The sequence below is a fragment of the Corvus moneduloides genome, chromosome 3 (assembly GCF_009650955.1).
Source record: "Corvus moneduloides isolate bCorMon1 chromosome 3, bCorMon1.pri, whole genome shotgun sequence".
Lineage (NCBI taxonomy): Eukaryota > Metazoa > Chordata > Aves > Passeriformes > Corvidae > Corvus > Corvus moneduloides.
In genome coordinates, this window is record NC_045478.1 from 39,211,024 (window position 1) to 39,327,124 (window position 116,101).

Genomic DNA, 116,101 nt, shown 5'->3' on the forward strand with positions numbered 1-116,101 from the left:
CCCCAGTATGTCCTAATTCCCAGAGCACACAGCACTCATTTACTAAGAGGGACTGCTCCCTTAAAGGGAGTTCTGATGGAAGGTCCAGAACTAAAAAATTTTAAAGCATTCAGACTGGATTGAAGTTATGCTCTGAACATTGTAGACAGGGACTAATTTCACTCCAACTACTAGATTCTGGTCCTTAGTCCTCTTATCCAGCCCATGCCATTCCGCTTTTTTGCAAATAGTAAATTTCTTACACATACAACCCTAGCTAAAAAGGGTTTCCCACTTTCCTCTGCTGTTCTCACAGCTCATCCGTAGCACTCCATGGGAAATTCCAGCAGCAATATGCTAAGGGCCTCTGCCTGTTGATCAAGAAATTATTCCAAATGTTTTTCAAAAAACAGGAACAAAATGGAAGAAAAAACAAAGGCGAAGAGTCTGAAATTCTTACACACAAACACTGAGATTCCAGCAGGACCATCGCAAGGTAAAAGCTGACATGGGTATGAGTAACATCTACAGAACTGTCAACAGCAATTCAGAGAAGACAGTAGTGCTTAATAAGAGAGCTGTTCTGCCAATATTCAGAGGGGATTAAAGGAACAACTGGACTAATTACAGCCCTCAGCCTGACAAAATATTGGAAAGGCTGACATGGCATTCAATAAATGAAGAGTTAGTGAATAATTTGATTAATGTCAATTAGCATGGCTTTAAAGAAAAATAGATCTTTCCAAGTTAATTCTTTTTTGATTAATTTAAAATGTGTTTGCCAGAGGAAATGAAGCTATGTGATGTGCTTCTATAAGGCATTTAATGTTGTAGCACATGGCATTTTTATTAAGGGACTGCTGCATTTCAGTACCAAGATAAAATACGGAAAATATTTTAAAACTGGATAAACTCCCCCATATTGAGTATGACTGTAAATGGCAAATCTTCATCAGGTAATGCAATTATCTCCCCAAAGAGACTGGTTCTTTATCCTATGCTGTTCTTGAATTCAGGAATAAAACACAGACTGCTTCCTGAATAAGCATGCAATGGCACAAAGCAGATCAGAAAAACTGAAGGATAACTTGACAAGGAGTAAATGAAATATCATAGGGGAAGGCCCAGAAACTACTAGTGTCATTTGACTACAGCTTGCTACAAAACTGTTTCCTTTGTAGATACTAGACTGTATCTAACAGTCAAGAATGTGCCTCATAATTTTAGGATAAGGAGGAGAAATTCTAGACACCAATGGAGAGTTTTCTTGGAAAACTAGCTGACCTTACCATAGCAAAAAAAAAAAAAAAGAAAAGAAAAAGAGGAAAAAGAAATAGCAGGGACAGAATTTGCTAGCTTTTGTGTTTCAAAAAGGAATATTGTAAGAGTATGAAGTATGAAGCTTATGTTTCCTCTTTTGGTGTTGAAACAAACTGGGCAAGTATTGAAAGTGAGAGTTCTCTATCCATCAAGCTAAAGATTTATTCAAATAGCTTTATTAATTTTATTACAAGATCCAGTGCCTGGAAGACCACAGAACACAAATTTGAAATAGAATTTTTTTTTCACCATAGCAATGAAGTTAGTTTCACTATACATGTATTTATTAACTAAAGATAGTATGATTTTCTAGGGGATTTGGACTAGTACTCAGACAGGGATAAATACGAGGAAGTCCAATACTAGGGCCATAACAAAGAGATGATTAGATGATCAAATAATGAGCCAGGCTGAGAACCATCAACTGTTGACACCAGATAAGTGATAAATTTGAACAGTGCTTTTGAAAGACAAATTTGTTTGGATGTGATAACCTTTGCTAAATTTGGCAGTGAATTAACTTCAGAGGGCAGGATGTTATAACAGTTAAGCTTTACAAAATGATTGGCCAAAAAGAGTTTCCTAAATGAATAATAGGCTAAAACAGTTTGTATTTTTTAAAATAAAGACAAAAAAAGTCACAATATTCTCCCTTGATAGACGTATTCTGAGGCACATGGTGGTTGTCAGTTAGCTCCTTCTGTCCGTCTGGTGGACCCACCTGCCAGTGCCAAATGGTGTCTGGCCATTGCACACAGGACTCACACAGTTCATACGTGGCTGCAGAGTCAATGACATGATTAATGTCAGCAAGTCTCACCTTTCTAGTCTTGTTTTGTTCTGATGGAGTCTCGTATGAGGAATGCCCCTGGGCAACCTGTCCTATGGCTTCCTGCATATTTTCCCTCACTGGAGTCACTGCAGTTTAGTTTTGGCACAAAGAAATCCAGTAGGTTTTGTTTTCCTCTGTGAATATGCTGCAGCATCTCCAGCTCTGTCAGTTCTGAGATATTTCAATTTTGCACTAACATTGAATCATGACTGCAGGCTGGGGCAACTCTAACAATAATATTCCCTGAATTTCTGTGTGGAAACAATATTAGCTGGCATTTGGATATACTGAAGCTCTGTGAATTATACATGGTCATTTGGAAAATTACTGGTTGGGTCCTTTCCTTCTGCTACTCATCTTTGCTGTAACAATGATGCCTCAAAGCAGCAGTAAAAATGAAACTGAACAGGTAGTATGAGGAGGAAACAGGAGCCACTAATTCACATGCAATTCTGCAATTTCAGTGGCAACATCTAAAAGCTGCTAGGTGGGTATCACAAATAAACTTGCCTGACACAGCTTCACCAGCATGGCTGGTGCTGTTCACTGCCTCTGGATCCCAGACTCCTGCAGTCCTTCCAGGTCTTCAGATCTGTGGTTAAACAGAAATGCCTCAGCAGACATTTCAGACAATGTCTCCCTTTAGCCCATTGCCCAGAAGCGTAACCCCACTGGTGCTCATTTGCTCTGTCCTCCAGATTTACAGAGATGAACTGGAGTTCTTTTAGACCATTTCCTCAACCAACAAATTCCCTGTAAAAAATTCTTGTACAGGATACATCTAGGATTTCCATATGTTTTTAAAATTTTATTGAAATTGGAACAATTGACTTTTTAATTGTCTCTCAGGATCTCAATTTAGCAAAATGATCATTTGCTCAGTTTGTCTTACTGCTGTTGTTAGTGTCTTTATAGAAATAGTGGGCTGAATACAGTGAAACGTTTTGTGTTTCTCCACCAGATTAGCTTCTGCCTCTTGTCTGCAGATACCATATGGTGTAATATGGGAAGAGACAAGACTGTAATTAGTAGACCATTAGTCTGATTGCAATATTTAACTGAAATAAAATGCTAATAAGAGGTCTTGTTCTGCAGACATTGACTGCAAGTGTGCAGGAATCAACAGATGATTGTGTAGCGTAGAAATCACTGCCACTGGCAAATGACCAAGCTTAGAATGTAAAGATTCTTGTCAGATCATCCTGCTTTCCCTCTGCAGAGTGAGGGAGTTCATGACTTTTAATCCTGTTGTTTCCCAAACTGCATGGTCAGTAACAACTGTTATTTGTCAAGTCTTAGTGGCATAATAGATTTGTGTTTGGAATAGAGCTTTTATTAATTTTGGTCTTCATATAATTTACAATCTTTTATTAGCATCATTTTGATGTTCCTTTTGCAGCACAAATTATCATTGGTCTCTTGAGATGTAATTGAAGGTTTTGATAGGCTCTTTTCACATCAAAGTCTTAAAGCAATTTTCCTTCATTGGATGTGAGACAACTGGCCTTGGTATCTGACTTCTTGCTGTGCCAAGAAATTGTCTGGGATCCAGACTTATTATTAACACAACCACTGTCTGGAGATGATGTATTTATCCCATGCCATGGGTTTAATTTTTTCTTGTGGTTTGCAAAAATATTTGAATTTAGTATTTACTGTTCAGTATGAACTGAACCTTAAGAGGAAGTCCTGATGTTAGTGTGTCTTTTCTGATGACTATACACTGGTGAACTGGCCTATTTCCCTGTATAACCTACTAAAAAGTTTTGATGGTACTTCATGGTCTCCAGACTGAAAGATCCAATTAGATCAGGCTTCTCAGGACCCTGTACAGTTGAATTTTTTATACCTCCAAGGGTGAAGTTTCTACAGCCTCTCTAAACAGCTTTCTCCTTGTACCTTGCTGCAGCTTGTCACTATTGCCACTTGCCTTCTGCTGAGCATCGCTGAGAACAGGTCTACACCTCACAGAAAGCAGATCAGCCACATCAGCCCCCAGCCTGTATCCGTGCTCAGGGCTATCCTTCCCCACGTGCAGGACCCTGCATTTGCCTTCGATGAATTTCAGATGACTCCTCTCTCCACCCCGTTGGGGTCCTTCTGAAGGGCTGCACAGCCCTCTGGGTTATCAGCCACTCCTCCAGCTTTGTGTCATCAGTGAACTTGCTGAGGAGGAATCTGCCCCTTCATCCAAGTCATCGATGAACAAGTTAACTCAGCAGGGTCAAAGATGCCTGGACCTGCTGTGAAGCAGAAGCTGCATAGGAAAAAGAGTGCCAGATGTTGAAAATAAAGGTGTACAGTGTTGAGCTTGTAATGTGTTAGGTGAGCTGTGTTACAGAAAAATCCAGCCCTTTTATTTTTTACCTTTTCCACATCATTTCACCATTGTTTCCTCTTTCCCCCTTCCAAACCAGGTCAATCCCAGTTATATGAATCCATGCATGTACCACTAAAGCCATTGTGTGGAGGCCATTGAAAAGAGTCACTGAAGTATATGAGCAAGCATAAGGCACATCACCAGGAGGACCGGGGCACAAAAGATCTATTAGAAAGGTCTCAGCAGCTCACTGAGGTGGAATAGATAGAAGAGGCAGTCTTTATCTTAGTGGTTTTATTTCCAGATAAAATAGAGAAAACTGGATGTACACTTCGCTGCAAGCACACTAGCAAATGGCAGACTTTAAAAAGGATTATTCAGACCATAGAAGAAGAAAAACACAAACATAATTAGTACAGTTTTTGCTATGACAATTTTGGTTTCTCACGTCATTGATTTCTGCACATATTTCCTCTTCCGCGCATTTATTCCCTTTAGCCTCTCATAGCTAACACATTCCCTTTCTAGTTCAGTTTCTTGCTCTCATTCCATGACACATCCAGGCCAAGGTAAGCAGAAGTGAACAAGCCACAGCAGTGGCAGGACAGCTCAGCCCTGAGCAGCTGCCTGTCCCCAGGACTTGTGTCCACATCAGGGCTGCCCCACTTCTGCCACCAGTGCCATTTGCTTGTGTCGCATCTGGGGACTGACCTCGGGGATGAGACAGGGTGGGGGTGAGCCTTACACCCAGTACTGCCCAGACAGATCAAGTCCTGTAGTGTCAGTCAGGGAAACAGAATCATCTGCAATTTTTCTTTCCACTGCAGTACAGAGACATGGAGGTTAAGGAAAAGAAAGGGAGAAATTTTGCTGTCATTCACTCTATTCTTTCACGTGCTTTTCCATCTGGAATACCAACTTGGAATTTTTTCTTTGCCAGAGACTCCAACACTGCAATAGGCAGCTGCGTCAGGAGGCAGCACCGACTAAGGCCGGGTCTCTGCCTCTTGGAGCATAACGTGGGCAGTGGGGCTGGCAGGGACGTGGGAAGCAGCGGGGGCAGAGCGACAGCCAGGCGGCAGTGGTTGAGGCTGCGGGGCTGAGCGGCGGAGGCAGGCAGCCGGCGGGCAGCGGCGCAAGCAGGCGGCATCACTGCAGGCAGGCAGCATCGCTGCAGGCAGGCAGCATCGCTGCAGGCAGGCTTCCACCTGCTGGCCACCAGCGGTTCCACAGCTGCTTTTCCGCGCTGCCTGACACCACGGATCCCAGCAGATGGGGGCCTCGCAGGAAATGACCGCACAGTGAAGCCATCACGGCCCAGGGGCCAGGGTGGGTCAGCAAAGAAGTCTTTGTCATGCAGTTTGGTGTATCAGGGTGCAGTCATGCACCTTTGTCATGCAGTTTGGTGTATGCTGTATTACCCCAGCATGAAAGAGGCTGCAAACAGATGTGTATTTGTATCTGGAAGGAAATGACACCTTCGTGATAGCCTCTGGCCAAGGCAGAGGATTGGAAAGGATGCTTACTGCCCAGGGTGGGGGAAGCGTCAAAAAAAATCCGGATTGCCATAGTCCACACTCGCTCCAATGTGCGGGTAACTGGAGGCTTCAGGAGACCCAGCTGAGCAGCTCCCATGGGTGGTAAAATTCACCCAGAGATGCAACAAACCAGAATAAAATAGATCTACCCTCCTTCCTCACTCCCTCTCCAAAAGGCATCACTCTCTAGCTATGGAAAGATGCTTAGCATTAGTAGGTTTGTTTATGGCTTTGATTTAAATGACAGTTTTTCCTTCATTGAACTCTCAGGCACCTGAAAATGGGCTCTGATTTCTTAGGCTAAATCCTTCCCACTCCCTCTCTGGCAACAGCAAATTTGTTGTCAGAGGTTTGATACTAATAGCATTTGAATGGTTTATGTTTAAAGGAAAATAAGGTCATTATTCCAGAGAGAAATCCAGAGCTAATAGAAGGAGAGATAGTGGTTTGAGATGCTCTGGGCAAGGACCCAAAAAGCAGACTATTAGCATGTGGAGTAGCAAGTTTATGGCTTTGCAGGACAGTGTGCTGTTGTCAGCCCAGAAACAGTCCAGGAAAGTCAGAAATCTCCAGGAATTCAGTCTGTGGTATGGAGGAACACAATGGATGAGGTTTGTGCTGAATATATAAAGCATGACATGTACGGGAATACATCATACCCTTCCCATGATTGTCATCAGTGGTCAGTGCAGGGTGTCCTATGCTACCACCCAGAGTTGAGCTCTGAGAATGCTGCTTTTCCAACATAAAAAAAAAAAAAAAAAAAAAAAAAAAAAAAAAAAAAAGACAGAGAAACCATCTTCCCCTCTACAATAAAATGTTTCAATATTTGTCCTTGAAAGCTTTTCAAACTTTTTCCTTCTGTTGACTTCCTTCATTTCCCTAGCTTCTCAGCAAAGGCTGAGCAAAGAAACTAAATAAATCCAGAAAAATACAGAGCAGACATATCTAAAGCAGCATGTTTTGAGACAGAAAATGTTGGTGAATTTTTCTTTAAGATTTTTTATTTTAAAACTGCAAAACTCAAGATTATATTGAGATTTCTAAAAAAAGGTTGTCTGTTTTTTTGTCTTTTTCTAGTGCTGGAGGTTGTTATTAATCTGTACATGCTTTTTGCACATGGATTCTGAAGCTCTTATTAGAGCTTATCTCTTCATTTTACACTAAAGACATTGTCCAGAGTGCCAGAGCCAAAAAAGCCATTAACAATCTTCAGACTGGCATCCCTTTAACAGTGACTTCTTTCATAGCCCAGACAAAGTATTAGAAACCATTCAGCATTTTTGAGAGATGAGTAAGATGATCTAATGGGGCTGTTTCATCTCTGATGCCAATAGTTGGATATTTTCATCTCATTGCTCACTTTGTATTGGTGTCACAAATTTTCTCTCAGCTATAAATGTGGCCTGTAATTTCCATTACAGCACATACAGAGTTGTCCATGAGTAAAAAGTAGGTGGATTTTGCCTTGTGCTGAGAAGCATAAAGCTGCTCAGAGACTTTACTGGTAAAAAGCAGTGTATGAAAAAGGCTCAGAGAGGGGCTGTTGACCATTTTCTCTGCTCATGTTAGTACCCAACCCGCATTGCTTGCATGGCAGCCTGCTGGGAAGCCTCCTTTGCACACCCAGGTACTATCAGCTGACAGACCTTTGGTAGTCAGGGACTTCTGGACATGTATTCCCTGGGCAGCAGCCCCGTGGTGTTTCTCTCCACCCCTCTCGTCTGCCACAGTGTGTAGCTTAAGCCGCAGAGAAGTTTGGGGGTGCTGCTGGCTGGGCTGTTGCATTGGAAGTACCTCAGTGGCGGTGCTCCTGTCCTCCCATCCTCAGGATCTGGGAAGCCTCAGGGGCAACATCACGGTCCTAGACAGGAGAACAGGGCTCTTCCAGGTCCCCCTAACACAAGTGTACATGAACGACAAAAACTCTAAGGAGCCATTTAAACAGAAATCAGTAGAGTTCAGCCTCACTCACGTGTACCCCGCTCTGGCCATGCCAATCAGCTGCAAATTCAATCACCTGCCATGCCTCTTTTGAAGTCTCTGCCTATGACAGTATCTCTGCCACCAGCCTCTCTCCCTGTTTGAAGTCCTTTGCCTGCACAGAACTTACTTTGTTCTCACACTTCTTACAGATTTAATCTGCTTTCCGCAACTTGGCATCACTGCAGAAACGCAAGGTGAAACGGAAAAGAGATGAAAGAAAACCCCAGGATCTGAGAGATCCCATTTAACCTGCTGAGTATCCATGCTGCTAGGGAGATATGGGTCTCCTTTGCCTTCTCCCATTCACGTGTCACAAGTTGTGGAGCTTCTCCTGCTCCATGTACATTTATTTTGGGTAAGTCAGTGTTCCATAGAAGATAAAATGCTCAAGTAATATGGAATAATTCTTGCTTTAAGACATTATTGTCAAATTCCTCAGATCATCAGTAAATTAGTAGGAAGATTCTTATCAGGTAATGAATAAAACTAGGTGTAGTAAATAACCAGACCTCACATGTACAAATCACCTGCCTGCATGTGAAGCAGTTTTATTGTGTCCATACCTTAGGTCACAGGGTAACTATAGTGATTTTTAACCGGTAATTTTTGACACTATTTATCGGTATTCCAGGAGATTTAGCTTTTCAGTGAGTTTAGTTTTTGGTCCCATGACTTTGGGAGAATATCTCAGACCCTCTGCTGGGGTGGGTGCAAGCACCTCTGCAAGTTCCCCCTGCAAGGGTGACACTGGCACAAGCCTGGAAAGAAGGTGACACCTACAGAGTAGCCCAGGAACCAGCACCTAAGGCCTCCTCTCAGGGAATGTCTTAAGGAAGGGAGAGGAAAATCAGTGAGTCAGTGGAATGCCTTGCTTCCTTGCAAGTGGAAATAAACGTCCCAGGAGCCTCCTGATGGCGAGGAGGGTGAAAATCTCTGTGTGTGCATCCACCACATCATTGGCTGCTTGGATCTGGGCAGCTGCACAGTCCCCTGCCAACACCCCTGCTGCTTAAGTTGTCTTTGACCTCCTGCTTTTCACAGCCCATCTCACAGCCTGGTACAGCTGCACCCCTGCTCCTTGCACCTTCCCAGGGCGACTCCTTTAACACAAGCACCCATCGGACAGCCCCAAACACCCGTGGCTGAGGTCAGGGAACCTTCATCATCCCTCCAGCTGTGAGAGCCCTGGTGTGCCCCCACAAGGCCATCTTCTGCATCCCTGGGGCTCCGGGTCCACACCGTGCCCTACTCCTGCCTCACACCACCTCCTCTGCCACATCTGCGTCACCAGGCCATGGTGTAACATATTGTACTCTTTAGGAAACAAGCTCAGCGCTCCTGGAATTAGAATCTGAGTGACACTGGCTGAATCATAACCTTTAAAAAAATAGCAGGTTTGGTTTTTTGGGGGGTTTTTTTGTCTGTTTTTCCTGCAGTGGAACAAAGCCGGATTTAAAGGTCTGCTGTGGGTGGATGATTGCAACCCTTGATCCCCAGCCAGAAGCATTACATTACATAAAGAGTTTTTTCTTCATTAGGAATTAATCTGTGCTAACCAACTGTCAGCTGCTGGTAACGACTGTTTATTAACATGCTGCCCTCCCCAGACTAGGGGCATTTAACTGACTTATTACATTAGATGTAATATGAAAATGCACTTATCCATATCCCAGGCATTCACGTGGCACAGCTTTCCGCCTGTCTGCCCGCGCGTGTGCTGGTGCAGGGGAGTGAGGGCAGCCGGGCAGGGCAGGGCAGGGCAGGGCCTCAGCCATCCTCCTGCCTCCCTGCTGCCTGGCTGCAGGGTGTAACCTCAGCTCACCAGCAGCTGAGCTGATAAAAGAGACTTGTCTGTGAAAGTCCTGCTTTGGATTATACTGGGAGCATTATTTGCCTCCATGGCAGGAACCAAAGTTTGCAGCAATGCTGCAGGCATGGAAAAGCCCTTCTATGCATTTATGGAATGCATGAGTTCATTGGTGGTTAAGTCATTGGTTTATTCTGCCTGGTGGGAGTTTTTTGAATGTTCAAAACTAGTCACTTCTGGGCTACAGGTAATCCTAACAGGTGTTACGGAAAAGCTGGGGATGTTGCTCATGTACACACCAAAAAAAAAAAAAAAAATTCAAATTCCAGTCTCAAATCATGCCACTTCTTTTGCAGAAGGAAATGGTGGATGCAAGCAGGGCTCGTATGCCTTGATAGCAATAGGACAAGGAGAAACAGTTTTAAACTAAGAGACAGTAGTTTTAGATTAGACATTAGGAAGAAATTCTTTCCTGTGAGGGTGGTGAGGCACTGGAGCAGGTTGCCCAGAGAAGTTGTGGATGCCCCAACCCTGGAGATGTTCAAGGCCAGGCTGGATGGGGCTTTGAGTGATCTGGTCTAGTGGAAGGTGTCCCTGACCATGGCAGGGGAGTTGGAACTAGATGATCTTTAAGGTCTCTTGCAACCCAGACCATTCTACAACTGAAGTAAGGCTGTTGTAAGATTTTTCTGTAAACAACCCAGGGGACTCTGAGGAGGATCTCAGACAAAGTGGAGGTCCCTTAGTCCAGGGAAGTGAAGAGCAGAGGAAACATGGGATATATCTGCACAAATTTAGGTACATAAACTTTCCTTCATACCCACAGGGCATAACAGACCTGGCAAGGCAGATTCAGCCAGGCTACCAGTGAATACTTCCTAATTTTGAGGCTGGTTAATCACTGGTAGAAGCTCCCCGGGGAAGCTGTGGAATTGCAGGTTTTTAAGAGAAGCCTGCACAAGCACCTGCCAGAAGTGGTTTAAATGTGGTCAATGATGCCTCCAGGCACAGGAGCATCAGCTGCCTGGTCCTCCCCACAGCCCTGTTTGGCCTGACTGTTGTGGCAGCACTTGGCATGGCAGCCTTGTCCTGGTGGTGGGGACGTGCCCCAAGACTATCATTCCTTGGCCAGAAAGGTGTTGGTGCTGGAGCTGTGCTGAGCCTTGCTGTGCTGTGCCGGAGACCTGGCACACACACTGAGCCCTAGTGCCATGTGTGTGTGCTCTGCCCAAGCACTCAGGGAACCCAGCTCAGCAGCTTCACCCTCCTTATCCTTCCTGACCCTTGACAAAAATTTTTCAGCCTCTTTCTCTCTTCAGCTTGTTTCTGGGTCATTGCTGATCTCCTCTCACAGCCTTATGGAGAGCAGAAACAAGGATCAGGGTAGATACGAGGAGACAGCTGGAGGGGTGTCTGTTTGGCATGTGAGGCCTTTGACTCCATCACCTGCTCTACTGACAGCAGAAGCTCATGAGGCTGGGATGAGAGATGGATGAGGTCCTTGAGGTGTTCAGGGACCTCCAGATTCAGGGAGGCAGCTAGGAAATGGCACCAGGGGCAGTTTAACACCACAGTGCTGAGCCTGGACAGGAAGCTGAGCCTGGAGGCTCATGAGAATTGAACATCATGGCATTCTGCTCCATACAGGCTGAGCCAGGGCCCCAAGACATGCCTTGGAGTGGACATGAAGCTTTGGGGCAGCCTCCGTACTGGAAATGGATGTGCTTGGAAGCAACTGTGAGCATTTTAGAGCTTAGGTGGCAGCTTAGCAGCCATGGGATGGAGAGACTGAGGAATGAAACTCTGGGTCTAAGGTTCATCCTGCGTGTTTGCTTCAGTCCTGGGTGCAGTCCTGAGCAGCCCACAGGTGTTTCTCCTGTGGGAAGCCTCCTGGACCTGCACCCACCATCCAGCTGGGCCATGACACCTCTCCACCATTGTGTGTCATGCATCCACACAGCCTTGACTGAGACCTGAAGTGAGGGTAAGACTCAGACTTCTTTCTGAGGCTGCTTCCTTCTCTGTGAAATCAAACAAATTTTAATTTTTATTATTTTACCAAGCTGTTTTACCACTTCCCAATTAAATCGCTTCAGCTAATTGGATTCATATAGTTAGGAAACCTTACAGAGTTTGTATTTGTGAAGCAGCCTCGATGGTTCCTTCCCTTGGCAGAGCACCAGCACAAAGGTGTTTTGCACTGGAGCTGTTAGTCACTTGTTTTTATGACTTTTGTCACCAGCTGAGACGTGGGAAGAATACTGACATTCTGTAATATTTACGTCAGCTACCAAAGAACTGAGGAGGAGAAAGCACAAATATTACAGCTGTGATTAAAGAAAAGCTGGAGAACCAAGGAGCAGCTAATGGCTTGGCAAAAATACTGCCTTTGGCACAGTCACAAAAATACTTTCATTTTGGGGGGAGGACTTTTTTCCTCTTCTTGCCTCTTTTGCTACTTTTTCCTCTTCTTTAAGGAAGCCGTGTCCTGCTAAGCACTGCTGCATCTGCAGGAGGGTGGGTAAGAGATATGGAGAGCCCTTCAGTGGGAGGCTGAGTGTGGGGAAGGGAAAGCTGATGGGCAGCATTGTTCCTGGACAGCATCACCAGACAGCTCCAGGCGTTCCTGTACAGGTTAATGAGGTACAGAATTGCACAGAGCTGCTGCCCCAGCCTTACTCTGTGAGTGGTGGTGAAGGCTTATGGCAGCTCAGCATGTGCCATTTCCATTTAGCAGCTCAGTTCAAAATCGAGTTGCATCTCCTGCGTCATTTAGGACATAGAGTGCCCAAGAGCCTGGGACAGACCCCCTGACCCCCAGTAATCAGCAGGGCCTCCCATTTCAGTAATTTCATTTGCTTTCTGTGTCATACACCAGCCCTTCTCCAAACAAAGGAGCCCTTTGAAGCAAGAGCTCCTCCTCCTCTTCCTCTCCTAGGTCACCACTGGGATGAAAGGGAAGTCTGATGTGGGAGGAATCTGACAGGAAGATCCTGCAAACAGACACCACCTTTTCAGACTGAGCACCAGCCTCCCTCATGGATGAAGAGAGAGCCCCCACTTCAGCCCCAGAATAAGAGAAACACTTCTTTCAGTGTGCCACCTTGGGAGCACCTCAGAGACCTTTGGGGCAGGGGCACACTGATCCCATAAAGAAAGTATCTCACAGAGGCACAGAACATGGGCCAAGTCCTGAGGAAAACTCCTTTGTCACCTTGCCCGGGGTGGCAGTTTGCATCCACGGCACCGTCATGGATGGTGGCTGTGGTTAGGGTGATGACCACCTAGGTGGTTAGTGTCTCCAGGTCTGGCCAAGCAGGAGTTTCCTTTCCTCCTCAGAGAGCCTTACAAAGTCCCCCCCAGCACCAGGCTTGAGCACCCAGAAATATGTGTTAGATGTCAAGGCTTCTATCTGGTGCAAATGATAGGATCTTTCTCCTGTGCAGCTCCCTGGAAAGCACCTTGCGTCCCTGCCCAACAGGTGAATAATTCTGCCTACCCTGTTTTGTGGAACAGCAGCTCTCCTGAAGTTCTAGACACAAAATAAGCAGGTTTTTCACTTGGATACTGCTGCAATTACAATCTGTGCAGAGCACTGAAGGTCTCCTCCCATCTGTACCTATAAAAATGTGGTCATTATGCACCTTAATAAGAAAGCTTTAAAATTCCATGGTTGAAATGAATTTGGACCCTAATAGAAATCCAGATAAAATGCAAAGAGCCAGGAGGCTAGAGAGTTTTACAGCTCTAATGTTCTGTCCCTTTTCCCAAAATATATTTGTTCAAGTAATTCAAACTGTCGTTACAATTAACTTGTCCTTTCATTCCTCTCTCTGAATTCCCTCTAAGCTAAACACACAATTTTCTTCCATAAATCTGCGTGACAAGTAGAGCAGTAAAATCTTTCCTTCTTTTTTTTCCACATCATTTATATGCATTTTGTATGGGTTGAGTTGCCAGGCATTTCTCCTAAGCTAATTTCTATGGTTGCAAGTGCACATATCCACACTCAGAGACCCCTAAAAGACTTGTGGTATAAGTCCAATTTGGACAACTGGCCAAAAGGAGTCTTCAGCATTTTCTTAAAGGGAGGAAGTCTTAAAAATCAGGTATTGTATTATCTGCTAAGGGCTTTGCTTCTTGCTCTGGGCAGTGGGCAATTCAGGGCTGTCCTGATTCCTGGCTGCCTTGCAAATGGAATGCTGGGGCACACATTCTTGATGTAGCCCCTATCTCTTTAGTGCTGCAGGATGAGCTGGGGGGGGGGGGGGGTACACCTGGGAGCTGTGCATGTCTCTCTGTGTTGGTGTGGAGGGGACTCTGCCCGTGGCTACCACAGGCACGTGGCACCTGTGTGAAACCCTGACCAAGGACCAGCTAAAAATACACATGGCCAGAACGGAGCCCAAACCTCTGGCCAAAATAGCTACACCACCTGCACTGCACCACCTCTCATGACTACCCATGGGGATCCCACCCCTTCTGGCAGAATATAACCTTTTCATGCCCAAATCAAGGAGAGGCACATGGTGATGTGTGACTCCCAGGCAACAAGTGCCTTGGGAAAATTGGATCCCCTCACCTTTGCCTCCACAGCAGGCTCTGCTCAGCCTGGTGGTCACTCCTGTACTTCCACAAGAGCTGGATGCCAAGAGTGGCACCTTTCCCCTGCTTGAGCACAATTTCCCTTCTCTCTTCATCTGAAATGATAATTCCTCTGACCAGGAAAGTAATGACCCTGATACATTATTTCAAATGTCATTTTGCAAAGTAATTAATCAGCTTAATGTGGGACTGGATTACATTTTAATTTTAATAGTGCTAAATTCTTGCTGTTTTTTAAATAAATTTTCCTGCTCTTTACATTTTAGCAGGGCAGTATCTCACTTAGTTAGGCTGTACCTTGCTGTAATCTCTCCACTGTGGAAACTTGACAGACAATAACCATTATTCAGTGGTTCGGGCATCAGCCTCACCCATGCACATTTATTTTTGTTCCATAAGTCGGCATTAGGGATAATAGCTGAGATCTGGTAGCTGGGACCTCGGAGCAGTTTTATCTTCCATTGGGAAGTGTGGAGACAATGTTTTCAAAGGCACACAGCAGGAATTAAATGAAAAGTTCTCATTTGTAGTCAAATGGAGATTGAGATATATACCTGTCGCTTGATCTTTTGAAAATGTGCCACCAATTGTAAAGCAATTATTAAACTTTCTTCAGTGTGGGTTGCAGTTTTCACAAAAGGTCTCCATAGCTTATAACTGTGATTAACAGCTCCGTTTTCCCAAAGAGCTTTGCATACTTCAAAGTACTTGCACGCTTCCACTACATTCCTTCCACCTTTTGAAATGTTTTTTACTTGAAATCAATTACAAATGAGGTGTTTATTCAAATCCTTTGCCCCTGGATATCAACTCATAGATAACAGATTTCCAAACAGAATTAAAATCACATTTTAAAGTTCACACCATGAAATGAACTCTTTTCCACTCTTTCCATCTGTTATTTTATTACCAGGTTTGATTACAACAACCAGCACAGTGGATTGTACCCATTGCACAAGTTTAGCCTCAGCATTGCTTGCATCCTTCTCAACACCTCCTTTTTCAGAAAAAAAAAAGTAAGAGAACCCATATTTTTTGCCAATACCTCACTTCTTGGCCCTTGGCTGACAATAAGAGCTTTTCTCCATTCAATGTAGTAAGTTTTCTGGGCATAATAAACGGTAATTTACATACAATATATTACAATTTCACATATGGACACTATTTAACGTAGGTACATATCCCAGTGTCTTCGTTTGTTATAGATTATGCCTGCATACACATTATACATCTGTGCACATAGATATATAGTTACTTTTTCTCAAAGACATGATTTGGTCAGAAGTAAAAGTAAAATGGAGCCAGACCTAGAATGAGCAGAGCTGGCATTTTCTCTCATTCCAATTGGACCAGGTTGTGCAGAGAAGGCATTTTCATCAGTGACCTCAATTTGCCCAAATCTCCTGTGCACTTCTGAAAATCCTGTCCTTCAGTAGGTTCATTGTCCATCTGCTCAGTGCCTCCCAGGACTGGGTTGTATCCATCAAACAGCATTCAGAGCCCAGCTTCAGGCACTCCCTCTCAAAACGTTGGTTGGATCTGGCAACTGGAAGTTAGACAGTGCTCATGGAGTCTCTTGTAATCCAGGTGAAATCAAAGGTGAAATACATTGTCAATACCATACTTCAAATATTTGTTCTAGCTTCATGCCTAGCCACTCTTCTCTGAATAAACAGAAAAATACAATTCATAATGCTGACTGAAGGAGAACTCTTGGCTTTATTTGCATCTATACTTTTCATTTTAATTAATAATAAGCTTAAGTAGTGCCTAAGATAGAGGAGGGATTTTTTTGCTCTAGTGGAAAAATACCCTCTTGATAGTTTTATAGGCTGATAAAAGCAGACATCAATATCAGTTATGTACACATGCAAATAAAATAACAGTAAGGTATCCTCTCCAAAAGATGCTTATTAGGCTTTAAAACTACAGGGAATGCTAGTACAAAGATGGTAGAACCTAAAGGATGTCTTTGCCATCACATAACTTCTAAGGGAACAGGAGGTGTAATAAAAAGAAATGGCAAAGTAAAGCACCAGGACTTCCTGGGTTTTGTGTGCCAGGAGGCATTATTCATCAACAGCCCTCACTTTTTGGCTATTTGTCTACATTTATCCCTGGTTTAATGTCATTATAATGCAGGGGAGTTGTAATAGCATCATAAGGCAGGAGAGATACCTGCTTTCTGCCAGCTGGACTGGTTCCGAGGATGCATTTAAGAACTCACTGGTAAGTAATACAAAATTGGATTCCCACTGGGTAACCTGCTCAGAAATCATAAGCATGCCCCCCACACATGCTAACTAAGCACATTAAGCCCCTCGGCACCTTATGAGGTAGGTAAATCCTAGTGCTCCTCGCTTTCTAGATGGAGGAGCTGAGGCACTGAGAGGTTAAATGGAATGTGCCATGGGTAATGCCGAAAGACTGGCAAAACAGGGGAGCACAGGAACCAAGTTTCTCACTCCCTGAACTTTCTGGTGACTTCATAGTGCAGTTCTGCTTCCTTTCCCCAGCAAAGGTCCCTTTGCTGCACTGTTCTGCTGCCAGCTGGGACATTGGCTCCTGTTTTACACTCAAAACTGCTAATGCTGAAGAACACACTCTTATGCCCAGGCTTTAACATCTCAAAAAATGAGTGATCTATTTCTTTCATATTTTTTGTGTCTTTCTTGTAGTGATCTCCGCCTGCCAACGTGAGAAGTATCCACGTTTCAGCTGCAGGAGCAATGAGTGGTAAATGCACTGAGCTGGTGGTGGCTCAGGAGACAGTGACAGGCTGGGCAATCCTGCCCCTCATATACTGTCCTTCCTCTTCTTGCCAGCAATTCCAGGGCTGTGTTTTCTTACTTCCATGACCAGACAGAACTCCATTCATGTCAGTTATTAACATGGCTGATTAAAGGGAAACGTAGTTGTTAATTTTAGCTTCTCTCATCAATTTTGTTTCCACTAAATCGGTGCCATCATCAGCTTGACTTAGGCAGTAATATTTCTTAGGCAGTAATATTTGAGGCACAAGGGAAAATCTGGGTATTGTTGACAGCCAAGAGTTGACATTTCTCTGCCACCTTCTACGTCCCCTGAGATTTAGGATGTAAGAATTCCTGCTATGGTTAAGAAGAAAATTTCATGTGCCAACAAATACTTACAGTTACATCAGTATTCTTTGTTTGCTTTTTCTTTTTTCTAACCTCAGTCCTGGCACTTCAAGCTCAGCCCCCACTGCTCAGTTTCAGCTTGGTAAACAAGCGTTTTGATGTACATAATCTCCACGACAGCCAAAAACTCATGGTGTTTACTTAAAATAAGGAGCACAAAAACTTGAGCATCGCTGTCTTGTTGGTGTCGTGCTTCTACATTTGGGTTTTGCTGTCAGCATTGTTAGCAAAGAGAAGGGAGATATCACGGGATAGGAGAAGAACTGCCAAGCACGTAAGTTTGTTACAATGCTGTGCAGCAGCTTCAAAGGACTTACACAGACCTTGGACCAACAGTATTACTCTTGGCCATTTAATCTCTGACATGCCTCTGTTTCTGCAGAGAGGTTCTGGCAGACATATACCCCTTTTGATCCCAAATGCCTGAACAGAAGGGCATTGTGTTGACTGGGAGAGGCACATTGGGATGTACAGTTTGTCTGTGGACTGCACTTTGTAATCTAGAAAAAAAGCCTGCTGACTCAAACATACCACCTGTGCTCTGTAACCAGCCCAGCTGATCCTGGCCAGTCAGCTGTCCTAATGGTACTGATGAAGGTCCTATCCAGAGAGAAAGCAGAATCCGTACCCTTAAAGGAGGTGTTCTTCAGAAAACAATGGAAAAAAAATTACATTTGTATGCCAAAGAAAAAACAAAAGAATTTGCTCAAAAGCAGAGATTTTGTAAAAGGAAATGCTCATTCAGTTTCCTTACAGGAGCTGCACTGTCCAGACCTCCCCATGCAAGTTGCATTTATTTAATTCCTTACAGCTCACATGAGCACTGTCTTTGGTTGTCCATTGCACAGCAGGCACCACCAGCGTGGCCAGCCCCAAACGAGCATCCAGCACATTTGGGTGTATGGTGGACATGTATTTTCAAGTATGAGAAATGGCATGTGTCATAAAGCAAACGGGAGCAGGGGTGTGGGTTGGAAATCAACCAGCACAGCAACTTCCTCCATGAGGTCTGTGCATGGAATTGCCTTCTGGAGGATGTGTCCTCCCCTTTACCCTTTGAAAAAGCAATAAAATAATCAGGTTTCTGGCTTTGTGTCCAGATCAGACAAAAAAAATACCAACAAAAGAGTGTTTTGTAGCCATCTTCTGATTCAGTCACTGCTGTGCCAGCATGCTTAGCTAAAGACAGACCAATATATCAAATTAAAAACTATGTAGGTGCCTGGGAATATCAATCTTGAATATTTATCAATTGCATGAGTGTTCTGGATGATGCGCAAGCCCACATAGCCCCTCAGGCCTCTCTTCCTTGATGAATTAGATTCATTGCTCATAGCTAAATGCACAACCACCTTTTCTGGTTTTTCTTCTTCTGGTACCATCTGGTTTCTTGTATATCCTGCCAGGCTGTTGGCATCAGATTCACTGTAGTTTCCATCCAGCATCATAGTTTTCGAGTGAGGTATTCCACATGAACATGAAAACTAGGGACATAAGCAAGAAATACAGCTGAATATTGGAAAAACACGTCAGCAACAGAAATTATGCCTTTCTATTAACAGACAGATGTAAACAGTGGAGTTCAAAATTTTGATTGAGATATTTTAAATTTCTCTTTGAACAAAAAAGTCACTTTTCTTTTCTTGTTTTCAAAAGGAAGAAACAGGGTTTATCTCCACTGCTTGGATGAGCAGCTTCAGAAAAGATTAGAACAATGCTTTAGCAGACATATAGTCTAAGCAAAAGATTTTCTTAGCTAGCTGTTGTTCAGGCTTACTGTCTTGAGGTTCCTTATTTTTCATTCTTTGTTTTTATAAATATTCATGGACAAGACGCAGTTTAATCTGTGGAAATGGCTTATCCAGTACATGTTATGGGAAGAAAAGGGCCAAGTTCTGGTTTCACAGATACACATTTTCTTCATAAATCTGATTTTAAACCAAGCAGAGGACCAGATAAAAGCATAATGTAAAATACCAGCTCTATTGGAGCTAACATCAAAACTTTCATTGGCTTCAGCAGCACTAGCATGCATCTCACAAAAAAATCCAATGAATACATATAGAATTTTGAATAGGAAATGCAGTCTTCTATCATTCAAAACCTTCAAAACCTTTTCCTGTCCCAGCAATATCGATTATGTATTTATGCACAATGAAAATGGACTCCAAAACCTCCTTTCTGCTAGGAGCTCCTGTCTCTGATTTCCCACAGACCAATTTCCTCACCTAGTAATACTTTGCACCCTCCACCAACTTTGTTGTGTGAGTTTTCCAAGAACTTGTTTTCAAGGATATGTTCAGCTAAAGCAAATGTATATATCTGAATATATACATATATATATGTGTGTGTGTAAAAATGTATATAACATCAATATGTAATATTCAGGATGCCATTGGAAAACACTACAGTCAAGGCTTTTCCTTCAAATTATTTAAACAACAGATCACATTGCTTATTGAAAACCTTAAAATCAACTTAAGGATTGTTTTCTATGTTCTTGACATAACCAAAAGATTTGGTATCAGCAGGTTATGTTCAGAAAAACATGGCAAGTTAGTAGCCCACTTACTTTACTTTTTTTGAGCACTCCGTGAGTACAATTGAACATCAATTGGATTTTAAGACATATTTTATTCTAGGCACACACACTTAAAAAACCACACACCCCAAAACCAACATAACCAAACCAAAACAGAACAAAACCAGAGTGAAGCTCCCCAAAAAGGACTGTCATGATTTAATCCCAGCTGGCATCTAAGCATCATGCAGTCACTCACTCAACCCACCCTCCCCCCTGAACTCCGGAGGGTTGTGGAGGAGAATCAGAAGTAAAACTTGTAGATTGAGATAAGAACAGTTTAATAACTGAAATGTGTTCTGTGGAATATCCCTTTGGCTAGTTTCGGTCACCTGTTCTGGTCATGTTCCTTCCCAACTTTTTTTGTTTGCCTCCTCACTGGCAGAGCATAAGACACAAAAACATCCTTGACACGGGACAAACACAACTTAGCAACAACATCAGTGTGTTACATTATCCTCACACTGAATTCAAAACACAGCACTGTACCAGCTACTGAAAAGACACTAATCCTATGCCAGCCAAAACCAGAATAATACCAAACAACAAAAAAACCACAGGGAAAAGTTACACATCAGGTTCTTTATCAGGAACTTACAGGTCCAGGAGATGGTGGCTGAGTGTGAGGGACAGCAGTTGCAATAACAAGCTAATTGCTGCAGGACTCAGCAGAGAAAGCAATTCTGCAGATTTACTGTCAGCCCCCAGGTCAAATTACAGTTCCCATGGCTTCATGCACACATGATGACAGCCACCTCTATGGACAAGAGAGCCTGACGAGCTAGAAACCCACCTCCACAGATCCTAAAATTACACTCATCCTCACATAGGCACGTACCCACAGAGGTGCACTACGTAATTTCACCCTGCAGAAATTTTAGCCTATGTCTACAGCAATAATTCAAAGACTGCCAAAGAGCCTCTTTGGGCATGGGAATGCAGCTGACAGTACATTTAGAGTGTCAGAAATGTCTCTGGCCTGGATTTTGTGCAGCCCAGCTGATGCCTTAGGATTTCAGCTTTTATATTTTTCATATCCTGTAATTCGTTAGTGTATAATTCTAAACTCCATGTAGCCTGTTAGCTACAGTTCTCCCATTTTGGTCAGACAAAACAATTTCTCTCTAAGTCTAAAACTCAAGGACACCTTACTGTCTCAGGCCCTGAGATATGTAAACAAAAGTGAGTTGGGGGGAAGGAAACCTGGGGTAAATTACTTCATTACCTGAAGCTGTAATTGGAGGATTAACCCCTGATATGATGTTGGGGAAGATGAAACAGGAAAGCCTTATAAATATGATTGCCTGACAAAAGATTTTGGGAATATGAAAACTACAGGCAACATCGAAATGAAAGCCACTTTTGAAATACAAAGTCTTAGTTACTGAACAACTGGAAAACAATGGTATGGCCGACTGAAGGTAATCCCCTCTTGATTGAACAATACCCTCTGCTTGCAGGCAGGTCCAAGGGTCAGAGCAGACCCTACTAGCTCAGCAGAAGGGGTCCAAAGAGTAGTTTTTAGAAGTTAAGATGTAACACTCTATGGTAATATAAGAACTCTTATAGGCTGTATGCAAATGCTATAGGATTTGTATCTTGTATTAGATTGGATAGTGACAATTAGAATATTCTGTACAGAAGATGATTTATTGTATTGTAACCAGGACTTCTCCATTCCATTCTATTCTATTCTATTCTCATTACACTCTTACTCTTACTACTTCTTCTTCACTCTCCTTGCTCTTACACTCTCTCTCTCTCTCTCTCTTACCCGCTTACTCTCTTGCTCTCTTGGGCCTGCTCCGAGCTGAGTCTGGCAGCTCTGAGCAGTGCCCCTATACCCACGCCCTTTGCAATAAACCGCCTGTGTCCCAAGATCTGCTTATAGAGATCTCCCGACTGAACCCCGGAACCTACAGTCTGGCGCCCAATGTGGAGCTCGAACCCACGCCCAGCACCTACAGTCTGGCGCACAACGTGATTGAACGCCCGGTTCGGCTTTCTCCATCTGTGGGAGACTTCTCCATGGACGGTAACTAAAAGACCAGTTATAGCCACCTAGAACGTGTCGTGAGCACGGCATACCGTTGCTGCGCATCGTAGAAGCTGGAGCTCTATAATTCTGCTGAGGCAGCCTTCGAGCACGGGGATTACCTGGAGCTCTTGGAGGCAATTGCCTGGCAGTCCTCGAGCACGGGCCGCCACTGCTGCGCAGCGGCCCCCTGGAGCTCTTAGAGGAAGTCTGCCGTATCACCCCTTGAGCACGGACACGCTGCTAAGCAGTGCTGACTGGAGCTCTGCGGAGGGAAATCTGCCGCACGCCCCGAGCACAGGCGAGTAGTGCTGAGCACCGCCCGCGCTGGAGCTCTCAGTGCGGACCCACCCGTGAGGTCCTGAGCACGGAAAGCCGTTGCCAAGCGACGCCTGAAACCGGAGCTCTGGGAAAGGACCGAAAAGCGGCGTCCTGAGCGCTGAGTGGAGTGCCTGGCCAGCCCCCCACGACGGACATCTGACTAAGGACACTGCTCCTGCGACATCATCTAAGTGAGTATCATACTGGTCTAAAAAATGGGACAAACCCACTCTGCCCATGACAGAGATCTCTATAAGCAACTTAAGCATCTACTAAGCTCTAGTTCAAGACAAGTACCTAAACATGAGCTAAAAAACCTCTTAGAATGGACTCTGATTAATTTCCCAAATGCTGACCGTTCAGCAGTCTACACCAGAGACTTTTGGGACTCAGTGGGAATCAAATTATTTAATGCCATATCACGGTGGGACAAGAGTACCGCAGAACTCATCCCGGCTTGTGCAGCATTAATGGAACTATTCGCCGCGCCCCCCCCCACCGCCGCGCAGCTCCGCCCCGCCCCCTCGCCCGCCGCCGCCTCAATCGGCCGTGCCGGAGTCACTGAGCCAGTCCCCCGCGGCCCCACCGCCTCCTCGCCCACCGCCACTGAGATCGGCTGCGCCACTCCCGAGCTCTGCCGTGCCATCGCCGCCCCTGCCGGGTCCCATCCCCGCACCGCAGCCGCCCCCGCCGGGTCCCATCCCCACGCCGCAGCCGCCCCCGCCAGGGTCCCCCGGCACCGTACAGCCGTATCCCTCCACCGCCCAGCCGTATCCCTCCGCGCAGCGCAGCCTCGCCTCAGAAGCCACGAGCAGGGGGGGAACGGATGGGAATGATGCAGCTCCAGTGGCAGGGGAGACGGAGAGCCCCTCTGCCGAAGCTGATGCTTTAAATCCAACACAAGTAAACTCTGAAAAGCAGCCAGATTTGTTTGCAATGAGCCCCAGAGTCCCGCCAGCGAGCGACGGGGATCTTGCAACCCAGAAAGAGAAAACGAGTTCTGAGAGTTTGTCAGCGCTACCTTCTGAATCAAAAAATCCTCCAAAGTGCTCAGATTATTCTCAATTAACATCTTGCCATGAAATAAGACCCCAAATCTATAAAGATGAAAGTCTTAGTCTATTAACTAAGCCTGTGATAGCTAGCCAACAGCCTGACAGTCCTAAAACGTGGGCTCCCATCCCCACTCTCGAAATTAAAGAACTAAAAAGTGCTGTAAGATACAGTGGCATTTGCTCACCGTATCTTAAACAACTGCTAAAAAGTACCCTAAAAGGAACACATCAAACTTTAAAACGCATTTTAAATCAACAGAAAGGGGGAAAAGCCCAGGCTACACCTCAAAGAAGGTTGAATAAAGCCTTGTATGTTTTTAATTTCTTGAACAGCTCTGCAGAAGATCCTGATCCCCCCATTTTCAGACATTTCTTAAACAACAAAAAAGCAAAACTGAAGGAGCACCCCCTAGTTTTAATTAAGAATTTAGCATCAGGAAAAATAGAAAGACCATATGATCTTATAATGTGGGGAAAGGGATTTGCATGTCTCTCCACAGGTGAAGGAACCAAGTGGATTCCAGCAAAGAACGTGAAGCTGTACCACGCATCAAAGCCCACTGTCGGTTCCACTTCAGCCAGTGACCCTGCGAGTGGAAGCCGAGAAGCCAGCACTGAAATGTGAACTCGGCAGAGCTACTGAGAGAACATTGTCTGCCAAAAACAGCTCAAGAAAAGAATGGAGTTTTAGCATTATTTGTGTAGATGCATGTTGCTTTTAACCTTTTGTTTTTGTTTTTGCAGTGAAGCTTTACCTGTAAATCAACCAAAGACAAATGTTTGGGTTGCTTTAGCCAAATCTGCAGGCTCCGATACCATCTGTCTATCTGACACAAGCCCTGACAAACCTTTTTCAACCTGTTTAGTTGGAATACCTTTACCAGAAGGTTTTGCTAATGTTACTTTTGATAAATATTGGCCATACGATAATGATCACATTTCTCCAACTCCCAGCCATAGACACCAAACTTATATTGATTATCTTTTATTAGCACATAGGCATGGCTGTGAAGATTTTAAAAGATTATGCTGTATGAACTTATCCGATCATTCTGTTTCCATTCACAAACAGTTACAAAACCTAAGGGACCTAGCTAACCAAATTACACCAGATAACTCGTCTTGGCTAGACAGTTTGTTTGATGGTTGGAGCTTTGCACCTTGGCTAAGGGAACTCTGTAAAATAGGCTTGATTATTCTAGTAGTAATAATTATAGTTTTAGTAGCAGTACCTTGTATACTTCAGTGTGTGCAAAAAATAACGAGTAGGACTATGTCTAATATCTTAATTGTTCATCAGAAAGGGGAGGATGTTGGGGAAGATGAAACAGGAAAGCCTTATAAATATGATTGCCTGACAAAAGATTTTGGGAATATGAAAACTACAGGCAACATCGAAATGAAAGCCACTTTTGAAATACAAAGTCTTAGTTACTGAACAACTGGAAAACAATGGTATGGCCGACTGAAGGTAATCCCCTCTTGATTGAACAATACCCTCTGCTTGCAGGCAGGTCCAAGGGTCAGAGCAGACCCTACTAGCTCAGCAGAAGGGGTCCAAAGAGTAGTTTTTAGAAGTTAAGATGTAACACTCTATGGTAATATAAGAACTCTTATAGGCTGTATGCAAATGCTATAGGATTTGTATCTTGTATTAGATTGGATAGTGACAATTAGAATATTCTGTACAGAAGATGATTTATTGTATTGTAACCAGGACTTCTCCATTCCATTCTATTCTATTCTATTCTATTCTCATTACACTCTTACTCTTACTACTTCTTCTTCACTCTCCTTGCTCTTACACTCTCTCTCTCTCTCTCTCTTACCCGCTTACTCTCTTGCTCTCTTGAGCCTGCTCCGAGCTGAGTCTGGCAGCTCTGAGCAGTGCCTCTATACCCACGCCCTTTGCAATAAACCGCCTGTGTCCCAAGATCTGCTTATAGAGATCTCCCGACTGAACCCCGGAACCTACATATGCAAATGGACCAAACTTATAAAAGTGAAAACCTGTGACCTGTCGTTCATTTTAGGTGTAGCCCCGGGGGGCTTTGACGGCCCTAACGTACCTGAAAGCCTTTCAATAAATATAACTGCTTTTTACTCTCTTAATTTTGTCTAGCCTCTGTAGCCTTACATAGTCCCAACAAGGCATAATAGCAAGCTCTGAAAAATTTCCAGGTATGGGCTGGGAATAAGCATAGGGCCACAGACCTTTTGACACAGGCATTTCACAGCAGCTCCTGTAACCTTGAGGAAGAGAAGGCTTCGTTTTAGACACTGCATCCCTTTGTCCCTGGCACACTGAATTTCTTAATGTAGACATAACACAGCTCTTCTCTGGGTAGTCTTACATGTTTGTGCTGGACTTTTTAGATCTTTCATAGGGGAGTAGCACTGGCTGACAAGATCTACATTTACTGTGAGAAATGTCTCTTCTGCTTCTTCAAGAGCTTCCTCCTCAAATAATGCTCTTTATTATCTCTGTTCCCATTTCCCTACTGAGGAATAATATCGTCACACATTGAAGACTGGGTACAATATTTTCCCTGTTGTAGTAAAAAGGCATTTGCTGAATATAGAATTCAGTGTACAAAACTCAGTAAAGGGCAGATTTATGATATAAATAACAAGTTACACCATCACTGGATGTGGGAAAACATTCCAGAAAACTTAGCAGAAAATTAACAAACCCTCTCAAGTTCATTTCATCCTTCTAGTAGAGTTAAAAACAAAGGAGAAGAGTTTTCATCTTTAAAAAAAACCATACAGGTTTATTCTAGGCAAGTCAGACCTAGCAAGGATGTTTCTTGTTATTTCCCATGACCTGCCAAGACACTGTATTCTTTGGACTTGGGAAGCCTGAGCATGGCTGGCTAAAATGCCACAGATCACTGCTCACATGCAGCAAGTCAGACACACTGGAGTCGCTGTGCTTGCACAGAGCATCTCTGCCTTGTGTTGCAGAGAATTGCTGGGCCCCAGGTGGGGACTAGGAAGGGCATAGATAAATTAAGAATCTCGGGGTCTGTTCAAGTAGCTTTCCAGAATCATAATGCTGTTGAGAAGGCCTTGAAGAGAGGTAAAATCTCATCACAGAAGTCTGGTAAATTTATCCAATTGTTTTTTTAAGTATATCTAATTATATTCTTTTACAGTATGTCAACTGGGAAAGGTGCTGGAATGTTATGTGGCTTGTGCTGCTCTTCAAGAAAGTCATAGGAAGAAGAGGAAGGGAAGAGAAGGACATGCAAAACCAAAAGAGTAGTTCAGAGAGGGAAATAGCATGCTTAAATTGTATCAAAGATGATGTCTGCATTGGCATTTCCAACAAGCTTGTACAAATTTCTCCGGGAGTCAAAGACAGTAGGTTACCAATATTACCAGTAGACTAATGCGGTGCGTTCCTACTGGGAAGAAAGAAACTGTAAAACATGGTGATGTCCTGGATGCATGGGGCCTGAAAAAATTTGGTCTCAAGCCTTAGTGCTCAAAAGGAGATGGTGCTTTGTGTAATCACAAAGAAGAAAGGCTTACATGTCTGTAAGATACTTCAGGCTGGAAAGGACTTCAGGGGATCTCTAGTCCTATGTCCTGCTCCCAGCAGGGCCAAGCTGCTCAGGACCGTCTCTGGTCAGGTCTTGAAACACTCTAGGGATGCAGGATAAGACCTTTCATGGTACATTAAAAAGTACAAGCATAAGCTTGGCTGAGCATTGTTTGTGCTTGGTAATGGGCAACACCTCCACTATTACATCCATAAAGTTCCCAGAGTAAAGCTGCCTATAGAGAGAGGAAATTAATTTGCTCCAAATAACCCCTTTAGCTTACTAAACAGGAATCGTGGCAGCTGCAGTGAAGATTTTCTACTTTCCCGTCTTGCCATTCCCTCGCAGTTCCAGGCTGCACTCTTTTCCAGTTCAGATCACACTCTCCTTTCTGATGTTTCTATGAAGATCCATAAGATCGAATCCTGTTTTTCTGTGTTAGTAATTCAGCCTGAGGTGGAGCAGTCTAAACAGACCCAATTACACACATGGTTGTCAGTGTTTTCCCATTAACAGACAGTCAATATAAAGACCAGATCAGCTGTAAGGAAAAAAAAAGAATAAATGGATGAACAAAAGTTTTCCTCACCCTCTCCCGCAGTTTCCTCTCCTTCCGCTCTTGCACCGTTGTCAGGTAATTCACAGCCGCGTATTCCAGCACCGAGAGGAACACAAACACAAAACTGACCCACAAGTAAATATCCACTGCTTTGATGTAGGAAACACGAGGCATGGAGGCATTCACCCCAGTGATGATCGTGGACATGGTCAGCACGGTGGTTATCCCTGAAAGGAACCAAGAGAAAGAAATGTTATTAACTGATACAGTCCATAAAGTTTTTTTGTTTTTAGAAAAGCAGAAATTACAGTCTACATGATGATCTAAAAGATGTTCAATATGAAATAAATGTGCATTAAGTATCTGTTCTGCCAGTGCAGAACTGCTCCCCTGCCTACATTTTTGTGCTCATGATGGGTTGAGTTTTGAGGAGTAATGGAGCAGTCAACATTTTGTATTTAACAAACAGCATTTAACTCCTTCCTTAACCTCGAGGGTTTAAACACAATGCTGTTAAAACACATTTTTAACACACCTAATCCTAAGGTCAGGTCTGCTAAGACCAGTGGAGACAAGGACTCCTGTTTCCTAGCTGTACCAATCTGTGTTACAGCTTCATTTTTAAGACCACAGCACTTTCTGTCCTGAGCTACAGAAAAGTGAGGAAGACAGCTTAGTGATGAATGACTTAAAGTGCAAGTTATACATTATATTAATCATCAGATAATACCACCATTTGCTTGCACAATAACTTTAACCATCAAAATGAACAGTTCCCTTTCCTGCCAAAACTTTCATGTTCAAAGTTTTCACACAGCCATGGTTTGTTGCAGTTGTTCTCACCCAAAGAGACTCTGGCAGGAACTGCTCGTCGGTCGATCCAGAAGGACACCCAGGACAACATGACCATCAGAGTGGCAGGGAAGTAGGTTTGGAGCAAGAAGAAAAAGATGTGTCGACGTAAAGTGAAATTTATATAGAGTCGATTGTACCAACCTTTGAGAGAGGAGGAAAGCCAGAATCAGTGAGAACAGCCTGGACAGTAGGCACAGAGACAAGATCTTTCTTTTGTTCTTTTATTTTTAAGACTAGTAAAACAAGAAACTGAGCTTTGAAACAGACTCTGAAGACTACATTTCAGTGACATTATCTCTCACAAGCAGTTAATGCAGCATTAGATTTAGCAATAGTAGGAAATCGGAAAAGGTCAATACCCGTGCTACTGTAGAAAGCCAGTCTTGATGTGGTGTGGAATTTTTGTATCAAAAACTGAGATAAAGAAATTTTTTCATCAGTTTTCAGAGATTCATTGCCATTTTTCCAATACAGCATCAGATCTTCATCAGTGTAAGCATCTTAGGAAAAGAAGAAATACAATGTGATGTGACTTTATCTTAGAGGTTCAACAAAAGTTAATACATCCAGTCTTTGGCATGAACTAATGGCACAAATAAGTTTGCCAACAGCAAGGGAGTTCAAAAGATCTTCTCATATAATGTACCATGACAACAACAAAAATCCAGGTCATCCTGATTCAAGAAAACAAATCCTCTTTTCGCTCATCATTGAAATGACAGCTAGAATGGCACTCCTCTGAACATCACAGACCAAAAATAGATAACAGCTCAGGAAATAATCATGGGTAAAACACCTTAATTTAGAGGAAGGAGGAAGCATGGACACTTCAAACTATCTTAGAATGATAAAAGCAAAGAGGACTGGTGAGAAGCAAGAGCCCAGAAATATGTTAAAAGTGTAAAGAAAAACTTAGAGAATTTGTACACTAACAGGAACAGGGAATGAGAAGAGGGTTATCAAGATGGTCAGGGACTGGAGCACATGGCTTAAGACAAGAGGCTGGGGGAGCAGGGCTTGTTCTCTTGGGAGAAGAGCAGTCTGTGGTGGGGTCCTGTCATGCAGAAGGCGGCAGAAGCCTTTTCCCAGACACTTTGACAAAATGGAGAACGAAAGGACGAGAGGCAAGGGATGCAAGTCTCAGCAAAGGATTGTTCCCAAGCAAGTAAAAGGAAACATTTTCAGGATCAGGGCTGTCAAATATTTGAGCAAGTTGCAGAGAAAAGTTGTGGACACAGCCCCAAGCAACCCATCATAAAGAGCTCCCTGCTCTCAGGAGAGTATTTGGGCAGCTGATCTCAAGGTCAATGAAAATTATCCTCTGATTCTGATTCTGGCTTTTTGCAGAGGAACATTCAGTTAAACAGCTGGAAGGACCTCAAAACAACTGGATACTAGTCTTGCCATACAATGGAGAAAGTCTACAAAAACCCTTACTGTTCACATTACTTTCTCCACAGAACAACTCCTTCCCAAAGAAGCTGAGCCCAGATCACAGTGTTTGCAGAATCAGGATTATGACATAGGACACTTTCCTTGCAAATTCCTGTCTTGCAGCATAAGGGCTAGATACACAATACTGCTGAGTCAATAGAAGGACTCCTAGTAACTCTGATGAACTATTTTTTCAGGCTCTAAAACAGACAGTATTCTGAAATGTGTCCAATGAAATGTCTGTGCAGCCAGCCTTGGAGCACATCTAGCTACAAACACAGATACAACATACAGCTTTCCAGCTCCAGAGAACATGTCTGAGAGTCCAGGGGGAAGCGGCTGAAGTCCATGTTGCACATTGCTGTCACTGTGACCCTAGAAATTGAAAACAAGAAAAGCTGGTTTCTATGAGGAGCAATCAAGCAAGAATGTTATTGCAGATAATTATTCTGCAGCTTTAAAGCCAGCAATCATGCACGATGTAAGCAAAAAATCCACAGGAAAATGCCTACCAATTCTCCAAGTTCAAGCCAGAGGGATTATACACAGAAACTCCAAAGAAAAATATAATCTCAATATCTAGCCAGGAATTAAAGTGCTGTCTTGGGCATTACTGTTATACTAATGTCAGTACAGATATTTCCACTATGTTTAATATCCAACTATTTGCCTACAAGACTACAATGTAAAGTAACTTCACCATTTACATTTGAAAATTCCCTTATGTGCAGTTTGATTAAGGTTTCCTCATTTTCCCTATTGCTCAGTTCGCTCCATAGTCACCCCCAGAATGACCCAAGCCTAAGGAATATGACCACCCTTATTGCAAGCTACAAAATTCGTCCAGTACATACATGATTAAGGCAAAAGCAGTTTCTTACAGCACTCAATAAACTCTTTTAATCTGAGGGGTGTATTTCCGGGGCAGGGGTTGTAAAATGGGTGCAGCTGGTTTTCAGCAAGTGAGATTTGCTTCTGTTAAGTTTGTGTCTTAGCTAAAGGGCTGCAGCAATCACAGCTCTGGTTTTTAAACTAGTCCAGTTGTGCACAACCTTACATAAGAAATTTTCCAGTGGATCAGTGAACTTTCTCTTGCAGACAGATTTGCAGTGGAGCTCTCGATTTAGGAGGGGCAAATCAGCTGTGACTCATCATTTCAGAGGCCAACTTACGTTGGCTGTGAACATTTTCTGGATTCTTGCAGATGTCGATGAAGAACTTTTCCTCTGTTCCAGGGAGTGTGATCCAAATCCTACCCTGACCTACGCACTCATCACCTCTGAAAGGCACATGCTGTTCATTTTGACTATAAACCAGAGCAAAATTTTGCCATATTTGCAAAATTTAAAGAATGTTTTTGGGGATACACTCCAGAAGGTATCCTGCAAAAATGACCTCCCCTAACTGTGTGTAGCATTTAAGCATTGTATAACTCAGTCTCATTAAAATGTGTTATTTTCTTTCCTTGGCATCACCTGTGGCACAACCTGTGGTCAATAACAGTTTGTTAGTCAGGGACAGCACAGAAACTTGCCTCATCAATATGATATTCCTCAATTAGAGTGCAGTGTCCAGGTGGCTTTGAATGCCCAAGGCACAAAACAGGAATGAAATGTTCCTCAGTCCAGTGTCAATCCCATGCAGACATCTCAAGATATCTGAGGGCATTTCCAGCACCACAGGACACTCATGTTTTTTCAGCTGGATATTGTTCTGAGTGCTCTAAAGCACCACCAGGCTCAAATGCTATTGAGATTTTCTTTCTCCTTGGATTTTACCTATCAAATGATCAATTTGAGTCTTGTGCAATCAGCTGTGGCTTACTCACAGACTTGTCTCTTTTGCGTAACGTTAAAAAGTCACATCACCTCCTCAACAGATCACAGAATCAAACTTTATAGACAACCTTTCCTAGTTTTTGAAAATCATTTTACCATAGCTGAAGCGAATAAGTTCCAGAAAGATCCTAGAACAGAAATCCTTGGCTACAAAGCATTCAAAGGTCACTGTACACTTAGAGCATGCTTTCTGTCCTGAGGAAATATCCTTTTGTTTGGGCTCTTGAGCTTTTCTCCTCCGTCACTGTGTTTTTCTCCGCTTCTCTTTTTTCATTCGTCTGAAGGAAATTAAATCTGCTGGGATGCTGATGTGAGCAGCCATAAAGGTAGCCTGGTTAGAAGGAGAAACTACTGAGCAAAAAACCTGTCTGCTGAAAAATATGGACAGAGGTCTGCCAAGCCTACCAGCCTGGGAACAAGACAAATCCTTGAGAAGCACAGCCAGCCTCTTTGGCATGCAGATAGGGTACCTAGAAACTGGAGACATCCTGAAATAACATCAATAACTGCCAAAAAAAGTGATTTTAAAGGCAATTGATTGTCAGAAAAGGTAAGAAATTATATTGAAAATAAAAAAGGGTCTGAGAGAGCAGAAAACCTCATTATCTATTGACCATCACAGGTGAAAAGCAGAAATTACCAGCATCTACTGCCTGTTCAAAGTGGTGGCATCCTACACCCTCTTATCTCTCTGGATATAAGGAGGATATAATTTTTATCCAAAATGAAGCCTTCCTCTGAGAACTTCCCATACTACACATACTTTTCTGTTCCTTAGAAGGTTGAATTCAGTGCATGAACTTTCTACCATCTCTTGGACACCCACCAAGGACACCTGGCTGACTCCACACCCTATGACTCAGAGCATCTCTGAAATGAGATTCTGCTGTCTCACTGGTCCCCTCTGAGCCCACTTTGGAGTCTGTTTCAGTTTTCCCTTCCATCTGTTGGATGATTTGGATCACTTGGTGGTATCTCTATGCACCCACACAAGCAACCTGTCCTAAGTGTACCTGAGGGTATATTGTGGACGAGTTTCTCCACCAATGCTAAGTAACCTGTAACAGTGTATAACCTGGTTAGTTAATGGCTGTTGCCACATAATTGATGGATGCTAAATTATTGACTGCTGATAGTAATTTGCAATAGCATGATATGTATATATAGTCACTTTATTAATCACAGGCATAGTTGCCAGTGGTGACTTTGTGGTAGTTTACTGGCTAGTGGTGATTTTTGTGGTATTTTTGATAATCTGTAATAAGGTAGAGAAGTTTAGGGGATTAAGTCTCCGTGTCCTTGTGTATTATAGAATCCTGCAAATCCACAGTCATGGTCTGGGTATACCTGCAGGATGGATAACTGTCCAGGTTATGACAGACATCCCTCAGGATTCTTCTGGCCAACAAATCTACTAGAAAACCAGGATGTCTTTAATACTGCCATTTCAGCTTCAATAAACTTAAACGCTTACATCAACAGGAAAGCACCACAACTACAAAAAAAAAAAAAAAATTCTAGACAAACAAGAAGGAAAATAGGATAATTATAGAGGTCACCATCTGGTACATCAGCAGCTTCCAGTTTAATCACACACTGACCCTGGGATGAACACTTCAGCTTGACTAAGCCCTGCACTGACTGCAAAGAGTTGGGGCCATGCTTCCCCCTGGCTTCCCCCAGCATGGTTTCTCAGAGTTTCCTGCAAAGCATTTTGCACTGGACATTGTGGAAACAGAGCACCAGCAGCAGGAGTAGCAGGATTGGCAGTAGCAATCCTGGTGATCACCAAAGTCAAGCCTAGAGCAAAACTGGCAGCAAAGCCCCAGGGGATGCTCAGGGGCAGCAGGGCTGCTCCCTCACCTCATGCTGTAGAGGACGTGCCCATCAGGGAACACTCGCAGCATGATGTTGTCTGTGGTGGTATCATGAATGAAGGATCTCTTGGAATGCACGAAGAAGACATCAGGGACCCAGATCTTCTTCACCAGCCTGCCGTCGAAGGTCCTGCTCTTGTTATTGGTGCTGGAAAATGAGAGACGCTCATCCTTCCAGTAGTGCCTTAAGTACAGGGTCATAGTGAAATCCTTCAAAAAAGGGAAGAGAACCAAGAAAAGGAAGAGAGGGGTCTGTCAGTGCTGGGCTCTACAACTAGAACACATCAGAAAGAAAACTCACTCCCAGCAGATAGATGAAATCTCTCCACTCTCAGCTCCTGATTCTTTCCTAGGTCAATGCCCTCTGTGAATAGATTTTCCTGACAAAATAATTTCAGCCAAACCAAAGCATAACCAACTAACGAATTTATTACAGTACCCAGCAATGTTCAGTCCCAAATGGGATATAAATATGCCCCAACAGAAGCAATGCCCTGCAGAAATGATTCTTCAATTCTGGCAAAATTATCTTACAGGACTATGGTAGCAAAAATATGGTCAAGAGGAAAAAATTGAAAGTTAGCTTAATGCTCAGGCTAAACACTAAACAATTTATCCCCAAAAGGACTAAATTGTTGCAAACACCAACCAAGTGAGGGAACTGTGTTTCCTGCCATATAAGTGTGTAAATAAAGTTGCCTTTTAGGCTTGTTGATGGGGCAGGAACTTCAGTCACATAAACAAAAACATCTGTTTGTTGATCTCAACCTGGCAGCTCCTGCTTTTAGAGCTGAATCCACTCTCATGCTGAGAGATCAAATACACTTCTTTTCTTTATATTCCCAATTAAGCAAGTGATTATGGGAGCTGCAGCCACCAAGCCCAAGCAGGCAGCAACACAAGCCAGGGTCTCTCCCTAACCATGTGGCAACCACTTTCTCAAACCACAACTGATCAGTTTGGTGACAGTGACAATCAGTTACCCTGACTCTGCTTCAAAGGGCTGTTTCACAACTGCCTTGCATTGCCAGGAGGTTTTTCATTAATTTGTCAAAGAAGGCTTTAGCGCCAGTCCTCACCTTGCAGCCCTGCACAGTACAGAGCTGGCCAGACACCCACCTCTCTGACCATGGCAGAGACTGGCCTGGGGGACACTTCTGCTCACCCACCTGCAGGTCCTCACCTTATCAGACTGGTCCCAGGCTCCCCCACTGCTCATCCCAGGGACGCTGCCAGCTCCTGTTTCCTACTGGACACGGGACACCTTCCCCTTACATCTATAGTCCCAAAGAAACACTTTCAGCAACTACTGCCACTGACAGAGCTTAGGTTGCAACCTGGCTAGAAGAGTCAGCCTCAGGGGCCAGACATCAAACTCATCAGTTTGACTAGAGCTGGGAAAAAGGAAATCAAGGAAGAGGCACAATTGCTGCTTTCTTAGGAGATAGGGCAAGTTATGGTAGAAGTCAAAAAAGGTGTAAAGAAGAGTCTGGCTAGTCAGGGTTACCAGTTGCCTGGCCATGACATGAGGGGCACAGGACTTCAGGAGAGGAGGACCGTTCTCATGGTTTAACCCCAGCCAGCAACTCAGTACAACACAGACACTTGCTTACTCCTCCCTCCCCCCACCTCCAGCTGATGGGTTGGGGAGTAGACTCAGACGAAGCTGGATTGAGATAAAAACAGTTTAATAATTGAAATAAAGTAAATATTAATAAGAATAGTAATGAAAAGGAAGATAAAAAGAGAGAGAGGCGCAAAACCCAAGAAAACCAAGTGATGCACAAGACAGTTGCTGACAGATGTCCAGCCTGTCCCCCAGCAGCGATTGGCCCCTCCCAGCCAACTCTCCCCAGTTTATACTCTGGGCATGACATTCTGCAGTGCGGGATATCCCTTTGGCCAGCTCAGGTCAGCTGTCCTGGCCATGCTCCCTCACAGCTTCTTGTGCCCCTCCTCACTGGCAGAGCACGAGACACTGAAAAGTCCTGACTCAGAGTAAGCACTACTGAGCTACAACCAAAGCACTGCGTTATCAGTATTATTCTCATACTAAATCCAAAACACAGCACTGGACCAGATACTAAGAAGAAAATTAGCTCTGTTCCAGCCAAAACCAGGACAGCTGCAAAATGCCTCTGGGCAGCTCCGTCATCAGAGCACAGGGAAACAGGAACCATCAGCCAGGCACCCTCGGCATGGCTTACAGCTGCTGGAGAGGAGGGGAAAGAGACTGTCTGAAGGCACAACATGGGAAGGAGCCCACTGCTTTCCAGGTCACCCCTTTCCCCATCCTACCATACAAGAGCTTTTCATCTTTCACCTTCAGCCCCTTTCTCTCTCCAAACAGCCAACACAGTGGCCTCTGCAATGGCCAGCTCTCCTCTCTCTCCAGTGGCCAACATGGTGCACCAAATGCTGCAAACACAGAGCCAAAGTGGCAGCTGACAACAGCTTCTAAGTATAAAATCCAACTTAAGGAGTCTTTTTCATGGCATGACTCAAAAGAGGCAGTGTGCTGATGGCTTGTTCCTTTCTGACCAGCACACACACTATTTAAAAGCAAGAAAAGGGGTTTACTTCAGCACTCACAAATAGGAAAGTCCCGTGGAAAACAAGGTTTTACAACAAGCTGGGAGAACAATAGTACCTGCCAGAGGGACAGCCAGTGAGTCTACACAAGTGCCTCGACTTTGGCAGCACATTTCATGTTTGTTCCATGCTCCAGGCAGCCTCAAGAGCATGCCCCGCCACTGCACACAGCACAGCCCATCCACATCAACCAGATAGGCACCAGTTTTAAACTCACATGCTTTAAACAGCCCCTGGCTGCTCTCATTGGCACGCACAGCCTTGCAGATACAGGGGGTTGCGGCTGGTGATGCTCTTCTTTGGGGCACCAGCTGCCTGCTCAAGCAGTGATAGGTAAGGACTGCCCAGCCAAGAGTACCTGATTTGCAGGGCCACTTCAGAGCAGTTTGAAACAAGCCCTGCCTGCAATGGGAAGACCAAGAGGGCACCTTGTTGCAGGCACAGCCAGCCCTGGTCCCCTGGCCAGGCAGACAGCTTACTGCTCACTCTCCTCCCTGCAAACACACATGCTGGGACAGTCTGTTGGAAAAACATACCAAGATAACTCAGACCGACCCGGGACAACATTCTTCTACCCCAAACACATGTCAGCAACTGCTCTAGAAAGTACTTGAGCTGGGAAAACAGGAACTATTAACAGCTAAGGGAGAGAACTGACCTCAAAGACTTCTGATGGGCAAGATTTTTGTTGAATCCTGACAGAAAGCACTGTGAGTTATTTACTTGCGCTAATTAGGCCTCTTTGCTGCTCTGACGTTATCTTGATATACTAGAGCCCCAGTTCTCCTCCTGGCAGCCATTTCCTATACTGACAGCTCCCTCCCACACACCTCACTGCATGCATAGCCCCAAACCCTCTCTTTCAATATCCAGGCATGCAAGCTCCCTGGTTTTTATCACACAACACAGAATAGTTTGGGTTGGAAAGAACGTTTAAAGGTCATCTAAACCAAGCCCTCCAAAATGGGATGAAGATGTAACTGTAGCATAGTAAAAAACACTCAACCTAAAGCTCTTCCTTTATCTTTACGTTTTGTCTAGACCACAAAATGTGCACAAGAACAGGGAGGAAAAGGCACAAAGAGGGAGGAGCCAAGAAGCTTCCTCTTCTCCTCTGTGTTCCCCTTTCTACTTCTCTTTCAAGTGTTTTTATTCCATTTCCTACAATTAAAAAAAAAAATCACCATGAAACAACCCAAAACCAAACAGTGAAATGTGTGTGAGCACTCATGTTATGTCATGAATGGTTCCCTAAGGAAGAAAACTCCTGCAGCAAGTGCAGCTTATGTGAATTTTACCATATAGCTTCAAACCTTCATATGCAGCTGCTTGTATTTTAGTTGTGACAGATCTTTCATAGCATTGATTATTCTCCCATTCAAGGTCCCTTTTCCCTTCATGCTTTTTATCTTTATCTGGAGATACAGAGGTAAGACTTTGATCACCTGGTTTTATTAAGTCTTTGGCTCTGAATATCAGCCTCTTTGAATTTCAGAGGTGCTGCTAGTACTTTCATCTGACCAATGATTACAAGCCCACAGATTTCAAGTCAGAAGGTCTTTTTATGACTAGAAGTAATTGAGGCTTAGAAGAGGATTACATACCATGTCAACCTCAGAAATGCTGTCCAAGCTTTCAACTTGCACATCCACCCCAACAGGAATCGCAGGGCCTGAAAGAGAATGAGATTTAGATATGTAAATAAATGTTGTCTCACATCATCTGCATTTAATTAGCACTTCTAAGGTGACATGCAAACATTTCTGAGCTAATGTTGTACATTTCTGTCAATGGTTCTTCATGAGGGGGCTGGGGAAAGAGTCAGTGAATAATCATGTAAGGGCCCTTTCGAAACATTGAATTATCTTCCCCTTGGCATATGCTGCAATGTTGACACTTTGCCAGTTAATCCAGAGCTTGGATGAAACATTTGCATATGTTTTTAAAAACTAAGCCATCCCACCTTAAATTTTAGGCCTTTTTGAACAAATTTATCCCCAAGGACAGGGGACTCAGATGAAGAAATGGCAAACAATGAGCCCTTCCTTGGAGGTTTCTCATTTTTTACCAACAAGACAAGACACATTAATCTCTCAAGAGCCCATCATCATTTTGATTCATGTTACTCACTGATGATATCACTAGTTTTCCACAGTAGTTTTAAAATTAGCAGCCAGAGAGTTCACAAAGAGTAAATAAGCAGAAAACATCCCATAATGAATGCCCACTCCTCTATTACTAGAAGCCCTGTATCAAAACTTCACTGTAGACTGCTGCTCATTAATGGCCAGGATCTGCTCAGATGACTCAAGATTCCTGTAGTGTGTTTTCATGCAGCTTTTCCCAAATTCTGGTGGTAAGCGCCTCCTGAGATGTGCACACCAAGCACGACCCAGCGGGGCAGCTCAGCAGGAACTGCTGAGGAGCAGTGCAGGTGGATTCAGTGTTGCCTGGTGGTCTCAGTGTGTCGCAGTGGGTCTCACAGGACTCATACCAATGACCCTGCCCGGGTCGTGTCTCCAGCCTGGGCACTGTCAGTGAGTGTGACCATGCCAAAGGCAGCAGAAGCTCTGAAGACGTGTCTGGGACTTGACCAGCAGAAATTAATTTTCCAAGGACCATAGTAGCCTCCATGAAGATATGCAAAGACTTTTAGCAGCTAGATTTTGAACCTGCTTAGCAGTCAGATAATACGTAAGATGCACCACAGTCCCTTTGTGGACTCAGACCCATATTTGCAGTGCCACAAACAGCAGGGCCTGCTGCATGCACATATTTAGCTAGAGTAGCATCTTCCTCGAGACTATATTGAAGCTCTGAATACACCACAAGCCTAACCAGAGAGCAGAAATGCTGCTGAGAGAGCAGCACACTTTTGCAAGCTGATATCCATCCTGTTCCTGTACCTGCAGCGGCACGTACAGACTCCCACACATCTTCAGGGCTTTTGAACACAGCCTTATGTTTGCCTCTGCTGGGGGAGAAAGAAGCACCAACTCAGCCTCAGTAGGGAAAGGCTGATCCCCATGCCCTTGAGACAAGATGTGACCAACCCCACAGCAGGTTTGCCAGGGCTTTGATAAGCCAGCCTCACCTGATTCCAGCAGAGCACACTGTCCCCTTCCCACGTGCCCAGCTCCAGCCTGTTATGCCCACAGTGTCTGTCAGCAGCTGTGCTGGGAACAGGCACCTCGAAGCAAGCCCTGTGGAGCAGGACCAGGCTCCTCAGAATGACCAATTCCAGTCTGAGTGACTGTTGCCCCCAGCAGTGAAGCTCTAACAGGGCTAACCCAGCACTCTGAGATGACTCCCGGATGCTTACAAGCACCTACATGACACATTCAGACACATGGCTCAGCGCTACGTACTTTAAAAAAATTGCCAGCAAACATTTGCAACTGAAAGAAAGAATTTTTCTATGACATTTCTCTTGCTCAGTAAAACATGCTTTGCTTTATTGGGCTTTTTTTTTTAAACAAGATAGCAAAAAGCACTGTATCTGTGGTGACGAGACATTTTGATGTGCAGTACAATCAACAGAGAAACAACACAAGCCTGCTGATGGCAGTGTCCTGTTGGTAGCCAATTAGACTTGTTTTGCTCAGATACCTTGTGAAGTCATACATGGTAGTCAAGAAGAGCTTGGGCAATAATTCAAATACTTATCTATTTCCTTAATGCATTCAAGTACCTAAGAGCTCTTCAGTGTGGCCATGCCTGTGACACTGATCTTGGGCCTGTGCTACAGCGAGGCTCGATGCTCAGAGAAGCCTCTTCAGAAAGGTTCCACAGCCCAGCACAATCCACTTCAGGGCAGGTCCAAGGCTGCCCTCAGCACTGCCGTGTCTGGCAGCAGAGAAAGCGTGTGTGACTAACATTACCATTGCCACATCCAGCTGGGGACATTGCAGCCGTGCCCCCCGCAGACATGCCGTGGCAGGCAGGGTGCTAACGGAGGAGAATCGAGGTCTCTGCCAGGATAGCCTCACACTGCAATCAGGCTGTGCCAGACGAGGATGGCAGCAGCTGGCCGTGGTACTTCCCACATCTCCCTGGTGGGAGCCAAGGAACACATGGTGGGCTGCCCCCCACAGCTCCCAGACTGCAAGAGAGACTCTCTGTGTATGGATCCTTAATTTAGCCTTGATTCAGGAAATCAACACCCACCCATAGTCTATTTACTGCTGCGATTTCTATGCTTCTCTGAACACTAATCACAGATTTAAAAATACCCAAAAAACAAACAACTAAAAACCAAACCCATAAACATAAGAACACTGCCAAGCTGGTATCTGTCCCGCCCTACTATTCCTTCCCTATCTGCTCTTGAAGATAAAATACTATGTCCATGTTCTTTTCTTTGTTCATGTTCCTGCATCAAACGCTCAATAACCAGAAGTTATCTCGTTGCAAGGACAAAGCCTAAGGTTCAGTTTGGGGCTGACACAAAGCTTTGTTAACCCCAAAATAAAGGGTGTTCTTTGTTAAGGTGGATGGTCTGGAAAGTCCTTGAGAGAAGAGGTCCTAGGCTGGATCAGGTGTCTTTTCTGCGGCTGATCACAAATTTGGGGGGATGATAAAATAGTGATTGTAATAGAGAGAGGGAGAAATTATTTGAACATTGGACTCAAATGTTTAGTACTTAATACAGAAATGTAAAGATGAGACTGCAAAACCAATTTATCAGCAGAAATATTTACTCTGTCTTTTTTTGGGCAAACTCCTACTACAATCAGCTGGAGTAATCACTACTTTTTCCTTCTCCCTGCTCCTCTTTCAGCACCTGGGGCTGAGGCAATGAGAGAGCACACAAATAGGATATGTTGAGACACCAAGACCCTTTGGAGGAGGTTTAGACAAGAAGCTGGACCGAGCAGGGAAGGGTGAGTGAAGGGCCAGTGGGGACAGCCTGTGAGGTAGTGACAGGAATCAAATGATCACCAAGTCCTGCTCTCAGCGATGAGCATAACTGATAATGATAATTGCGAATTCACTCGGCCCATCACTCTACAAAACTTCAAGATGTAGTTTTGCAGAAGCACTTGATGGAAGCAACACTGAAAGTGCATACAGCTTCTGAGGCAAAACAGAAGCCCTGTCTAGAAATTACCTCTTTAAACCACAGAAACAAACCCTGTGTTTCCTTGAAGGTCATGTTGGCTACAGCACATGCCATTGAATTAAATGGCTGTTGATCACTCAGAGAGAAATATCAGGAGATCTTTGGTCTCACTAACCCATAGAGTCAATTAGGAACTCCCAGCTTTTTAATCCTTTCCCTCTGGCAACTAAACTGTTGAACCACAGAGGCTCTGGGTGTTTTGCCAAAATCCTCATCAAATGCCACTAGGGATGAACAAAAAGAAAAAAACCTCTGTATTGAGAGGGAGCAGGGTATGATGAGGGTGTGAATGTGAACAAACAAGAACAGCTGAGATGGCATATGACAAACTGAACTGGTAGACAGAACAATTAACTTAGATTACAGCATTAGATGCAAAATAGCCCTCATCAACCAGCCTTTCTTTGTCATAAGCAATATTTTAGCATTATTCACTTTTTCTTCAGAAAGAAGAAATACAGAAGGATCATCCTAGAGAAATATAAGCAACAAAAGACTCGAACACTTTAACACCAGAGAGATCTCAAAGCTCAGGCTCCTCTCTAGGATGTTCACTGCTGGACAGGCAGCTAAATGGATCCATGTGAAAGCTGGGGATATGGCTGACAAAAGGAAGCAGTGCTGCTTTGCTCAAAGACTGCAGTCCAGCAGAGTTTTTTAGATCACAGTTTAGAGTCTCTGAAAAATATCAGCCAAATTCACGGAATTATCTGAATTAAACAAGTATTTACAGTACAAGGTCTAGAGATAACTTGTATAGCCTTCAACTGAAACATTTCTTCCAGAAACAGCAAACATGTCAACATCCTTTATCCCCATCACTGTCCACAGCAATATCTTGCAGAACACAAATCCTAATTCAACAGGACCGATAAAGTCAGGAAACAAATGCTGGACTCTTAAGGCTTCATAGAAGTCACAGGCTTCTCTTTACAACACAGAAATGAACCCACCAATAAACACAGCACAGCGGCAACTTCCAAACAAACTCAAGACACTTGCACCATCATTAGCAAATTTGACAATTTAAAAATCGGAAATGGAAAATAGGAGATTTTCCTTTTGATGGAGATATTTATATTTGTGTGTTGAGGGAGGATTTAAGTGACCTGGAGCACAAACTGGGGCTGATGGGAGGGAGAGCACTGCTTTCTCTCTTTTATTGGGTAGTATCTGTTAGCCCCACAATTTCTGCGTGGGATTTACATGCAACATGATGGAGCACCCTTGCACCTTCTCACCATAAAGGTACTGCCTTCTGAAACTGAATCAGACACATCTTATTTCTGTAAATTCCTACACATCAGTGTTCTAGCCTCAGCTCAAACTTTGATGTTAAAAAGATGCTCAGGAACCAGCCTGTCAAGGTGCTTGTGGCTTCAAATATTCATTCCTTTGCCAAGCTCACAAGCTGGTGTGCTGACAATCAGTGGCTCCTTATTTCCCTTTCCCTTGCAGCAAACTGCTCTGTCTTGAGACCTGCTCTTCAGTGAAAGCCATTACCCATTCAGCCTAGGTGCTGCACACAGAAAAGATGGTGTTCAGAATACCTTTAGAGAAGACCCACCGCACATCTGCATTCAGTGGTTGTACAAGGAGAAGAGATGTACCCAAAAAGCCTCCATTTTGGGTGGGTTCTGTCATGAAGACTTTGTGGCTTGTTTCATATTGCAGAAACTCCTGTTTGAGTATCAAACTGCCCCAGATAGAATGGGATGTCTGGCCTGTGGCTAACCTCTCCAGGGAACCCAGGAGGTTTCCACAAGTCCTGTGCAGGAATGACTTCAGAGAAAGTCCAACATTAAAGCCTGTTACATCCCAGTGTGTCTCCACACCTAAAAACACCCACCAGTGAGCAGCATGAAAGCTTCAAAGGGTGAGTCAGTTGCCAGTTAGAACTGGGCACAAACGTGGTTTCTATTTCTGACCACTGGAGCAGGCTTTGGAAGATAGGGAAGAGTGTGCTACCATGAAGATGCCTGGAGTCAGTTTTCCACTCCAGCTCTGAGAATAAAGCTTTGTGACGCCTCTGATTTTTCTCTTTGGCAGTGCTTTCAAAGGCATGTTTGTTTCTCTCTGAGACAGTGTCTCAGTCCACTCATCTATCTTGGAAGGAGGGAGGCCCTGAGATAAAAATATCTACATGGGAAACAAGCAGGTTTGAGATTTCCTTCCTGACAAGTATCTCATGGACACCCAGAGAGACAGCAAATATCCATAAGAGATTCATCCCATGTCTGCAAGAAGCAAAACAGCTTTCAATGTATCTTCATTTATGTGTGTGTGTGTATATTTACTTTTTAATGAATGTATATCTGATTGGGACCTCTTAGGTGTGGGCAGCTTCCAGGCAGAGAGCACCAGGACGTGCTCATCACCTGCCTCATGCCTGCAGAGCTTCGTCTCTCTGCATCTCACTGACAGCTGTTCCTCAGCAGAGAAGCAAGTTCTATTCCAGTTCTTGATACAAACACTCAGTGAACTGCTCGTGCTTTATTCACCCCACTGTTCACCCATCCTGGCAAAAGCACTGCCCAGAAAGGGCAGTGAGGACCAGCTGACGTTAGGCTACTAGGCTATGAGCAAATATAATACAAGTAAAGCATTAGGCTGGTCCTCAATAAAGAAGATACAGCTATTTTAAGTATCAACTAAAGCTGCTTATTCACAGGCTCCCTGTAAAATACGAGATGTCATAAATGAAATGCTTAAAATGGGTGTTTAAGGAAGGCAGGAAAACAAACATTTACATAATCTTTAAATATTAATAATAGTAAATAATACCTGAACATCTGCTAGCTAGAACAAGGTCACTGACATGGAGATAACTCCCTAAGGGTCAAAACCCCTGCAGTCTCTTTTAGCTTAGGGAGGCTCTTTGACCATCAGCAAAGCAAAAGAACTTTGTCATTGCCTCTGTACCCAGTTGCCTGTCTCTAATGGGCTGAGGGCAGGCAAGACAACCATGCTTATTGGGCTGTTAATAACACAACTTACACAACATTTGTTTGCTCACTTGCTCTTTACAAAAATACATTTTCTTGAAAAACCCTTCACCTTTCTCTAACATTGGGGGTTTTTTTCCATTTCACCTTGCATAACCCGAGCCTTCTCTGCCCATTGGTCACAGCTGTGTTGGGCTGGCAGCTTGCTGACTGTCATCTGCAGACCAGCAAGAGTCACTGTGGCCACCATAAAGCAGCCCATACCCCCGTCCCCTTTTTAGCTTAAGGTGAAGTTGCAGGCTGGCCCACCAAGCTTGGGAACCATCATCATCACAGTACTGGGTTTCTTTTAGTGTTAGTACCACTCACAATTTACTTAGGGTATTATTTAAATTTTCCAGAACTGAGGTGCCTTTCCCACCTGCAAGGTAACATCACAGGCCCATTGCAATGCCACAGAGCCGGAATCACAATTAGACCAGAGAGGGTCTTAGGGCAGCGACCCATCACAGCCACATGTATCCCATAGCCTCCTCTTCTCCACTTCCACAGTACAAAAGCCTTTTTATCCTCCGCAGGTCAGATTACATCAGTTTGACTGACATTGCCACAGCAAAAAGCTGGAAGCACTCATGGTCCATAGCAAATCGCTGTGATTGCCTGACGAATAACATTACAGACAGAAATATGAGGAACACCTCTTACCAGACTTTTGTTTCCTTTCCTTTATGTTTTTTTCCATCAGGCTTATCATCTGTCACTAAAACCACACTGTGCAGTTCTGCAGCTGAGCAAGAACCTGTAGCACCTGCTATGTCCGTGTGTCTGAGTCAGGCTTTCCAAGGCTGGAGCCTCAACAAAGCTGTTTCCATGCTTTGCTGCTTCTCACATACAATTTCAGTACACCTTTGTCCAAGAATCTCTGCAAGTTAAGGAGGTTTTAAGCAAATTTTTTTTTTTAAATGATGAATTTCCATTATAAAAAAGGCAACCTTCTCAGCAAAGCCTCTTAGGATATTTCTCAATTTTATAGACATTTTTCCAAATTTTGGCTCTAAAAGAATCTTGATGCCGTGATGGGAGGTAGCATAGGAAAACAAGGCATAAGAGAGATTAAAATGCAGTTCCATTAACACTAGAGGAGTGACTGTGTAATTCAGTGTGTCTGTTTGCTGTGACCTGTGCTCAAATGTGTTCTTCAAGGACTCTGTGACACTGATGAAAATAGTTAAATTCAGATCTGTTTCCAGAAATACAATGCAGTGGTGCCACTGGGCATCAAACCATCAGCACAACAAAACAAAACCCCACAGCTTCCCCCCAAAACAGGTATGATGGCCTGGCACACATCCTGTTAGGGGGAAAAAAGTTAAAAAATCACCATGGCCCCCCAGCTGTCTCCAACTGAGTCAAGGTAAGGAGTCCAAATATTCTCCCAGAGAAGCCCTATCATCCCACCCATCAGACCAGCATGTCTTTTGTCCAGAGGACAGATCAGCTGCAGAGGGGACAGATCAGCAATTCTAGTTTTTCCATATCAGGCACTCAGGAGTCAACAGTCAAGCTTCAAAAATTGAGATTGGCTGGAAAAAAAAAAAAAAAAGATCTGAAAACCTAGGACAGCATCCTCTGAGCTAATAGCAGGGGAGGACATACCTGGGATTTAGGGTGGCTTGTGCACTTTGGTGAACTCACACTTTTCCAGCCTATTCATAAAGGAGCCCAGTGCCTCCAGGGCCAGCTCTCAAACCTCATCCCTGAGTCTCAGCTGCACCCAGGGCTCTGTATGTTCCCACTAGCCCCAGGGAGATCCGCCTATGCTGCACCCAGAGGGCAATTTAAGGCAAACCCTTCAACCCTACAAGTAGCAGATCAAGGTTATCACTAATTAGCAAAAACTTACCTCCAATGGTCGGGCTGGACTACAACTTGCTAGTAAATAACATTGTGGGGGCAGGAAACACTGGTGATGACAGGTTTTGAACTCTGGAGTTTGAAAATATATATATATAAATTGTGAGCAGGGGTCAGCACTGTGCTCTCCGAACGGCACATGTGCACTGAGGGGCAAGAAACATCTTTTCAGCCATGCCAGGAACGGGCAGGTCTGAGAAGCTCTGTTCTACGGACCAGGTGCAAAGGGCACAACACTCGTGTGTCCCACTGGGCAGGGAGAGGTAGCACTTCACCCTAGATGGCCAAGTGACAAAGGATACAGCATTAGTCCTTCAAGGAAAACTATAGCAAACGCTGTCCTTAGCTCTGGAAGGGCTTGGTGATTGATCTAATCAGAAAAGGGATTGTCATACTGGTATTCCAGCAGTTTTTGTTTAGGTACGCTCTTATCTCTGCAGTAGTGAATCTAGAAAGGTCAGGCAAGCACATTCCTGTAACTGGGTGTGACCGAAGGCAGAAGTGAACGTGGCAGAGGTCTTCCCTCCCACTCTTTTATTCACTTATGAGCATTTGAGACAAGATTTTTTCTGGACAAAAGTATTCCATTTTCTCCTAGCAATGATGGGCTGTGATTCACCCAATGAGTTCTTTACTCTGCAATTTAATCCCATCAGCTGAAAAGCTCATTGCAACTTCACAACCACAAGTGAATATTAAAACCTGCAGCTTGCTCCTCTTCTCATTAGAGTGAAACACTTACTGGGAGGGTCCATCCTCAGCTCGGGAGAATGCCAGCCAAAACCAGAGCCAACTCAGTAACAGGAAGGAATGTAGGAACTGTACAGAGCGCAGAGGGCAATGAGAATGAGTATGAGGCCTCTCTGAATTGGCACCAAGTCTGTTTCCTTCACACTGATGCATCTGGACAGAGGTTGGTTTGTTTGTTTTAATTAGATTGTTAATTGGATAATTAGATTATTCTTAATTAGATTAGCATAAAATCAAGAGAACCATTTTATTCTCACCTCCAAAGGCCGGCCTCATGGTGAAATCATGTTCGTCGATTTTGAGAAGCTGCTCTGTCTTTCCTTTCCAGGCTTTGGTCAAGTCCTCATTCTTCTTAGAGATGTGGCTGCAAAAGACAGCAATAGCATTGTTCTGAGGTTTCTGTGCCCAAGTGCCACAAGTGCCAGCCTGATTTCGGAGCTACAGGAGCAGCAGCCTTGCAGGCGCCGTCCCAGGGACTGTGGGGAGACTGCCAGCACCAAAACACAGACACAGCGCTGCCTTCCCCCAGCATTAGTTCAGACCCTTGTACCCCACACGCAGCCCTGCTGCCTCTGTCCCCCGCCAAGGACATGGTGCTCACTCTGCTCCAGACACCAAGGCTCCCAGGGAGGCACAAGGCGGAGAGCACAGCATCTCACAGGGGAGCTGGATGCAGCGAATGTCGCAGCTCAGAGCAAGCAGCAGTAGAAGCAGCTGGCTGCTCCGTGTTACCTGGCCAGGATTTGGCCAGGTACCAAGGCAACATTGTCATGAGAAAGCTCTTTTCAATGGTGGTCACGCAATGTCATGCACTACTTGGAAACTGCCCCACAAACTTCAATTCAGTGCTGGCAGTTTGTGTGGACAGAGGGTCTTCTGGCTTTCAGCAACAACAAAACCACCCATTCCTCCCCACAAGAGCAGGAAGAGAAGAGTTTTATCTAAAGAAGCCTTCAGTCCTTCACTTTTCTGAACATTAAGGTAGGAAAAATTCTTACTTTTTATTTGAGATACAATATGATGAGTGGGAGAAGGATGACAGCATACCCCTGAGAACAGTGCAAGATAGTCACTAAAATCACGTAAGGGGATAACTAACCAGCAGGCAAACATACTGCATGCACTTCTGGAAGAAAATCCAGATCAGCATCCCTGGCTTTTCTCCAGTGGTGCAGAATGGAAGACTTGGACTGTTAAGGCTCCTCAATCCCTTTGTGCTCTGGACATAAGATCTGATGAAATTATAAATACTGCCACAATTAGCTGATTTCCAGTAACTCGCTAAAAATAATTATGATAAATAGAAAGAACTTTATACAAAAGGGTTCAGGTTCCTTTTCCTGTATGGAAGAAATATTACTGAAAATAAAGAACAGAAAATCTTGGAGGAAAAATAGAGAGACTACTTAGGCTTAAAGTATTGGTCAAAAATTCAGAACTTATAAAACAATCACACCTCTCATAGGTGTGGGTATGGAAAGGGGTTCTTAGCTTCATTAAAATATAAAGCATGATAAGTATGAGCCAAAGGGAGCATAAATCACAAATTAGATGAAAAGTTTCCCATCAGAGCACTCATTTCAAGAAAGAAATTATGAAACCTAAAGGGTGTGGATAGCTGCTGCTAACATCAATAATCCATTTCCTTATAAAAAGGAGGTGAAAAGGAAGCAACAGAATTTTAAAATAATTATATCAAATAGATGTTTTGAAGGAATATAACCCCTTGTACCCCAGGGCACATGCTACATAGGAAAAGTTGGATCTCCCTCAGGTTACTTTGGGCTCCTGTTTCACTCGGGATGTCAGGGCTTCTCCCCCCGCCGGCTGTGAGAAAGAGCCAGCTGGAGCAAGTGCCCGGACAAGGCTGCATTAATGGTTACCTAAACGCAGGGGTGTAAAACCAAGCACAGCCATTAATGGGAATGGTTGGAGGCAAAAGTTTAGCTTTTAACTGCTTGCTGCAGGGGGGAAGCTTTGTTTTGCTGCAAAGGTTAGGGCTGCTGCCAAAGCGCTCCACTTCACCATCCACAGCGCAGCCTCTGCGCCCGAAAAGCTGCAAGTTGGGAAGAAGGATCTGCCTGTGTCTGCTTGACTTTAATTATCAGGGAGAAGCCAAAGTACCAGTGAATGTTCAACCAAGTCTCTCTCCTCAAAGAAGAGGGTAAAAAAAATCTAATTAAAATCCGCTAAAACATTGGATTGCACATTGTATGAGGAATTAGTATGGAAAACCCTGGCAGTGTTATCTTGTAAATCAATGGCTCAGCCTCACTGAAATGCTACATTTTGATCAATTCTTTAAAAATCATCAAACGGCAAAGAGCACACAGGAGAGCTGCTGAAAACAGTCTGTGGCTGCAGAGGCTTCAGCGGGATGGTTGGGGACACAGACACTGTCTTAGGAAGAAAAGAGGTTTTCAGGCACATCCTGAGCCAGGGGTTGCATTTAATAACCATCATTTAATCATCAGTTTGTGCCCAATCCTTCAGGTATTATGATGGCCGATTCAGATTTTATAGAAAGAGCTCTGTCAGCCCCTTTTAAATCAATTTAATCCATTTAAAAAGTTTTTGTGTTGAGATATTTTTAATGACAGGAAGTCTACACAGCCTTTAAAGTTTATTACTACTTTTGTCTATTTAATCCAATTCAAGATCAAGTTTGTTTGAAAAAAAAAATCTTTATAACACAGCTTTTATAACAGCTGATGTTTGACATCAGCTCTGCCGTATCTTCTGCTCTCCTCTGGCAGGCACCCCGTGCCAGCCCCACTGCTGTTTGGCATTGGGAACATCTCATTACCTGCAGCAAAGGTGACACCAGCTGCTAATGCTCTTGCAGAGCTGAAGGATGCTCTGAACACTGCTGCCTGCCGGGTGCCTTTACTGACAATCTGATCACCAGTATCACATAAATCCTCCCTGATGTACTTATGGTCTTTAGCATTTCTGATTATAGATTTGTCAGGGTTTCTTTCAGCTTTATGCACACTCTGCAATTCACCACTATTCATTTAAATCCACCCATCTCCCTTTGTCTTTTTTTGCCATGTTTTTCATATATAATTTTATTGCTGTTTAGATTTCATTCAAGGGGCATGAATTTGATAAATCTGACTTCTGCGAAGAATTGTTTCTGTTTAAAGAGGAGAGAACTTTTTTAACCAACAATGCTGTTACAGTCCTAGAGCCCTTGGTTTCGTGCACCATTTGTATATCTTGCACATCAGCAAGAACACCCTCAGCTTCATACAAACAAGTATCACTGATACCCTTCAAACAGTTTCTCAATATAAGTGGCAGAGACTCTACACCCTGGAAAATGTGAAAAACTACTGTCAAAGTACAAAGCTGGGAGCTGCTAAGTGATGAGCGCACACCAATTTCCTACACAAAGCCTGGGCTCTCCAGAGCGTAACATGAAGCAGTGTCGGGCAACAGTCAGGGCAGTGATGCACAGAGGCAGTTGTTTCTTTATGTTATACCTCAATGTGTAGGAGGAGAGATGTGTTAGCAGTGAGGGGGGGATGCAGGAGTAAGAGAAAATTAAATGCAAGGCAGTTTCTAATCAAGCAAGGATTATCCATTCAGCATGCTGAGCGAGGCACTGCTCACTGAAAAAAGAATGTGTTACAATTTATTAACACAAACCACTGCAAGTAATTAAGGATGCACAGGCAACCCTTAACCTGGCATTTGTTAATTTGTGTTCCTAACCTGACTTTCCCCATGTTCCTTTCCCACTTAGGCACAGGCTCAACAACTCCTCTGCAGAACGGTGGCAGAGAGCTGCCCCAGAACCTGCAGGACCAGCCACCCCAAGCTCCCAGAGCTCCCTGGGGAAGGACCTCTGCGCCAGGGGAACCTCTGTGCAATGCCCACGTAAGAAACTACAGCACTGAAGGGGTTCTGCACCTGCACAACCCAAGCTATCTTCTTCAAGTCAGTATAAAGGTCTTTACACCAGGCTGATTTATCCCCTTCGTGGACACAAAATATCAAACTTACCAAATGTACATTCCCAAACACAGGAATAAATTTTCTTGAATAAGAAAAGTTTACAGTAAAATTTACTCTATTTCTTACCATAAGTCAGCAAGAGAAATACTAGGCAGAAAATGTGATGAAATCATTCAAAAGATCATTCTTTTAATTTTTCTTACATGATTAGGAAACCAGCCTAGGAACTAGTTTTAGTTTCCTTTTACTAGAACAGTCCACTATTCATTGTTGGTTTAGGGACAACAAAATTTTTTCTACATAACTAAAAATTAAAATATTAATGACACTGCTCCATACACTTCTTTTTGTTGCAACATTGCAGAATTCTCTGTATTTAAAACGTAATTCACATTTGACAATCCCTAAAATCTGATTTTATAAAATTTTAAATAACTACATTGCATAGGAATTGTAGGGGGGTGGTGGTGCGTGTATATATATCTATATCTGGCATATAGTTCCTCAGGTCCTACCTAGATGGAAAATTGTTCATTAATCATTACATCACAGAAAACGAAATAGTATTGTTATTCTTTACAGTATATTTATAAAAATAATTTTAGCAGTGCTTCGACTGCCACAGTCACAGCTCATGAAAATATTGGCACTGTAAAAACTGTAAATTATTTTCACCATGTTCAAATAAAGTACAAAGCTTTTAACCCAGGGAATAGCTCTACTTCGGGGCAAATTAATATTTAAAGAAGGATTTATACTCTTTTGTTACTTCAAAGCACATGATCTCTACTACACAGAAAAAAGGTTTGCAAGGAAGTGCTACTGTTCAATCCCCCGCCTTCCTCAGAATACAGATTTTGAAATATTTTCAGAGTTCAGTGAAAGATTTCACTCAATAATTGAGATTCTGTGAACAAAAGTGGTAAAACTTCAGTAGACTTTAGGATTTCAGGGTCAGGCCCAGGCTGTTTCAGCTTTTTAACATTTACGTCACTAAAAGCATATGCCACTGTATTTTTTCAATACGTAGTGTAAACCTGATAGCATATTATGTTTTCTTTGCTTCCAATTACATCATATTTCTTTTCAAAACATTCAAGTAACACTGCTCCCTATAAAAGTGTTGAGTGATAAACCAAGAAATTCACAAAAATAAATGAAAATATGAAAGTTTACTGCCATAGTAAACCACTTAATAAGATGGATTAACCCAATTTTATTTTTGAGCCCTTCAAACAATGAATAGTCTTGCAAGATACAATTGCCACTGGATGACATAACCACAAAAAAGGATAACATACTTTGGACTGTCTGACAGGTTTGCAAGATTATCTGTTCTAATGTAAACCTCTGGATAAATCTCAGCAGCAGTAAATCTAATAAACTTTACTAAGACCTTTAACTCTTTCTTGTGCTTTCACTTAACTTTTTTTTTAAAGCTTCCATGTATTTCTTCAAAATATATTTCTAATTTTACAATCCCTGGGTAACTTCCAGGATTTATTTTGTTATTAATTACCACAATGTGTGCAAACCAACATCCCCATCTCAAATTATCAGAGCATAATGGGCAATTCCAAGTGAATGTAAGTAACACAGACATTCCAGCAAGCAGGTAAATAACCTGCCCCTGAAACAGCGCTGAAACATTAAACAGTACGCACATTTGAACACCTCTGTTAACTGCAACTCCTCTGAATTCTCTCAGTAATTTGCGTTTATGGCTAAGAATAATTTTACCACAATCCGTGCTGAAGTAGTCCACTTCTCTGCAAAACCTGCCTCACTCACAGTTAATCAAGGTTAGCATTAGAAGTGTCCACTTACAGATAAAACTGATTATACTACCAGACACTGCTATAAAGACATTACCTATAAAGCTGTTTGCACACACAATGCACACAAAGACATTGTCAGAGTGGGTTTTTATTTCCCTGTAGTAATATATTTGTAACACTCCAGGAAAAGATACATACATGGTTTAGCAACCCTTACCTTGCCCTCTGCATACCCAGATGGGTCCACCTCCTCCTCCTGTGTTTTCTGCTTTCCACAACAAGAACTAAGCAGAATATTAATAAAAGGAGTTTTGTGAAATAAGGCATCTTGCTGGAAATGGGAGCCGGGCACTCTGCACTCCAGTGACCTCCTGTAGTACAAGATCCCCCAGGCTTAAACATTGAATCAACTCCAATTCTGGTGTGGCGCGTTGGTCGGCGATCAGTGTCAGAAACGCTGCGCTCCCGGCGTGATGCATTCGACAGGCTTTCAAGGGGCTTCGCACTCAGAGCTTTTCCCTCATCACCGCTAAATGATTGGCCATTACTCACCAAGTTTGCCTCACTAAACATTTCCACTGGGTCCTAAAGGATACTTACTAAAGCCATTATATAAAAACCTGCAATTCTGCATGCCGGCTTTTTGCTCAATCCCCTAATCTCAGCGCTATCCTCCTGCCAGACTGCAAAACCAGGCTGTCCCTTTTCATTAGGCTTTCTACATTTTTTGATCCTCTGTATGGCATCTTTTTCAACTGGTAACTGCCTGTGCCGCGTTTCAGGCATGTATCTCATTGTAATATGAGTGGATTTTAATGGATTTAGGGCAGGTGAAGTTTTATTTTCTGTCTGGCTCTTCATGCTGTTGAAGACAGAACATGAGCTACGTCCCCTGAAAATGCTGACTTTATTTACAGTTAACTTCAAAGGAAAATTAAAACAGTAACTCCCAATCTATACATGCAATTGCATTCACATAAACCAAGTCACCTTTTTTTTGTTTTTTCAAATAGTTATTTGCACAATCAGGCATTTTAACTTTTATCAAAGAAGATCAAAACTAAAATTAAAAGATACAAAGCAGCTATTTCTTTAATCACAAGGAAGAGGCTGTTTCCAAAATCCATTCAAGGCCTATTTCCTCAGAGCCTGGTCACAGGGCAATGCTGATTTGGCCTCTCTGCGGAACACCGGGCTGTGTTAACAACAGCCGGTGTGTGGTACTCACAGGAGGGCAGAAGTCTGCTTGGCACAGCAGGGATTCTGCAGGAAAAGCAGAGCACATTCAGAGCAAACGCTCCAGAGCAGCAAGCGACTCAAAATCCAGCAGAATGTCTAGTGGGTCATACCTCTTCCAGAACTCTCTTCCGTGAGCCCATGTTTGCAGTACTTGAATTGAACAGGGATTCAAGCACCACACAACAAGGAAACACAGTACTTCTATTTTAGAGGCTACAGGACCTGAACAGGTTTTTTAGGGTTTTGCTGTGTGATTTTAGGGGGGAATTTGTGTAGTGGTTTCTGCTTGTTTTTATTTAATTTCTAATGAAATAGACAAATCAGGTTAAAAGATGTTAATATATTGATATCAAATTAGCCTGCAGCACAAAGTGTAACTGCTGAACAAATATAGACTTTTGTCTGAACTTCTCACAGAAATTATTTTTTCACCTTTGCTCCCTTATACCTGCAAACAAGATTACCAACAATACAGAGAAACCCTAAAAGACTCAGATTTAGGGGTTTTTATATACTTACAAATCCCCCTTAGACGCAAAACGGGCTTTCCTTATTTTGGAAGTTGTTATAGCTACTTTAGTGTTGCAAAACAGTAATATATAGTAGACAAAATTTAGGAAAGCTCTAGGTAGCTTGATAAATACTTGCTGAAAAACAGGATGAGAATCTCACTTAAGTCATTGGTATTGATGCCTTAGGTTTTAACTTTCATATTTTTCAAATCCTATACTGCCTGGTGTGTAACTCTGAAGTTTCCTGTAACCTGTTAACTTCTGCTCTCTCCTGCTAGGTAGACATAACAAAGCCTCTCCAGGCTTTGTCTTCAAGGACACCCAGACCATCCCTAGGCCGAAAAAGTATAAACCAGAAGCCTCTAAAGGGGGGGTAGGCTTGGGGAAATTACATCATTAACTGAAGCTTTAATTGGAGAATTAGCCCTGACATGCAAATGAACCAAACCTATAAAAGTGTGAAGAACTCGTGACCTGTTGTCCATCTTGGGGTCCATCTTGGCAGCAGCCTCTGGCTCCCCAGGGTGTATCTCTGAAGGCCTTTCAAATAAATACTTACCTTTATTCCCTTACTCCTGTCTACCTGTCTAGTCTCAAATGTTTTTAGGTAGCCACTTCAGGCATCACTACCATGTTTGACAGCAACAAAATGAAAGCTAGCTAAATTTCCTTGTCTATGAAATAAACATGCTGAACAATAATTTGAACAGTAATAATACAAGAGGAAAATTATCCCACCCATTGCTGTCTTCTACTTCAGTATTTAAACAGTCACAGATGAATCTTCTCAAAACCCTAACAATTGTAGGCCTACTGCTTGTACATGCTTTTTCACAGTATTCATGAATATTACCAGGGACTTTTAAAATAAACTTATTATAAGATCATCTCTGGGTGCAAAGTATTGATTTTAGGTTAAAAAAAAAAAAAAAGAACGCATTAAAAAAAGCCCCGAAAGTAACAAAGAAAAAAACCAACCAACCAAAAGAAACCCCCACACAAAAACCCAACCAACCAAAAAAAACCCCAGACAAACAAGAAACCAACTGCCATGTGATATGTGAAACATATCCAAAGACTGGCTTGAAACTTTATTACTAGCAGGGTTGTAATAAATATTTCTCTTAAGCATGTTCATATATATGAGAATTTAAGTATAATAAGGTTTAAATTTTCTTTAGTAAATAAAACTACATATGAAACATTCAGTTCAACACATTATGTATATTTCTGGTATAATTAAAAGACAATAGCTCTGGGTAAATAATTATATTACATATTTATAACTATTGCAAGAATAGACATGTTTCGTATAATCTTCAAATTTTAAAAACAAGATATACAATTGAAAGTACTAGAAGAGGACATTCAAATCTTTCAAAAGATTATCCAATCTTTGTTCCGAAAAATAAAAATCAAAATAATGCAAGTAGTTTTCTGGCACCTACTTTCCTCCCATACTCCTTTCCCCCTTCCACACACACAAAGCAGCATCACAACCAATTTGTATGTGTTTCCCCTCTGGAAATGTGTCATGGCAAACTAAAGTGGTTACAAAATTGTATTCCCTCTAAATTAGGAGTTCACCAGACACAAACACATAGTAGTGTTTCATTTTGTAACCCCCTCTCCAATGTCAAATCTCATACTAACTTAGGGTACTTAGATGGGTGTTTATGCCCCGTAAAAAACTTAATCAACCACTTCTTAAAAATTGTCTTTTTCTAGTTTATAAGTGACACAAATTTAGTCCCATTCCACATGCCTTAATGTTACTACTCCACTGCACTGTTTCTCCAAGTATCTAGCGGGCACTCAATTAAAACTTGTAGCTGCATGTCCAACTTTGCTTTTCTTACAAGTAATGTATCCGTAGGTACATTAACATTCATAAGGATTTAAGCGTAAATACAAAAGTAACCTTTGTAAACAGTTTCCATGTCATAGCCAATACAGAATGTTCAGTGAAGCATTCAAGTCACTGCTGTTAGGACAAACCACCTTACAACTCAAATATATACTCGTTAGCCAAACATATTCTACGAAATATGAGAGCTGCCAGCGCAAAGGTCAGCAGGACGATGAGCACAGTTGAGCCCGTGTGGTTCGTGTTGACCCTCGGCTGCTGTGCCCGGTTGAAGTCGGTTGAAGTCGGGGCCCGTCTCTGGCTCTGCTGCTGCGCACGGCGCTGCCGAGGACTCATCGAGGTGGTGGTAGTGGACACAGCTGGAGTACGCTCCTGGCCAGCCACTGCACTGCTGTTCTGAGTTTCAGACTGGAAAAGAAATGTTGGGAGTTGTGAGACAATACAGCACATAAGATTAGCAAGAGATAAAATCATAAGGACTAAAATGTACTCTTCAGATAACTGTTAATACATGTCACTAATAATTACAAGATTGTTATAGCTGAAAATTAGCAGTCCTATGGACAACAAAAGGCTGAAGGAATTCTGTCAAACCATATTTGTGTTAAAGAGATTTCAAATATCTTTGTCTATGATTTGTTTTAACTCTTTGCTGCTCACAAAATCTTTAATAATCCTCCAGATAGTTAAATCTCTGAGGATTTGCAATGTCACCTATACTGAAGGGGAAACAAGTTGGGGAAGCCAAAGGAAGGATGGAGAGAAGTCCAAGTACTGTAATTAAGCAATGCTGCAGTGCTTCCTTTGGACAGCTGAGTTCAGAAGTCTGTTCTCATCACCACCACCACCACTGAAAAAAAAAAAATCACAACAAAAGTCCTAACCACAAACCACCTACGTGATACCAGCAGGCGTTCCCAAGCACAGCACGTGTGCAGGCACTTATCTATTGCCCTCTACTGGTCAAATTGGGTGTGACATTACAAGTACTAAAAAAGAAACTTCAGCGAATCATGTTCTCCTCACGAGTTTTACACTGAAGAAAACAAGTTTCAATCTTATGAACTAGAAAATATGACATCTGATCTTCCACCAGTCTAATCCTTCTTGCAAGACTAAAAAGCTCAAACTTCCGACATTTAGTATCAAAAATAGTGATACAGGACAGTCATAAGAAATAAGCATTTGACAAGGTTCAACTTTGAAGTGTTTAAAAAAAAAAAGAAGCTCTGAGAAAAAATCGCAGATTTTAAAATTTTTAAGTCTTATTTTCAGTCCTCAGAACAGCTTTCTGGTATTCCTATTTAAAGCAACTTGCAGCTATTTTCCAGAGTTAGCTTTCTCCCCCTTTCCTTCTAAAAGATTATCATTACAGCAGGTAAAACTAGAACTCCGGACATTTTATATTTGTTTCCAAAGCCTTTTAATGGACACAATACCCATAACCTTAAGCACTGCTTCAGCCATCTACGATATCCATAAAAGATAACCTTTCCACACGACCAGATAGGGAATGTCCTCAACTGCGTATCAGGTTTGACAATCCACAAAACAATAAATATCACTTGGTCTGCGTGTGGACAAATTTTCACCTCGTCAGTGATTTGTCTAGCCCAGGGAAGAGGCTTTCCATTCCTACCTCCTCATCATTATTATTTCCCACTGTTTATCACTGGCAAGGAAGTACTTACGCAATTACTTGCCACATTTGACAACTTGCCTGTTTACACAGGTGTCTTGCCTAAATAAGCAAAGCAGCTTGGGTAGCTTCAAAGAAAAATGTTTTTAAAAGACACATTTTATCAGCAGAGACAGCCACTAACACCCCAAGCAGCCTGTCATGATTTCCAGTACACTGCAAAAAAAATAAATTGCTTCACACTGAACTCACTTGAAAGCTCCTCATGCCAAGGAAAATAAAGACTTAGGGAAGCCAAGTCTTTGAAAAATGAAATTCCTAGACTCATCTACATTCCCATCATCCAGAAGGTGAGGGGGACAAAAGTGAATTCAGGACACAAGAACTACCAATTCAAGTAGGCAGTGTTTTTCTTCTAATAGTTTTTAAAGAAATTTTAAAAATCTATAAATATTCCTAGTCCATCTTACTAACAAAAGTAACTAGCACTGGCTGTCCCACACATCTTCTCATCACTGCAAAACTTTAATAATAAAACAGAAAGGCCCTGCTCTGAACAGAACAAGCCGTCATACACTGACATGAACAGATCTGTGATTCAAGAGAAATCTCACTGAGAATTTCAAGGTTTTAAGCTATTTTTCTGAGGAAATTATAGATGGATTGGGGTGGCAGCAGACCAGTGGCTTCACCCAAAGCTCAGCTAATGCACCACCTTGAGATTCTCAATCAGTGGCCAACTATTACCAGACATGCAGAAGAAAGATAAGAAATGAGTGATTATGATCCAATATAAATTTGAGTCCTGGTGCTACAGTATCTTAAATGACAGATAGATAGATAGATTTTTTTTTTTGTTTGAAGACTAAATTGTTAAGAATCCTAAAAGTGGCAGATGCACTGTACTAGCAAAAAAAATCAAAATCATCTTGTCTTCACCCTAATGGCAAGTCTTTAAACTTTTCATAAGCAAACATTACAAGTTTTTTAGACTAACACAAAACCTCACATAACACAAGTTCCATTAATTATTTCTGCCAAATCATGGTTTTTGCCAAACCACACTGGAAATATGGATGAGGGCTTAACAGACTAAAAATAGAAATATTTAATAATAGTTACATTGTAGCCACCTTTAGCAGCTGATCTTATCTTTACAGACATTTAATACACACATGTAACATTATTACATACTATTTATATTACTACATGTCATATTATTTCTGAAACTTCTGAAACTGTTTGGACTGATAGAAAACTTTGCTCCAAGGACATCTGATTAATTATTTGATGAATAAGCTATTTCAGTAAAATATACTTATATCAGAGTTAACAAAAACTTGTATCGTCTAACAAAATGCAAGTAAGGAAATTTGTAACATGTTCAGTCTACTGAAGAATGGTGAAATTCATTGCATCCTTTATATCTCCAGGCCATTATTTAAAAAAATTTTATCAGAATACTAGAAGGATTAAATAATCATCTTAGAAGGGATGTTTTAAAAATACAGCAAACTCTAGGAACACAGAACCATATAAATCGTCTGGGTTACTGAAGTCTCTTTCACTTATACTAATGATCTGGGGACAGATGCAGATATCAGGATAGGTGAAATACTTGTTTGTTTGTGTAACTTCCAACTGAAGAAAAGCCAAAGTTTGACACAGCATGGCTTAATGGCTAATATGAAAAACATCTATTTTTTAATGAATCAAAGTTGGGACAAGTATTGTCAATTGCCAAGACATTTAAAATTGTTGCTGTAGTATTACAAAACTAAGACACCCCTTAACAGAGATAAAGGGAAACACTTTTTACCAATATATCATTCAGAACTTATGATTAAAGATAAGGGCTTCTATAAATCTCATGCATCAGAACACAGCCTCATTTTTTGACAGAAACCTCCTTCATCAGCTCAAGAGTAGCTGGCTTCAGTTACACTGTTTATTGGCCCTCATAATGCTTCATCCAGCCACTACTATCAGTGCAGCTCACTACTATAGGATATTGTTTACTAACAGGTGTACTGAGGCTTAATGTATTCCCAGCTTATCAGAAAACAGCCTAACCACAGTTTTTACCTTGTTCCTTGATAAAGCTTATCAAGCATCAACTTTATTCATTAGCTATAAGCCCCAAGGTGGGACATCATTCCATATTAATACACCAAATGTATTGCTACAGATTTGGTGGGAGTTCAGACACCCATAATCCACATGGATTTAGTCAGTGCAATCAGGGGGGAAGACAGAGAAATGCAGCCTACCAGCCTCTGCTGCTGAGTAAACTGCAGTACTCTCCAGTCTCCACCAAAGAGTCCCATGGACTGTGATCAGAATTTTGGTACCAAAATTTAGGTGACCACTGGACCCGAGTCCAACCCAAGTCAAACCTGAGTATCTATAATATATTCCTTCAAAAACATTGTTTTGCTCAGATGTGGAAGGATCTCACCTTAATACTAAGGGCAATTACTTTTATCAAGCCAACTTTCAGTAGTACCTTGCCTGCAATTTGAATACTGAAACAAGAATAATGTACCACTACTTTGCCCTGAGCAGACAGCAACTACAAATTAAAAGAAAAAAAAAAAAAAAGAAAAGAAAATATTGTCAGAAGCAGTCCAGAGGTGTTCTCTGCGCTGGGTTTAGACTCCTCAGATGTACTGTGTCGCGTAATGCCTTGGACAGGCTGGTGTTTTACTCTTATTAATGCCTAAAGACGGTTCTTTGCAGCTCTGTATCCTTTTATACAAGTTGCTGTGGCAGCATTTTCCAGAGTAGTGTTGTTCCTTTTCTTGTTCTCATGCTGTTGTACTCGTTGCCTTGCACCTAGAAAACCTCAATAATGTTGTTGTGACAAGTTCTCTTGGGAAGCAGCTCTCACTGGCATGAGAGCCAACCCCTTCCCCTTCTTCTTCTTCCTTGAAAAATAAGCTGTTTAAAGCCTTGATAAATGTTTAATAATACAGGCACATAAAACTTAGCAGCCAACGTGCAACATCTGCACCAGTGTTGCACATTCCAGTCATTACTAACAGGGCTGTGAATGGGAACAACCACAGCTGGTGTGGCAAAAAGACGAGAGAAGGTGGGGAGGAAGGGAAGTGACCTGGAAGACATGGTCATGTAGGGAAAGCACGAAAGTCAAGAACTCTGAGTGCACCTCTCCCACAGCATAGACAAACACATCCATGGGGCAACTACACAGCATGTATCTTCAAAGGGCAAGAATCTGTAAGACTGAAGTACTGAGTAACACAATGACAGCCAAAATATAAACAGCGGTTTCAAACTGAGTTTTGAAATCGGTAAAACACATGCTTAACTGAAACACTGTAAGTCTTGGTCCTTCTTTAGTCAGTGGGCATACAATCCTTTCCCTAAGTGAAAGCTGACAGAAGGGAGAGCTAATTGAAAATATATTTTCACCTGATGGAATGAAAAATTCTCTCTTCAGGAATAAGGGCCCCCACAGAACAAAGGAATGGACACAAAGTGATGCCATGCCAGAGACACGTTTCAGTGTGCTCTTCATACAAGAATTATGTTAAGCCTGTCCCAGAAAGGACATCACTGTGCTCACAAATATATTGCCATTAATACATTTTAAAAATCCCTGTCCTTTCAAGCAACTTAAAGGTATAAAACATTATGGAATGGAGAACTGTTGCTGGAGAGAACAAACATGAAGCAGTCGCATAGTAAAACACAGTCTAGAGATTCCTTCACCTTCACGCAGGGGTGAGCCTTTCCTTAGCACCTATTTACCATTGTGTCTTTAATGTAAAGACTGGTTACAACTGTTCTAGGAGCAAAAGAAAGGTAACACTCCATTTTTTCTGCAAGATTACTTCTAGTATTCACCTCTGTATTGTTTAGAAAGACAAAAGGTCCCATGGCTTCAGAGTGAGACACATTAATCTACTGTACCAGAAGGAATTACACAAACTAATACAAGAATTCAGCACTGGGCCTACCTCTCCCCTTTATACTCTTTTCAAAGAGAGTAAACCCAGCAAATTTTCTACAATAGCTTTTAATTAAACACACATTGTACAGTACATGGCAAACATTTATTTTATCCACGAAGAGAGAATAATATGTTTTGGTGCTGCCTACATCTAACACAACTTAATAAGGCAGACTTAATCAGGTCTTTACATAACAAGAACTCAATAAACAGATTTTACACATGTAAGAAACCCAGCTGAGTAGAAAAGATCTGAGGTTAGCATGGGTAGTCTTTCACACATCTAAACAGAACAAGGCCCAGAGTGCCCTACTTTGAAAAGATTTCTATTAACTTTCACATGAATAAGAACACAAAAATAGCAAGCTCAAATTCCTTAAAATAGTCTTTCCTGTTACACATTTCTTTCTTCCACTTTGTGGCTGTTTTCCCTACTGAATGGCTCCAGATAATTCCTAACACTCAAAATGTGACAGCTCAGAAACACAGGTGTTGGTTCAAACTAAAACTAAAAATCCTGAATATTAATTCCCTAAAACATGAACCTGCTTATCATTTACAGTTAATCATATATAAAAATATTTTACATGCATTTATATGTTTAAAGGTCTGATTTCCCATGGGCCTGTTCTTCTGGAAATTAAATTTATCATTAATTATTAAATCAGTATAATTGATAAAACCAGTTTTCTTAAAAGTGTGATTAATTTTAAAAAGTTTCTCTCCTCAAGAAAACACCAGCAATGCCTTGGTATGTCAGCTCTTTCTACTATATTAGCCAGGATTTGTAACAAGAAGAATAAAATAAAACGGTTTATTAAATCCTGAACAATCTGGAAAAATTCTTCTTGTGGGGAAAAAAAGTATGCTATTAGCATGTTTATATTTCTACATAGCTTGAAAATATGTTTCAAACACACAACAGATGTTCTGACGTTATTTGACATGTTTTAGGTTTTTTAACCAATGTGCAGCCCCATCCTCTCTAAAAAAGGCAGCTTAGCTGGGATTTGCCCTCAATTTATCAGTGAATTTAGATTGCATTTGCAACAGTTATATCAGCAGCTGCCTTGGCCCATCACCAGACCTCAGTCACTTCTGAAACCTTTATGTAAGCCCTACACCTAGCAGTTTTAAAACATAAGTGTCATACTTCAAATGGTAAGAATATTTTAGACTTACTTAAGAGGTTATAAAAGGCAGGGAGAACGTATTGATTAATATTTAAAAGCTACAGGTTATCACTGAAACATTTTTTGCCTCTGGCTAAGAATTCTGTTGAAAAAAACCCATGCTACATTATGCAGATGGTAAATTGTAGTGCTTCAGACACCATAAAATTTTAATCAACACTTAATGTAATTAAAGGAAACATTGGGAAGAAGAACTGCTAAAAGAACTTTATTTACTGTTTCAAGGGAAGGAAGTGAAAGCAGAGATTGCTATTTCTAAAAGTTATTCAGCACACTATTTGCTAATAGATTTTATATAAAAGTATGCAAGAGTTCCAGAATAAATATGTGAACTACATACTCTTAATCAGGACTCAGCTTAAGAGAACCAATTTCATGTTCAGACTATGCCCAATAAAGCTCAAAGATGGACCATACCGTCGCACTTGTTGGATCTGGGAATGCTCTAGCTGCACCATCCTGCTGAGGCTCACATGAAGCAGCAGAGTGGTTCAGTCCTGATGCGTTTGAGGGTCCAGCCTCAGACCTCCTGGATGAATTGACCTCTGCCTACAAGAAGCACATATGTACACTTCACAGACAAGATCAAAGTTGCTCCAAAAAGATCTGGCTTATTGTGGAATGTGTATTTTATTGTAGAGAATATGAGGCTTACCAAAATGTAATAATCAGATGTGCCAGTTGCATCTCAATCACACAGCAATACATTAAAGAAATTTTCATTCTTTAAAAAAGTCTGCAAATGTGCAGTTTAAAAAACAATTTTGAAGTTTGTTTGCACGTAAAAACAAATACAACATTCAAAAAAAGCACAGATGTAGAGAGCAAAAAATAAAATTCTTTAGAAGATCCAGGACATTATGTCAGAATAACACCATTTTTAAAACTTGTGTTTTGCATGTCCTTAAGACAATGCTGACCTACTGTTGATACAAGTGAAGTAGCACAGCCTGTTTCCCCACAAGACTAAGGAGCGTCTTGTGAGTGCTAATGTAATGTGGCTATACTGGTTTCAGTACCAAAGTTGCCTCACAGACAGAGTGGGCATATATGCATGACACTACATTCGGTAGTATATGCATGCCAATGTTCAGTATTTAAATTTCAGCACAGAGTAAAACAAAAAATGTATCTTATGATACTGCTTTCGTATACATTTACAAAATGTCTACTAGGCATTATTTCCCAGAATTTAGGTTTCATGCCTAGGAAATCTGAGACAAGAAATCAGTAGTATCATGTAGGAGAACACAAACCCTAGTATACATGCTAGCAATAATCTCTTGGGAATGGAAAAGTACGTACCATTATAGTGCTGAACTGAAATACTTTTAAAATCGACACATTTCAAATAAAAAAAGAAGTCATGACCAGACCAATTTTTATCAGTAAGCAAGTCACCTCCCAAGTCATGTGTCTAGATCCCAATTTATTACAAGGACAACAACTTCAAATATAGTAACTGTCTTCAAATGCAGATATAAGTAGTGGTGGTAGTAGTAGCAAGAAATACAAACGGTGTATTAGAAAACAACCAGTTATGGTGAAAACAAACTGATAAGATCACAGTATAATATTCTTTCATTATACTATTTAGTGTGAGGAAATTAAGTTCTCTCTTTCTTGATGTGTATTACCTCAAGAGAATCCAAGAAATATGGCACCGAAACAATCTGGAGATGGATTTAACATTTGAAAATTTAGAAGCTGACAACACTGCTTTCCCCTTGCATTTGATTATTATGAACAGTAATACCAGACAGGAAAAGTTATGACTCAAAAATGGATCATCAACAAAGCAACACAGAATTATGAAAAATTTAGACTGGAATAGACCTCTAGATGTCCCTGGACCAACTCTCTCTAGAGTCATGTCCAGACAAGTTTTGAGCATCTCCAAAGCTGGGGATTCCACAGCCTGTCTGGGTAGTCTGCTCCAGCAATTTGAAAACACTTCTTTCCTACATTCAATCATAAGTTCCCTGGAACCTGTGAGTACTGATTTTCATACTCTTCCTTTTTCCAAGATGAGCTTATTTAACCTTTACTGTTAATCTCTATAAAGGACTACAAAATGTGCATATGATTTACTTTAGTTTATGAAAGTACTAAGTCTAGTATCTAGACTGAAGTCAGACTAACATTCAAAAGATGACCAACATATTTAAACATAATAATGATGGTGAGCAGAGAATTAATTTTACTGCAAAATATGCTTTGTAATGGCAACATGAAGGTAAACTATACTGTTTTACAGTGATACATATGCTATCAGTAATTTCTTTTTCTTTATCCTTTTTTAAGCAAAATGGAATTTCTGTTATATAACACCTAAAATGCAGAAGAAATTTTGGAAGTCAATATAAAACTAATACAAAATATAATTTTCTATTAAAACAGACAGGAACAAAGGTGGATGTTCACAGAAGCAGGAAAACCGTAATGAGAAAATGTGTTGGATTTTTTTTCCCTCCTGAATTTCATATTCCTATCTCAATACCACACATGGGGCTTTTTTTTAAATTACCACTTTGTTTAAAGCTGGTAAGAAACACAATAATCCTGGGATCACCTACACAAAGTTAGGAAATCTCTTCTTTAAGGATGAAGCTAATGCAGAGTTTGCTAGTATGTTTGCTAGTAGAGAGACTCTCCACATTATACACTCAATCAGCAATCTGATGTTAAATCTTACCCTATAAATTGACATGAAATGTATCCAAATGATTAAAAACTTCTGTATTTCCTGCTAGTAATTCATACTATTAGTTTATTACAAACACATCAATTGAACACCTCAGCCTAACATCAAACAGATAAGAAAGTCAAGCAAAGCAGAGAAGCAGGAAGCTTAAAAAACCCCAGCCCCTAAAATTTGATTTGAGATGGGAAGAAGGATGCAATCAGAGGACAGAACTGTTTTACCTTACTAAAAAAACCCCACAACGGATTGTAAAAGGCTGTAGAAACCTAAGACTTTTGTTCATTTTTTCCCTGACAAGTGCTTGTTCTTAGGAGGTGGTGTCAAGCATATAGGTACATGGAAAGCACCAATGTTCTTTAAAGACTGATGTCCCTAAGTCTTTCATTTTAAATCTGAAAAAGGTATGAAATGTAAGCTACGAATTTTCTCTCACAGAAGAAGCCCAAATAAAAACATACTCTGATATTTCTAGAATTTCTCTGATGAAGATTAGCAGTTCTTAAGTAAAAATCAATCCTACAATTTTAAACCCTTATATATTTTTAAAAAGCCAGGAAAAAGCAGTCCATTGCTTCTCCAAGTAGCTCAGCTTTAGAACTCTGTCCCTCTATCTCATCTTTGTAAAATACTTGGAGATGTTTTTATCATAAGCGTTATGGCATGAGAACATGCATGTCCTGCAAAATTGGCAGGAATGCTCAGAAGATGACCATCTTTGCTTTCATGGCACACAAAAAAAGTAAAAGTAGCCTTTAGGACAGCGTTAGAAGAACATAGGTGACAAAAGGGGACATATTGCCAGCCTTGGCCTTAGTGAGGATGTGCTCTGCACTAATGCCGCATTGTCATAAAATAACTGTAGCTCCCTGCCCTCATGCACAGTAGTCTTCCTCAGTGGCTGACTTAAGAGTTTAGTGGTAAACCCAGTGAAAATCAACACTGTGCATGCAAGACATGCAATTCTCTAAGGAATGTATTTGTCTAAACAAACCTTGCTTTCACTGAAACACAAGCTAGAGAACACATTTTTCGGTCACAGCAACTTCCATACCAGAGTTCAACTTTCAGTATCTTCAGATAGTAGCAGAGTAGGTCAAAAGAATTTGCAACCATTTTTCAGTAGTAATATGTTTTATTCCTTCCATAAGCCAAAAGGGAAAAAAAAAAAAATCACAAAGGTAAAAAATTTAGGTTAGCTCTGCCCAAACTTTCCTAGAACTTTCATGATAAGACTAATTCTGGAGAATTCAATCAAGTTATTAGTGTCTGAAAATAGGGAAGTAAAAGGTAGTTTTTACCACACTGGTCACCACTAGAATTAAAATTAACCAATCAATGCTTGAGATGCACAACTTATTAACTAGCAAATTTCAAGAGATCCACTCTTATTTTTCTCTTTTAGACTATACCAAGAAAACAGGCTTCCAAATAGCCATAGATGAAGGTTTTCTGAAATTATGAATGTTTCTGCGATTTACAAGTTTTTCCTCAGTATTTTTTTTCTAATTTTATACAAGAGAGATAAAAGTTTAAACAGTGACTTCACCTTGAAGCTAATTTGCCTGGCAAGTTCTTTAGCCTCCTTGTCTGCCTGGCTTGACACGCTTCCAGATGTCAGTGGTAAGAGGGCTGTCTTCATAGACGTGCCACACATTTCACAACAGAAGTCTTGTGACCTGCCCACAAATGACAGAATAGCATGTTCTCAGTGTTCCTGTGTGCTTGTTTAAACAAACTTTTTGCAGAACAATCCATACAAAGTCAAGTGGTGGCAAGGCCAGTAGCTTAGAAACACTTCCCTCTACCTCAAATCACATTATCTTGAAAAAATATGTTGACAATTATCTATATTACTAACACAAATTCTCTCATGTCATTTAGGAAAGTATTAACAACTGACTTACATAACACGGTTATTTATACTTTATTAATAATTTCTTACAATTAAAAAACCTATTTTATATCTGCAGCAAATAAAAATGATAAGTGATAAAGATTTAACTATTATTACAAATGTTATACTGGACCCAGGAGCTTGCACCTCCAATCCAGGAATTTCGGTTTCTAGGAAAACCTTACCTTCCCTCTCTTGCACACATCATCGGTATATGGGGCACACTGCAGGCAGCTCTCCAGGCCAGTGAGGAACCGTAGAGCCTCGACAGCACAGTATCAAGACCAACCTGCCCCACTGACTCACTCCTGTTACTGAATGCCACTGAGAAGAGTCTGGTTCTGCCTTCTTTACAGCCTTCTTTCAGATATTAGTACACATAGATATAATCTCCTGAACCTTCTCTTCTCCAGGCTGAACACTCCCAGCTCTTTCACTATCTCCCTGTATGAAACATGTTCCAGCCCTCAATCACCTTTGTGGCACTGCACTGAATTAGCTCCAGGAAGTTCTTATCTTTCTTGTACCCTGACCTGGCCACAGCCCCGACCTGAACCCAGCACTCCTGGTGTCTCACCAGTGCTGAGTACTGAAGTAGGATCACTTCCCTTGACCGCCTGGCAATGCTTCTCCTCATGCAACCCAGGACACCATCAGCCTTCTTTGCTGCAAGGGCATCCTGCTCCCTCATGATCAGTTTGGTCTCCACCAGAACCTTCCCTTCCAAGCTCCCTTCCAGATAATCAGCTGGTGTTATTCCTCTCCAGGGGCAGGACTTTTGTCTGACATTCCTCCAGCCCGCTGAGGCTCCTCTGAATGGCAGCACAACCTTCTGGCATATCAGCTACTCTGCTCTGTTCACCTGCAAACTTGCTGAGGGTGCACCCCGTCCCAGCATCCAGGTTGTTAATGCCACTAATGACACTGAATAGCACTGGCCCCAGTAATGACACCGGGAATACACCAGTAGTGACCAGCCTGCAGTTGGATATTGTGTTAGTTATCACAGTCCTTTGAGCCAGGCAGCTCAGCCAGTTCTTAATCCACCTTACTGTCCCCACCTACCTAGGCTGTACTTCATGACTGAGGATAAGGGAAAGAACACCAAAAGCCTTGATAAAGTCCCTATAAACAACACCCACTGCTTTCCATTTGTCCACTAAGCTAATAATTTCATCATAGTAACCTCATCTTAAGATAATTTCCTGGAGATCATTTAGAAGCAGTTGCTTCAGAATTTTGTCATTATTTCATTATTATTATTATTTACTTAAGGGCAAAGATACATTATTGTCTTGGTTGTTTTCTCCCCCACTTACTATCAATTCCATCATACCCACTTTCCCTCCATGCTGCAATTAGTACAGGATCACAATGTTAATTACATCTCCAAGCCTGAATTTCCGACAAACCTCTAATATGACCACACAATGCTGGAAAGAACAGAGCCCTCTCAAAAGTATTTTGTTTGACTGCAAGTTCCAAGTTTGCACAATATTCAGAGAAAAAAAACCAACTACATATGCAAGGCATCAAACTTGTTTTATATTTGGAATAAATGCAAGATAATAGACTGAAGTACCTTATTTTCTACTCAATGCATTACTCTAAAAGTGAGTGAATATATATGTACCTACAGTAACAAACTTAGCACTTACTTCTTTGCAAGAGCTCTTCTTTCTTCTGGTGTGTAATCTAGAGATCCTATTGCCCCTTCACCTTTGGTTGGCATAAAACCAATGATGGCTAATAAAGCTGTTCTTACTAAAATGGGAAAACAGAGCTATAAACAAGGTGGCAGAAACAACAGTCATGTAATCTCATTCTACACTCATAAAAGTTGCAGCTCTGACTGCAAAACTTCATTCTGCCAAGTCAATTTCATACAAGCAGCTGTGGTTTGGTGGTTTTTTTTGGTACACTGCAAGGCTTTCTTAGTTTTGTTTTAACATCATATTGTAAATAAAGAGAAGGCCATCAGCGAACAGAGAAGAAAAAAATCAATTGTCACAAAAATGTTCCAACAAGAAGAATGTTCCATACTTTAAAAATGATCAAAAAAAGGTAAGGCAGAACTGGCATATAAAGGGGAGAGGGACAGGGAGGGGAGGGGAGGCAGGGGGAGAAGAAGAAGGTAAGAAGGTTCACAGGGAATTCTTTTTGTGTGTGCTTTCTATTAGACATTAATTCTGCACTTTACCGTATACATGCTCAGTGTTTTTCTTTTATGTAAAGTATCACAGAGTTTGTTCCTTTTATGTCATCATAATAGGGGAAGGAGCTCACTTAAAATATTAATAACTGCTTGTAACAGAATTGTCATCTAAAGCATCTCTCTTGACAACATCTATACTTGGATTTTGTTTTAGAGAAGTAATGAAATTTTAGAATTCACTTTGCTAATAGATTTAGTAAACAAATACCACATCAAAAATAAGTACCACAGAAAAGAGACAGGTATTTACAACTCCTGTTTAGAAACACAGCATTTTCTGTGCTTTTAAAAAACATAAGAGACCTAACAAAAGTTGAAGAGTGGTCTGCTAGAAAACTCCTAAGATCTTACCAACATATTTTAAAAGTGAAACTGATATGTCAAGAAATAATTGATATATTGTACTCAGCAAAACTAAAATTACTTTAACACAAGCATATTGCCTTGGATGAACTGTGCCAACTCTCAATTTCTGTGATAATAGTGTTTTAAAAAATAGAGTAGATTCAGTTATTCTGAACTCAGACCACATTATCTTTCCTCTTAGTGCTCAGAACCACACCATTAGACTTGAAAACTCCCCTCTATTAATATTCAAGCTGGCTTTAGTGATCATACAAAAACAGGGCAAAGTAATAGCATTTATTTTCATAAGAACAATTTAAATATCCACAAAGAATATTCTAACAGTCTGAGAATTCTTAATGCTTATGCATCCAAGTAAAGTAGAGCTTACCATCACCCCTCAGTTTCTCAACCCTGGCTTTTACTTAATATCATTTCCAAATCCATCTATTTTGCTCTTTCATAACCTTACATTTGACAAATTCCCCCACAATTTTACACCCCCAAAATCTGTCTCCTTTTCCACTATAAATATTCTTCATGAGATTTTTTTAGTTTAAGAAACAAGTAGTTTGACAGGGGTAACATTTTCCAAATAATTGTTACTTACTACTCCACGAAGGCTGCCATGTTTCAGGATGATGCCCTGAGATGCTTAAACAAATTTTCTTCCCCACTTCAAACCTGCCATTTGCCTTCAAAGGAAGAAGGAGGATACAAAAAAACATGCTAGAAGTTAACTCTTGAGTTTTGGTAAAAGTTGTAAAAATCATGATCAAAAGAATTCCATATGCAAACAATATGTGACAACTGTATTACTGCCACCTCACAAAATTGGCATTCAGCTTGCTGAACACAGAACTCTGTCATCTGACTCTGTTAGTGCATTAAGAAAACCTTCTACAAAACTATGCACAAAGGAAGGCCTTTGCCCCAAACTACAGGTCTGCCTTCCTACATCTGTGCAATGTTTTCAACAGAAACCCAGCGGGCCCATGAGGAGAACAAAATGTTAGACAATCACATCAGCAATGTGATTTCTCCTGAAGGAAAAAACTTCAATTTATTAGGCATAAAGCTTCATGCAATTAGAGATTACCAAAATCATCTTGGAAGATTTTGGATCTTCAGTTATACTGTACTATGCAACCTTTCTTACAAAAACAACATTATGTTAAATGCCAAGAATCTCTCTCTCTCTCCACCTATGATAAAATTGATGACATGAAAATGAAAAACTAGTAAGCATGCTTACTTACCGTCAGCAAAATAATGCTGGGTGGTTTCATGGGATATTCAGGTGGTAGCACTATTCGCCCATGATAAATCCCTCCATCAAAATCTGAATCTGGCGGGCCTCTAACAGTGAAGTGCCATTCAAAAAGATTATCCTAAAATGCCCCCATCAATCGAAGAAGTGGAACAAAAAAAAAAAAAAAGGGTTTGTCACAGAAATAGACAACTCAATGCCATTTTCCTGAACAAGGACAGGCCGAAGAAACAGTGCTCAGCAGAAGTTTTAAAAAGTCAAAATCAAGTGGAGAGTTACTAGAATGCAGCACTAAGGATATAACATTATAGTTTTCTGGTAATTTTCTTATACAATAATTCGCCAAAACCCTCAAATTCATTATCCAAATTTTTTACGCTAGCTGTATAAATTATGACAAGAGTTTTATTACCCCGCAGATGGAAAACTGAGTCAATGAAGAGAAAATTGGATCTTTGCCTCAGTTAACAAAAATCTCTGGAGAACCAAGGGGAGACCTACACCAAGAAGAACACTAATGACAGCCTCCCCAAAGCTCCTTCTGTGCGCAGGTCAACACAGGGACTTGACTCACACCCCAGAGAATTCCTATTCTTCCTCTTCCACTAACAGTTTTGAAACAGCTACTGTGCCTTATTGCACAACAGGTACACTTTGAAATTTAGAGTATTATTTTCATTGGACATATAAATAACTTCTCTTTAAACATTATTTCTTTGGGGTTTTGAGCTGGTTTTTGTGTAGCAGAATTTGTGCTGCCAATAACTTCCTAAGTATTTACAAGCAGAACAACTCCTCCTGTTAGGACAGGAGCCCAAAAGAGGCTTGCTGCCAGTGAACGAAATCCCTCAGCTAATCCTAAACACTGGTATTACAGCGTTGGGACTGCCCACCTAGTTACAATTTTTCAAGTACAGGAGATAACTGTTAAGATTTCCAGCATTTCCTTTCATCTGCCACTGTTCTCTTCCCAGTGAGACACTGTTCCAATCCAGAAGTAAGACCTTCATGTAGGTTACAAATAATAGCAAGAATTAAACCTTTCATTTCACCACAGGAAGGGGAAACAAGGTACAGATAGAAACTAGTAGACAATAAGGTATATTTTATAGCATCTAGGAACATGCATCATTACGTGAGCATGTTTAGCATGTTATACATTTCTGCAAACAGCTAAAAATCAAACCTCCCAACTGATACCACAGGACAGTGCCTTTTTTTAATTAATCCAGTGAAATTAGAAGGGTTTTCTGTTTAAGCTTCTAACCACCAGAACTTCGTTGTCCTCTCAGCCCAAAAACTTAACCGGGTGTTTAGGCAAGAAGCTACTCCTTACATGAAATCCCTCTCTCTTACAATGCATCCAGAATTGCACACATTTATGTTTTTCACAGGTTTTCTTAAATGCAAAACAGCAATCCTCAGAGATCACTTTGGGTTAAGTATTTCAGTGAGCAACTCAACAACTGAGCCCGATTTCAGGTTTAGGTACAAAAAACTTGACTTAAATATTATGTATTTACACAGTCTTGGAAAGGAGATGGGGGAATAAACACATCCATGCCATAATACTACTCAGGTGCAATGTAAAACTATTACGTACTTTCACCAAAAACCTGGAACTACAAAACCACTGAAGTTGAATTCTGCTGCTGATTTCCATCATAGGGAAAAAAAGAGGTTTGCTAGCACTTAAATATGTACATTTTAAATATATATGCATTTTAGAGAAGTATATATTAATTAAGAGTATATGTGAATAAAACTGCCTAACTACAAGCTCTTGCAAACATATAGAGAAACAAACCTCCAAAGGCTGTGCATGATAATGATCTGTAGGATCCTTCAGTTCCGCAGCCTCTTTCATCAAACGTTTGACAGCTGAAAAAAAAAAGGCGTAAGACTTGAAAATGAAGAAAATAAATTAATATGCATTGCATAGAAAAATACATAAAACATTTCTTGAAGAACTCTACTCAGCTAACTAATCTTTTCCAGCATATTCCAGCTTCTTCACTAGAGTTCATAATTCAAGACACGATATAATTACTTACGATGAATAAAACTTAAATGGGTTATACAAGCATAAAATTATGAAAAATATGTTGCATGGTCACAGAGTTTCTCAATACTGAACACTGGGACTGAAGTAGTTTTATATTAGTAACTGCACCAGACAGGAGGAAAAACATACATATCATTAACAGAGTTTCAGACTACAAGATATACATGGCTAACAACCTCAATATTTTATGATACAGGACATCAAAGATGTGCATCTTTAACAACTGCTGAAAAGCTTTATCCTGATACCTCCCGTAACAATTATGTGACTACTCCCTGAGTTGTTCAAAGGGAGGTCACAGTAATACTGGACAGAAACCAACACATCACCAGTGAGAGGAGATGAAGTTTTTATTTGGTTTGGAAACACATATGCCTAGCCATAAAAATTTACCCAGGGCCTCTGCAGTTGGAACCTGCCACTGAGTGTGAATGCCCAGGTATTTTTCTATCATAACTTCAGGATAGTCATTAGTAACCTTCTCCAACCTTCTACTTCAGAAATACCAGCATCATCTGTATTTTCTGCATCTCCTTCTTCTGGCCACTTTGTAAGCTGCTACAACACTTGTACTTCCAGGTGCCCTCATGTGCACCATACATTAATGTCTAATAAAAAACTCTAACCACCCCACAGAGGAATTTTCCTTCCAGTCTACTGTGAGAAGTTCTTTTCCTCCTTCACGCTTTTGGACAGCTATAAACAATGGCTCAAAGTTTGAGAATTTCACTTCTTACAACTCAAAAAGAACAACGATTATGTGGAAATTTGCTGCCGCCAGTTACCCCAGTTATGCTGCTGCCACAGGGAAGTGTCAATTAAACAATTTACAAATCCCACCAGGTCACGTCACAGGTAGCAGCATTCTGCTGAATAACAGTTTGTCTCTTTCATCTTCATTAAGGTTTACCAGTTCATTAGAGAGGAATAATAAGATAACCAGTCTGGACCAGAAAAGGCTTTGGACTCAGCATTGGCTCACAGCCAACAAGCCTGGACACTTGCCTTCAGAAGAAGAGTGGCATGCACCAGGATGAGCTAATTCAGGAGCAAACACCCCATGAAGCAAAAGGGTGACCATGAGAAAACTGAGAATATATGTAACGAAGCCTAATAAAGACAGAGCAGTCACGGACAAGGCAGACAACTGTTTCTGAGATTTCCCAGCTGAGGCACCAAGACAGAAAAGAAGAAATACAGTCTCCCATAACAGCATCATGTGCAGTCACCCATGTTCACTGCAGGAAAGCTATTAGAGCATAATACTATTCCACTCTTGGGGCATGAAACACAGCAAAATCTAATTTAGCTCTCATATACCACAGAGATAATTTGCTTATAAGAAGTTTTCAGTATTAAGCAACCCAGGACATCTTAAAAATCTATCAGGTGACATAACTTCAGCCTTCCAGTACCTGAAGAGAGCCTACAAGAAAGATGGGAAAGGGACTTTTATAAGAGCATGCAGCAACAGGACAGGGGGAATGAGAGTAGATTTTGATTAGATATTAGGAAAAATTTCTTTCCTGTGAGGGTGGTGAGGTACTGGAACAAATTATCCAGTGAAGTTGTGGATGCCCCATTCCTGGAAGTGTTCCAGGCCAGGTTGGATGGAGCTCTGAGCAACCTGGTATAATGAAAGGTGCCCCTACCCATGGCAGGGGGGTTGGAAGCAGGTGATCCTTAAGGCGCTTTCCAACCCAAGCCTTTCTATTATTCCATGATTCTAAGCAGCACATGTGTATGCAGAAAGGCTGAGAACTGGGGTTGTTCAGCCTGAAGAAAAGGCTCTGGGGAGACTTTAGTGTGACCTTTCAATACCTAAAAGATGCTTGTAAGAAAGAAGAAACTTTTTACCACAGCCTGTAGTGACAAGACAAGAGCCAATGGTTTAAAACTCAAAGAGTAGGTTTAGATTGGACATATGGAAGGAATTCTCTACAGTGAGGGCAATGAGGCACTGGAACAAGTTGCCCAGAGAACAAGTTGTGGATGCCTCATCCCTGGAAGCACTGAAGGTCAAGTTGGACACGTCTTTGAGCTGCGATCTAACTGAAAGTGTCCCTGCCTGAGGCAGGGAGGCTGAACCAGAAGACCTTTAAAGATCCCTGCCAACCCAAACCATTCTGTGCTTCTCTTCCCACATTGCTGAAAAATGCCAACTGAGAGGCTGCAAAGAAAAGCCTGGAGCAATAAAGGTTCATTCTGAGGACATGTGATCCAGTGAAGAAAGCATGAAACTGTTTCTTCTTTAAGCACTGCTGCAGTATTCATGAACACAGCTCCACCTTTGGCTACCAAAAACTGTGGTGGAAGAAACAAGCATAATTCACAAAGTCTGCCTTCAACAAGTTATGGTATTTCAACCCAATTAAGTCACACTGAGTCACTGAGTAAACATTTGGCAATGGCAATTCTGAAAAATCAGAATGGTTTGGGCCCATTTGAAATAAAGAATTGCAGACTATCAACGAAGTCAAAGAGTATCACTAGTTCAGCCAAAAAAAGAGAAGTCAAGACACTGAATTTGTCTAAGACAGGTTTTAGAGACACAATTATCAATTTATTTTTTAATGTGGCATAATCATCAGCATGAAAAATAACCACACTTTCACAGATACACTCAGCAACACTTTATCAATGTTCATCAAAATTAAATGCTGAGGAAATTAAGTTCCTGGACTAGAGATTACAGGAGAGTTCCTACCCAGCAGGAAGTGTGGGAACTGTCTACTGCCCTGAGGAGGAAAGAGAATACTACAGGTCAGAGACTCTGCCTGACAGCCTGCCTCTTGTGTTACACTGAACTTATCAAAATTTTCTGAAAAGCAAAATATGGATATTAAAAATCTGAGAATCAAATTTAAAGCCCCCAGCATGCTTTAGGATTGAGTGGTGGAATAACAATTAATGAACAGAATCTGTACAATATATGCATATATGATTCGTAGATTTATTTCTGCCAAAAGCCACGTCCAGTCAAATTCCACTTTCATCATCACTTACTTTAAGCTACCCTGAAACTTCAGTTCACACAACTGCTTCTCTTGGATATGTCTGGAAGTCACATTCAAGTACTCCTGCTATGTGGAGCTGGCTATGTGCCCAACTAGACAAGTCTGCACCTAGTGGCTCAGGACACCTTCTGGACACAGAAAACGCAAGTGATCAGTCTTTGTAAATGTCAGTATTATTGCTTAAAAGGATGACAGGATTTGAACATCCACAGTGTTCTCTGAGTAAATCATTATGCCTTTTCTTTAGAAAAAAAAAAAGAAGGTTGTTCATGACAGTATCTTCCTCAAATGCGTAGCAAACCTTTCATTCTGAAATGAATTCCCAAACCAAAATTTCAGTTGTACTGTTTGAAAAAGGAAGTACATAATGAACAAATAAATAATGGAATCCAAAACAGCTGGCATAAAGCTAGAGATCGCTCAATCTTTCAAGTTGACTTACCTAATCTGGGGAAAGAGGAATAAAACAACTTGACAGCTTTTACTGCTTTGGCAAATGTTTCCTACCTTTTTATTTATGACGGCTATTTTTTTTTTTTCCACTTTAAGCAAGATTTAGAGGTCTACTCAGAAGAAATATAGAAGAAGTAGTAATTTTTCCCTATCGCTCTGCTGACCAAAACAGCACAAGTAAGGATGCAATTTATTTACTGAATACAGGTTTTCCAATGAAAGTAAAACTCTCATAAAACCCTTCATCTCAGAGAAACTTCTATAACTACTCAATCCACTTAAGCTATTAGTAAAACACAGGTCATCTTTGTTACATGTTTGTCTATTAATGAGGCTACTATCTACAATTACAAAAGACAGACAACAATAAGAAAAACTTTAAAAATTGAAATCACATAAACCATTTGAGACAAGCATCAAGTCCCTTCAATTACATGCACGTGTCATGGGTGACATGTTGGGAGGGTCTTCTTAACTCCAGCTGGCTTTGTTTTCTTCCCCCCTCCACTCTACTGCCTCCTCCACTCTATACCTGACCATCAAGCCAAGAGTGCCTGACCCACGGCTGGGGTAACCATCAAGCGACTGCAGAGGTCAAAGTGCAGAGAGTCACCTGCTGAATCACCAGTCCCCACAGCAGCCCAAAGTACCAGGGAACCCAAACTGCATTGGCATTCAAAAGAAAATCCCATTTACTAAAGGTAACGTTTAAATTTCTTGTAAGGGGAAAAAACAACAGTGAATCACACTGTCAGTAGTTCCACTGCATAAAGAATGGATCACATCACTAAAAAAAGTTAGGATTAAGTTCATGGGTAAAATACACAGGATTTCTTGTAAGATGACAATACTTGAAGAGCTTTGACATTTTAAGCAAAAAACCCCCACCTTTAGTGATGTGGTCACTGATGCATGTAAGGAAACATATTTAAAGTAAAAGAGTCACAGTACCTCTTTGATATGGAAAACAGTATTTTTCAATAGTGTTTTTTTTTGCTGGACTCTGTAGCGAATGGCTTATTAAATCTAAACACAAAGCAACTCTAACAGGTTCCCAGTGACCCACACAGTGTCACTAGGTACCTGTGTGTTACCTGTTCCTTCTGGATGTGATTCTCCTGGACAGCTTAGAACCTGTGAATGATGTGCAATCATTTGTGAACTAAAAATAATAGAAGAGGGGGAAAGGGGGCTTGAGACAACTACTCTGAAATACCAATTACAATCCTTTTGCAGAACAGAGTGTTAAATGGTATCTACTCTAGAAATTAACCCAAGGTACCATATTTTCAAGTGAGCTCTGTATCACTTGAGTGATACAGTGCTTTTCTCCTCTACCTCTGCATTCCTTCTGCCTATTCATGAAGCCCCCATCTTAACCCTTCCAAGTTTGCACCTGTCTTTAGATTTTTGAGCTCCTGTATATATTTTTGTATGTTATTTCACAAAAATGTGACTATATTTTCATAAAAATTTGCACAGTAGTTTATAGTAAATTAATTTTGAATCAAGACTACAATTAAAGTTTCATTAGGACCCAGATACCTGATCCTTCTTCACAAAAAAAAAAAAAAAGCTCAAACAACATCCCAGTCACAGCCAAAAATAAAATCCCTGGAAGACAGACAAAGCTTCAGTTGGGCAAGTCCTTCAAACCACTGATGAGGAGAATATACTATATATTCTGTACCTTTAAATCTCTTTTACAAAGTATTCCCTACCATCTCTGTGATGGGACTACACAAATCTTTGCTCTGACAACTCAGCAGCCATGCAAAGATGTACAGATACTTACACATTTTTCAGTCTTCTGGCACCAGAAAGACAGCAGTAGAAGAAGCAACCCATAATGCTAACGATCCTTGCCATACTACCAGTGATCACCTTATCAAAACCACATCCTCCTGTGCTAGAGGAATGGGCAAAATGAAGAAGAATTAAATTTTCAGTCTCAATCTCTTGAAAACGGTGAACCACATAATTTTAAAATCACCACCTATAGTTTCCACATGATTTTAAACATCATGAAGTACAGAACACTATTCTTCATACTAAAGAAACCACACTTCTTTGTCTAAATGAAAGCAAATGGAGACAATTAAGTTGCTGATCACTGAACGTCAGTACTGCTGTGATGTTCTTTATTAATCAAGTTCCCATTTTATTTTGATCTCATGTACCAAGACAAAGCAATTGTTCTTACAAAACCAAAATGTCTAACTGCAGAACTGGAACAACTGTCTGGGGCAGCCATAGCTTCCAAAATTGCTTTTATTTTCAAATTTGATGTTTTGGTTTAACCCCACACAGCTACTAGAAATTACACAGCTGCTTGCTCATTCCCTCCCAGTGCTCTACTCTGGTGGCAAGGAGTATCAGGAGTGAGAAAAAGTAAATCTTCTGGGTTGAGATAAGAACAGTTTAATAACTGAAGCAAAGTAAAATATAAAACTACTAATGATAATTTTAAAATCATGATAATAATGGTAATGAAAAAGAGAGAGAGAAATAAAATCCCAGAAAAACAAGGGATGCTCACCACCCACTGACCAATGCCCAGCACATCCCCCAGCAGCGATTGGCCCCTCCCAGCCAACTCCCCCGGTTTATACTCTGGGCATGACATTCTACAGTGTGGGATATCCCTTTGGCCAGCTCAGGTCAGCTGTCCTGGCCATGCTCCCTCACAGCTTCTTGTGCCCCTCCTCACTGGCAGAGCATGAGACACTGAAAAGTCCTGACTCAGAGTAAGCACTACTGAGCCACAACCAAAACATCTGTGTGTTACCAACATGATTCTCATACTAAATCCAAAACACAGCACTGGACCAGCTACTAGGAAGAAAATTAACTCCATCCCAGCTGAGACCAGGACATTTCTTTGGCAGTTCCTTCGACTTCTGCTACAAAACAAATGGAATCACCATTTCTGAAGAAAAAGGCCAGCTGTTTTCCACCCTCAGGGTCTCAGATACATCCTTTCTCAAGACCCATAAGCCTCCTGAATAGCTGCTTTACATCTTCACAGCCTCACATACATTCTTTCACACAACAAACAAGCCTCCTGTACTCATACAAAGTATTAAAAACTATTAAAAAAACCAAAAAAACCTTTAAATTAGTCTTGTCTTGCTTTCCTCTCACCCTCAGAAACAGCCAACCTTTAGTACTCATTTCCCTCAGGGCAGCAGCAAGTACAGTACTCTTCTTATAGTTGCAATTCAAAACAACTGGTTTTTTTGTCGTTGTTGACAACGGGAGGTTAAACTTACAAAATGCAAGGTGCTTGTTGAACACACTAAGATCAAACAATATCTTCAGCCTTAATAAAATTTTAACATCTGTTCAACTTTTTGTTTTTAAACAATCTATCCTTATTTTGTACACAGAAGACACTAAGCAGCACAATAGCTACTCGCTACTTCCTATTTGCTCTGTTTTGTTAAAAAAGAACTGACGTGTGCTTGTTGGCACAGAACACTTACTTGTACAAAATATGGAGTGGAGAAAGAAGTACAGTTTGTAGAAAAAGCCGCAATCTTATTGAAGATGACAGCTAAGACGATCACAATCTCAGCATTGTTATTTTTCCTATGCCTCCAAGATCCCAAAGCACTGCCCTGGGCAAAAATGCAGGACAGCTTGCCGTGCCTCCCTCCACGTGCTCTCCCTATGCCTCCAGTGCCCTTGCTAATCAAATAATCGATGAGGTGGTCTGCTGAAAACAAAACAAACCCTGCCCAGAAAAAAAAAAAAAAACAACCCACTGCTGTTTGTGGGCTCTGTGTGAGGCACTGTAAGTAGCTCTTCATAATTCAAGTGTCTGTGCTAATAGCAGCTCAGATGCCTGGTCACAGCCTACGCAAAAGCGAGAGATTGTCACTACAAGAGCAGTGACTACAAGATTTGGTGTCTGATCTTACAGCAGGCTAAGGGTCACAGCTCTTGGGGAAAAAAAAAGTTAAGAGATTATTCCAAGTAGCTGTCTTATAAATTTCAGAAAATAGGGATGTTCCTGAAGCATGAAGAGGATGAAGTCTGTGCTTTAGTCAGCTGAGCTTTAATATTGATGGGAGAGGTTTATCAGCCATGTGGTAGCAGGCTGATATACACTGACTAAACCATTTTGAAATCCTATGACAGAAAATAGCCTGCCCTTTTACAAGTGCTAAAAATACACACAAAAATATGAAGTAACAGCTTACAAGGCTTTGCCTTATTGAAGCAATACAAAGAAGCCTGAAGTGTGAAATTTCATCCCTTCCAAAATTACCGGTCTTTTTGGGAAGAAATAAAAAAGAAACTCAAGTTCATGGGCAGTGTGAGAAGACAGCATCATGTGAATTCTTCCATGGCTCCTTGCTCTTACAAAGAGTAACTGGCAGGAAACAGGAGCCACTTGGCCATCCCAGACCTGCACTGGCCACGGCCTGTACCTATGGCAAACTGAGACCTGTCAGAGCTGCGCTGCCTCTCATCGACACAGATGTGGTGTGCAGCGGAACAACGTGCTTTGTGTTGTGGAGAGTTACCATCTTTCAGATATGTTGGGATGAACTAATATTAGCTGTAGAAACAGGGATAAGGATGAAGATGAACACATTGCCTAGGAGCAATCAGCAGCAGGACAAAGCTGTGCAGCAATATTGCTCTTTTGTGGTCTGCTTGAGAGCACACAAAAAGTACGGCACTGGAGAGCCTAAATGATACCCACTCATCAATCTGGCCCAGCATATTCATAGAAGAGGAATCCAGGTATTAACCACAGATGAACCTCAGGTGCTTCATAATTCTACAGCAGAATTTGGCTTAAAAATAAAGATCAATTAAAAACACATGTTTCTTTTACCAAAGTTTTCCTATTTAAAGTGTATTTTCACCTATAACATTACATTAAAGCAACTTATACTAAAAGGGTTACTAGGATTTGCCCTTTTAAAAACTACTGAGCAGATGGAAGTCACCATTTGCAGTTTGCTCAAGTCCAAAAGCAGATTTCAACAGTAGAAGCCTCTTGTACAGGTACAAAACGATTACTTTTTCCACTCTGTCTCAAGATAGCATGTTCCAAATCCCTAAAGCTGACCTAAAGGTTAGCAGCTTGGTTCTTCCTCTATTACAGGCAAAGGAACAACAACAGGCACAAGGACAGTTACTTGTTCTAAAGCCCTAGAAGGCTCAGTTACCAAAATAATCCCTTTACTTCGGAGATGACACAACCCCTTGAAATAGAAAATATGGTGGACTTCTTTTTATGTATTTTAGTGCATTTACATTAATTGAAACCACCTTAATATTAGAATATTCTACAGTTCCATCTTAAGCCTGTAGTCGAATGGCAAGAGTAAGATACCACCACTAAACTGCACATGTAACTGTAACAAGATCAGCATTTGTAAAACATGCACAGAACTATTAAGTAATTACATATGCTTATCTACCTGGTTAGCAAGTAAAGTGCCAGACTAAAAGCAGTGGCTATACATAATTACAGTCAACTCATTTTAATGGACAACTGTTGAAGAAACAATATTTATTTAAAATATTTTTTTATACTTATTCAACACCTTTCTGCCCATCTGTTCAGTGAACGATTTCACACATATTGACTATTGAAATCAATATTTTAAATCGTTATAGAGGTTTTAAAAGTTATTCATATAATTTATAAACTGTCAGTATCTATATAGAAAGAAATAGTTTAATATATTAATATGCAACCAAACATGTTTAATTGGGAGAAGTAATATTGATCCATTGTATGAATTATTTGTCTTTGCTGCATAAAGTTCATTTTGCTATAGAATAACACAGGTGCTGAAAATTAATTCCAGTAATTTTCTCTTGAATATACGGGAGACAAGTAACAACAAAGGAGAAGAACATTTCTAAATTAAGCCACAAGTATTTGTCCTCTCCACCCAGATCCCAGGTGCTTGTCATACAGCACACCACCACTGTTTCCCATGACGTGGCGAACCACAACTAGTGAGCATGTTTGTGTGGCCTTGTAAATTCACATATGGCACACATCCTGCATGTCTCCCTAAAAAAAGTGTTCCTTCCTGATATTTTAAATAACAACAAGTTCATCATTTGCTTAGTGATTCTTCTTATCTTTGGGTTATGCAACTTGGGTTGGGTGAGGCTAAATGACATAATTTAGCAATAGACACATCATCTGCATGAGATACGTTTGTAAACAAGCCTGTCACTGACATTTGTAAAGTACAACTCACCGTAACATTCAGTTTCTCCCCACCTCCCACGCTGGTAACAGGACGGTATGATTAAAAAATAAAGCCACTATTCATCATAATAACATGAAGCCGATAATGCCTATTTCTCAACAGCTGGTTAGGGGAAAGCAGGGGCAGGACAACAGCCGACACACAAACCCGACCAGCCCTTACAAGCTGCGGATGAGGTTTTGCTTCGGCAGTGTCAGGCCTCCGGCTGTGCAAGCAGCTCTCAGAAGATGTAGCCCTGGCACAGCCGGTCAGAAGCCACTGCTCCAACACAGCCATACGGGCGGACATTGCCTGTGCACTATTTGCTTCCTAGGAATCAAAACCTTCCCTTCTAGCGCTGTTTCTCCAGGCATCACCCACATCTCTTGAGGCGTCCCTCTCACTTCAAGGATTCAAAGGAAAGGCCAGGAGTTACAGGCATGAATTTTAACATGCAAACTTGTCAAACCAGACATGTGAACAAACACAGACACACAAGTGAATAGAGCCTGTACAGCAACACTTCTGCAAAACAAACTGACGGCACACAGGCCAAGTTATCCTTGGCAGTCTGTCCCCTCACACGCACCTAGTCGGAGAGGAGGCGATGCCCCGGGGAACAGGGCACGGCCACCTGACTAAACGTTCAAAGGTACGTTTCCACGAACCACCAAAAAATGCGTGGGCACACAGACTTGGCGGTCAGGGTGTTTTGAACCGAATTACAGCTCGGAGGAAGGTTTCAACGCCATCGCACTGCGAAGGCTAGGCGAACCGATCCCGGCCGGCCTCCGCCTGAACGCCGCCACCGCCCCGGCGCAGGGGACCCGCCGCCGCGGCCCCCGGCCCTCCTCCCGGCTGCGGCCTCGGCCCCGGCCCCCGACCCCTCCGCGACCCGCGGTAGCCCCGAGGCGGGCGCGCCCGCCCGCAGCGGCCCGGGCAGCCCGTGAAGGAGCGGCCGCCACCCCCGCCCGGCCCCGCCGCCTACCCGGGCTCTTGAGGTTGTACCGGGCCTCCATGGCAGCTGGCACCGCTCGCTCCGTCCGCGGCGGCTCCGGCGGCGGGGGCGGAGGAGGAAGGCCGGGCCCGGCCGAGCCCGCCTCGCCTCGGGACACTCCCCTGACGTGGCAGCGGCGGCGACAGCCCCGCCGTGACCGCGGGGGGAGGCACCTGCCTCGCCGGCACCGCCCCGGGCCCGGCCCCGGAACTGCAGCCGGGAGGGGACGCGGTGCTGCCGTGCCCGGGCCGCGGTGGCTGGGCAGTGGCAGTGTCCCTTCTGCGTCCCGGCCCGGCTCCGCCGCGACCCGCAGAGGTGATGGTGCCTCTGGACCTCGATGGGTTTGAAAACTGGGGGCTCGGAAAGGGGACTTTCAGGACCCCCACAAACCCAACGCCCACCCCGCCCAAAGGACTTCACTGTGAGACTTAGTAGGATCTTGTTTCTTGGTTTTCAGGATCATGAAAGACTGAAATGGTGTCATACGCCAATGATTATTATTTTAGGCAAGAATTACCAGCAAGAGTGTGACTTGATAGCCATCCTTTCCGTGCCACAGTGACAGAGGGATATTTGTATCTACAACTGTTTCTCTTCCACCTGGTTATAGGCGTAATATGCTTGGGATAGCACTTTTAAGAATATATTGCTAAGAGAATATCTAAATTAAAGTGGTCAGAATCTCAGGAGTCTGTTTCCTTTTGATTCAGTACAAGCTCTAAATAAGAAAAAAAAGTGCTTGTCCTCATCAGAATTTTGAAGCTCATATCTAGCTCATATTGTCCTTCATTTCACCTGTGAAATTAATTGTCCCTAATTTCATGTTACTTTTATATTCTTCATAATCATACTAAGAAAAATAATTCTTTATGTTTTGATGTCTTAGTTCTCTTTTTCCCTCTTTGAACAGCAATGACAAACAGTTGTAAATAAAAATATTTGAGTAGGTACATATTTTTCACCTTGCCATGTTCTCAAACGCAAAACAATGTGTTAGTCTTCCCTTCAATAAGTAAAGAAAGGGACTTTACTCCTGAACAACTAGCAGAATTTTCAAAGGGAAGAAGTGATCATCGTTTTTACAGGACAAAGCACTATGAATAATAGAAAGGGTTATTAATGTATAGAGATGGGAAAAGAGGGCATCAGACCTTGGGGTTCCCTCTTGCAACGAAAGCACCCTAAGGTACGTTAAATGGCCATCAACTCTTGATGACATTTCAGCATTTCTGACCACTTGAGACTGTGAGCTGCAGGCACTGGCTGTCAGGTTCACAAACTGTTTTGGTCACAAGTATGCCTCGTCTTTCCTTGTCTTCCAGAGCCACCTTGCTGTGCAGCTGGAGAAGGGCGTTGGGACGATCTGTCACTAAATTGTGCCCTTCCCCAAAGTATGAAAGAGATATTTTGCATTCAGAAATCTGGATTTCCATGTAAAAAGTTCTGGAATCTATTTTGGTTGAAGATAATTTTTGAAGTTGTGTTATAACATTAATAGGATAAAGTGGTACTACATAAGTGTCATGTGGAGTTCAGCCTTCTGGGCTCTGGCCTTTGACCCTGGATGCACAGTGTCATTTTTTATAGTTCAAGGAGGAAGCACCTGCAGTTAATGTGAAACTTGGGCTTTCAGCTAAAAAAAGATAGTCACTCTAACTGCATGACAGCTAAGCACTATTGAAAATAAGCTGAACAGACTTAAAGCAAGAGAAATAACACTGAAAGGAGGTGCACATTTTCCCCATTTAAGTAAGCTACAGTGTGGCCTGGCTGGGAGCTGCGGGAATCGCCATGAGATATTGTGCAGAGCTAGCAGTACAAGACTATTTTCATTTTCAGATGTACCATTAGTTAAAAGTCAGAGCTGCAGGACATGAATGCTGCCAGATGAAACTGCTGATTCCTGCAAGGTAGTCAGCATACAGTTAGAGATCTGGGGATTAATTCCCAGCCCCATATCCCAGCAGCTGCTTGGGGCACATGAGGAGCTGGCACTGCAGAGCTCTTGCACAGTCAGTGTTGCCAGTCCAGAAGCAGCAGCCTCCCTCCTCTTCCTGCCTCTGGTTAAAAATACCCTTTGGATTTGTGTTTTCATCTGCCTTTTGTTTAGACTTTTGCAGGAAGAAGCCATTTTGTACTAGAACTTGTGGGTTTTAAAACCAAACACCAAATATAGTAGCAAAATTGCAGTCAAATCCTACATGCTGGCAGCACTTCATGTAGCTTGTGTATCCTGTCATATGATCTAACTTGGTGAAAAAATAAACATGCTCAGCTGAAGCACATAGAAACTGAAAGTTTGCCTGAACACTGCTGCAAGAAAGATTTTGTTATTTAATGCCACACTGAATCTGTGCTGAATTTTTTTCTCATGTTTCTATGTACTTTTCTGTAGTTATCTTTGGATGAAAACAGAGACTCTGATAGATCCACCCAGGTCCAGAGACTGATAGATCCACCTAGTAGCATATAGGCCCTTTTGGTGCAAAAAAAATTGTAAAATTAATGACATCATAAGGTTTGATAAAATTAATAATTTTTCAGTTGAAGGTGTTTTTACTGTGAAAGAAAGGCCAAGTCAGAGTAAATAATGGGCAGAATTCTGCTGAACACTTGCAGACTATGGATACACATTTCTGAGCTGATTTCCTGAGGCTCGCTTTATAGCTGATTGAGAGAACTGGGAGTTCATCTTGCCTGGAATAGATGTTAGCTGTACACCCAACAAATCATGCTTTAAAAGTTCCTGCATTTTTCAGTGAGCTGCAAAGGGGGTTAAGCTAAGTCCTCTGTGTTCTAGACCACCCTAGTTAGGTATTTTTAGATGGATGTATATATATAGCTGCATCTGATATACATAGCTCTCTATACCTGAGAGAAATGTATCCTGCATTTTCCCTCAGTTCAGAAGAACTACAAGCATTTCAGTCAATATAGTCTCTTGTTTTTAACAGTAAGATCCTTGAAGAACTGATTTTAAATGTCCTAGAAGGGAGCTCAGCCAGTATGGGAATCACAAAGGTCAGCATGCAGAGTTGGGGGGATGGACACTTCTCTAAGAAGAGTCCCGCAGGAGCCCCCAAAGAGGGAGTTACTCCCAAAACCTCCCCTTTCTCTGGGAGGCAGAACACCTGTGTGACATAGGGGTTCAGTTTTTGCACAAAGGCGTGATGCATCAGTGTATATTCTTACACATCTCAGGGAATTATGCTAGGTAATGTGACACTGAACTCCTATTTATTTCTCTGTGCGGATTGTGTAATTGTACGAGATGAGGTACATTTCAACAGTGTATAAATATTACCTAAAGTAATTACCTAAAGTAAATTACCTGAAGTGATTACCTAAAGTCAGTTAGGTAATGAGTGGGGTAAAGAGTGGGGCTTGTATGCTTTGTAGGCTGTGTCATAAACTCAGCTACAAACTATTTATTCTAGAGAAGGTTTGAGATCACAGAAGCTTATGATAATACAATAGTTCTTTGTACAGAGTAATCACACCCTGCTTTTACAAATTCACAAAATGTAGAAGGGTTTGCCTCGTTTATAATACTAACCTTTCAATACAAGGAGTTGACTGCAGAATTAAACTGTAATGGAATTAAGGAATCTAATATTCATATGCCTATATTGTCAGTGCGAACAGATATGACTCACTTGCAAGAGAAATCATTGTGGTACTCATTGTGGCTGATACTGTCTCGGCTTCTAAAATCCTTTATGTGAATTCAGACGTTGTAAATCTGGATTCAACAAGCACACCTCCTCCTCACCCATACAAACAAGTGTGGCATTGTGTAACCAATGCCCTGTAGCAATTGCACAGATGGATGGTGCTTCTCAGGAAAGCAATTACTGTCTGTTCTTCAAGCTTAGTTCTAAGGCAACCATCTCACAAAATGGGGGGCTTTGCCAGCTGACTTTTAATTAGCATTATTTCAGAAATTAAGAAAGACAGTGGGGAAAGGAATTACCAGATTGCTTTAATTGATGAAGCAAGCGAGTGCCTGATCTGGACCATTGGTGCAGAGTTAATATGGACTAACAATATGTTCCACAATGTGAAGTCAAAATAAAGCTACAAATTTTTCGCCTTTTCTTTACTCCCTGAAGAATGGGGAGAGTCACGACAATCAGTTGACTCACAGTGTTCTGGCATCATTGCTGTAATAGTTCAGATGGTTTCCTGGTTCAGAAGACATGTGCAAAGACCCAAGTCAAAGCTGAAGCTGTGTCCAAGTGACAGCTGTTCGTGACTCTGAACTTCCCTGATTTAGTTGCTCTATCTTTAGCAGCTACAGATAATGGCAGAAATTTTCTCTGGTGCATATTCTTTACCATGCAAATTGCAGAGCACACCAGATAGTTGGAGGAAGTTGCGAACTACTCAGATTAAAAAATACTTTGCTCCTGTGCCACTATTTAAGGAGAAAAGGCTGAGCATAGCCTTTGACTCATGCAACCAGGTCTCTTTAGGGCTTCAGGCCCCAGATTTTCTTTTTATCACTTTTTCCATGTTTGAATGGCTCTACATGCCCCTTCACTTTAACTTACTCCCATAAGCTTCCTTCTGGGAAGGGAGCACCTGTCCTCACAATTACACACCAGGCAGAGGGAAAGCAGTCAGGTTTGTCTGTTGGACTGCCATCAAGCAATCTTTCCACCCCATCCATTCCAAAACTGTTACTCACAACTTTAATGTGCACTTGCATGTTCCTGCCTGCATACAGCTCTGACTGACTCAGCAATAGAAATGAAGGATTGGTGATCAGGCTCTTAATTTAAAGCTCCTCAAAAAGCATTTACCAATCAGTGTAAGCTTACTGTGTCATTAACCAAGATATTTTCAGTTACCAGCTCTCTTCACCAGCCTCCTGTAGATATGTGGGACACACAGGAGTTTCTCAGATGGTTAGTGGAAATCTGTGGCTTGATTCAATTGCACACACATAAGCATCTGATGCTGTCTGAGGTATCCTAAGGTATGCCAGATATCTGTACAGAGCAGAAAGGTATGGGATACTGGTGCCATTCTGAACACAGCAGCAGCATGAGGGCAGGTGAAGTGCCTAGAGCGCCTTCAATGACACAAGGGGTCCATGTGGGCACCCAGACTAAAGCCCTAACTAAAGCCACAACAGTCAGGAGAGCCCAGAGAGTGGCTCTGCTGACCGAACATGCCTACCCTCTGGCAAATTGCATTGCTCCCTGGACTCCAGCTGACTGTACTGCCTGATCTCCTCTGCCTGATACCAGGTCGCTCTCCTCTGCATTTTCAGCTGCTTGGGCTCCACAGTCCAGTCCTGGTAGGGCTTAGCCCCGGAGCCTTGGTTCGGCATTCTCAGGGAAAGAGCTGCACAGCAGAGCCATGCAAGGTAAGACAGACCCAGACATGGAGGTAGGGCTGTTGAGATATGGTCCAGAGAAAAGGCAACGGTGTTGAAAAGGTGTAAAATGCTGGAAGTAAAAAGCGGGGAGTCAAAAGATGGCAGTTTGGTGACACTTGAGCCAGGGAAGATCATCTGTTGTCTTGCACAGGAAGGTGAGCATGTTCATGCTTAGTCTAGTAGCTTGCTACCTATATTAACCAATAAATTACTACTTTACATTCCTAAATTGTCTGTAGCTGCTTGCAGGCTTTTTTTTCCTTGCTGAATGGTGTCTAGCAAAGTGACTCATGGGGATGCAGACTTGCAGGGGATGCAGGCTGCAGAGGAATGTTATTATTCTGGAAGAGAAATAACAAAAGCTAAAACCAACTGTGCAGCCTGGTGTTGTCATAACTATTCAGATGACAGGATTTTTATGGGGACTATTAATGGTAGCAATATAAAAAGGGGGGAGAAGAAGGAAAGAACTTCTTCCATCCTGAGAAATTTCTATGAAAGCATTCAGTTCATGGGAGCAGGAAGCTTTCACGGGAGAGAGTGTACTGAGTAAAGCAGAAAGACATTTATAATCTGTCAAGAGAATACTAAATTTAAAGCAAACACTCAAGTTTCTGCATAATGGACTTTATGAAAAATACAAAATTTGAATGACAACTGCTGCTTTATAGACAGAAAATGTGGACTTGAAATATGAAATGAAATTACTGAAGGAACAGAGCTAGAAACAGTGCTGAGGAAGGGGAACAGGACTGGTGGGAGTGAATTAATTTGTGTGCCTCTGCTGCAAAACTTGCATTCAGCACTTAGGATATGAGATCAAGGCAGCATGATGAATGGCATACTGACAGCCCAAAGAAGTTCAAGCAGCTGCAAAGGGAGTATTGGAAGAGAAGCAATTTGTGGATCAGACCATTTGGCTCACCAGAGGACAATTCAGTCATTGAAAATGGCATTGCAGAGAAACAAGAGTATGGTTCCACTTCTCAGCACAGGGTTTGGAGACAAAGATGGTCCCAGGACCTTTTGATCTGGCACTACTGGATTTGCCAGAAGGCACACCTGTTCTCTCTGTATACTGCTGTGCAAAAGGAGTTGAAACAGGTTACATTTCCCACAGCCCAGATGGCTCTCATTATCAGAGCAGCCCCAAAACCAGATGTGGATGTGCATAAGCAATGGGAAAATTCAATCCATAGTTGACTTGACCTCAGAACAAGTCAGAGTTGAATGATACCACCGCACTGGATGGTGGGGCTTCTAGAAACCCCAGAAGTGCTGCTGAAAGGTTTTAAGTTTATTGCTGGGGCATCCATCACTCCATCCAATTAGGCAGTTTTATCACCAGCATTAAGAGGAACTCCAGCTTCAGAAGAGAGCTTGCAGCACTAGTTGTGATGGAGTCTGAAAGCACTACTGGCTCCTAAACTGTTGGATGATTGTTTTATCTGGATAACAGAAAGCTGAGGAAGGACTAGTGCAGTATTTATCAAGGAAGCATGCGCTAGGTATGGGAAGGAGTGTGTGGGAAGGAGTAAGGAGGCAGCTCAGTTTTGAGGACCAAGAACATAAATTTGCAGTGATGCATGGATTGAACTGGCTGAGTGGGCACCTACCTGACACATAAACACCAAATGCAAACGTAAGTTCATCTGGGTCAGAAATTTGCAGTGCTGATGAGGAAGTGAGTTAAGACTATAGCATTCCCTGATGCTAGCACTCTCGAGGAATTGACACACCACAACTTACACCCATTTTCACTGGCAAGCTGAGGTTGCTCTTGGATGTAGTCAGACTGTTTGCTCTCCCTGTGCTGCTCTCCTGCTGTAGAATTCTTTTTGATTTCCAGTGTGAATGTGTTCATATGGTTTACTTATATTTGTACTGACACTACGCTTCAGTTCAGCACAGTTAAGAATAGCATTTAGTTTGCACTGAATAGAGATAAAAACCTACACAAAGGGTAAATCCTGCTATAAAAGGAAAGGCAGCTTTGATACTGTCCTGTTGCTCCCTGTCAGGGCTCCTTGGGCCTTTGAGGACCATATGGTGTAACCAACCTCAACCACATCACCTCCCTGTGGCTGATCCTGTTGTGATAAGCCCATTATCTTTCCTTAGTATACATTTTCACAGAACCACAGAATCAATTCAGTTGGAAAAGACCTCTGGGATCATCAAGTCCAACCTATGACTGAACACCACCAGGTCAACTTAGTGCCACTAAGTGCTATGTCCAATCTTTCCTTAAATACCTCCAGTGATAGTGACTCCATTACCTCCCTGGGCAGCCCATTCCAGTGTCTAATCACCCTTTTTGTGAAGAAATTCCTCCTAATATCCAACCTGAACATTTTGTGTAAGGCAGCTTGAATACACCGCAGTGTTCTGGCCTACACACTGTACTTTTTGCTACTCTGTACTTTTTTTCTTGCTTCTCATGTTTGCACTCACCTGTGTATCTAATCCCAATGCTTCTCAATTTAGGCTAGTACATGTTAGTTGTTGGCTTGGTTGTTTTTGGTTTTGTTTTTTTAAGAAAGGACATCAATGGGTTTTTTTCTCTTTTTCTTCTGCTATTCTGCCATTCTGAACTAAATAATCCTTCTTTCTTGTAGCAGGTCCAGATATTAAGGAAAATATTCAGCACAGTATCTTCTCTGACTAGTGTCATGAAAATCTTTCACCTTATTGAAAATGTTAGTTTAGTCCAAGAGGCATTGTGATAGACTGCTGCACTAGGGTTTTTGTCCTGGACATATTTATATATTTTTTTTTAATTTTAAAATATGTTCTGGAGATGATTAATAAATGTTTAAAATCTGACTACGAATATAAACTGTAACTTCAATATGAACATGTATTTTATGGCATGCATAAAAACCAGGATTACATAAGTATGTTGAATCTTTTTAAGGATGTTAATAGCATGTAATGGATTTTTACAATTTAGGTGGCTTCGTACTCAATATTTTTTCAGTATTTTTTAGCTCAAGACCTAGCCTCTGGCTCATAATGCCTAGAAGCCAAAGGGAATAGGTTGGCAGGAACCAAGGAGACTGGGTATCAGAACTGGGTACAGAGCAATGTGAAATTCAGAGATAGCAAATTGAGAAAGGTAACACAGAAGATACCAGGGAGAAAACAAAAGCAACAATCTGCTAGTGTCATTTTTAAATGTAGCTATTTGAAGATATGTGCATGAGCTAATATGCAAATATTAATACAGTGAGAAATCAAGTGGGATGTCAACCATATGCCACCATATAGAGGAGCCCAAAAGAACTTCCCAACCAAGCTTATTTCTCATTTTCCACATAGCTCAAATGGGAGAATTTGACGTGTTTATCTGTAACTGAGTAAATTCACATGCGGCTATTGATAAATATTTAGAATCTGAAAGAAATTTTGGTGTTAATGATCTGTCTATTGAACAGGACAGAGATAAAGCTGCAGCACAAAAATCATGACAATGTCATGTACATCATTCAGTACAAAAAAGGGAAAACCTGTGTTCAGTTTAAGAAAAAAATATTCTACAGTGACTATTGCAAATGACAGTGACAGTAAATATTAAAGTCATTAAAGCAAACAGTGGCTGCTGTATACAACAACCTATTTAGGGTTATTTTCTTTAATTCCTCAACTTAATCTGATGATGCATATAAAAATAGAGGGAGTTTGTAGGTTAACATTTCTTTTAAAAATTCCTGCAGTACTTTCACAGAATGAACTCCCTTAATATCAAACCATCAGGAGTGCAATTTCACATGCAAGAAACCACAGCATTTTTGTTTTAATGAGAAAAAAACCTGTGCTATCATGAAACATGAGATCTCAAATGATCCATCTGAATTATACTTTATCAGAGTAGTTTGCTCCTGTCAATTACACTTCCATGCCAATGCACAGCATGTTGGCAATCACAGGATTTTAGAAAGTATTTCAGCACTGTAACATTTTAAATAGCCATTCCAGTGCATGCTCAAAGGTGCATTTTAACTCTTCAGAGAATCTTTTACACACTCTGAGCTGCTGACTGTTGAATTACTTACGGGGACTTCCTCAACTATAACAAGTTCTTGGATATAACTATTGTATAGTTATCTAGCTCCTGACTTTAAAATGTCTGTGAGATACTAAATTGGTTTGGGTTTATTATAAACCAGTGTTTTCAAATTACAGGGCTAGTTCATTAATGGTCCCTAGCCTTTTTAGTTAACTCCAATGTGGATACAAAAATGCTGCTAGCAAGGATTTTCTTGCTATTTTCTAAGTCCGTCAGAGACTTTTCTCTCACACAGAAGAGGTAGCAGAGTTATGTAAACAACCAAACACCTGCAGCCTTGAAAAGTCTTGTTTATGGTACAGTAGAAAAATATTTTGACAATGGATGTTTTAGGATTTTAGCCAATCACCCAAGGGGTGGCTGGTCCTTTGTCGAATTGGACTATGAAGAAAAAAGTCTATAAAAGAGTTTGTAAAATAATTAAATAAATCAATCTTGCTGCACAATTCCTGCCTGCTGGATCTTCTCTCCTCCTCCCTACGGCTGCGGAACGCAGTGATATACCCTAGGGTTGCAGTAATACTCCAATGATAAATAAAAAATGGAGACTCTCGGATCAGGTACTTTAGAAATACTGGACTATTTGGAAAGTAATTACTTCTTGCACAATTTCTAATTTTAGAAAAGGTCTATCAACACTGCCTTGTCCTAAGTGGCTCTTGTAGCACATGGGGTATTTCACTTCTTTAAAATAAAAACTAGAATCTCAATAAAATTTAAAATAAAGTTTTTTTAAAAGAAAAAGCAAGTTTTAAAATATGTTCTTAAAAAGAATGGCTCACTCAGTACTCAATCACTTCAGCTAGAACATTACAAAATGATTACTCAAAAGTGAAATGAGTCATCACCTAACCTGAAAATACCAAAGTTAAACACTAAAACGAATGAATTTTTAAAATTCTTTCAATTTTATATTTGAAACAGAAGTAATCTGATGAAAATTATATTTACTCTGATAATATCCAAGTGGAAATTTTATCTTGGCTAAAGTCACCTTCACTAAATCATGCTAGATAGTCTATTCCAAATTCTAAGGGGGACTGCAAGAGCTAACTCCACTGTCTTAAACAAGCTGATGGTCTCTAATACAGGGGCATGCATGACTACATGGAATTCAGGCCAAATATATGGAAGCTACATTCAGTTATGACTCACACCATAGCCACTATGAGGAGATACTTTATTTACACATTAAGAAAAAATCTGGCCCAGCCTGGTAGGTGTTCTTAGTCCCACATAGCCACCTACACCTGGATACGTGTAGGAGTGAAGAGCAGACAGAAATTGTGACCCAGTGGTGGATCTCAACAAATTGGAAGTCCTGTGGAAAGCTGCCAAAAGGTGTTTCTTACCCATCACTGCTTTGGTGAACTCTGAAAACAGCTTTCCATTACTTTACCTGAGGGGCTAGTCAGAAGAATTGCCCTCAACTAAGCTATTACTGGTAACAGTACCAAAAGGAATCTGAACTCTGTGTTTTTGAAAGCACACTGGTTTGACTACAGCTACTGTCACTATTCTTCACACCAGCACCAGAATCAGTGGTTTTCACTATTATCAATATTTCTTACCTTCCTGAGCACCTAGAACTGCATTACTTACCACACAACTCTTGACAGAGCTATTGGTTCGATCCTCCTGCCTGCCTCCAGAGCTATTTTGGCTAGGGGCAGATTAGCTGTGAATAAGGTACATTTCCCCTTACCTGTTCCTGGTGTACAGCAAGCTGCCTCCCATTCTGGTCAAGTTCTTCTCACTCCCAAAAGCTGCCAACAAAATCACTGGACTATGCATGCAATTGGTAAAAAAAAGTTTCCCTTCCAACTAGAAACTATAGTTTTGTATCACTAATTAAACAAAAACACTGAATACAGAACATGGAAAGTAAGTGTTGCTTCTTTTTAGGTTTGAGAGTGCTCGCTGTCCTGGCTGATCCTGTGGTAAATCTCCCCATATTCAATATTAAAATAAGAAGTAGTAATGTAGGCTGATTATTACAGCAGGTAGATTGTCCAGTCCTCATTTAATGGTCTCGTCTTGATTTCAATCACAGATGTACCCATTAGAGGGAATCAGAACCCAGTGCTCACATCTTTATGACTTATCAGTACATCAGAACATCAGGGTGGAAATACATACAGATTCTTCACTGCGCCAACTGTACATGTGCAGGCTCTCAACACAAACTTAGCAATGTAAATCCAGCCGTACAGATACAACATACTCCTCTGAAGCCTTAGAAAAATACCAGTGCAACATAGAGCCATTTTACAAAACAATCATCTTTATAGAAAGGTATTTTAGTGGTATATGCTGAGGTAAATAATAAAAACAGACCCAAGAGAGGGCATGACCAGTGTTAAGGAGAACTCTGGATGAAATTTGGCCAAAAGCCTGTTTTATAAAAGCTAATATTTACCTACCAGTTACGATCCCTGGTAAGGTGCTTATTGCTGTAATACTTCAATATTATTCTTCAGTTTACAAATTGAAAAATATATGAAATTAGATCTGTATGAATGTTAGGTATTAGCTGTCACAAATTTAAAAAGGCATTGTACCAAGTTTTCTTAATTGTTTACTAACCAATTTGATTGTAGCAGGTAAATAAACTACAGCATACATTTTACCTGACACCATGCATCAAAATCACCAAAAAACCTAAGTTTATCAAAGTCCAACTCCACAAGGAAAACATGAAAAAGTGCAAATTATGTACCCAGTATTTCTGTCACAGCTGTTTTTTCTTAATATGGCATGAAAAAGGTTTACAGCATATATTAAGAAAATTCTTACAAGTGTTCACCTCAATGTTTATATATACAACATTTTGCTCAAAGTGCTCACTATATGAAAAAAACTGATTGGATAAAAATATTTAAACAGTGCTTTCTGAACGTTCAGGGAAAATTCATATAATACATCAGTCCCATTTGTTCTCCTCTTCACTCAGTGCAATGAGATGCAGAAGTCACATCAACTTCCTGAAAACTTTGCTTGCCACTTTGCCAGAAAACCTCAGTTACAGTGGCATTCTTGGTGTCCCATTGGGAGTGGGTCTTTTATTTTTTTGTAGGTGGCTTTGATGTTTTCGAGATCTTACTACTTTCATTCTTACTTCAAACACTTCTTGTATGGCTTTTCGAAAACAATGGAAATTGTAGTCTATTAATCCTACAGAGACAGAAATGTTTTACATATTAATAAGGACATTCATATAAATAAGGTAATGAAAATATTGCTTATATTCTATGTTTAGTGAAATACCATACTCTCTGTCTGGAAGTCATATTCAGTAAACTGTCCAGGAATTTCTTCTGTGCTAAGCAAAAGCATATTTGATAAATACAAATAATTCAGTAAGCATTACAGCTTGATACCATGCCTGCTATTAAATATACCTGCAAGTTTTAAGAGAAAACAAATAGAAGTTCATTGGCAGATAACAGAGCCTTAATTTCATAAAGGGCTTTGAAAAAGTGCTCAGTATACTAGAAGAAAAACTGAAATCTTTCATAAAATATGGTGTCATTTTGGAAATTTTACAGAATAACTGTGATAGAAATAAGTAGCATCTATTAATCAAGAAATGTTCCTTTTTTGACAATACATAAACTTTGAAATGGATACTTGATAGAACTATTACCAAATCTCAGCCAGCTCTGTTTCATCTTACATTGTAATTAAAAAACAACACAATAGACATGCTGTTAGGTTAGATACTTACATAATAGGCAAATCACATTACCATGTCAGTGGGCTGAATGTGATCCCACAGAAAAGCTGTAAAGCCATATAGGTAGTCAATTGGAAGACTTACTAAGTGCTACAATTCTGTAATACCACAATACAATTTCAGAATTTTGGTACTGAGCTCATGACCTCATTCAATGTTAATGCCATCAGCTTTCTTAAATACTGCAGCATTTTCCACTTCAATTTCCCTAACAGGAGATACATATTTTTAAGTGGTTTAAATCCACCATGTTACACTTTGGGTTTTTTTCCCCAGGAATTATCTTCCCTCTCCCTAGAGTTCAGACAAAATATTACTTGGAAATCATGAGGCATAAAAAGCTCATCTCCATAATAATACCAGAACTGAACTGCAGAAGAGTGCAGGCTACCAAGTTTCCCAACTATGCAGACACAACAACCTCACACAGTTATGGACAAACCCTAATGGCTGTTTATTCACCATGGTGTCTTTTCTGAAACAGTGCTGCTAGTAAGTATGCAGAAATAACACTTTTTATGCTTACAACAGAAAGCGTCTGCATCCAACATTCATATGCAATAAAGGTGGTAGAGGTATGGAAGAGGCATTTGACCAGCTTAAGTTCTATCAAAAGCTCACCAGGCTGTCAAACAGCCCAGCAGACACGGTACAAGTGCTGCATTCACAAACACACCAACACTGACTGGTGAATTAATAGCACAAGATGGGGCACACAAGCCCAGATGACGGCTTGCTCTTCCACTGTTGAGTTTTGGTCTCAGGGCATGTCACAAAGACCAGTAACTCAGTGAACATCGTGCCAGTGAGCAGAGAGATCATGAAGTAAGGGTTCAGTATTGACCTTGACCAGGGTCAGAGAGACAACAAGGAAATTTTATGCACTTTAACTACAAAATATTAAAGCACTCCTAAACAGGACTAGGTCCAAAATATGCAACTTTTCAAAAACCTCCTTTCAGATATAAGAAAAGCAAGAACAATCTATCATCCAGTTTCAAAAATTTTCCCTTGGCAAGCAGGCAAGCTATTCCAAATGTGTATGCTGGTATCAACAGTTACAAATCAGTGTCAGTCAAGACAAACAAACACAGTCTACAGTTGCAGGTGGAAGCTTTACTGCATTGGATGTAAGTTTTCAAATGCTTTCGTATCAGAATGTTGTCAAATACGCTTATGATTTCATCCCATCTTAATACCAACACAAGTACTTCATGCCTTTAAACATGTTATGTAAGCTTTATCAAGCTGTACTTACCTCAATATTTATCATACAGTTAGAAACTGTTAACAGCTAGTAACAACCTCAGTTATTCATTAACTCAGTAATACAAGGGAAAATTAATGCAATACCACAAAAGGGGAAAATACCTTTTCTCTCAAAGCTTTCTTCTCTGACAAAACAAACAAGAGCAAGGAATTTTGTCACCTCTTTTAAATAAAGGACAGTTGTATTATTCAGTTTTATGATTGCCATTGATTCTTTGTCATAAGGAGTTCCAGTGCCATCATCTTTAAGCCTAAAGAGCAACATTCAAACAAACAAGAAAAGGTAAGACACCAGATTAGCTAACAAAAGTACTGCTACATTGGTTCTCTCACCAAAGAATCTCAAACTTTATGAAATCTTCATTTTAACCTTTCAGGAGATCTCTTCTTCAAACTACACACTACGTAAACTAAGAAGACAAAGAGATTGTTTATCCGATCACACACCAAACCTTAGATCTGGGGCTAGAAATCAGATTGTTTGGTTGCCACGTGCCTGAACTGGAATCTTATTTTTCCTCTGTAAGTTACAAGCCATTTGCCACAAGGCTGCTTTTCTTTTAATCAGTGCTTTCTATTATGACATCATAAACACGTGAAACAGTAGGTCTGTACTGGTAAGTCCAAACCCAGTAACCTTGCTTGAGCGGTGGCAGCTGACTGATAGTTTAAGACATCATGAGACTTTCCTCATGAGATGTTGGCTTTTGCAAGATCGTATTATAAAAAGAGATTTCTCCTTCACAGATGCTGTGTCATGATGATCACTGTATTATGTTTTTGTATGTTGTAACATTGTAATTTTATCCTCATTCCTGAATGCACACAGAGAGATTGTTAAATGGGTAGTTATCACCAATCTCCCAGAACAATTAGTCTCAATAATATATTAAGTTCCACAGGAACAGAGGACAAGAAATTAATTGTAGTATCATGTCTTTAGTCTGTAACTAAAAAGTGGCAAGCAGATCTCTGGTGATAAATGCTAAATGGCTACACAACCAGTGGCAGAATGATATTTTGTAAATAAAGAGCCCCACAAGTGGTGTTGTACAGATAATTATTAAATGGACAGTCTTTTGAACTACACAGCAGCATCTTTCTCTTTATAAAAATCAGCCATCCTTTATTTTATACCTCTGTAAAACAAGGTCTTATACAGTTACTGAAGTGATGACTCCAAAATCTGAAATGCACAGTAGAATATACAAACTTCAGAGATTTTAGGTAAGTATTCAACAGTTTATTGCTCCAGTGCTTACTGCACATCTGCACCAGGACTCTCCCTTGTACCTTCTCCAAGAGTGCAAGTCTGTCAGTGGGTACAAATGCAAAGCTACCTCAGCCCACCACTCTCTAAGCATGCTGTGCATTGGCCTCCAAGTGTAAGCATCTTAATGCACTAACTCTTCACGTGCTCCTGCCTTTCCCAGGAATGGCTGGCATTACATTTAGCCAAGGGCCAAGCCACTGAAAACATAGCTTGCAAGGAGATGTACATGCCAGCCCAGGAGATTCCCACTTGCTAATGTATAAGAAGGGGAAACTGAAAAAAACCAGAAAGGTTATGTAGGAAATAGAGGACAAACAGGGAACTGAAGTGAGAGTGAAACAACTCTCTGAGGTAATTAGAGGCCACTGGCTATTAAATGAAACTAAATATGGCCCCACTTCTTTTTAAAACAGGAGGCATCCTTCTGTTGACTTCATCCCTAGGGAACAAAAAGATGATGTTTCCTTTTATTTTAGGTTGGTTTCTTCCCACTTCTTCCTCCAAATAAAATTATTAGCATAGAAAGAGGAAGATGCTCACAAAAGAGGCTGAACACGGAGCAGTGCTTGTTGCTGGGAAGGATCAGTCCCTCAGAAGCCAGCCGCTTCCTCCTCCCCTCTCCTGGCAAATTACCCATTCTCATTATTGTTTATACCCACATCACTCTAATTTTGAGGCTATTCAGATTGCCAGTACACAACTTTATGGAAAACATTAATAATTTACTTACCCATATATACAAGAAATGTCAATCACGACATCTATCATATCACAGCAGAGCTCGTAAGTTTGCATATCCACTGGAGTGCTGTCCGTTGCAATATAGATCTTACTGACTACATCAAATAAAAACGCTTTTTCAATCCCAGAATTCTATTCAAGAGAAGAAAAAAAAGAAAAAAAAAGTGGAAGCCATGCTTTCAAATTAACACCAAGCTTTTTTGCTCCCTCACTTGCCTGCTGTACAAAACAACTAGGCTAAAGAAGTTAAACTGCAATCAAGCTCATTTTGAAAGAACTGTACATACAGCACTGTCATATTTGTAACAAAACACAGTGCTCACAGACCTTCCAGCAGTATCTGCCTCTGAGCAGACATAATGCCAAATTACACTCCCAAACTTCTCCACCTGGAGAGAGTACATTTCTTTTCAGTGGAAAATGCGGGGGAGCAAGGGGGGTAAGAAAAAGCTTCCAAGTTCAAGCTTTTGGTGTTTTAATTGTAGCAACAGACATAAAAGAAAGCTGGAATCCAAAGTTTTTCTAGCTGGAAATATAAGAAGATAGAAACAAAGGAAAGAAAACACTGATGGACAAAGAAGACAGTATTGTTCAGGAACTGATCTCTCAAAGAAACTAAGAATTTTTTTCATTGGTCTGTAGCTGTTCTACTGTCTGGTTCTGTAGAACATCTTTTAGGACCACAGGAGAAAGACCAGTGTTTTGATGGTGCCTTCAGGTTTCATGTAGCACTGGTGGTTAAAGCCATGTTTAAAATGCCAAGGCTTGTTAAAGTGACGACAGCTATGTTCCTGTCATCCTGCCAAGCTGGTTAAGATGCTCTCCATACTGGAGATGTATCATATTCACAGCTCTGAGAAGCTAGCCAGGAATGCTAGCTCTTACCCTTTGTGTAGATAAGGTGAACTGCCATAAGGCTCTGCTTCCTGGAAAAAAAATGTGTACGGCTTAACTGAAAACAGTAGCCTTGCTGGCTATCTGGATATCAAGGGATTACACCTGAGCAGTTGTCCCAGCATGAAAAGAAAGGGCAATCTCCCAGTATTGCTAAAGTTATAGAATACACTTCAGTATCCACCTATACCGGAAGACAAGCAACTTTCTTCATCCAACTGAATTGTCTCCATATATGGGATTCTCTTTTTAACATGGTTTAGGACTGCTGCCACAGTAGTTTTGTAACCACCAAAAACCACACTGAAAATCCCTAACAAGTTTTAACAGTTTCAGCTTCTTTTGTAGTTACAGAGCTTTTCCTTTTTTTCTTCTTTCTTTTCTAAGTCAACTATTTAACACATAGTTAAGTGACTAAAGTGACTCTCCTGCTTTCCATATTTCCTGAAATAGGCAGAAAAATTTCCAACACTATATATGCTATTGAACAATGGCCAGTAGTATTTTGGGCATTTTCTTCTTTAAAAGGCGTCATTCTTCCATCACTGCACACAGAGCTAAGGCTGCAAACATCTATTAGTAATAACAGAGTATAGAGGTGAATTTCTTGCATTTCATAATGGAAAAGACTCTCTGAGCGGCATATTTCAATAAGTCAGTAATAAAAAATATCAAAACAAAGTATACACTGTGGATACCTTAAGTATATGGGCTGAAGCACAGGATATACAAGGAGAGTCTAAGAGAAATGGCTTTGTTCAACCTGAAGAAGAGAAGGCTCATTGCTATCTACAATATCTAATGTAAGGGTTCAGAGAAGCCAGAGCCAGAGCCAAACTCTTCTCAGAGCTACAATGTTGAAGGATAGAAGGCAAAAGGCACAGGCTGAAATTCTGACTTGATGTAAGGAAAAAAAAAAAAGTAAGAGTGGTGAAGGATTGGGAGCATGCTGAACTGAGAGTTTGTAGAGTTTCTATCCTTCCAAATGCACAAAGCTGAACTGGACCCAGCCATAACCAGCTTGCTGTAACTGGCCTGACTCTGAACAGCAGCTGACCTCTAAAGGTCACTTTCAGCCTACAGGGCTCTATGAATCTATGTTCTTTGAGCACAAAGAACAAAAATGTATGCATATTTATGCTGGTTGTTCTGGCCACATACGGTAGTTCCGTAATTTTACTTTTTAAACAGTAATTCTGACAGCACCTCACACAGTTCAACAGATGCTGTCAAATAAGATTAATTACAAGAGTCACTTGAAATATCACATAAGTACATAGCTGTAATTAATGGCCAAAATTGTATTTGAAAATACAAGTAATTTCAGACAGAAGAAGCTGGAACATGAGACCTGCAGTGTCATTCTGCAGAAGTCAATTACAAAATTCTGTATTACACAAAGAGAGATATAGCAACAATTTCACCTGTACAATAGCACCCCTAAGATGCACTTTAAATTATTAGGATGTCAGTGACAATATAGTAACGTTTAACAATGAGAAGTGATGTTTTCATCTCAGAGCTCCAGGCGCTGCAGCCTGCCTGTACTTGCAGTGACAGTTCAGAAAGTTCTCATCTTGAGACGTTTGCCATGCCAGCCATTACCCGTGCTGGTAAGGGCAAAAATTGGTCTCTTAACTTAAGCTTGTTTTCAATTGCAACTCATCCATTGTGGTAGGACCTGCTGAGAAACTGCACGTATTTGCTTCCTTAGAACTTTTTATGGTGACAGATATCTCTGTGAAATGGTAGGATGGACTGACAGGAGTAGTAACCACTAAATTGTACCCACATGTCTTCAAATATTTCATTTGCCAGGGTTTTTATTACAACTGTAACTGAAAAATCAGAGGATTTCCCAAAATTTTTGTGTGGAAATTACTCAACACCCTCCTCGCTCCACCCCCAGCCCCGAAAAAACCCAAACAGAAATTGTAGAAACAATAATAACAAGTCATAAAAAACCCAGGAAAAGGTGGATAAAAAGTACTATTCAAAGAGACATTATATCATTAATACTCAGGGAAAATGGCAATAAAAAATCAACTGTTTCTGTTACTAGAGCAGGTGGGTTCCTCACTGAATGAAGGGCTGCCACTGATTAAATGAGAGCAGGGTCTGAATAAACACCAGGTCTCTCTGACACAACCCTACAGTCTGAAGAGAAGATGTAGTAAAATGTCCTAAAAGCACTCCGAATCAACGTAACAATATTCCATGGTTAATCTGAACCAAGACATTGTGAAAAATCTGCAATGAATATATGAAATTTTATTTTGGGTAGGTAAAGATCATGAGGTACTTGAAATTCAAACCATGTTTCTCAACTATTTGTTGTATGCATGATGATGTAGAAGACAGCTTCTATTCGTTAAATAGAATGGGTTCAGTAAAAGTGGTAGTATTACTCCAATTCCTAGGATAGGTAAGCAGGCCTATCTTTTTCTGTCTTTAAAGTATAAAGAGTAAGCCAGAATCTGGCCCTAAAAAGTGATTCTCAGAAGAACTTAAGAGGATATTGCCAGTCACATCCAGTTAGGAATGGATTTTGGACAATTATTTAAACAGGTCTTACATCAAACAGCAGATTTCATGAATTAATTTAAAGCACTACCTTTGAATTTACGGATTACAAAATTTAAGTCATTAAATGATCAAACCTGTACATAATTTTATTTTTACTTTAATAATTGTTTAGTTTTATGCATACATTTTAATATCCCTCAAAACAAACCAAACAACCCTCAAATGAAAATCCACATTCCTATGTCACACAACTTGACTGGTTGATAAGGCGACAGTAATTAAGAAACAGGCATCCTTCTATATGAAGCTGGTAAGTGTGTTAGGTAAGATTTACACGGATTTTGAGTGCCAAACAAACTGTTATTTTATGACTTACAAGTAGTTAAATTAAAGAATGCAGAAGCAGTATTATCACACGGATGGTTCCTTAAACATGCTTGCACACTGTGGCATTATAAACTTAGGCAAAAACCAGCTGTGAACCTAAGAGTGATTGCAGATCTATTTTTGTAATCATCAGGTTTTTGTGTTAGAACTCTCCATGGCATGTATGAAAGCACTTCCTCATGAATGCTGCTGCAAAACCAAAAGTAGAACACGAATACACCCACACCCTGATATCCAACACGCTGGCTTCCTGAGGTAGGGTGTGACCGAAATCCATGACAAAATTTGTTGTTACTAAGTTGCCAAGGTAAAGAAGCACCCCCTAATTAATTGTATACAGGAGAACAATGTTTAATCTTCCTGTGGTTGCAAACAATCATTCTGAGTCTCTCTGTCTACAGACAGAAGATACAAGCATGCTCTCAGCATAGTGATGCAGCTACACGTGGCCCTTGGTCGCCAAGAAACTGGAGCCAAGAAACAGTCAGACTCTTTCCCATACTGAACAGGGGAAATAGCACACTGCCCTCACTTTTCTGGACTTCCCATTTATTTGAAGTACTTGTTCTTCCTTACAAATTATACCTGATATTCAAGGTATGATTGGGGCTGGGTGTTCCAGACACATAAGCAACTGTCATCAGTCATTCAGGAAGCTCCTTGTGCTCAGTTCATGTGGAGATTCTGTACAAACCCTTCACCAAGTCCAAACAATGAGGAGACTCCATACAAAGCTCTGACACACAATGAGTGACTGGGGTGACTCTGGCACAAGGAAGACTGTTATTCAGATAGCTTTCTCTGTAAGACTGTGTGCCAAAACCACTATCTAAATGGTCAAGAATTGTTGGCATCATTTCTTCATTACCTTTCTGTCATGGAGTTTTGAGACTACGTGATAATAACTAATATACAGTCCAGCTGGTTTGGAAGAAACTGATCTTTGTAGTAAACCATTCATTATGAAACAGTATAAATATGTTGTTTAATAGTAAGAGAATAATAATTTCTTATGTCAAAATCACAAAAAGACACAACAAAATACCTTGCTTGGAAATTGAAGCTTCAGAAATTAGTGCTAGATCCAAGTGCAAAATTAGAATTCTGTGAGAAAGTGTGCAGTTTTTGGAGCCACTATGACCACTAAAATAGGGAGTTTCCCCTTTTCACAACCTACTCACTGTGCTCCCCTTCACTCATTGCCCCGTGTTTCCATCTCTTACCTTGTGTCATAACAAGAGCATGTTGGACTCCTCCACCACCTGCTTTTTTAACTAAATTAAATAGTGCATAAGTGCATGTCATAGAAACCCCAGGAGGGAACAGGTGAGTGTCAGAACCACTACAAAGGAAAGGAAGGGATCAGACATACAAGAAGAGTGGAGCAAGCAATGTCTTCCACAGTGATGATAAACCACTAGAGATACAAAGCTCCCTAACTGGCCTTCAGGGTAGCTATGGAAGTGGTAAAAGTTGTGGTAGACGCTACGTCTAAAAATTTTGCAACATAAGAAGATTTTCTTAAGCTTGGTAAACTTCTGATACAAAGTAAAATTAATTCTGGGAAGCACTATAGACAGCTCCACAAATGAGGTCGGACTAGATTATGTTCTTTAAAGTATTTATTCATACAAGTTTTAAGCACATCTTAAACAAATGCATGCAGCACAGACTTTTGCAACATTCAGATTGATGCTACAATGTGACTCAGGAAATACTGTGAGTAGCTCAGCAGCTCACCAATGCTGTTTAATAGAAAGGGAGGTGAGGCCAAGCTGCATGGAGGTGCATTTCAACTAAGTTCTGATACTTTCTCTGAGAGTTCACACTGCTCATGACCTCTAAGAAGGCAGTGAACAGAGTATCTGAACATGCATGTTGGACATAGCCAGATCTACAGACAAAGGATATGGTAAGTACTTACTGAAATAAAGATGTTAAGCAGGTTTTCCAGTGTTGGGAGCTGTGGAATCAGTTTCTGTACCACTTTGCTAAATGCTTCAAATATAGAATGATCATATATGCTTGTCAGATAAAAGCTGGAAAAAAACGTCACCACATTTTCCTTTTAGCCACATACTGTGAACATGATGTACCTTTCATAATATGAGTGAAATAAAATATTGTCAAACAGTAAGTGCCTATAGTAATGCAATTACCCTGTGATCAAAAGTCACAATATGATTGCAGCACAGGACTTCATCTCTCTACTAAAAAAACCCCAACCTAGACACTGAAACCTAGACCTTGATGTAGAACTTTTTAATGCGACTCCCATGCTGGTATCCTTACAAAACTATTTATCAAATTGCAGGAGGGGAGTATTACTGACTATGTCTGTTGTGATCTAATTTTTGAAAGCTGTGGACCCATTTATCAGTGTAGTGATGCAGTCAAGTAGTTAAGAGCTCTAAAGCTGGCATGTTCACAGAGCAGGCCTCTCTTTTTAATGTATTTGTATTTGGCGTTAAAGTGCTAAGAAAGCCATGACAAACTGATGTCCTCTGGTTCCCAGCCTGCAGAAGTCCACTATTTGTCACTATTTGCTACAGTAATCCACTTTACCAGAAGACACAAGGCAAGAATACAGCACAGGTCCTCCCAGGTGGCTCCAAGCCAGCTGCAGCAGTGAGGATGAGCGACTGGGAGGGGACTGTGTGGCAGAGAGCTCTCAAAGAAGGCAGAAGTGATGTAGTGGCATACACTCCACTGCCTGGAACTCTACTGGTTGCTGTCACTGTCCAAGCCAACTTATTTCAAGACAGCAACTGCAGCAAAAACTGAAAGGACTCTGGCATGTTTGTCATCTGTTATTAAGCAGCTCTCCATCTTTCACTGCAAGACAGCAATCAGAAATAAGATACTTTGGCTCAGGTCAAATGTAGCATCTCTGATTATCCCTTTCCTTCACAGATCAAAAGCACATTGCCTGCTACTTCAAGAAAACAGAAAATGGTAACTTGTCAAATAAACTGCTCTCCTCTTTAGCATTCTCTGCACAGCAGCTTTTCTCACCTGAGGTGAATCTTCTCCAATCCAGCATCTGCAAGGTCATCATTTGCCCGCTGGTGAATATCCCTCTGCGTTTCAATCTTGTGATCATCAGATAAACCATCCACTTTATGGATAAAGATTTCAAAGTTGATATCTGGATTCACTTTATAGGCTCTGGTCACAGTAAGATGCAGCCGAGCTAATGCTTCCATATAATCATCCTAATAAAGGAAAAAGAAGAGCTACAAGTTATGAAAGTATTTAAAAATATATGTATTAAGTTTTATGATACTTATTTTTAGATAGTACTACAGCTCAACAACAGCTTAATTTTTTTAATGTTTTATAAGTAGAAGCCTGAGCCTACATCCAGCATGTGCACCAATCTCATGCTGTCAGCACTGAGGAATCTGAGTAAGAACATTGAGATGTTAAAACAAATTAGTTAAACTTCTGAACATACTGCAGAGAGAGATTAAAAATAGCCAAGCAGCTCTTCAAGTTTTAATGACTTCTTTTAATGTGTGTTTGTGATGTAGATTATTTATTTGCTTTGAAAAAACCCTATGCTTTCCAACCCATTTGTCTATTGCTGAAGGAAGAAAAGAAAAGAGTAGCTTAAAGCCCCTTTTTTTACCTGAGAATCAATAACAAATATCAGTGCTCCAGTGCCTCTGAAAATCATCTCATAATCAAACGTAGGGTCAAAGAAGTCAATTTGCCCAGGAAAATCCCATATCTGAAAGTTGACAAAGGAGCTGTTGGAAACATCCTCTCTGCAGATCTTGTTTGTGCTCTCCAAGAAGAGAGTCTCATTCGGCGACATTTTGTGAAAGACAACTTTCTGAATGGAAGACTTTCCACTTCTTCTCAATCCCATGAGCAGGATTCTTGGCTTAACTTCAGTACTGAAGGGATCATTGAAATCCAAAACTGAATAAAACCACACAAGAAGAAAAGGAATATACTATGGCAATATAATTAGTAACTGCCAGATAACATGCATTTGATATTTATTTTCAGGAAATTTTTATTTGAATTTATGCAAATGTTACCAATGTTTAAGCTTAGAGAGCAGTGCTACAGGCATTTTAACTTATTTGCCCCTTAGGCTATACTATCAGAAAATCTACTTCTCACCTCTAAGACACAAACTGTAGAAGCCTTGACTGCTCTGTTTGTACATGAAAAATCTGTTATCACACACAGACATCCTAAAATACCTAATTTTACTCTAATTAACACTATGCCAGATATATTCTTCTTTAAAAGAGTATCATCTGATAACAAATACCCTTTTCAGCTGATAGCTACATCACACTGCTGGAAGAACAGAGTAAGACTGTGTTAAGTACTTCTGCATGACCTTCCTACCTGAGGGCTTCCCTTCTCTAAAATCAACCAACCAATAAATAAATAAATGAATGAAATCACAAATGCAAGGAGCTACAGGAAGAGTTCAACTCAGCAGGCACACAATTCTTCTATGTTGGAACGTACAATACTGAGCTCATGAGGAGTCCTTTTCTAAGGTGCTTAGGATTTCACCTGCTGCTCAGTAATTTGTGTTACAGTCTGTAAAGTTTTGTTACCCAATAAATAAGATTACAGCATATCATCTGCCTATTTGTAAAACAAAGGCCTGGAAACAGGAGTTTCATTGTGTTACCTACCCCAGTTTGAAACTGGTACCACTTTTCCTGGTGCTGATGCAAGTTATATCAGCATCAAGCAGTTCTAACAGTAAACTATGCTGTTATATCTCTAAGGACATGAATGCATAGCTATCCATTCCTGTAGGCACACCAACTTTAGCTTCAGGTATCTCCAATCAAAACACCTACAGCAGTCTAAATTGCTGCATTTAGTTGGCCTGTAACTTTGAAATGTCTTTTGGTGCTGAGGTGAAATAGCACTGCCCTTATAAGTAAAAAGCTTTCTAACACCTCTGTGAAACTCTTTCTGCAGTGTCAAACACAAGCAACGCAAAAAAATGAGTTGTCAGTGCTAAATCCACAGAGTACAACTCCGAGTACACAGAGGTCAGGTTTAAAATACTGATCACACAACAGGCTAACAGGCTACTGATCACACAACAATCTAGTGATGTTTGGTAGACCTCCCAACCATTGCACTACAGACTATTCAGATAATACCTCATAGCACAACATAATTGCATTGCATTTCCTTCCCTTTTTCTGCTGGGTAGGTTTTGAATTGCGGAAAACTGGCACATATTTATTCACATGCATAATTCTTGAATATGCCCTGCATACATTAAGCTTTACTCCCAAAATATGAAAATCCAAACCAAGAAACCTTAGCAACAATTTGAACCTGTCAATTTATTACATAGCCCTCTCTGCCAAAAAAGATGGAAAGCTTAAAGGAATCTTTTGCCTAGGAACATGTTTTGCACCCAGGGGTGGTGACCACATCTTGTGTCTTCTTGTGTCCCTCAAGCCTCACTCACAGCTTCCAGAAACACAAGAGCAGGGTATGTCTGCCAGGAAGGTACAGAAGCATGTCCAGGTCTGTTTGTGCCTCCCAATTTGAGTGACAGAGAAGTAGAGCTTCTCAAACTGAAGGTATTGCAGTGTTAGCATAAAACATCTCCTGGCACCATCTACTGGCTTGTGGGAGGTTGTGCCACTCGGTGTAGCCCCGTGGCACCAGTGACTGACAGGAGTTTTCAACTCATATCGGTGGGATACTGTCCATTTCAAATACAATTGAAAGGCCTTGGCAGTTATTACCACTTACTGTGGTCTTGTCAATTATCACACATGAGCACTGCCAGGCAGGAGTAGTGCACAGGGGAAATGCCTTCAGGCAGAACAGGGATAGGTAACTCTGTAAGAATCTCATCCTACAAACACAGCCACTTCTGCTGATCCACACACAACAAATTTAGGAGGTAAGAAACTGAGGTCAACATGCTGCTCTACTCTTCCCATCAACTTGAATAGGGGTAGTACCTCCTGTGGCTGAAAGAAACATGTGCCCTACAACACTTCACACCTACAGAAAACATCAGCTCTAAGATGATGTAACAAAATTTTATGTTTTGGGGGTACTGTGTTGTCAATTAACCAAACCAAACATGCAAGATTTCATGGTGTATCCTCCATCTCACTCTGATTTTTGGCCATCAGAACGGAAAATAATTTAACCAAAGCTTTAAACAGACTTTATAAAAACATATAAAGAACAGTCTTCAGGTGGAGGTTTTATTGCATGTTTCAAAAAAAAAAAAAAAGCCTCCCATTTGCTCTGTACACAACTGAACTTACAAAGTCTCATCTACCATGGATTTGTACTTTGTGTCCCCTTCCTCTTCCCACCACAATAACACCAACTTCCTCCTGTATGTCTTATGACATCTCCTCCAAATAACAGATATGACATGCTGTGGCTGATCTGGAGCTCAGCACATTTCAGCTGGCTACACCGTGTACACCCGTCTGCCAGCTGCTGCCACAGAGAAAACACAAAGCTGCTCCCCTGTTCCTCTGAGGACACTTCATTTAGCTTTCTCCTCTCTTCTGAATGCCAGTTTTCCTCAAACTTGTGGGAACTTAAACTTTGAGACGTCTTTTGTTCAAATTTGGTTGAAGGTGGACAGCAGTTTCCAAGGTTCTGACCATTGACAAGACAACCTGAAGACAGGCTACCTACCTAACTTCCTTTTCTTTAAGAAACAAGCTAAAAACCCACATATATCTGAAGAAGTATTTTAAATAACTTGGTGTTTTTATGTTGTTGTATTAAATTATTCCAGGCTGTTAAGATTTTTACTGATTGTAATGCTTAATACCAAGAAATTGCTTTCTATTAAAGCCATACTAAAAAAAAATACAGTTGCAACTGCAAACAGAATTAGCGATGAGAAGAATGAAGACCAGCTCTTCTGCTAGTAAGACTGTTACTTAGCTTTTGAAATCCTGCCAGTTCAAAGACAGGGAAATGTTAAGAGTATCATCCAAACCTGATGAGATAGCAAGGCTTCTATAGCACTTCCCTCTCAGAGAGAGTTAAGAGATTACCTTATATGTAAAGGAATTGGACGATGCTTTGCCTGCCCACATTCCTTTGCAGGAGTACTTGACAACTCCTTTTTTAATTTGCCACAGAAATGCCAGTAGATGTATCACTGCAACTTCCCAGACTAGGTTACTGAGTGAGATCATAATAAGCCCAAGAGAAACACTAAACTCTTCTCTGTTCTATAACGGGAAAGATATTTTTCCCTATTGTGAGATGCAACACATTTCCTGCTTCATTCACTTCTGCAAAAAGTAAATGTAAAATGCCAGTCTCTAATGCATATCAACAGCCCTTCATATTTCAACTTTTCTAAGCAGCCATAAAGAACAGAAGCCATGCTGGTTAGAGACTATATCCTTTGAAGTATTCACGAATTTAACTCAACAAAACTAAAAGCACTTTCCCCTAGAGAAGCACTCAATTCCTTACAAAACTTCTGTTAACTGCAGTTGTGTCCTAGCTTAGGGAGTGTGTTTTGCATGCATTGCAACATGCAGAAGAGCACAGCTCTGAGGAGTTGAGAACTCCACGTAGCAGTCCCGACCTGTCTCACCAGGATGCACAGTACAGAACAAATACTTTAATATCTCCTTTATGCTATTAGATACACATGGATAACTAAAACAGTTTTTGAAGCCCATCCTGAATTCCAGGTCAATTGCAATTAATTATCAAAGCAGGTGACTATCAGTGCTTCCCAGGTGTATGGGATGGGGATGCCATGTTCTGTACATCCCACCAGCTTTCAAACATCCAAATAAAAAACATCACAGCTCATCTGTTCAAGTAACATACAGCCAAAAGGAATTGTTTCGCTCATGTTACCATCCGCAAGTAACAAGCCTTGGAGTCTAGCTTTGAACTAATACAGCTAATAATGTGGGTTTTTTCCCACTTATGCAGTTATATTAAGTTTTAACCATTTCTGTGTAAAGGAGAGGTAGCAGTCCCAAACTTTCTACTCTTACCTTCAAACCCATTCATCTTGTAGCATTTCCAGTACTACCGTGACTGTGGTATTTGCAGCACTTTGGATTGCTGTCAAGACAATGCCCTTACAAAACACATACAATGAACATCTTCAACTCTAACAGATGGCCTGAGACTAAAGAGTTAACAGAAAAAGCTTGTATGCAATAAAGAAGGCTGTTCAGCTACTGTGGGTTCATAGACATTGAAGAAACGCCTGGTGGAAGGAAATTCTTGTGGCTACAGAAAAGACTCAGAACCAGAAGACCTGGTTCCACACTGCCTCAAGAGCAGCACTGTGCAATGCTATGTCTTAAAGCCACTTCCTTGGACACTCTGCAGAGGGCTTCCCTGCTTCTAAACACTTTTTAATTGCATATTAAAAAAATATGACTAGGCTTTATGTAAATTTTAGTGTTTTCAAGTCTCTGAATATGTGTAAACTAAGGACAAGAGCCATGGTTTTAGCCATTGAAGCTGGAGACACAAACCCAGTATGGAGTGAGAGATAACCAATCTTCTGCATGCTTACAAGAATCAATTATGCTTTTACTTTTAAGCCTGGCTTCTCTCTTCACTGTCAACAGCCATGCATTGAAGTCGTCCTTCTTATACTGCCCTTTTCATTCTTTCTTTGTAGAAAAGTGAAGGCTGTGATACTGAATTTTGGACTACCTGCTGTACAGAGCCAGGAAGACAGGACAAAAAATAAGGGAAAGTCTCTTGCCCTGCAGCCCAGTGTTACACAAAACACAGACCTGAATCCCAACCCCCTCCATTTCAGATGCTGTATGTCTCTTTCTCCAGACAATTCAAAATGCAACAGAAAACCAGGGAATCTGGATAGTTAAAATAGATTTTGTTTTAATCCTGTGTAAAAAAGTCCCTGCAATGGACTGTCTTCTCCTGCTATTCACTATGTAAAGGTTTTTCTCTGTTAAGTACAATATTTTGGTGTTACTATAAAGAAGCAATTGCAATTTTTAGCAGTCTAACAAGTTCCTATTCAGAAATATCCAAATAAATTCATCTGAACACAGAATACAGATTACTTTCTACAGAAAATATTAACTCAGTGTAGCACTAAAGAAATTAATTAGAATTTCTTCTCTTTGCATCAAAATGAAGGCAGTTCTTTAGCAGGTTCAAGTAGGACTTTATTTAGTCTCAGTTATATTCTTATAGTCTAACATTCCTATGGCTTTTAACCATGAAGGCTTATACTCAAAGCACTGACCTTCCTCCCCTCCCCAAAATTACATTAGTCAATGCAGCACCTCCCATGGCAGCCTGTAGGACTGGGCCTTTAAGGAGAAGGGTTCCACACACTAATATAGAAGTAGACTTAAGATATGTGGCCTTTTATTATGCTCTTATAAAAAAGCACTTCTTTTTTTATCCTGCTAAACTGAGAGTTCTCCAAGCTCCTTTGTGAAACATGTCTCAGAAGAATGAATTCAGGCTCTGAATGAACGCAACAGGCTCTGAGCTGGCATTTCCTTTTTCTACTGAATGAGACTGCTTTTCCTGGTAAGCCCGTCCTTCTTAGCATCACCATCCATACTGCCACGGACATGCAGTGAGTAACGCGGGTTCCTCACAAGCACAGACAGACATTTAGCAGAGCCTGCCACCGTGGGACTGACACTCGCAGCTGCGGAGGAGCCCCGGACACAGAGCTGCGTGTGGCCGCTGCCTTTTATAGCGTGACACCCAACCCCCCACCTCCTTGGCACACTCGGGTCACATCACCAGGCTGTGGCCTCTAAGTAATAACTCCCACCCCAGACAAGAAGAATACTGATGAGAGATTACACACACACACTTTGCCTGCACTCCCCTTGCCTCCTTCCTCCTTCCCGACGCTTCCTGTTACCTGTCAGCCCTTGCCCCGCTCCTTCCTCAGAGCTCCCTGCACCCTCTGACCCACCGAGTACGGTGTCCCCGTTCCGGCCCTTCCCATGGCCACCTCCGCAGCATCCCCGCTCCTCCCGGCCTCTCAGCATCCACCCCCGTCCCCAACTGGGCCTGCCCTCCCTCTGGACGCCTCGTCTACCCCGCACCGCTGTCCCTGGCTCCCCCCGGGGAGCCTCGCCTCCTCCCTGACCCACATCCACGGGCCGCCAAACCTCACCTCCTGGCGGCTGCCTCGTGCCCCCGCCACCGTCCCGACCTCACCCCCACCCCCGCCCCCGCCCTGCCTCACTCCACACCCACACTCGTTGCCGGCCGCTGCCCCGCAGTGTCCTCCGAGCCCGATGCTGCCTCTCGGCCCTCCGGGAGGAGCCCCAGCCTCCGCCCCCGCAGCCCCGCGGCCGCTGCCACGCCGCTCCCCGCCGCCCCCGGTGCCGCTGCGGCCGCCGCGAGCGGCACTCACACGCCTCATCGCCGCCGCTCTCCGCGTCGCCGTCCGAAAAGGACTCGGCCCTGTCGGCGTAGCCCGCCAAGCCCACGATCTCCTCCTCCTCTTCCTCCTCCTCGTCCCCCTCTTCCTCCTCCGGCAGCTTCCTCGGCACCTGGCTCATGCCGGCCGCACTCCTCGCGGGGCTCCGCGGCCCCTCTGCCTGCGGCGGTCGGGGCGCGGGGGTGCAGGTCCCGCGCTGGCGCCGCGCCCGCCGCCGCTCCCCTCCTTCCCCCCGCACGGCGCTGGCGGAGCGCGGCGCAGCTGCCGGCGGGGCGGGCGGGGAGGCGGCGTGACCCGCGTCACCTGACGCGCCCAGTCACGGGCCACCGGGGCCTCCGCGCTCGCCCGAGCCCGCTCCCGCTCCCGCGCCCAGCCCCGCCGCTGGCACCCTAGCGCCGGCGGGCATAGCCCGGCGCTCCGGGCTCACCAGCGGGACGGGGACTGCCGGCGCCGCCGCCGCCCGCCCCGGCCCTGCTGTCCCGAGGGACACCCGTGGGAGCGGTGCACACGCGAGGCGCTGCTCCTGGCGTGCGGGGCACCATGGGTGGGCGAGCGGAGTGGCCAGGTGTGCCAGGCAGCGGCACCGAGATGGCACCTGGCCCTTCTGTTACAAGCAGCCCTGCTCAGAACCCTTAGAGTCATAAAATCAGTTAGGTTGGAAAAGACCTCTGAGGTTATCGAGTCCAACCTATGACCGAACACCACCATCTCAACTACACCGTGGCACTAAGAATCACGTCCAGGCTTTCCTTAAACACCCCCAGGGGCGGTGACTCCACCACCTCCCTGGGCAGCCCATTCCAATGTCTAATCACCCTCTCTGTGAAGAATTCCTGCCTAATGTACCACCTAAATTTCCTCTGAGGCAACTTAAGACTATGTCCTCTCGTTCTCTGTTACTGGTTGCCTGGGAGAAGAGTCCAACCCTTATCTGACTACAACCTCCTTTCAGGTAGTTGAAGAGAGTGATAAGGTCTCCCCTGAGCCTCCTCTTCTTGGTCGTGTCATGCAATCTCACCCGGCACAAAGCCCAAAGATGGACTCGGGACTCTCCTGCATCACCCCACACCTTCAG

General features: G+C 41.6%; 3 protein-coding genes across 6 annotated transcripts; all 3 read right to left on the minus strand.

Moving 5' to 3' along the window:
* Window positions 1-15,152: 15,152 nt before the first annotated feature.
* On the minus strand, window positions 15,153-54,715 carry LOC116442245 (gamma-aminobutyric acid receptor subunit rho-2-like). Of its 2 annotated transcripts, XM_032105042.1 has the most exons (10): window positions 52,933-54,715; window positions 47,232-47,338; window positions 37,848-37,915; window positions 33,638-33,861; window positions 30,229-30,311; window positions 28,862-29,002; window positions 28,491-28,643; window positions 27,678-27,874; window positions 18,901-19,032; window positions 15,153-15,933 (listed from the first exon to the last, which is right to left on the minus strand). In XM_032105042.1, exons 1-10 carry the CDS (start codon window positions 53,286-53,288, stop codon window positions 15,895-15,897), a joined length of 1,500 nt encoding a protein of 499 aa, XP_031960933.1. In that variant the 5' UTR covers window positions 53,289-54,715; the 3' UTR covers window positions 15,153-15,894. The 2 variants fall into 2 exon arrangements, with proteins under 2 accessions (XP_031960933.1, XP_031960932.1); XM_032105041.1 differs by having other exon boundaries at window positions 15,153-19,032.
* An 805-nt stretch (window positions 54,716-55,520) lies between these two features.
* On the minus strand, window positions 55,521-84,467 carry UBE2J1 (ubiquitin conjugating enzyme E2 J1). 2 transcript variants are annotated; one of them, XM_032105046.1, is made up of 8 exons: window positions 84,323-84,462; window positions 73,377-73,450; window positions 71,559-71,690; window positions 70,910-70,994; window positions 69,398-69,503; window positions 67,392-67,521; window positions 63,559-63,690; window positions 55,521-56,741 (listed from the first exon to the last, which is right to left on the minus strand). In XM_032105046.1, exons 1-8 carry the CDS (start codon window positions 84,351-84,353, stop codon window positions 56,469-56,471), a joined length of 963 nt encoding a protein of 320 aa, XP_031960937.1. In that variant the 5' UTR covers window positions 84,354-84,462; the 3' UTR covers window positions 55,521-56,468. The 2 variants fall into 2 exon arrangements, with proteins under 2 accessions (XP_031960937.1, XP_031960939.1); XM_032105048.1 differs by lacking the exon at window positions 63,559-63,690 and having other exon boundaries at window positions 56,406-56,741; window positions 84,323-84,467.
* An 11,310-nt stretch (window positions 84,468-95,777) lies between these two features.
* On the minus strand, window positions 95,778-115,252 carry RRAGD (Ras related GTP binding D). 2 transcript variants are annotated; one of them, XM_032105049.1, is made up of 7 exons: window positions 115,000-115,252; window positions 108,244-108,539; window positions 107,628-107,827; window positions 106,537-106,651; window positions 100,795-100,937; window positions 98,894-99,042; window positions 95,778-96,960 (listed from the first exon to the last, which is right to left on the minus strand). In XM_032105049.1, exons 1-7 carry the CDS (start codon window positions 115,145-115,147, stop codon window positions 96,809-96,811), a joined length of 1,203 nt encoding a protein of 400 aa, XP_031960940.1. In that variant the 5' UTR covers window positions 115,148-115,252; the 3' UTR covers window positions 95,778-96,808. The 2 variants fall into 2 exon arrangements, with proteins under 2 accessions (XP_031960940.1, XP_031960941.1); XM_032105050.1 differs by lacking the exon at window positions 115,000-115,252 and adding an exon at window positions 114,840-114,859.
* Between the last annotated feature and the right edge of the window lie 849 nt (window positions 115,253-116,101).

Bases quoted from the DNA above. Each gene is read 5' to 3' on its own strand.
- LOC116442245 (XM_032105041.1), bottom strand. From the start codon at position 53,288: ATGTTTAGTGAGGCAAACTTGGTGAGTAATGGCCAATCATTTAGCGGT. The intron at 37,916-47,231 runs GTGAGAATAAAA...ATTCTCTTTCAG, and splicing joins CATGAGGCCGGCCTTTGGAG to GCCCTGCGATTCCTGTTGGG. The intron at 19,033-27,677 runs GTGAGGAAAACT...TTATGTCCCTAG, and splicing joins AGAGGAAACTGCGGGAGAGG to TTTTCATGTTCATGTGGAAT.
- UBE2J1 (XM_032105046.1), bottom strand. From the start codon at position 84,353: ATGGAGGCCCGGTACAACCTCAAGAGCCCGG. The intron at 71,691-73,376 runs GTTTGTTTCTCT...GGGGCATTTTAG, and splicing joins ATCATGCACAGCCTTTGGAG to GATAATCTTTTTGAATGGCA. The intron at 56,742-63,558 runs GTATGGTCCATC...TTTCTTTTCCAG, and splicing joins CAGATCCAACAAGTGCGACG to TCTGAAACTCAGAACAGCAG.
- RRAGD (XM_032105049.1), bottom strand. From the start codon at position 115,147: ATGAGCCAGGTGCCGAGGAAGCTGCCGGAGGAGGAAGAGGGGGACGAG. The intron at 100,938-106,536 runs GTAAGTACTTAC...TCTCTTGAATAG, and splicing joins TGCTTAACATCTTTATTTCA to AATTCTGGGATTGAAAAAGC. The intron at 96,961-98,893 runs GTATTTTCCCCT...CTGTCTCTGTAG, and splicing joins AGAAAGCTTTGAGAGAAAAG to GATTAATAGACTACAATTTC.